Source organism: Biomphalaria glabrata, chromosome 6 (assembly GCF_947242115.1).
Source record: "Biomphalaria glabrata chromosome 6, xgBioGlab47.1, whole genome shotgun sequence".
NCBI lineage: Eukaryota > Metazoa > Mollusca > Gastropoda > Planorbidae > Biomphalaria > Biomphalaria glabrata.
The window spans coordinates 10,442,685-10,547,053 of record NC_074716.1 but is presented as its reverse complement, the minus strand read 5'-3'; the positions used below and the strand labels follow the sequence as shown (position 1 = coordinate 10,547,053).

At 36.1% G+C, this 104,369-nt stretch overlaps 1 protein-coding gene across 3 annotated transcripts; it reads left to right on the top strand.

Annotated features, from left to right (window-relative positions):
* Positions 1 to 4,682: 4,682 nt before the first annotated feature.
* On the top strand, positions 4,683 to 93,143 carry LOC106051760 (uncharacterized). Of its 3 annotated transcripts, XM_056031557.1 has the most exons (21): positions 4,684 to 5,481; positions 9,841 to 10,046; positions 10,888 to 10,983; positions 11,692 to 11,908; positions 13,836 to 14,059; positions 17,672 to 17,749; positions 21,393 to 21,538; positions 25,340 to 25,392; positions 34,060 to 34,168; positions 40,651 to 40,824; positions 41,569 to 41,707; positions 45,498 to 45,617; positions 51,885 to 51,936; positions 55,874 to 56,008; positions 69,284 to 69,466; positions 75,135 to 75,272; positions 77,283 to 77,444; positions 79,282 to 79,428; positions 84,989 to 85,135; positions 88,752 to 88,898; positions 91,849 to 93,143. In XM_056031557.1, the coding sequence occupies exons 1-21, from the start codon at positions 5,409 to 5,411 to the stop codon at positions 92,040 to 92,042; spliced, it is 2,940 nt and encodes a 979-aa protein (XP_055887532.1). In that variant the 5' UTR covers positions 4,684 to 5,408; the 3' UTR covers positions 92,043 to 93,143. The 3 variants fall into 3 exon arrangements, with proteins under 3 accessions (XP_055887533.1, XP_055887534.1, XP_055887532.1); XM_056031558.1 differs by lacking the exon at positions 55,874 to 56,008 and having other exon boundaries at positions 4,683 to 5,481; XM_056031559.1 differs by lacking the exon at positions 88,752 to 88,898 and having other exon boundaries at positions 4,683 to 5,481.
* Positions 93,144 to 104,369: the final 11,226 nt, after the last annotated feature.

Below are 104,369 nucleotides of genomic sequence, written 5' to 3'. Positions count from 1 at the left end.
CAATGCCACCTCTTCCCAGCTGCTAGTGTCGATTTTTAAGAGCTTCATGTGGCGTTTGCATACATCCGTATAACGTAAAAGTGGGCGACCAGCGGCTCTCCTGCCTTCTATTAGATCGTCATACAGAATGTCCTGTGGAAGTCAACCTACTTGTATCTGCCTATAAATAACTGTGCAAAGTGTCAACTTGATCCGTGAAAGGGTTTTGGAGAAAAAATGTGTTTAAAATTTTTACCAGACTTTGTGAAAGCTAAATTTAAGTCATTTATTAACGTAAACATGCACATCTAGATCGGAACACTGTAAAGAACATTGGTTAGTTCTTTGAGGAGCGTAATTTAATGTGGTATGATTCTCAAATGTAGATCCTTAAAAGCGTACACGTATTACAAGGTACACTCAACAACAGAGTAAAAATCGGTATTTATTTACAGTATCAACATTGGTTACACATATAATATAGAATACACAATCATCAATATTATAAGTACTAAATGTGCCCAATTAAAATATTCTAGGGCACTTAGACTAGATTTAATAATAGATTACATAAGGGTATCATGACACAACATAGCATTACCCCAAATATTCGGTACATACATAGCAGAGATATTATCTCCTTAATCTAGGCAATACAACTGACAACAATCACCAGCACCCTACTCAGACCAGGCCAGCTCTCCAACTGACTAGACTGACCACAGGAAACCTTATTGTCTCCCCATTGAAAATCACGTGCTAAACAGTTCACCACTCACAACTAATAAAATAAACAAACACACACAAAATCTCACATCTTGACAAAGATTTTTTTAAAGTAACGTTTATATTTCATCAGATAATATAGAACATAAAATCACTCTAAACGAAAAACTACTTTCTCTAGTTGTGAAGTGACTATATAATAAATATACTATTATATCTAGTATTAATGATCTCATACAAATGATTTATACACAGGTATAGACTAGACAGTAAATAGATATTTGAGCAGCACCTACCTAATAAAATCTCCTAATTTATTTTCCTCTAAGTTCAATTTAGAAAATGTGCATCAAAGTGCAAGTAAATAATAAAAAAAAAACGTGTGCGCACACACACACACACATATATATATATATATATATATATATATATATATATATACATTTCAGCAACATTTCATGATTTCATAATACATAGAAAATACAAAAAAGTGATATAGAAGAATTACAAAATATGAATCTAAGTGAAGCATGTCTTTCCACCTCGAAACATATTAAATATTAAGAGCAACTTCTTCTTCTTCTTCTAGCCAGCTTTTTTTTTTGCTGCTGCACTGTGAGCTCTTTTGCAGAATGTGCCAAGGAAAATAGTGTGCTGTTTTCTTCAGTTGTTCAGCACTGCCGTACAGGGTGTTGGCAAATGGTAAACCAGTTACACAGACTAAAAACTCTAAATACCTAGGCATCAAAATAACAACAAATTTATCAGGCATTCCTGATATGATAAAGAAAACAACAACTTTTAAAAAATTAAAATATTATAAGTAGAGACATGTTTTCCTCTGCTAATATACACCTTGTAAAATATAGAATGTTTTGCAATAGGGGAATGTAAGAATATTTGAATCAAAACTTTTTGAAGACATTTAAAAATGTCTCCATTAGTCCCACTGTTGTTTGTGCATCATAAAGTTGATGACATTTGCGAAACCAAAAAATTTAAAGTTCCGCCACAAGACGTCTAATATAACACAAAGATTTTCTTATCAAGAAGATAACCAATATATAATTATATGTGCTATATGTACCTTAAATAATAATATTAAATAGAATACTCAGACACAAAGATAAAGTCAAATTTCTCACTCAATACAGCATATAGAGCAAGGACTATTTTGTACAAGTGTTCTTACTTTACTAGTGCCATTACAGCTGTAAGGAACACCAGGGGTATTCACAGTCCCCAAATGTAAAGGACTGGGGATGAGTTCTTTACTACAGACACATAGCTCAATAGTCTAGGGTATGATTCTCACATGCAGACATTTACATGTATAAATATCGTAAAGTACCACTCAACGAAGGAGTATAACATTAGTATTTATTTACAGCCAACTGCAAGTTACACATATAATATTGAATGCCTCATAATCAATTACTGAAGTACTAAATGTTCCAGAATTAATACTACAGGGCACTTAGACTAGATTCATTTAACAAAAGGCTGTCAATGCCACCATAATATTACCCCCAAAGAGTCAGTTCACACACATAGCAAGAATAATAATATAAGCTAAAACATCTCCTTACGCTAGGCATAAAAAATGGTAAACACAAGCACCCTACTCAGACAAGGTCAGCTCTCCAACTGCTAGACTGACCGCTAGAAAACCTTATTGTCCCCCCTTGAAAATCCCGTGATAAAAACAATTCACAAACCAACTAATAAAATAAACAAACACACACACATAGAATAATCTACTTTAAGGCATGACTGAATGCATGACGCGTAAGACGTAATCATCTTCTTTTTTGAAGTAACGTCTGTATTATATAAGATAAGATAAGATTTCGGTGCTGCAAATTTGAAAAAAATCATTTTTTTAAAGGGAAACTCCGATGGTTTTGACAATTTTTGATATAATATGAGTTTGGATTTACATATAATGAATGTATTATTCTTTTTTCTTTATTTGGAATAATAACTTAGTAATTGATGTTTTTCTGGCGTAATTTTTCTGCGCATCTAAAACGGTCAGATTTTCACCAGGTTTATATGTTACGTCACACAAACCTATTAATTTAATCTATTGACTTGCTGAATAACGAAAAACCATAAAGTAAAGTTTACATTCTCGTAAAATAAATATATTTTAGTCTTGTAAGCAATGAAAAAAATGCGTGTTAAAAGTAGATTTACATGCTTGACTAACTACGGCAGTGTGAATTTTCTCGCCTGACCACTCAACACACAACAAATACTATCGCTTTGTTGTCTTGTCATGGCTGACTACACGTATGATTTAACTGTATAGAATTTAGCCCTTGTTATGTAGAGAGAGAGTAGTCCTTAAAAAATGCAGGCACGACATGGCCTAAATTTTGTCGATGTGCCTAAAATCAAAATCAAATCAAATCAACCACACGTAGTCTAGACTAGCCTTACACCAAAAAAAAAAACAAAGAAATAATAATAGATTTATGTAGGAAAAAGAAGGAAAATGATATTGCTTCTGGAGCTGGAAAGACTATTGAAATTGTGCAAACCTTTAAATACCTTGGTAATATCCTAGACAATAAACTAAATTTTACGGCAAATACTGATTATATCAGCAAAAAAGGGCAGCAAAGATTACGATTACTAAGAAAACTTTCATCGTTTAATGTTAACGAAAAGGCCTTGGCTATGTTTTATCACGCTCATATCTGCAATATTTTAAGTTTCAATATTGTTAAGGCTTCCGCGCGGTGTTGATGCTTGGCAATCTGTCTAGTGTAGATCTGACTGGAAGTAACGCTGAACTCAATTAATTCAGTAACACCGGCGAAAAGCCGAAACAATCAAATATGTAGTCGACGCTGATGTTGTTCTATAACGATATTTAATAATCAAGAAGGGAATCGTCTGCTGTCAGCTATGTCCGTAAATCTGTATCTATTGTATTGTACTGAAGTCTTCTACTCTACACGAAGCGTCTTCCTTTTAGCGTCGCTTAGAGCGTTCTTATTTTTTAAAGATCTGTCACGTCACTTGTCGCTAATTAAAACTTTACCCTATTCCCGAAACAAATAACTAATTCCTAACTACTTCCTAATCATGTTATAACAATATCCCTGCCTGGTATGGCAATCTGAGCATTAAAAATAAAAATAAACTTTATAGAATCCTAAATGCTGCTGGGAAAGTCATTGGCAAAAAACAAACCCCATTTGGGCAGTTGTTTGAGACAAACATCTATAAAAAAGCTAACAAGATCTTCGAAATAAAGAATCACCCTTTGTGTCAGGATTTTGTGATTTTGCCATCACAAAAAAGATACAAGACACCGATAGCAAAGACAAACAGACACAAACACAATCTGGTATAAACTTCGTCAGATGTAAATTATGAATTAGTCTGGTGTGAATGTACACTTTGGTCTCTTATAGTTGTAATGTTTTTTGTTTGGTGTAATGCACAAATTGTAAGACAAATTTCCATACGAACAATAAAGATTATTATTATTATTACACTGACCAGTTTTTTTGAATCAGTCAAACACACGATCTATTTACTTCTTGGAACAGGGAGAGGCTTAGATGAAAATGTTACTTTTTTTCTCGAGTTTGTTATCCTAATGCTTTTTTCTCTCTCTCTCTCTCTCTCTTTCTCTCTCTCTCTCTCTCTAAATATATATATATATATATATATATATATATATATATATATATATATATATATATATATAACTGGACTAGGCCGTCACTAAGCCTAAGAGTCAGACAGCTACTGTAAGAATAAAGCGATACGATTGGTTAAATCTAGTTTACCTTTCAGTATTGTTGAGGGAAGTGACGTTTGCATAACCTAAAAACTAAATCTCATAGAACCCCGTTTTTTTTTTAGATGTCAAGAATCTACTGTCTAATTTATTAAATATAAATATTTCTAAGCATTTAAATACAAAATGATAAAATGTTTACAATAACAACTTTTTACGCAGAAATGAATTATGTCAATAACTCAAATGTGAAAAACCATCGGAGTTTCCTTTTAAGTTGCTGGAGTCTGACTTTGATATCTAACCTGCCACTGAGATATTCGTTTTCTCATAAAAAAATTTAACGTCTTATAGACTATTGTTTAAAAGTTTTATCAAAATACCTAATACTCTACACAAATTAACAATCAATCATCCGAAAGAAATAAGATATAAGACTGGATATCAGCTAAGAGCGGAACAACTTCGCCTATAAAAAGTCTCCTTCCTCCACGCAGATAATTTGTCCAAACGAACGGCAAGTTCCGATTAATTTTCTCGCAGCGGCGTCGCAGGCTCTGGCACGGTGTATCACTTCGCTGCAAACTGCCTAAAGCTCGCTGGCTTGTAAGGCTTGGCTAGCATATCGATAAAAGAATAGAAACTGAATTCAAACCTCTGCTCTTTGCAGCTATCCCTAAACATTGGACAAATTTCCGAAGTCGACATTGAGGCAGGTTAAAGGCAAAACAAAAAAAGAAAATAAATACGAAACTAAATGCAATATAGGCTACCAGATATGTGTATATTTAAAACTAGAATTTGCAACTTTTTATTTTCATTGTAAAGCGCTTGTGGAAACAAGATCTACTACTTTTACATTGAATCTATCTAGCAGCATTGACACATATTTGGATTATTTATCCATCATCTGGTTGAAATCTAGATCTAAAATGATTTGAATATGGAGAACTTTCTGAAGTGTAATGTTGTTGTTATTTTCTCTGTCTTCATAAGTCGAATCTCAGGCACTGAAGGTCAGTATGATTTAGTATTATAAATATTTGTCTAGTAACTTATTATAATCTAGTATGTTGCCTTTATATTAAAAACTGGTTGAGCAAATACGATATTTTGACCTGTTATTACTTTCCTTCTTCCTAGAACAACAAATCAATTTTTACGGAAGCAATGTATTTCACCCAAACGTATAGTTTTATTAGCAATGTTGTCCGATTTTGCTTTTTAAAAATTGTCATTAAATTTTTTTTAAAAATTCTACCAAGAATTTAACAGATATTTCAAACCAGATTTTTTTTATTATCATATATATATATATATATATGCCTATATTCGGCTCCTTATGTCTCAAAAGACAATGGATGCGCCCAGGTGAATCAATGGCTTTGATTTCGCCTTGAGACGTGGCAGAAACTGGTGTGACTGATCAAGCCGATTATGGAGCGGTAGAGTTTGCCACAGTTCATGAATGTCTCTACATCTGACTTAGGGCTAGTAGACAGTGCAGTCTTCTTCTTCGTTCTCTTGACAGATGCAATTCGTTTCTTTTGCATTCGGCGAAGTTCGTACCAGCACGCACAGTCTGTTTCCATGATGTCCGGTCATGGGCTATTTTTTCCCACATATTTTGCCCGTATTTCTAAGTTCTCGCTTAAAGACATATCTGTAGGTAAGTCTTCGACGACCTTTCTGTCTGACTCACTCTTGCAAGTATAGTATGTCTTTAGGGATTTTTCCATCAGACATGCCAGTGACATGACCGAGCCAGCTTAGTCTTCTCTGTGTAAAAAGTGCATAGATGCTGTGCATATTTGCCCGAATCAGAACGTCCTGGTTGAAGACATGATCCATCCAGGAGATGCACATTTTGCGGAGCAGGCAGCGTAAGTGGAAGTTTTTTAACGTGTGTTCTTTAAGTATGTAAGTTGTCCAGCTCTCACTGCAATAACGAAGGGTGCTCAGAACGCAAGCATTGTAGACTAATATTTTGGTTGCCGTTGTCAATTTGGTATTTTACCCCTCATGCTTGGAGTGTTTTACCTTTGCTGCAGAAGTCTTTCCTATTCTTTTAGTCAGCTCAGTGTCTAAATCTAACTTTCTGGCTATTGTTTTTCCCAAGTATGTGAATTCCTGCACCATTGTAAAATGTGATTTCCAATATGTATCGCTGGTATTTCTGTGACATCTTACGCCAGGATTTCGGTCTTGTCTTGGATAGGTTTATTGTAAGGCTAAACTGTTGACAAGCAGCTGCCAGGACATTTACAAGCCTCTGCAATGCATCTTGTGTGTGGGATGATATGAGTGCAGTATAATCGGCGATCAGCAGTTCCCTAATCAAGATAAGCTGTCTCTTCGTTTCGGCTTGAAGGCGTACCAGGATCTACTGTGAAGATGTACTCCATCTTCCAGGGATTTAAAAGCTCTGATGAGTAGCACTGAAAAGAAAGATGCTGAACATTGTTGGAGCCAGAACACATCCTTGTTTTACTCCGCTCTTGCTGGAGAATGGCTTAGAGGTGGAACTGTCACACTGAACAGTGCCTTGCATATTTTCATGAAAAACTGAGACTAGTTATCGTAGCTTCTTTGGACAGCCAATACTCTCTAATACGGCAAACAAGCCTTTGTCAAGTCAAAAAAAAATATACAGAGTGACTGCTTTTGTTCTCTGCATTTTTCCTTTTGTTGTCGCAAGGAGAAAATCATATCTGTTGTGGATCTACCGGCCGTAAAATTACACTGCGATTCTCAAAAAAAGAGTTCTGCCAAGATATGCAGCCGCTTAAGTATTACTCTAGCATAGGCCTTTCCAACTATGATAAGTAGTGAAATGCCTCTATAACTTTTACAATAGGTTGCCATTAATTTATAAATTGTTACTATGTTGAAATCCTTCAATTTATAGGGGACCATTTCTTGCTCCCAGCACAAACTTAGCATTTCGTGGAGTGGCTTGATTTGGGCATGTTTTCCAGCCTGAATGGCTTCTGTAGGAATACCATCTCATCCTGGTGCTTTCCCGTATTCAAGCATGTCAATGGATATGCTTTGTTCCTTCACCAAGGTTTTTTCGTCCCATTCCCTCAAAAATGAAAGTTTTGTGAAGTGAGACAAAGCAGTTGGCGAGATGGTGTTTTTTTAAATCTCATAAAGTTCTGCATGGTACTCTTCCCATCGCTTCATTTTCAATGCCCGATCACTAATCTTTTGACTTAAGTGGGGCACACCTGATGGTGTGAGTTCAAAAGGCTTTCTTCATGCTCTGGTATAGTCTTTTTCATCGAGTTCGTCTCCTGAAGCCTTGTTACCGCAAATCAGCAATGGTTTGAAGTCAGAGAACTCCTCTCCTAAATGAATTGCCTTACTAGGCTGACAAGCTTCTTCTGTCCAAAGCTTCCGGTATTTGTGGCGCCAGGTATCCGCCTTCACCCCTTCACCTGTTAGTAAGAGCAGTTTCGTTGGGCTTAGTATCTAAGCAATACGAGCAGAAAACACACCTGAATAATATGACGAGACTATACAAAGAATAAAAAACTATATAATCTTCCATGTTCTTAAGCTCTACACTAGCAGAATGGTTATTGGGTAAGCTTGAGAACATGAGAAGGCTTGAGCCATGAGTTTTTTTTTAATTTAGGTCGTTCCCTCTTTTTTATAAATTCTTTTTATTGTTTTCTAGATCTAATACAAAATGTAACTATATGACAAATTCAGACTAATTGATTAAAAAACGCTAAATATAAGTTTGTTTTTGTTTTACGTATTTTCGTGTTCTTTTTATGCTCACAATTGAAAAAAAAAAAACTCGTTTGTTGAACGAACTCAACGTGTTGATATAGTAGACTATGGTTTGAACATTATACTAAATATGTCATGCCCAAAAGGATGACATGTCTCTAAAGACGCTAACTAGACAAATCAGAAGTTTAAAAAAATGTCAGAAACAAAGTTTATATCATCTCACTTTGTCTGTCTGTCTGGTAAAAACTTTGTACGCGTTTATTTCTCCCACAACCAATCTCGGATCAAACTGATCGCACTATTATTTATTGTTTATAAATGTATTTTAAAGGTTGTCACGGCGGCCGCGGTTGTCAATGGGGATAAGCTCCAGTTTTCTATAAAAATACTCCTATTCTGACAACTAAGTCCAGCACCTGGCCTGGTATTAAATCTGGGCGTAGTAAAGGGGGTTTTGAATTTAACATCCCCCACCAGGGGGTTCAAATTTAGCATCCCCCACCAGGGGTTTTGAAAAGAAAACTCACTCTTCTATAAACAAAATAATGCAAACGACACTCAAAAATTCCATGAGCGTAGCCAGGGAAATTTTGTGTTTGAAACCCCTCCAGAATTATTTTCACTATATATCTACTCTTCGATATAAGAAAAAAAAGCATGCAACAGTCACCAGTTTTGATAATCGTAGCATAGAGGGGTTTTACATTTTAAAAACCCTTCCAAAGAGCTTTAAGGTAAACCCCTACCGGAATGTTTTGAGTTTATAACGCCCTTTCTGTGGGGTTCTAAGCTAAAAACCGCCTCGTCAATATAAAATTAAAGCATAATACAGTCACAGGGTTGAGTTTAAACTATTTAATTCCCTTTAACCCCCCCCCCTCTTGCAGATGCTTTTGAGTTTGAAATCAACCTACAGAGAGTTTTAAGGTTCAAAACCCCCTCTTTGATATTATTCTAAATGAAACTACAGTTACCTAGTTTTATGATTGTATCTACGCGGTTTTGAATTTGTTAAAAAAGAAACTCCAGAGATATTTTTTTAGTTTAAAACCACCAACAAAATGTATACAATCTACGGCAAACTACAATCACCAAATTCCATGAACGTAGATAAGAGAGGTTACAAATTTCTACCAATCGCTAGGCTTCATTAACCCATTAACCCCAAAAACTTTGGTACAGCAGTGCAAGGAATATTAGTTTAGATTTTTAACTAAAATACTAAAATATTTAATAGCAGGATAATACTCTGTAGATACCTCAGAATGTGCATTTTTCTAGTGGTTTTAAATACCAGAAATAGTGCTTGGCGCCGGGGCTCCTCCTCAAGAGGATCTCACAGCGCTCCCTTTAACCCACTTGCTAGCTAGGACATGGTGTTTACAGTCCTTCAGCTAACTCCAGAAGACGATAAACGTTTTCTGAAAGTATGAAAGGTCGGAGTGTAAAAAAAATATTTTATTAAGGTACACGCAATTTTTTACCAGACAGAGAACCAGACAGACAGAGTTGATATAAGCTTGGTAAATATTTTTTTTTAAATTATTTCTTTTTCATTTAAATTGCTTGCATAAGATTGATTTGCTAATGTTTATTTTTTAATGGAAACAGAGGTATTTTTTTTTCTACAGTTATGTTCCAATATGAGGCGAGTGACGACACTGGTGATCAAATGCCCGACCAGTTCAATGTGACTTTTAGCACAGAAACGAAATTTCTAACCAAATTCAATCTCAAGCGTTCGCAGAGTTTTGACGTTAACATTCCTCTCTATACTCTCGACGTCGATAAGAAAGGCTTTTTTCAAAAACAAAAAGTGAAAATTAGACCCACAAAGGTAACAAAGAAACTAATTTTGATTTAGTTTGTCTAGAATTAGGGCACATTGTTTAAAAACAAAAAACAAACATAGAAATCAGACATTACACATTATGACTTCTTAATATAGGACTTTATAAAAACAGTTCATTACTAGGACAGAATACGATAATATTTGTTTTGAAATCATGAGATCATTTTTAATAACAATTTTAGATCTTTCTGCATTAATTTCTTTTTTTAGAATCCATATCAAGATGTTGCAAGCTAGATTGGGAAAGCAGGTGTCGTCTTTACAAAATCAGATAGAAAACCTATATCCACCTTCTAAATGCTATTGTATTTACAACAGCCACGTACACTTGCGTGGCTAAAGTCGCTCTGCAGCGAAGATATCCTAGGAATAACTTGCGAAGTTCTTGTTACCAATAGAGGAATCCTTTGACACACGGGCGTCTGCCCTATAAGTAAATTGGTTAAAGAAAATCGAATGAGATTTTTGTTGATTATATCGTTATCCAAAAACAAACATGTCTAACAAAGTCAGCCGTTGCATAAAAATCGAAAAATGGAAAGCAAAAACAAGGCCGTCCAACTAACGAGGCGTTTAAACTTTCTGAGATCTACAACTGGAGGGCACCAGCTGGGAAATGACTATGGAATTTGTCTATGAAAAATCTGATCTATCTCTAGGAAGAACTTAAACTCTATGCGTTAAACGGCGGAAAGTGATATACATTTCTATTTATTTTAGTATTAAAAGAAAACTATTCTATGTATGATATGTTTTAAGTGTGTCTTTTCTTTAGATAAACTCAACTTATTTATTACTACTCAATAAATTATCTTGTCGATACAAGGATATAGGCTACTACCATGATACTAACCACAAGGCTGTGTTTTGTATTAAAAGGTCACACGAAACATTGTCGAACAATAACTCTAAATTTCACTTGGTAAGTTGTCCAGATTATTACAATTACTATCATTCTTATTATCTTTGAAACGAAAGAGTATTCTTTCTCTGGCGCTGCAAGCGTCAAATTTCGTTACAGAGAAACAAAATTCATCATATTCCTTTTATTAATTATTATTATTATTATTTTTATTATTATTATTATTATTATTATTATTATTATTATTATTATTATTATTATTATTATTATTTACAGTTTATAAAAAAATTATTAGAACTGTTTTAATAAAGTATTTGGAGCCATTTAAAAATGAATTATTTTATTGTTTTCTTTATATAGCAAAACAGAGGTTAATAAAGACCTCGAGATGCACTTGATATGGTAACACCATTATTGACATTAATAATCTTAGAGACAGGGAAGAAGTCTAGTAAACAGACTTGGTATTTCTTGAATTTGAAACAATTTGTTTTTGTTTTTTCTACCTTGTGTTATACGCTGCCTGGCTACATTGACAGGTACGCAGAGTTTGAGTACAATAAGCTGAATGATATCTGCTAAACGCCCAAAGACGACACGAAACTTTCTACCAGATTAACCTACCCCTCCCCAAAGTGTCCACATTAGAAATGAACCAGAAAGCACTAAAGATGAATGATACAGTAGACTAAATTTTAAAAAAGTAACAATTTGTAATTGATATTTATTTGTTGCATTACAAAGGCTTTACAACTCTAATTGTTTCAGAAAACTGTATTTCAAATGGATAACTCCGAATACCTGTTTGACTCTGATAACAGGACGCCTAAAAAACCTTGGAGAAATCTGTCCCTCGAAACATTTTCTAGTTCTAGAAGGAATGAATCTACTACACCTCGCTCTAGGACAACATTTGACCGATATGTTTATAAGTTAGAATTGCTTAGAAGCACAACATTTGATCTGTTTGACACACAAATACCACGTACGTCACTTAAATTCACATGTTTTGATGTTTTATTTGAGTTTAAACAAAATCGCTATTTATTTAAAAAAGATCATCTCAATTGCGATTTTGTCCTCAATACCATAAAGCAGTGTTTCCCAAACTGTAACCTTAGTGTTCCGCTAGTCCTGAATTGGTATTCCATGAACTTCCTAACTAATTAACTACTAGGATATCACGTGAATTAATCTTTCTCCAAAAAAAGTGCTCCGCTATTTACTCAAAATGTGCGCAATGTTACGGAGAATGTTTGGGAAAATAGAGACTAGCAGAAGGCAGCTCTGACGAAGGTGAAGGGACAGATACAATGGTTGCCCCATGAAAATCTCAAACACAGGCTCAAAAGGCAAGAACAAAATTTAATAGATTCACGTTTGACAAAGACATCATTTTGACTAATTATGCAGGCTTTAACTTGGTCAGTGAAAATGTCTGTACACATCCTTAAATCATTGGGATCGAAGTCATTGCATTTATATACATACATTTATAGGTTCAACATGAGTCAGTCAAACCAATGGTTTGGTCATGTTACTTGCTTGCCAGATGGAAGAATCCCTAAAAGACATACTATACGCTGAGCTTTCAGATGGAGTCAGACCCAAGGGCCGCCCAAGATTAACCTACAGAGACTTCTGTAAGCGAGACATGACAACCACGGACATCGATCAAAGAATGTTGGGGGAGACAGCCCAAGACCGGACAGCATGGAGACAGACTGTACGTGATGCCCCATACTTCGCCGAGTGCACAAAAAACGAAGCTGCATCAGTCAAGAGAAAGAAGAAGAAATCTGACCTGTCAACTAGCCCTAGGACAGATGCACATACATGCATAAAATGTGACGAAATCTGCTGCTTCAGAATGGGCATCATCAGTTGTACCAGATTCTAACAAAACCATTGATTCACCTGGGTGCATCCATTGTCTTCCGAGACACAAGAGCCCTATTAATAGTTTGCTTGATTTTTTGTGATATAATATTTGGGAAAGGATACCCAACGAAGTATAAACTTTTATTTTTCATCACAATCAAGGATTTGCATTTAAATAAAAAAATTAGATAAATTAATGATTTGCACAAGATAATGTAATTCCTATGGTATTAGTTTTTAAAGGAGTAGACTTTCCCTTTCAGACCTTGTGATCTAAAGGACAGATGACGAAAAGGTCGTGTTTCTGTGGCCTACGTTTAACTAAGGTGTCATGCGGCTAGCACAATAACAAACCACCTGTACTTTTCCCCAACAAATCTAATGCACCCATCTGAGTTGGGTGGGCTTAGTGGCACCTGAAAATCCTAAAATTAAAAAAATATATATATCAGTCTTCACAAGGTTTCGAACCCGGTTTCTCCGGTTTAGAATCCGAGCGATTTGCCACTCAGCCAACGCGCTCCAGTGTTTTACTTTTCTCATTATAAGCCTATACGTAAATTCCATTTGGAATTGTGACTCTACGAATTGCAGAAAGGGAGACAAATAAGAGAAAAAGAAATGAAAAAAAAGAATGGCTGTAAAATGGAACCTAAAGAAAAACAAAGCAAGTAAAGGAATATATGGAGACATGGATAGACACTAATTTTGCCAAGTAAATATTAGTACAAATTACAAGATTTGGGATTTCGCTAAACATGGCACGCAAAAGAAGATGTGATTTCTTCTAAATCTTTGCTTTTGGATACTTCCATATTCTGTAATCCGGACACATCGACAGTTTTGTAATTGTGGATTACTTTTAATGTTTAAGAAACAGCAACACACACACACACAAATATACTTTGGTGTACAAAATGTTTGAAAAATAAGATATATGTAAGAGATATTATGTATATAGAATTTATAATGTAATAATAAATGTAATAGATGTAATGTCTAAAGTGTAATGGATGGAATGTCTGTCACAGCGCCAGAAGTAGAAAAGACTGTTCGATGGAATATCATCAATCAGTCAACATCATGGTCAGACCCACCAAGCAGACGCCGCCGAATCGCATTGCGTGACTACTACGTGGATATAGTGGCGTTGATTGACAGATTACGTTTCGAATGGTTTCTAAAACAAGCTAAAAATGACTACAACACTGCGAGGCGAAATATTCAAGAGCACTATGCTATGGTGTTTAGCGGGGTGAGTTCTCACAATATCGAAACTCAATGGAAATTAGAACATGCAAACTATAATGCCATGATACTATACTTGACAATAAACTAAATTTTTATGTAAAAACTAATTATATCATCAAAAGAAAAGGAGGGCAGCAATGATTATAGTTACTAAGAAATGTAATCTCGTTTAATGTTAGCGTAAAGGCCTTGGTTGAATTTTATCACGCTTATATCTGCGTTTTTTTAAGTTTTAATATCACTGCCTGGTATGTGAGCATAAAAAACAACTTTATAGAATCCTAAATGCTGCTTGTAAAATCATTGAAAAAAAAATCAATTGGCAGCTGTTTGAGACAAACATCCATAGAAAAGCTGAAAAGATACTAGAAATAAAAAATCGCCCTTTGGGTCATAATTTTTGTGATTTAACAATCATAAAAGAGATAGAAGACGCCGATAGCAAAGACAAACAGACACAAAATCTCTGTTGTTTCATTGGGAATACTATCATTAAATAGAAACAATATCATATAAACCTTTTACATGTAAATTATGAGTAAGGCTGATGTGAATCAACATTTCGTTTTTTTTAATTTATTTATGGATTTTTTTTTGTTGTTGATTTTTTAAGTTGTTGTAATATACACACATTGTAAGAGGAATTTCCTTATAAACATTATTAAATCAAACAAAAGCTACAAAAAAAAGCAACTATTTTAATGACACTATATAGAAACGTGTGTAAAAAAATACACTCAAAAATGTAGTCAAATATAGAGTTGCGTCACTAGGGGGGTGCGGTGGTGCGGTCCGCACCTGGTGACACCCGTTAGAGTGTGTTGACACCCAAGTAAAAAAAATGCACTTTTGGAATAACTGACAATTAAATAAAACGACAGTGGCTAAATATTGGAACATGTTATTCACAATTAATACATAGATCTGTATACTTTATTTTTAAATTTGACTAAACAAATCACATTTTACATTTTTTTATGAAAGTCCCTCAAAATGTTAAACATGTTATATCTATCATACATATCAAAAGCAAAACGGTAAACCTTACTTTCAGCTATATACCAGTTGCATGTATGTATATTGTTATTGCTCTTCCTCGGTGTCAAATGTAATCAATACAATGATCATGAGGTCACCTTCAACTAAATCAGGAACACCGGCGAAATGCAAAACAATCAATATAAGTCGTCGACGCTAGTATCAAACAATCAATATAAGTAGTCGACGTTAGTATCAAACAATCAATATAAGTAGTCGACGTTAGTATCAAACAATCAATATAAGTAGTCGACGTTAGTATCAAACAATCAATATAAGTAGTCGACGTTAGTATCAAACAATCAATATAAGTAGTCGACGTTAGTATCAAACAATCAATATAAGTAGTCGACGTTAGTATCAAACAATCAATATAAGTAGTCGACGTTAGTATCAAACAATCAATATAAGTCGTCGACGCTAGTATCAAACAATCAATATAAGTAGTCGACGCTAGTATCAAACAATCAATATAAGTAGTCGACGCTAGTATCAAACAATCAATATAAGTAGTCGACGCTAGTATCAAACAATCAATATAAGTAGTCGACGCTAGTATCAAACAATCAATTTAAGTAGTCGACGCAAGTATCAAACAATTAATATAAATAGTCGACGCTAGTATCAAACAATCAATATAAGTAGTCGACGCAAGTATTAAACAATCATAAATAATTTAATACTTAAGAAGGGATCCGTCCAATGTCTTTCAATAAAACCGTATATCTATTATTTGTTATTTCTACTGCTCCACACAAAGCGTCTATTTTGTAGCGTAACTTAGAGTGTTCTTGTTTTTTAAAGATCTGTCACGTCACTTGTCGCTGAGTAAAACTTTCCCCTTATTCCCGAAACAAATACTAAATTCTAATCATGTCTTTACAATATGAACACTGCTTTGATTAAAAAATGTTTTTATCGAATCTATTGCATTTATAGCTAGCACCGTAATTTTAGTATGCCAACCAATAGTCCATGTTTAACAAATGAAGACATTTTTAGGCATAACATATTATTGAAAACTCACATGCAAATTTTGTAAAATTGGAAAGTAAATAAGTAAACATTTTGAAGATTTTGATGTAATTTCACATTTTTTACAAAGGAACCTATCCAGGGCAAAAGGAAAAGTAAGCAACTTGTCAAAAGAATGGATCTGGCACTTTGTATTGGTGATGATTTAGTCACTTAATAGATAAAAACTATATTTTTGTTGTCGACTAATTTCAACTAATCCTCCGCTACATTCTATCTCACGAGGATTTATATAAGAGTTTGAGCCTCTACAAAACAATTAAGACTAAGACATCACTTGGGCCAGGTTAACATCTAACTTTACATTCATACTTACCTATCCTTAAATCTGTTGGACCGTTGGGGCACTACATAAGATCTGTCAACCATCTTTCTACATACTTATTTGTCATTTGTCTTTGATATAATTTCATTTGGATGTTCTTTCTGAAAATATTGAAGCCTGCCTGGGTGGACAACTTCGGGGGCGATTTTGAGTTTGTGTTTACACACAAACTGTCTTTGTAACCTTGTTTTTTATTGATTCATGTCTTATCTATGCCAGTGAATACTTTCAACTTGACCCTAAAATGAGTGTGGGAGAAATAACATGTACACTATTTTTAACAGACAGACTGTGTAACTTAATATAAAATTTGTGAATCTTTGTAAATATTTGGATATTTATAGGCAAGTGCAGAATGAAAAAGAGAAAATGTATTGACTCTCTCTCTCTAAGTATAAAGATCTTTTATAGCCAGAAGGGCCCGCTAATGAATCAAGAGAAAGTAGAAAAGATTTAAAAAGTGGTAACAACTGTGTTAATCAGTAACGAAAAAATATTTCGAATACAAAAAAGCAAACAAATATACTTTTCTATGAGAGCACTTAATGGGAAATAATTGGAAATGTTAAGCATTGAGTTTAGATTCAACCTCCTAGAATTGCTTTAAAATATAAAATTTATAATGTCATTAAATCCTTTATTCATTTTTTTTTCTGTGAGAATACTACTAGAATGCTAAGTTTTCTCCGAGTGCAAATTGAGAACTTTTTACTTATATCATTGTTAAGCATGACTAGAAAGCATAAACCCATTTAGCTCCATAACATTGGCGTTCGAATCCCCTTATACACTATCAGTATATCATACTTGAGCTGAAATGTGTTTGATGAGCAGATACATGCAGCACGGAAAACTGTGCCATATACTTTCCTCCCAATCACCCCAGGAAGTACCACAACAAGAGCTCATTACAAAAGAGGAGATTAGAAACAAGATTAAAACGGCTATTGGGTCCCACGATGACCTGCAGTTTACTGTCGAAAAAACCCAAACTAACAGAAGAACAATCACAAATGAAACTTTTCTATTCAGTAATATACCTTTGCCCAAAATCTAGTCAAACTTTATTTTAGTCTGTATTGAATTTTAAAAATATATTTTCAAAATTGAGATAAGCCTTAAATTTATTGCTGTTTTGTACTTAATTTGATTAATGTCTCTCCTTAAAAGAAAATACATATTGTTATTGCCTCAATCTGCTGTTTTTTTTTCTTTTAGGTTGACATGCTTTATAAAGGCATCAACCATCCAAACTACACGATTCATATTCGTCTGTGTAAAATTTTCATCTTTGAGGTATTTAATTTAAAATATATACTAGATAAAATCGCTTAATGTAATTAGATCTACTCATATGGGTTGGGGTTAAATATATATCTGCAATAATAGCATTTATCACTGAGTTGTTATGGTAATAAAATAAATCTGTTCGATAAGAAAAACATATTTTTACAAAGCATATACAAACTCACACTGTTTTTCAGTCTGTCAATTTGTCTGTATGGGAAACATTTTTGTACACGTTATTTCTCTGACACCCGAACTAGGATCAAGCTGAAATTAAACACAATTAGTTTTTTACATGACATCACAATAATCAATTTTAAAAAGTAACCAGTTAGTTAGTTCACTATTGGAAATTAATTATTTTGTTTTCTATCTCGCTATGATCCTATTCCTTCTTTGTACCAGTTGGGAAATAATGACAACCTCATACAACATATAACAAGAGATATCACAAACGAATAACTCACCCTAATCAGGGGTCCAACAATCCTACTGAATAATAATTCCAAGAAAAATAGTACCAACTATAGATATAACAACCTTTTACGGACCAACACACCGTCCGTTCCAACCAAAGTCAGAGGGTGAACTGCCTCATGACAAAGAATGGCCAATAGATGTCACAGGACTTAGTGACGTAGCAAAACAATTCAAAACAAACATACAAGGCACTCTCGCCCCGTACAAGTAGAGGAAATAAAAAACAGAGTTAGGATAACTACGCGACAGTTAGCAGCTCTGGCCAACTCAGAAGCAAGTGGCAACTAAAAACGGTCTACAAGCCCTTATATAAACCTATCAAAGGTAATCACTCTTGTCTTTACATTCACTCAAAAATAGTAATTTGCCCATTATGTCACACTTTGTCAGGCAAAACACACAAAAAAACACATTAAAAATACTTTTAAAAAAGACAATACCTTCATTACGTAAATTAAAATAAAACAAAATATTTTTAACAAATCATCAATCGACTTCTCTACATGGTTTACAAAACTTTGGAACTATATTTATACATTACTGAACATCTGTCTGTATATAATTTTCTTCTTCCCTCAAAAGTTTAAACAGGAAATAAAGGAAATATCACTCTCTTATTTCTGCGGATAGTCCACGAGAAAACACAAGAGTAGTGTTCACACTACGGATGGCTGGCTAAGCGCTGGACTGTCGTTTAAATTTATCAAACCCTGCCCGCTCCCTTTCCTCTTTGTTCTGTGGAAGGTTTGGACTAGAAACTAAACTATCTTTAACTCTGACGGAACATTCGAAACATTGTAAAACATTTTACAAACACAAAACAGTAGCGCCGGACTTAACCATTGGGACTTAGAAGTCATTGAAAGAGATTAAGTAATCTACTATGTATATATATGTAAATAACAGGGCCGTTCTTAACCGTTGTGGGACCCTATGCGAAACAGATTTCGCGGGGCCAAGTTTGAGTAAGGAAGCAAACAATACATAAGACACTGAACCTTCAAATACAAAAACAATTTATTAATAAGATACTCTGAAAGACAAAAAAGATAAAGGCACATTCCTCGTCCCATATGCTAGGACAAATTTGTACTAAAGCTCTTTTGTCCCTAGTGCTATTAGAGCATAACATGGGTTGACTAAGCTAGCCAGGAAAACCAGTGACTTGGCATAATTTAAGTCATTGGTTAATATGCATGACTAAATGCATGACGCGTAGGACGTAATCATCTTCTTTTTGAAAGTAACGTCTGTATTATATAAGAAGAAAAAATAAGATAAGTGAAATTTAAAAGAGTTTGTATTAGAAAGTAAATTCGTTCTATGCATTTTATCCATTTCTTAACTACTAACAGAATTACTTTACAAGCCTTGCATGTAGCAAAGTCATAGAGTATATCATAATAATTCTGTTTCCTACATGGATCACGCTCAATAGCAAGAATTACCAAATATTTTAATCTATGTTTGAGAATTGTTGACCTCAAGAAATTCTTCATTAGTTTAAGGCGAAAAAAGCTTTTTTCACCAGGTGTATAACGGCTGATGCATAATGCCGCCCGTAGAATTGGCGTTTTCCATATTGAATGACACCCCAAAATGACAATTTCTGTCTATATATTTCATGATATTTATATGAGTTTTCAAAAGAATGTTTATAATTTCCGGAGATTGCCATGACTTTTCCATATATTTTGCTATTTCAGGAGATTTCCAGGAACTCGTGGAAAATCAGGCGACCGCAAAATATCTGTTATAAGTTATAAAATGGTTTAATTTAATCATTTACACATAGAATTAGTGCGGGTCCTATGAAAGTGTGGGGGCCCACTGCGGTCGGAAATGTTGCTGTGGCCTCTGGCCGTCCCTGCAAAAAAACCGGCGTATGCTACGCCGCCGGTCGACTAGTATGGTTATATAAGTTTAAGATAAAAAAAAATACTATTCAAGGTAGAGCAATGTCGTGAAAAAATCGCTGTAGGTAGGCAGGTCCACGTACTCCCTTTAGTCTATATTAACGACATTGCATAGTGTACCTACTGAATTTCAAAGCTTATATCAACTAAAATTGTCTGTCTGGCAAAAAGTTTGTACACATTTTTTTCTTACACCCTATTTCATATCAACATGAATTTTTGTTTAATTATTTATTCTACCTCACTACACTAGAATAAAAAAAATGAAACAATAATTTAATTAACTGTTGGCACTTTGTTATTTTGTTATCTTGAACAAAAAAAATAAATTGTTCTTGTCAGATATGATGATTGAAGTTATATTAGTAACATTGATTAAGCATTAGCTCTGGGAGAACATGTTTTTTTTTTATGCTAACACAATAACAGTAATCCAAATACACCTTTCTCTCCCCTTCTCTTTTCAACTGGTCCAGACAAGTGATAGCATCATAGCTCACTGGAAAAGCTAAACGCATGTTAATGGGCTAAGCAAAAATGTGTGTAAACATCTTTAAAATTGTACATAATTCTTAGTTTTTTCTAGATCTATCACGATTTAATCGCATGACTGATATAAGTTTATGGTTAAAATTACACGTAAAATAAGCAGTTTTTAAAGTTTTTTTTTTTTTTTGCAAAACTCACCTTGCTCTGTCTTTCTGCAAAACGTTTATATAAGTTATTTCCCCAAACTTATTCTCAGATTAAGTTTAAACTTGCACTTGACATATATTAATTTTTAAACAAATTTAATTTATTACTGGTAATTAATTATTTAGTTTGATGCCGATAAAGAAAATGAATCATTCAGTATTTACAAAAAGGGCCTATGTAGGATTTTGACAACTTAAATAAATTGCAATTATATTTCTCCCACAACCCTTTCACGGATCATGTTGTTACTATATCAGCACTTGCCGTTCCTTTTAATACATCAGTTGCACAAAGTGGGTAACTGCTATTTGGACAACAAATATCCGACCTTAACTAATACAAGGCATTCATCACATTTCTATAACATTATTCACAGTAGCTTCACGACATTTTTAATTAAATATTTTGTTGGATATTGAATAAAGGTAATACCTTCTACATTAATGTCATACATTGTTATATGTGCGGAGTTTTACCTTTAGATTATGTTTTTTTTTAAAGGATTTTCTTATAGTTTGCTTTTAAATAATTAAATAACATTTATAAGGTTTCTTCCCCAGGCACCCACTGCTGCAAATTTTATTAGCCAGTACGCTTTAAATGGTAAAATGAACGCCCAGTGGGCTCTAGAAGCTCTCGAAAAATTTTTTCAAGGTGCTGGGAATCCAATCGTCGGCTATTACGATCACGTGATTTTGTTTACAGGGTAAGAACTTACCTAGCATTTATTAATAAGGGGAGAGAATTGGGGCGTCAAAAGTAATACATACGTTGTGGAAGGAGCATTATCTAACTTGCTTCAATTTTTGTAAGGTTAGAGATGTGAATCAAACTAGAGCCTTAGTTACGATGAACCAAATCAGAACTTGTACACTGCTCAATGTTAATCGAACCTAACCAATGGGAGGGTGCGGTCCATACCGTGTGACGCCGACCCTAGTAAAGGCACTAGCCCTAAAGAAACGAAATGATACTACGTAGCATCGCACATTGTATGTTATAAAAAAAGTTAGTCTGACGTCACTTTCACAAGGCAGCTGTTGATCTGTTCCACGACAACGTTTCGACATTTCCTTGAAACGGGCTGAACCTAATACTAGTTGGCGATTTTGACTTCAAATTTGTGAGACGAATGGAACCAGGCTTTGACTGTATGCAAGTTTTACAGACTTTTTTTGTTCAGCTTCATTTAACATTTTAAAATGTCAAACAAACTTTGCACTACTTTTAATACATATTATGCACTTAAAAAAAAATGTTATGACCCTGCCGTGTACACTGTCGTCATAAAGATGGCGTGCTTTAACTTCTGCACTGTTCGAGACGATACTCGTAATCTGGCATTAGAGATACAAGTTCAATGCAAGAGAAGAAACTGTGCTAAAGGCCAGGGGTCGGCAACCTGCAACTCGCGAGCCACATGCGGCTCTTTGAATGTTAAGTTGCCGCTCTTTTATTCCATTCGAAAATGTCACGTATTTTATCAAAATATAAGATATTTAACGTTCTTTTGCCGTATCACGTCATATACATGAGTCTTGCGACATAAAAGACACTGCACTAGTTAGCCTTGTTGTCAAATATATGTTCTCCCAAAGTCCCCCAAAAAAGAACTTATCACACCTTTTAGACAATATAATCGAGATAATAAATAAAATCGTTTTGATAGCAACTGATGGAGCCAGAAGGTAGAAGAAAATGTGTCGGCTATAAGGACGCACTACATAGTTACATATAAAGTAGCCGAATGAAGCCTTTTTTTTTGACACTGGATATGTAAAAAAGGGAGGTTACTCTCAATAATGAAAGAAATGTGTCATGAAAATAAAAAATCTTTATTTAAACCAAGTCATTTGTTTTCCTGTTTGATTCGGGTAACCCATTCCATTCTCTAATGGCACTTGGGACGAAGGAGTACTTGTACGAATTCGTTGTAGCGTATCAATCTACTGCTACGATGTGCTGTGTACAATTTGCAATTAGAATGTTTGAAACGGACTATTTGATTCCAATCTCTAGTATACAACTTAGCCTTATCTTCTTCTATTATTAGATAAAGAGCAATTCCAGTTTTATTGTATTATATTAGTACTCGGGGAAGTGCTACGAAGAGCAGGGGCCAGGACATCAGCTCTGTTATCATCAGCAGACGCCTTGGCGGGCTTGGCCACGTCCGTAGAATGCAAGTAGGACGATTTCACAAGACATTTAGTATCGCGATCTAACAGAAGGCAGAAGAGCTGCTAGTCGCCCACTTTTACGATATACGGATGTATGCAAACACGACATGAAGCTCTTCAAAATCAACACTAGCAGCTGGGAAAAAGTGGCACTGGATAGATCCACATGGAGAGAGAGCATAAAGGAAGGTTCTCGGATTGCAGATGCCATACACAACAGAAGCAGAAACAAAGGTGAAAATGCAACGGCGCCTGGTGATGACATATTCCCAACCTGTAATCGCAGCTGTGTATCAAGGATTGGCCTCTTTAGTCCCACAAGAAGATGCAAAGAGAAAATATTGTCTCTCAAGACGTAAACTGCCAACAGATTTGTATATTATGTTCAATCTTTTACTTTCAAAATGTTCCAAGTATTGTCGCCCATCTTAAATCAAGTTTTTATTAGGGATAGTAGTTCTGGATCTGATTCCGCTTAAAAATTGGGCCATTTTTCACTATCCGACCAAATTTAGCTCTGGTCGAAAATCACAGCGGGTTATTTTGCTACTTAGTAAAAAGGACAGAGCAGAACTTCCTTGTCTATTAATATGTATCAAGTGGACGTGATTCAATTTGTGTCTGTTACGTCATGCATTTAAGTTTATAAGTCTAATAAAATAATGTACTTATGAATATGCACCAAACAACTTTTATTACAAGGACAAGGCGTGTTAATATAAAGAGAAATGAAACTTATCATTATAAATGCACATTATATACATAACAGCGATTGCTGTCACATTTTTTTGTGGATCTTTTTTTTTGGACCAGTGTGGATCTAGGTACCTGTTTAGTTAGTACAACAGGTAACTGTTGATAATGTACATCTGTGAGGCCAAATGTTTTAACAACTTAGTTCCAGTTATTGCTGTCTTAGAAGAGATTCCTTGATGTAAGTTTGTCAATCTCGTTAGCGTCAGTTGGCGTGAGAGGCTACAAATTGAAAATATATGGAATATACTAGCTAGGACAAAGACGAGTCTTGCTATTAGAGGGTCTGCAACTAGTTACACAGAGTTTTAGTGCGACGAATGCAAAAAGTTCAAATTTCAGACCTTGCGGTCTATAGGGCAGATGACATAAGGATCATCTGTTTCTGTGGCCATCGGTTAACGAGAGTTTCACGTGGACAGCACAACGACCAACCCGTTTACTTTTTCCCAACTAATGTCAGGTACACATTAAAGCTGAATGAACTCAGAGGTGCCCTAAAATCCAAAATTAAAAATCACAGTCTTCATCGGAACCCTCGTGTTTCGAAGTTAAGCGCTTTACCGCTTAGCCACCGTGCCTACGAATGCAAGAAAAAAAAGCGGAGTGAAATCCCTTTGTAAAAAAAAAAAAAAAAAAGACGGAAAGGGAGCCATAAAGGATACCGTTAAGGCTATAATAACTAATTATATTATTCAACAGAATAATATTAAAAATATTGATAAAAGAATTTACTTTATATGTATTAGTAAATTTCTTAAAGCCTTGTAGAATTGTATAGTCAATAAACGCCTCATCACAACCATAATTACTATAGTACTTTTACTATGAAAGGTTCAGTTATCAATTGACTATGAATCCAGAAATTATATTCTTTCTCGATAATTATTTTACATGTATTTCAAATTTAAAAAGTTCATTGTTTTATCAATGCTTGTGATTCGTCCGTCACTTATCCATTCTTTTTCCCCGCTTGTCTATGGCTATTAAACAACAAGAACGACAGACTAGTTTTCAGATGAATGAATAATTAAAAGCTTATTGTCATAGGTTGCTGTATGTTGCCAGTAGTCGTCACTGTATTATTTCTTCTCTATTTAACTTGCGGCGGATTCTTATGTAGAATTAGATATTGATATTAGATCTACATAACTCAAGAGATTCCAATAACGAAAAACCTTCAATTCAAAATATAAAACTATAATTCAGGAACTAGGATTCACTCTCAATATACAAAATGTACAAATGAAACTGTATCGAATGAATATCTTCTTCGAGCTCGTAAACAAATAGATTGAAATAAATATTAATACTACCACAAATAAAAGATATGCAACTTGTCTACTCGAGTTTCATCTCCAAAGTAACGCTATTAAGACCGCCAAATCCTATCCAAATTATTCCTAGGCAAATCCACGCTTCAATCACCTGATCAGATGGCGTCATACGTTTTTTCTTTATTAGAATATTCTAGCAAAAAGGCGGCGCTAAATACTAAGGATACACCCAGAAAGAGTTAAAATTATATATTTAGATACATCGAAATATGACACTTATCCATTTGCATGTTGCAGCTTTGACCTCTTCAAATTCGAAAGTTCTGGTAAAATTAATTACGCATACGTAGGTAAGTACTTTAAGAACTACTATTTAAATCTCAAATTAAGTTCTAAGTATTGCAAAGCTTTTATTAATAAAAATAATAATAAGGCTTGTCTTCGAGTCCGAAGATTAGTGAGGAATGCAGTATTTCCCGTGGGCAGCCCCAGCTGTGACCTACATGTTTTGCCACTACAGGGCAAGCATAACCATTGTCCGCAGGTGGTCGATTTAGTTTTTCTTTTCGCCGTCTGTGTTTGTCCTCTGCAGCAGATTTTCTTTTGGTCTCAAATGTGTATCCCGCGGCCTTCGCGAGTGACCTCCAGTTGTCTCGTTCTGGTGCTCTCTTCTATGTCAGGCTAGGAAAGTTGACGCCTAAGCCACTTACGTCGACCACCTTTTAGCTCACCAAAAAAGACTGCCTTTGGCATACGTTCGTCTCCCTTACGGGATATGTGGCCTGCCTAGCGTAAGTGTCGGACCATAAGAAGTCCCTCTATACAGTCCATACGGCGTTCGCAAGGACATCGCTGTTTAAAGTGCGGTCCTGCCACAGTATGTCAATGATGGAGCGCTAGCATCTTTGGTGAAATCGATCAAGAAGACTTTTTTTTCTGTATAGTGTCCGTGTCTCAGAGCCCTATATAAGGTTTGTGAGCACCACCGCCTGGTAGACATTGATTTTTGTAGTCAGTCGGAGCGATCTGTTCCGCCAAACTTTCGTCTAAAGGCGTCCTAAAGCGCTACTGGCCCTAGCCAGACGGTTTATCAACTTCCCTTCAAAGTGAGGCGTCATTTGACGCTATACTACCTAACTTCTATCAACTCTGACTGTTTGTCTGATTATGTGGAATCCTGTACACCAGTGATGTACGGCCAAAGTACGGCCCGCGGCCCGCCGAAACGTCGGCACAAAAAGTAGAAAATCCTCCTCCATTCAAAAAATTTGAAAATGTATCTTTATCTTCGTTAGGGCCCTCACTTTTCTCTGATGGATTGGTCACCATGACGTTTAACGAGTGTGCGTTTATGAGTTTATGAAATTCCAGAAAAAATGAATGGATCTTATTGTGGAACATAAGTTAACATAAGAGTTTTGTAAAGAAAGTCTGACTGTTTCAGAAACAACAACATTTACAGCAGCAATATAAAACAAATATGAAGGCATTCTTGGTTTGAGCCGAGTATAAAAGATTGGTTAAACTACGCCAAGAGATTGGAGGGTCGATGGGAATATTTACCAAAAAGAGATAAGAAAATAAGTTGGTGATAAAGTTAACTAAAATGTTGTTCACATTTTAAGTAGAGAAATGAAGCCATTTTTAGATGCGTAAATAGTGATATACTTTAAATATCCCATTAAATTAATGTAAGTTCTTGATCCACTTGTTTGAAATCGTTTCAGGTGAATTTTGATTTCACTTTTGTTTTTTTTTTTACCTTTTTGTTGATGTGGCCCGCGACACGCGTGTCGAAAGTTGAAATGGCCCGCAGGTCGAATTAGGTTGAGCATCACTGCTGTACACGTTATTTTTTCTCTTCCCATTTTTCGATCAATTTAAATCTTTGCTACAATACTCATTGACTATGACAGCACATAAATCAAACAGAAAAAAAAGGATATAATTAATAAGTTAATTATTCGTATATGATAAGTACAAACTATTTTAGTTGCTAAAACGTCTACTCTGTCAGTCTCGAACAACTTTTGTATCAACTCATTCTGTCTGTCTCTCTGTTTGACAAAAGTTTCTACACATTATTTCTCTCACAGCTATCGTTAGAGTAAGCTGAAAATTAGCTCAATTATTTCTTTTATCTGACAAAATAAGAATTATTTAAAAAAAACAACACATAAACCAATTAGTTAATTAACTATTTGTGATAAAATTTTTTGTTTGATATCTCGGAATAGGTAAAAAAAAAAAGACTTGATTTTTGTCGTGTTAGTCACCGTTATACTTTGTAAACATAAAAGTTTGAAACTAACAAACGATAACTTTAAAAATATTCTGTTTTTTGGAAAGAATGTATATTAGATACTAGTCGTATATTACATGTGGCACGAGGGTCTTAATTTGCGTGTCAATGACATAGTGTATTAGAATAGTTTTTAGGTAGCGATGTTGAGAGGCTAAGTACGCCTGAACTTATCTTAACTTGGCTACCTATAAAAGAGGCTCTACTTTCTACTCGAGCAGAGCTGTGTTTACTGAACGCCTAAAGGTAGCACGGAAAACCTTCTCCTAGATAGATGGGACCATAGTGCTCAGAGCAATCATGAAAGTAGCGCTATATAAAAGCATAATATTATAAACAAAGCAAATGAGTGAATGTAAAAATAGTATGAATGGTGCTCTTAAAATAGCTAATCGACCTAGATGCATTGTTGCTTCAAAAAGATTTGCTTGCATATATATTGAGATCTAGAACTAGAGTCTTATATAGGTTTTGACCTAGATTAAAGCTAGATTTATTTGTTTAAATTAAGTAAATTTCATCTACTTATACTAAACTTATATCTACGTATACTAAACATTCTTGATCTATCAGTTTAAGAATAAATTTAATATTAAATAAGCTTATTAATTATTTTATAGTAGAATATTTAATTATAGAGCCTCATTTGCATGTCCAATCCTAATGTGTTTACTCTGCGCATGTAAGGTGTAGGCGACACATAAATGGAACTATTAAAATGTATGCCAACACTGCTTTGCAGCTATAGCAAACGAAAGTATGTAAAAACGCTTTAGAAAAAGAAATTTGGAGATTAATTTTATTGAAATATGAAATGAATGGGCAATATTTAGTATATTCATGTGTTAAAGTAAAAAACTATTTTTGCGAAGAGTAGTTGTATCATCTTTATAATCTTAGAGCTAAATTACACTTATGATTCGAGAGGATTTTAAGTTCTACGCATACGTAACCTTTCAGTCTTGTCTAATGAAAGAATTATGTCAGGGGAGGAGGACCACCTGAGGCTATTTTTTTATTTTTTAACCAAATGCATTCATATTTGGTATACATATATATAGAGTTAATCTAAGGTAAAAAATGTAAAAAAAATATTTTTAAAAATTTTTGTTGTCATGGAAACGCCGCCATATTTGATTTTTAAGGTAACTTTAAGCCGAATCTACTCCTAAAGTATTTGTTGAAAATGAATGAAATAACTTGAATTCAATACTTAAACAATGTATCTAGAAAGTTATAGACTTAGAAATTGAATAAATCTTTTTACTTTTTAAATACTTTTATTTAAACTTATGATATGTTTTTTTCTATAAAAAATCACAATTTGGGAGACAAAATGTTGAAAATTAAAAAAATAAAGACGAAAATTAAAAAAAATGGCTCTATATAATAAAATTACATTATGTTTTTAACATATATTCCAAATTTCATAAGAATCCATCAATAAATAAAAAAGTAGATACAAATTAAAGAAGGTGACCGAAGCAAAAATGTGATTATCGAGAAAAACACCTAAAAAGAAACAAGTCTTTTTAAAATGATTTAAACAGGTAGGTAGGGCCAAATTGTTCAACTAATTTTATTTCCCTGCAAGCTTAAGCTGCTCTCCTTAAGTGAGATCTTTGTTAAATAGCTTTATTTCTCTTTTATACTGAGTTTTTTTTAGGTCCCATTTTTTGCAAGTTGATGACTATGAATAGTAATAGAAACATGCAATCATTTTTTTAGTCATATGAAACTTCAAAGCCAAATTTCCAACAGATCCAAGGACTGAAAAGTTTATTCTTTTAAATTAGATACATTTTGTTCTGCTTTAGCTACTTTTGGGTGAATCGTATCATTTGCGTTTTGGGTGGCTCCCGAGAGGCGCCACTGTAAAGGTTTTGATATGACAACTGCCGATACAAATGTTCCAAGAGATTAGCAAGTAAATCATATTTTAAGAAATGCTAACACATTAAATACTTTTACAGGAACTTTGTCCAGTGCGACAGCAAAGTTAAAATAACACCATGAAGAAACTCCGGTTCGGTGATGTGGTTTGGTAGAAGAAATCCAGTGGCGAATAGTGGCTAAAATGGCATTTCTTATTTTGTCCTCATGATGATAATTTCTTATAGCTATTGCATAGCATGTAGAAAGTTTTTTTTATAGCATTCTTAGTTGAATTACCCTAGCCCAAGTCACCTAGGCTGATCTTATCCTTACTTCAGAATAAAACATGGCTGAGAACCAAGTAGTTCCAAACCTGTAAGGTCGCGACGAATTGTTCTGTTTTACGACAAGACCTTGGGGCTCAGATCTGTTCATAAAACTCTCAATAACAACTTGGGGCTCAGATCTGTTCATAAAACTCTCAATAACAACTTGGGGCTCAGATCTGTTCATAAAACTCTCAATAACAACTTGGGGCTCAGATCTGTTCATAAAACTCTCACAAACAACTTGGGGCTCAGATCTGTTCATAAAACTCTCAAAAACAACTTGGGGCTCAGATCTGTTCATAAAACTCTCAATAACAACTTGGGGCTCAGATCTGTTCATAAAACTCTCAATAACAACTTGGGGCTCAGATCTGTTCATAAAACTCTCAATAACAACTTGGGGCTCAGATCTGTTCATAAAACTCTCACAAACAACTTGGGGCTCAGATCTGTTCATAAAACTCTCAATAACAACTTGGGGCTCAGATCTGTTCATAAAACTCTCAATAACAACTTGGGGCTCAGATCTGTTCATAAAACTCTCAATAACAACTTGGGGCTCAGATCTGTTCATAAAACTCTCAATAACAACTTGGGGCTCAGATCTGTTCATAAAACTCTCAATAACAACTTGGGGCTCAGATCTGTTCATAAAACTCTCAATAACAACTTGGGGCTCAGATCTGTTCATAAAACTCTCAATAACAACTTGGGGCTCAGATCTGTTCATAAAACTCTCAATAACAACTTGGGGCTCAGATCTGTTCATAAAACTCTCAATAACAACTTGGGGCTCAGATCTGTTCATAAAACTCTCAATAACAACTTGGGGCTCAGATCTGTTCATAAAACTCTCAAAAACAACTTGGGTCTCAGATCTGTTCATAAAACTCTCAATAACAACTTGGGGCTCAGATCTGTTCATAAAACTCTCACAAACAACTTGGGGCTCAGATCTGTTCATAAAACTCTCAATAACAACTTGGGTCTCAGATCTGTTCATAAAACTCTCAATAACAACTTGGGGCTCAGATCTGTTCATAAAACTCTCAATAACAACTTGGGGCTCAGATCTGTTCATAAAACTCTCAATAACAACTTGGGGCTCAGATCTGTTCATAAAACTCTCAATAACAACTTGGGGCTCAGATCTGTTCATAAAACTCTCAATAACAACTTGGGGCTCAGATCTGTTCATAAAACTCTCAATAACAACTTGGGGCTCAGATCTGTTCATAAAACTCTCAATAACAACTTGGGGCTCAGATCTGTTCATAAAACTCTCAATAACAACTTGGGTCTCAGATCTGTTCATAAAACTCTCAATAACAACTTGGGGCTCAGATCTGTTCATAAAACTCTCAATAACAACTTGGGGCTCAGATCTGTTCATAAAACTCTCAATAACAACTTGGGGCTCAGATCTGTTCATAAAACTCTCAATAACAACTTGGGGCTCAGATCTGTTCATAAAACTCTCAATAACAACTTGGGGCTCAGATCTGTTCATAAAACTCTCAATAACAACTTGGGGCTCAGATCTGTTCATAAAACTCTCAATAACAACTTGGGGCTCAGATCTGTTCATAAAACTCTCAATAACAACTTGGTGCTCAGATCTGTTCATAAAACTCTCAATAACAACTTGGGGCTCAGATCTGTTCATAAAACTCTCAATAACAACTTGGGGCTCAGATCTGTTCATAAAACTCTCAATAACAACTTGGGGCTCAGATCTGTTCATAAAACTCTCAATAACAACTTGGGGCTCAGATCTGTTCATAAAACTCTCAATAACAACTTGGGGCTCAGATCTGTTCATAAAACTCTCAATAACAACTTGGGGCTCAGATCTGTTCATAAAACTCTCAATAACAACTTGGGGCTCAGATCTGTTCATAAAACTCTCAATAACAACTTGGGGCTCAGATCTGTTCATAAAACTCTCAATAACAACTTGGGGCTCAGATCTGTTCATAAAACTCTCAATAACAACTTGGGGCTCAGATCTGTTCATAAAACTCTCAATAACAACTTGGGGCTCAGATCTGTTCATAAAACTCTCAATAACAACTTGGGGCTCAGATCTGTTCATAAAACTCTCAATAACAACTTGGGGCTCAGATCTGTTCATAAAACTCTCAATAACAACTTGGGGCTCAGATCTGTTCATAAAACTCTCAATAACAACTTGGGGCTCAGATCTGTTCATAAAACTCTCAATAACAACTTGGGGCTCAGATCTGTTCATAAAACTCTCAAAAACAACCTGGGGCTCAGATCTGTTCATAAAACTCTCAATAACAACTTGGGGCTCAGATCTGTTCATAAAACTCTCAATAACAACTTGGGGCTCAGATCTGTTCATAAAACTCTCAATAACAACTTGGGGCTCAGATCTGTTCATAAAACTCTCAATAACAACTTGGGGCTCAGATCTGTTCATAAAACTCTCAATAACAACTTGGGGCTCAGATCTGTTCATAAAACTCTCAAAAACAACCTGGGGCTCAGATCTGTTCATAAAACTCTCACAAACAACTTGGGGCTCAGATCTGTTCATAAAACTCTCACAAACAACTTGGGGCTCAGATCTGTTCATAAAACTCTCACAAACAACTTGGGGCTCAGATCTGTTCATAAAACTCTCAAAAACAACTTGGGGCTCAGATCTGTTCATAAAACTCTCAAAAACAACCTGGTGTTTCCATCAGACAAGGTTGTTTATCTCTGTGTAAACTTCTGCCCTGATCTTTTCCATAAAATTTCAGTTGATTGCATTAATGCCGAGGAACTTTTAAAATAAAAAGAAAAAAAAAAGATTGTAAAGTCAACTGAATTATTTTTTTAAAATAGTTTTTCTAAAAAAAAAAATATAAGTTAGTTTTAATAATATCAAAGAAATACAATGTGATTTCTTTTTTTATTTATCTATATCCAGAAATTTAAGTATTGTATTGTATAATATAGTCTAGAATTTGCCCAGCCCTATATACAGTAATAAAAAAATAGATCCATTTATGTTTGTTTTTTCTACAATAGTGATAACATTTATATCATATATATTATAATACTCCTTCATCCCTAGTGCTATTAGAGCATGGAATGGGTTGCCTGAGCTAGCCAGGAAAACCAGTGACTTGGCAGAATTTAAGTCATTGGTTAATATGCATGACTAAATGCATGACGCGTAGGACGTAATCATCTTCTTTTTTGAAGTAACGTCTGTATTATATAAGATAAGAAGATAAGAATATCAAAAGTTAGAATAGTTAGATCTAGATCTATTTCAATAATAAAAATTATTTTACCTGGGTAGTTGAGTCTTGTTTCCAAAGTAAATGTCAAAGTAATAACTAGACTAGAACTTGTAAGTCTTGTGGAGAAGAAAATTAGGTCTAAGTCTAGATCAGATTATTCAGATCTTCAGATCCTGTAGTGAAACTGTTGATAATCTAGCTAGATCTAGACTAGATCATGTGTATTGCAAACTGTGATAGGCTTTAGTGCCTTTAGGCCTACTTGATTGAGAGGCATCAGTTATCATGTGGTTAGGATGTTTTTGTTTAGATCTACTCTAGTTGATAGTTGATGGGAATATGAATAATCAATAATAACGATGTCGATAGGGCCTCATCTCAGCCTAGCCTGCCGGCTAATAGTCTTATAATGTATAGATCTAGAATGACGAATCTAGACTAAGGTCTATTCTTTTTAGTTTTCATCCTAGATCTAGATTTAGAAGTTAAATAATAAGTCAACAGGTAGAGGATCTAAAACTATATCATCAATGAAACGTAAACAACCATGTTTTGTTTATGTTCAAACTAATGTCGATAAGGGCGGAAGCCCAATGCCGACCAATCATTTTGTCGGAAATAATAAGAAACTATAAATAAATATATTTTACACTCTCGGTGACCACGGGTTTCCGTTTAAAGCCGAAACGCTGTTTATATTATTTCAAAGATACGGTTATTTTAGGAAAGTGTAAGAAACGACTGTTTCATTGATGCCAAATATACCTAGGTCGAATATGATTACTCAAAATTATTTAATGCGTTACCAAGGGTATTATTTACATGTAGATTCGGAATTAGATGAAATAAACATTATACATGCTCTAGAAAAATGACTAAAAACAATATTTAAAGTTAAAAATTACATATTTCAATGTTCAAAACTTGTAGATAAATGGATAAACTTTCAAATAATGAAATAAAAAAAGTTTGATTTTTTAATTTTATTTATCGAAATTTTGCTCCTTAGTGGTGGTCCTCCTCCCCTTAAATTCGCAAAGATAACGAACGAATTTCTGTAAAAATGCTTTTTAAACACAAATTTGAAGGTTAATTTTTATTAAATATTGAAATCCATAGACATTATTTTGTATTTTTATGTGTCAAATAAAAAAAAAACTATCGGTGCAAAGTGTAGTTCTTAAAATCAGATCTAGATCTAGATACTTTTGTTCATGTCTCATGTAAAATGCAAAATTTCATCTTCTTTAGGTAACACTTATCAGAAAACAATGTGTCGAACAAATGGAACTAGCTGTGCTGTAATAGAAGACCGCAGAGGAACTGATATAATAACAGTTGCACATGAACTTGGGCATAGGTAATCATTTATTAAACAGAACATGGTATTTATTTGTTTTAAAGAATTTTATTATTCTATTCTTTGCTCTATTTAATAGACAATATAGTTATATTTAATAAAACTATCTCATATTCGATTGTAATACAAATATCAATAAGAATAAAATAATCAATTAATAAATCAATGTAAATAAAAAAAAAAGTTCCCCTTTCATACCTTGTAGTCTATAGGGCATGTTATGTGAAGGTAATCTGTTTCTGTGGCTTATGTTTAACAAGGGTTTTATGTGGCCAGCAAAACGACCAACCCATTAGAGGTAGGTGAACTATGAGTTGTCCGGATCCCGAAATTTAAATACCTAGTCTCTACGTGGATCCAAACCCAGGATCAGAAGCCAAGCGCTTTACCAATCAGCCACCGCTTCTAGTAAATCATTTATTGGTAATTTATATATGTTATTTTACGAAGAAAAAGGAAGCTTTTTTTAAGCAGTATTAAGATATATGGCAGTTCAAATTTCGATAAAGACTGGGATTTGAGTTTTTAAATCTTTATGACGCTATAGAGTCTACCCAACACCAATGGCTACCTGATATTAGTTTGGAAAAAGTAAAAAATGTTGGTCATTGTGTTGGCATCAAACCACTCTCCTTAACCTTTTAGCCATAAACATAGATGACCTTGATAACATCTGCCCTTTATATGTCAAGATCTGATAGAGGTACTTTACCTCTTACTTTTATTTTATACAAACCTTATATTTATACGACTTTTGCGTGATATTTCTTTAATTGCTTTTTACTTAGACTGCGGCCATGTGGGGAAATACAGAAAACGAAATTGAAATACAAAATACAAAAGTTTGATAGAACGCTTCCAGTTTTTCGCTATTTTTGGTGCTCAGGCTGCGAATCTGTCAAAACTGATTTTTTTTTTTTTTAGAGTATAAGAGGTAAAAGCAGTCTGTGCAAAAAAAAAAATATACTTATCCGTGTGACAGTTTAAGAGATCTCTATATCAATGAGTCCGTAAATAAGTGGGATTTTTTTCGTAAATATTTAAAAGCTATCCTAGTAGTCTTAAGAAAGATGACCCTTCTTTCTCACCCCTCACTTTATCTTTCTCAACTTGTTTAGTGAAGTGATAGAGTCATCGCGCATTGAGATTGCTAAATACTCTAAATCCTGCTATACTAAAACAATTGGCAAAAATATTTCAAACCGCAATTAATTATTTTTTTTTGTGTAAAACATTTACATATTTAATTATATGAGTGGTCGAAATAAAATTATACAGTACATTTATTATAAACTTTAAAAAAAAGTTTTTTACAAATATTTTACTTGTTAAAACTTGTGTGGTTTAAGCGTATCTTAAGAAATAGGTAAAAATGATTTTTTTTTCAAATTGTAAACAACGCTCCCTATCACTAATCTCTTAAGAATAACAAAAAAAAAATCGATTATTTTTTATTATTATAACTTTCATTATTATCAATAATATTCGAAAATACATATTGTTAAGCAATTTAAAGAAATTTGAAATTCGTAGCTAAATATCACAAAAGTAAAGAACCCAAATAAGTTGTATATTGTTTATTGAGTGTTCGTCTCTGTCTCTCTTTCTCTCTCTCTTTTAAATAAACAATAATATATATGCTTTTGGGAGAAACAAAGAAATCTACATGTTTTTATATCATATTAGTATGCTGTTTAGAGTTGAAGTCTATTAACTTCAACTTCACTAACATTAAGCATGGAATAGTGTATATCCTTTTTACACATCTTAGATCAAATGACTCGGTCCTTCCTTTTGGTAAAAAGTTTTTCTCTCATTTCTCGAAACAAGTTAAAACATTGCACAATTATTTTTATGGAATCCACATATTGATGAAACTATTTAAAAAATCAAACAAAGCATTAGGATTTATTAAAAGAAATTTCTATAAATCAAATAAGAACATAAAACTAAAATGTTATTTAACCTTGGTTAGCCCAATAATAGAATATGCATCCTCTGTTTGGGACCCCTCAACTCAAGAAAACATTAAGAAACTAGAACAGACACAAAATAGAGCAGTGCGATTCATAACAAACGAATATTCACATTTGACTAGAGTAACACCTTTAGTAAAATCACTAAATTTAGAAAGATTTAGAACAGAAGGCTCAAAAGTAAAGTAGAAATCATACATAAAACACTGAACCTTAATCTTCAAATACAAAAACAAAATTTAATGAAATACTCTGAAAGACACAAAGATAAAGGCACATTCCTCGTCCCATATGCTAGGACAAATTTGTACAAATACTCCTTCTTCACTAGTGCTATTAGAGCATGGAATGGGTTGCCTGAGCTAGCCAGGAAAACCAGTGACTTGGCAGAATTTAAGTCATTGGTTAATATGCATGACTAAATGCATGACGCGTAGGACGTAATAATCTTCTTTTTTGAAGTAATCTATGTATTATATAAGATATAAGATATGCATGACTAAATGCATGACGCGTAGGACGTAATCATCTTCTTTTTTGAAGTAACGTCTGTATTATATAAGATAAGAAGATAATTAATTATTTTTTTTATAGCAGAAAGGGAGCTAAAAGCTGCCATTTTTAGATTGATTAACTGGTTTTCCCCTTAAATAACTTTTAAAAACATTTTTTTATTATTTGCTTGTATATAAATGTTTTATTGACTCACTCGGTCTGTCAGTGTTGTACAGTAAATTGCTCCCACTTTCCATCCTCGGATCAAGTTGAATATTTACACAATCATTAATTGTAATTAACTGTGACAATACGAAGTATACTCTCGAAAGGTTATTATTATTTTTCCAGTAAATCGTGAAAATTTTTTTTTCAGTTTATCCATGAGTATTTTGTCTACTTCTATAATTTATCTCCCCTCGTCTTGACAAAGGGGCGAAACTCGACTTAAAAACATAAACTAGCTTATCTGGGTTTTAATTATTGGCCGATAGACGGGTGATCACCGACACAATTGACTTTGCACCAGCGCTACACACAGCATCCCCCCCCACCTTGCCATTTAGGATAGGCACCGCCCTAAGAATAGTGTGGTACTGTCTGAACAGAGACATATTCGTTAAAAGTCCTTACTCACACGACAGGCAACGAATATAGACCATAAACCTGTCCTAACGCCTGATAGCTCCGGTATATAGACCATAAACCTGTCCTAACGCCTGATAGCTCCGGTATAGAGACCATAAACCTGACCTGACGCCTGATAGCTCTGGTATATAGACCATAAACCTGACCTGACGCCTGATAGCTCTGGTTTATAGACCATAAACCTGACCTAACGCCTGATAGCTCCGGTATATAGACCATAAACCTGACCTACGCCTGATAGCTCCGGTATATAGATAGATATAAGAAAATCAACGAGCTTTCTTGCCCACTCGTACAACAAAAAGTCCAATCTATATATTAAGAGATCCAAAGCATTCTAGCACATTCAACCAAACACTTTCATCCGACTAAGTTTGATTCTTGATATTTCATTAGGAACAAACGGTTGAGTGTAAATATTTGTTTAGTATACTTGTTTTATTTGATAGGAATATGTGTGTACACAACTATGTTCCCCGTCATTGCGTTATTATAATTTTGCTTTATTTTGTATGTGCATTGCATTATTTTATGTCGATGATATAACTTCTTAAAGTATTGAAACCATAGTGATCTATTCCTTTATTATATTTGATTTGTTATATTTTACCCATTCCTGAAACAATTGAAAACAATGAAATAGTAATTAATGTAAACAAAAACTAGTGAATCTAATTGCTATCTAAGAAATTAGTTCAACGTGCCACAAAGAGCGTAGGTAAAATGGTTTATTTTACATGTTCAATGTATCTATCATAATGTACATTATGCCTAACACCTTTGTGAACTTATGGTTCCTTGGTTAGTATGGTTTTGATTAATCATATCAAACCCTTATCATTGTACCTCGATCCCTAGCATTTTACTTTCATCTTATCCTTAGATTTAGTGTACTATGCTTAGTCTCCATTTTATTTTTTATTTATCCACGTAAACATATTTCATGGCTGAATCTTGACTAGTATCATCCTGTATTGTATGATAACACCTGTATTGTGGTTATCTCTTTTGTTTTGTTTATCATTGAGTGTTGTGTGATTTAAGAATACATGCCTAATTGTTTTAATGTTTTTTGGGATTGATTCCAATGCATGCATCTTGTAAAGGCAAAGGCGCATGAGAATCCCTACTCAGTGACCGGAGCCGACCACACCAGACACCCTACATTACTTAGTGGTCAGCAAAATGGTATTGTCTACTGTTCCTGGCCATAGAATATTAAGATAAGATAATTTTATTGATCCAATCAAATGGAAATTCAGTTTAATTACAATTAACAATATCAGCCTAGTGCCCACATTGCTTACTGCCCAGTAAAATCTGCCCAATATCCGTCCCAAGCTGTCCACTGCCCTATTGCTACTGCCCACAGCCGACTGCTAAGAGCAACCTTTGGTACAGAAAATAAATTGGTGTAAGTTAGCAATGCCATCTACGAGCTAGAGACCTTAGCTGAGCGATCACTACTGAAGTCTAACCTAGAGACAGCTTGCCTACAGCATGGAGGACATACCGAGCCAACGTCCTTAGAGAGAGCCGGATGACCCATCCTTCCAGCTAAGAAATATAAGTAGTCAAGACATAGAAACTCTCTCATTCACTCAATAATTAGCCATCTATGAAAAGCAATTATTTATACATTAATGCATTTATTTCATTTCTCGGTTATATTTTTTTCTTAATTATTTTATGTTTTATAAAATTATATTCATTAAATCATTTTTAGCGGCCCCCGAAAGGGGTAAAGACGCTATTAGTTTTGTAAGAAATGTCTGTCCGTCTGTCCGTCCGTCCCGTTTAGATCTCGTGAACTATAAAAGATATTGAAAATCCGACATCACAATATTTTAGACCATTCTAAGTTCTGATGCAACGGATACTTTTTTTTTCTGAAAGCGAAAAATCTAATTTTTAAAATCAGTTATGCAAGCAGTTTTTTAAAGAGAAAAAGCTAATTAGTATGAATTATAAAATAGACCTAATTAACACGAATAGTAATCTTGTAAACGTCATTTTCGTGCACTTTTTTTTAATGCGAACATGTCTTCTTTTTTTTTTTGAGCATTCGAATAAGAGATTGAGCCTTTTTAAAACAATTATATCAATTATAAGTCTTCAGTTAGGCCAGAAGAGGCGCGGTAGCTGAGTGGTAAAGCGCTTGAACTTTATATCGTCTGCCCTATAGACCACAAGGTCTGAAAGGAGAACTAGTTAGGCCAGCTTCACATAGAACTTTGCATTCACTTGCACCTATCATTTGATATGCTGTACCGTTGGGGCACTACACAAGATCAGTCAACCTTCTTTCTCCATTCTTATCTCTCATTTGTCTTTGATATAAATTCATTTGGATGTTCTTTCTGTCGCGGCCAGGTTTTGTTGTAGGCGTGATGACGCGAATGTCTCTGAGTGTTGTAGATACCTCTTCTAGTATTACTATTATGTTCTTTAACTATATACTTTCTCACACGCACTAGATACTGAACTCTCCAACCACAAAACATTCAGAATTATTAATAAACGCTCTTGTAGCAGACATGAATTTTATTGACACAATAATATATCACAAAAGATATTGGTGACTTCAGCCATCACACATTATACATATCCAAGGAAATAACTCCCGAATTCAAATCAATTATAATAACTTCAATACTTCAATACTAATACATAACTCAGCTGTCAAAAATATCCATAGCACTCCTCTCGCTCTGAGAGTCTAATATCTACTGACATGTCCACCTTATGGTCAGTCCCAGACCAGGAGAAAAATCTCGTGCAGTTAGCACGGAATAGTTCAGTGACTACTAGTCACAAAATATTACAGGGGTTCTAAAACTGATACATGACACGTTAGGGCACTACACCAGATCTGTCAACCTTCTTTCTCCATTCTTATCTCTCATTTGTGTTTGATATAAATTCATTTGGATGTTCTTTCTGAAAATATTGAAGCCTGCGTGGGTGGGCCACTTTATGGGCCGATTTTGAGTTATGTTTCCACACAAACTGTCTTTGTAATATTGTAATTTATACATTTAATACACTGGTCTGTTCATACTGTTAGTTGCGGTGTGTATGTTAAAATATCTTGTATATGTGAGCGGGATGAATAAATTCAATTACTCCTAGACTTTAATAAACGAGCCAACAATAATCATTAAAACATCTCGTCACACTAACAAATTTTAACTAATTAAGACATTACCTATGAATTAATTCTTTAGCGGTAATGATTTTGTTAATATCCAAAGGTGATATGAGTTGTGCAACTTTTGATGTAAATGGGAGATGTTCCCCTTAGATAAGCTTTTCTAATTTCTTATGTATTTTTTAAACATGGTATGACATTATTTTTTACAGCCTTTCAGCCAAGCACGACGGGGATGGCAACTCCTGCTCTCAATATCACAGATACATTATGAGTTCTGGTGTATTCAGGGAGCAAACTCCTGAAACAATATATAATCCATGGCAATTCTCTTCCTGTAGCGTCAATTACTTTACAACCTTTTTGACTGAGTTTGGTAGCAGAAGGTTGGTTACTTGATCATTATTGTAAGATTTTTTAGCGGCCACTTGTAGAAAGAAAAAGCCTTATTCTTATTACTATTGTTTTATCTGTGCATCTGTTATGTTTGGTACTTCTGAAAACGAACATGTGAGGTTAAAGTCTAGAAAGTAAAAAAAAAAAAGTTTTTTCTGGGTCTGGGTTTCAGTTTTAGTGCAAAACTAAAGAAATAGCCTTCATATTGTAAACCAGAACGGACTGGGCATGGGAATTGGGCGAATGTCCTGTTCGCAGCATCCAATGGGTATGTGGAGAGGGGGCGCAGAATGGTTCACTTTAAATTAATGTACGCCTAAAACCTATTAAATAATCTTCTATGCTACGTATCTGTGTGTGTGTGTGATGGGGGGGGGGGTCGGTGATGGAAATAGCCATTCGATCGACTTCCCGCCCCTCCCTCACTTTTTATTTTTCATCTTTGTGCAAGATTTTTGACTCCTCTCCACCAAAAGTTAATAACATCAGCGTATCAAAAAGAACATGTTTGTCACAAATTCACAATGACCAATCTTTTTTTTTTCAATTTTAACTTCCTGTGTGCTGCTTTTCAAGTAGTTATAAATATAAAGTGACATTTTTAAAACATCAAATTTAAATTTGTATGAATATTTTTTTTTCTATTAGCTTCAAATGACAAAAGAAATAGTAGCCAAAATTTAATTCAAGTTTTACGTAGTTTATATTGTTGAGTAACTTTTATTTAATTTAAGCTATCGATACAACTGTCTAGCTTACGCTATCGAAGCTTCAGATGACATTCCAGATGTATCTAATAAACTATTGGGTCAGTTAATTAAACCTAATCAACAGTGTCAACTAAATTACGGAAATGCTTCCTACTATTGCAAGGTAAGTGAAACTATTGCTGAATTTTTTAAAAATCAAGAGGTTGATGTGGACAGTATAGAAGCACTATTTAAAATTCGGAAACTTGTATTACATGGGAGATGACCGTATACCAAGGTGATGTTGTTGTTTTTTTGGCAAGCGAGCGTAAAGGAGGAGTTTTTAACAGACGTGCCTCTCCCAACTGTAAGAGCTAAAAGGAAAACTCATGCACACTGTCGCCTTCACTGGCATAGAGAAAAGTAGCTGGCGACAGATGGCCTCTAAACGAGACAAGTAAAGAACTCACACGAAGGCCAAAGGACACCCACTTAAGGCTCAGAGAAACGCTATTAGAGTAGAAAGTCACAGAAGCGGTAAAAGAAAACTGAAATAAACTCACTATGGACAACTTTTGTCAACGTCTTTGTCTACAGTCACAGTTAAGGTGGAAAATATGCAGGTAATAAATATCTATCTATCTATCTATCTATCTATCTATCTATCTATCTATCTATCTATCTTGAGCGATTTCACCAAAGATGATTTCGCTCCATCATGGATATACGGTGGCTTGACCGCACTACGAACAGCGATGTCGTTGCGAATGCTGGTTTGGACAGTATAGAGGGACTTCTTATATTCCGACAGTTATTTTGGGCAGGGCACGTATACCGTATGAGAGACAGACGTATGCCAAAGGCTGTCATTTTTGGTGAGGTAAAAGGTGGTCGGCGTAACACAAAAGCCCCAAGGAAACGCTTCAAAGACCATCTTAGAGGTCAGCTTTCCTTAGCTGACATAGAAGAGAGCACCTGGTTGCTTTTGGCATTAGAACTGGACAGGTGGAGGTCACTCACGAATATATATATTTATATACGACTGCTTGAATTCTACGCATATCATAAGCTCTATATTACGAACACATACTCCAGACCAAAACCACAGCATTGTGTCTCATGGAAGCATCCTAGGTCTGGGCACTGGCACCAGCTGGATATGATACTGACACGGAAAAATGGACATTGGAAATATACTGCTGACATGTAGCTTTTAAAGTGCGGACTGTGATACTTGTCACACTTTAGTGTCCTGTCTGCTGCCTACTAAGATCCAAACATCACAGGGAAAAAGAAAGCCACTTAGCGTAGCCAAAAGGGGTTTAAAGTTTAAACCCCCTCCTCCAGAGGTGTTTAAAACTAAAAAATACCTCTTTAATATAAAAAAAACAAATTACACACTAAAATTTTATGAGCGTAGCCTGAATCCTGCAAACACAAACAATCCTGATCTTCGCATCAAATTTACAAACAAATTAGAGGAAGCTTTAATAAACTTCTCAGTGACTGAGGTAAAGAAAAAGCTGGACGTTGATACGTGATGTTATATACCAAACATCATCACTGGTCTTTGGGAACAAAACAAAGAAAAATGAAGACTGTTTTGAAGCTAATCTGCCAGAATTGGAAACTGCCACTAGAAACATGAGAGAACCTTTGCTAAAGTACAAGAAGAGCCCTCCACAAGCATTTTACAAGGCATAGATCTACACAAAACGATCCCCAAAGAATAGTGAGACAGTACGATAACAAATACTGGCTGGGCCTAGGTTATATCATCAAATCTATTGCTGACTGTGCTAACATCATCGGACTATTCGAGGGCATGAAAAAAGCTATTGGACTTCACACCAGCAAGTGCGTCCTGCTTAAGTCAAAAGATTGTTCAATCATGAGTTATCTTGGATTGCAAATGGAGTTATGGGTAGAGCACTATGCTGAACTTGAAAAGATTGAAAATGCCATTTGGCAAATTGCTTTGGCTTTGTCTAGGTTTTGAGCGAATTTGACGAAACACCCTCTGTAAAAGAAACTGAACACAGCTATTGCCATGCATGTATACGAGAAAGCACCCGGAGGAAATGGTATTCCTAAAAAAGTCATTCAGACTGAATAGCTTGCCTTCATCAAGCCACTTCACTAACTGTTAAGTTTGTGCTGGGAACAAGGAAAGGATTCCAGCATTGTAATGATTTAAAAAAAAGGTGACTGCTTCAAATGTAACAGTTATAGAGGCATTTTACTCCTTTGCATAGTTGATAAAGCCTATGCTAAAGTAATGCTGACGAGTTTACACAGAATGACAGTATGGTCTTAGGACCGGTAGATCCATCACAGATACGATTATTTTCCTGCGACAGCTACAGGAGAAAAGCAGAGAAAAAAAGCAGTCACTCTCTATATCTTTCATTGACTAAGGCGTTTGACCTTGTCAGCAGATCCGTCCTGTTTGACGTATTAGAGAGAATCGGCTGACTAAACAAGCTACGGAAACTAATGTCAGCTTTTTATAAAATATTATGTAGGGCAATGTACAGTTTGACAGTTCCGCCTCTAGACCATCCTCCATCAAGAGCGGAGTAAAACAGGGGTGCGTTCTGGCTGAAATACTATTTGGCATCTTCTTTTCACCTGTACTCACTAGTGCTTTTAATGCAGATGGAGTATATATTCAACGCAGATCCGGTGGAAAGCTATTTAACCTGACACGCCTTTAAGCCAAAACAAAGTGACGGCGTATCTTGATTAGGGAACTGATGTTCACTAATGATGTGGCACTCATAACTCATTCACAAGAAGGATTGCAGAGACTTGTGAATTCTCTGGCAGTTGCTTGTCAAGAGTTTAGCCTTACAATGCGCCTCTCCTGGCACAAGATGTACAAGAAATATTGGAAATCACACACTTACAGTGGTGCACAAATTCAACTTCTTGGGAACAACAATAGCCAGCAAACTAGATTTAGACACTGAGCTGACAAAAAGAATAAAAAAGGCATCTGAAGCAATGGCAAAACATATCTAAGCGCGTTTTGAAACATACAAAATTGACTACGGCAACAAAAATCCTGGTCTACAATGTCTGCGTTCTGAGCACACTTCTTTATGGCAGTGAGAGATGGGCAACTAACATGCGTCAAGAACCCAAATTAAATATATTCTACTTACTCTGCCTGCGACGCATAATGTGCATGTCCTGGAAGGATTATGTCTTCAACCATGACGTTCTTAAACGGGCCAAAACGCACAGCATCTATGCACTTTTTAAACAGAGAAAACTACGCTGGCACGGTCAAGTCACTCACATGCCAGATGAAAGATTTCCAAAAGACATACTATACGCTGAACTTGCAGATAGAGACCCAAGAGCCGCCCAAGATTAACCTACAGATATGTCTGTAAGCCAGACATCAGAAACAGAACAAAATATGTGTAAGGAGACCGGAAATCATGGAAACAGATTGTACGCGCGGGTTCGAACTACGCTTAGTGCAAAAGAAAGGAAGCTGCATCAGTCAAGAGAAAGAAGAGAAAAGCTGCCCTGTTAACTAGCCCTAATCCAGATGCACATAGATGAAGAAACTGTGTCAAACTCTGCCTCTCCAGAAATGGCTTGATTATTCACAGCAGATTCTGCTCCGTCTCAAGACGAAACCAAAGCCAATGACTTACCTAGGCGCATCCATTGTCTTTCGAGAATAAGGGGCCATATATATATATATATATATATATATATATATATATATATATATATATATATATATATATACGCCATATATATATATACGCCATACACATATGCACGTTTATATGTAGCACCATAATATTAACAATTCACTGTGTATATTGTTTTACATAATGTGTACTAACTTTTGCATCAGACTGCGAAATCTTTTTTTTCTTCTTATGGAATGATAGTTAGGCCATTTACACCAATTTCCAAAGACGAGAATATTACCTTTTTTTTGTTTCGAGGGTGAAAAAAACACTAACATTGAGGACATATGTCATTCTCTGTACTGTCGAGATCCCTTGAAATCTGGTGACTGTAAATTGATGGAAGCATATATCGGGACGTCCTGTGGCGATGGAAAAGTAAGCTTTCCTAATATTTATAGATGTACATATTTTTTTTCAAATTAGGGCACACCTCATTAGATGATAAAATTTAGCCATGGACCCCTCTAATTTTGTTTTTACTTACAACAATATAATAGAGCCATTCCATTTTTATAAATTAAGCCTATAAGAATGTAAGTATATAAAGTGAAACGCTTCTTTCTACAATATTTTTTCCAGCTAATTCTAGTAACTATTAAGCTAAATTGGACCAGCTCGTAAATTTGAGTATCACTTTTTCCCACCACACACGAATCTCCTCGCAATAAATAGGCCCAAATCTTATGTACACTATTTGTTAATTCTTCTTTTAAGTTCTTATTCGAAATATTTGATTGGATATATGATATTTGTTTTAAATCTGGACCTTTTTGTTTCTAATTACAACCTGCAAATTCTCATATAATATTTTGACGCACACCCAACATTGATTTTTTGCACTTTTAATAAAACTGCTCGTATATAAACAGTCCAGTCAGCCTATTCTAGTATTTTGTATGCATATCTTATATATATATATATTCGAAGCCCGCGGATCTTAATTTGCGTATTACTGTCGATATAGTCAATGAGAAAGTTTTGGAAAAGATTAAACGAAATAATAATGTTTTAAGTAAAACGAATGCGTGAATGTAAAAATATTATGAATGGATCTATCAAAATAGCTATTTGACCTAAATCCATTTTTTTCAAATAAAAACATTTGCTTGAAAGCCTACATATATTTGATTAAAATATGAAATGAATGGACTTTATTTTGTATGTTCATGTGTTAAAGTATAAAGTAGCTTGGTTAAATTTCGTACTGCGCATGCGTGGAGCCTTCGCTCTACGCATGCGTGACCTTTCTATCTTCTCTAACCCTAATGAAGGAGTAAGGGAAAGGTTGTTAGATTAAGCGACTAATGAATGGATTTATTGAAATGTTTGTAAACACGGCTTTGCAGCTATAGCGAACGCATGTGTGAAAGATTCTTTAGAAAAACACATTTTAATATTAATTTGATTAAAATATGAAATGAATCGACTATAATTAGTATGTTCACGTGTTCAAGTATGAAACTATCTTTTCGAAGAGGATTTATATTATCTTAAAGTTGAATTAGACCTAGGAATAGAGAGATGTGAAAAATTTATATCTTGTCTAATGAAAGAATGTACGTCAGGGCCATGGGCGCCCGCAAGGAGGTGCAAGGGGTGCACTTGCAGCCCCCTGGATTCTAAGTAGCCTAATTCTAGCCAGTTTTTGGCACCATCAGATCAATTAAAATCTAAGTAGCAACTGAACAAGTATTGCTTTCACTGGTGACTGAAGTACAGTTGAAGTAGACTAGCCTAGGCTTATCAGGCATTGATGGCTGACCATTCAAGTGCGCCCTCTGAAGTCTTGGTATCCAAATTTCAACCAGTTTTTTACACATTCAAATCAAGTAACTTCTGCTAGGAATCAACTTACTATGTAGTGCTTCCAATGAAATAAAGTTATATAATGAAAAGCTATTGTTGTAATAAAATGTAACAAGCTAATCTGTAGTTAAAGTCCGACCATGTACGCTTCCAATTCAATATTCTATAGCACGTTAGTCTGAACTTTTTGTTTTTACTTGCATATAATTAATAGATATTATTATATTTAGTAAAGACCTACAATATGATAAAAGTATTTTTTTTTGCCTTGGTGTAAAAAATCTTTGCAAGCTGTCTTTTGATTTGATATATGTGAAAGTGTCTTTGAACAAGATTGAAGAGTGCAGTCATCTTGGTAAATGTATTTACGTCTTGCGAATTTCCAGTCAGTGCTGACGCTCAATAAATAAAATAGCAGGTTTAGCACGTCCACCAGTTTGTGATAGAAGAAATATTTAAAAAAGGTTCTTCCCATACCACCCGAGTCAAAGCGTTGATTTTTATAAGCGGAGCACTGGCAGCTGCAAGAAATAAAAAAAATACGAGCAACAGCATGAATTAACTGCGTTGTCTTTGTATTTCGTTAATAAAATGCAAATATCTCAGGCACTGGACAGATGTGTTTGAGCGTTGGATTTGTTGATGGCGATTGTACTCGATAAGATTTCATTGGTTTTGCCTTTGTTGTTTAAAGAGACGCACTGCCTGTGTCCAACTTCATTGTCAGCGAATAAATTATGTACATTTTTTCACATGGACAAACTACTCAGCCAAGTCTACGATGGCTGCCCCATGATGTGTAGTATTTAAAACTTTGTTCATGCAAATATTTTAGAAAAATATTCTAAAGCAGACATTGTCCGTTGCGAGTCCCACAGACTTAAATTTGTTATTATTGACCTGAATGACATTTCAGATATACGTTATGCTTTTGGTGTCATTCAGAAGATTATCTATTTCTTCCATAACAGTCTGAAGCGAGACCGTTGATGCTAAATTAACCTCTTTTGTGTGAGTCACAATGGACTAAGAAATACGAATTCCTTTGCGCGTTAAGTTACAGCTTTGAGAAGATCTTTGACTGTTTAGCCTATTTCAAAATAACGGCTGTAAGTGAAACCTGATAAACTGCATATGCTTAACCTGTGACTGCTTCTCATGTGTTTCGTCTTTATATTGTCAATTATTCATCTTTTCATAAATCAGTTTCAGTGATTTTACAGTCTTTTCATCTTAGCATAAGTGGCCGCCTAACAGCAAATTAGCAGTCACATTAATGACATAAATGCCAACTTGGTTATGTTGAGAAACACTTCAAGGATGGCATCTTGAAGAAGGCGAGACTGCTGGCAGGACATACCGAGAAAAAACATATGTTTGGATTTCTGGAGTTACTACAGAACACTGCTTTACATGACATAACGTTTTTCGTTAGTTTCTTCATTAACGTTTCGCTTTTAATGCAATAATAATGCTCAGTTCGACTTGTTTTGTCTACATCCTAGCAACATTATCAAGAATATCAGCACTGCAGATAACCGTTCATCGCCTGCTTGTCCATCGTGACATGAAGCAATTCTGTAGTAAAGTTATTGACAGTTTTGGCAGAGATTGCATTTTTTTTTGTTTGATCAACTGTAGGGATGCACGGACCGCACAGATAAACTTATCAAAGTTTACAGTAAATAGTTTGTAAACATGTATGAATGGCTTGGAGCACTATTTCCTATTTCTTTTCTTTAATATTCTTTGGAATAAAAAAATTGCAGCTACGTATTTAAGCCATGAGTGGCGAATTGCACACCCCTGCAAATAATCCTGCGGGTGCCCAAGGTCAGGGCTTCTAAATTTTCAGATATAAGGAACGAGTGTATGTACAAATGCATTCGAATGACAAATTTGAAGCTTAATAGACTATATTTTGTAATTTTCATGTGTCAAAGTAAAAAACAATATGTGCAAAGTTTGGTTCTTAAAACTAGATCTAGATCCTTTCTATCTTCTCTCGTGTAAACATGGCCTAAATCCATGAAATAGTAATACATTCATATAGTTGGCAATTTTTTTTTAGGGTCTTAAGTTTGTATTAGGGCTACTATACATACATCACGGTTCCAGTTAGTAGCCAAGAAACATTTATGCCAAGTTTCATGAAGATTGGTAAACGATTTTGATTTCTTTTCTGAATATACATACTGTTATGTCTTTGCCATGCGCACCGCCATCCAAGATAGTGCAGAAAGAAGGTGCGCACTATCTGTGACTAAACAAGTCGGATGTTGACATGAGAGATAAACGATTTCCGCCGAAGAAAGGAGTCAATATGGAGATGCTGTGCTCAAGGCAGATGCCCTTTGTGTTTGTCATGTCTACGTGTAAATAAACGTCTTTGTCAAGTTTAGTTGCCTTCCTTCAGTTATTACAATTGGTGTCAGAAGTGGGATTATAGACGACTCAACGAGAGGGAGTAGGATTCTAGCACAATGGCATTTTTGAAACAACTAGACTAACTCTTAGTTAAAGAGCTAAGGCAGGAACTTCGTTACAGACGCCTGGAGCTTGGTGGTAGCAAGGAGGTGCTTACAGCTTGTCTCCGGCAAGCCCTAATTGATGAAGACGAAGATCCGGAGACCTACCTATTTGAAATTGAACCGGAGATTTATTAGCTTATTGGCAAGATAAATGAAGGTATTAATGCATTGTTTGAACAAATTTATAGTATGGGGAACTAGGTAGATAAAATGGTGTCTCAAGTGAAAGAAGGAGTAGATTCGTTGGTAAATGAGCAGTTGCCTGTAGACTCGTTGGTAAAGAAGTTGCGTGGTCAAGACTGTGGTTGCACAAACAGTGGTGACAGACGCTGGGGATGTGAGCGCCGTCTGTGTCTGTGTTGTGGGCAAGTCTTGTGGTTGTGACTTTCAAGACGAGAAACGTGACAACAATTGCTGTGATGATCTCAACGAGATGTACCGAATCGAACGGAAAGAAGCAAATGAAGAAACCGAAGACTGTTACGTGCCTGAAGCGTTTGTTTCTGTTATATCTGTCACCAGTACCTCAATGAGCCGGACGGAGCAAGACAACGTTGTGTCTGCGTTCAAGACTGTTGCTATGGACCTTAAAGACCTCTGCCTATCTGTCGGTGCTCACGAGAGAAATTCGAAGCTTGACAACTGCATCCAGAAGTTAAGCATGAACTTACGTGCGGCGCAACACATTTAGGATTTAGATGCCAAGAAAACCACCAACAGGGCATATGAACTTCTACCATTATCATCGACATTGGCATAGATGAATGTCAATCAAACCACTCTAAATCTAAGCTGTCAAGAGGAAGACATTTTCCACTTGAACCTGAAGAGACCTATCTTCTGGACGTAAGACTGTTGTCTGAGGATGACTGCGGTGCATTGGACTTTGTTTGCAACGTGGCTGCATGTGAACCTGCAGCTCCCTTGAGAGGCGTCTGTCAGGAAGGTCTGCTGAGACAGCGTGTCCGATCAACGGCTGTGCTGAAGAAAACAGTGCTTGACACTATCTCTTTGTGTGTCAAACGGCCACGTCATCGTTGCAACAACAGCCTGGTCAACTGGAGAAAGATAAAAGGGGCACTGGAAGAAAACAATGCGGATGGCTTTGTGGGGAACACGCTCCCTGCCGCCTGTGGCTCTCACTGATCGACCTCCACCTGAACTGTCAAACCTTAGCTGCAGTGTTTCTTTTCGGGACGAAAAGTGCTAAGACGGGGGCAATGTTATGACTTTGCCATTTGCACCGCCATCCAAGAAAGTGCAGACAAAAGGTGCGCACAATCTGTGACTAAGCAAGTCGGATGTTGGCATGAGAGATAAACGATTTCCGCAGTAGGAAAGAGTCTATATGGAGATGCTGTGCTCAAGGCAAATGCCCTTTGTGTTTTTCATGTCTCCGTGTAAATAAACGTTTTTGTCTCGTTGAGTTACCTCTCTTCAGTTATTAAAATTTAACACCAATGTAATATAGTAATATTATAGTATAGATATATAAAGTTTTCGTAGGCAACTGGAACCTCTGACCCTCGATTTAAAGTCTGATGCTCTACCGACTGCAGTAATCAAGTGATTTAAATATTAAAGAAAATTTAGCTCAATAAGTAAAACTGAAGTATAAAAATTAAGTTTAGATCTAGATTAATATACCTCATATTTACCGAGATAATTCGTTGGTCTTTTAGTTTTAGATCTATAATACTTGTCTATTTAAATCACATCTTCATTCTAGATTATTAGCCTAGACGTGCGGTATTGTTGTTGGGTTATCTTGATTGTCACTGGTCCATAGCTTATCCTTAATAGCTGCCTGGTCATGCGATATGCGCGCTATGCTGTCATTCGGACTTATTGATGGTCCAGGGTATAAACCCTGCCCGCTCCCATCCCTCGTCGTTCAGCGGTAGATTTTATCTAGGAAATAAATTATCTTAAACTCTAAAGGAACATCCGAAACATGAAAAACAAACACAGATATTATCCGCTTCCATCCTCCATCGTCCTGCGACAGGTTTTGACTAGTATGTAGATTATCTTCAATTCTGATAGAACATCCGAATTATGATAACCGTTTTATAAACATTTTTTAAGATAGTAGTAATAGAATATAAATTCAGATATTCAATACTCAAACACAAGCTTCTACTTGCTATGTGGACCCATGGGCGGACAAATTCATGTTATTTATAGTTAAGTGTATTACATTATATATAAAACTTTAAAAAAAACAACAACTTCGTCCCACGTCTATACTACGTTATACATTATAATGTTATTTGACTTTTTAAATTACTTATGTATATTTCAGATCTGTATGTATGGAAGATGTGTCTCCGACCCATATGCTCCAGATGTTGATGGTGTGTAGTTTAAATTCTTATCTTTTCTATTTCCTAAACCTAAATACCGACTTTTGAATTGTTTTGATTCGTTCACCAAAGGGCTAGGAGAAATTAGGCACATTGTCGATGTCAAGATTAATTAGGGGTGGGGTGAGAAATTTTGTCTTTGCACATACACACAGTCTTATTAAACTACAAAACTGATCCTACTAGACATGAGCGTAGCCAGGGGAAAGGGTCGAAATTTAGTAACTAATTTTTAGCGGCCCCTGAAAGGGAAAAAGACGCTAATAGTTTTGTGCGAAATGTTTGTTTGTCTGTCCGTCTGTCCCGTTTAGATCTCGTAAACTAGAAATGATATTGAAAATCCGACATCACAATATTTTAGACCATTCAATGTTCTGATGCAACGGCTACTTTTTTTTTTCTGAAAGCGAAAAATCTAATTTTTAAAATCAGTTATGCAACCAGTTTTTTCAAGAGAAAAAGCTAATTAGTATGCATTATAAGTTAGACCTAAATCAAAACGAATAGTAGTCTTGTAAACTTTATTTTCGTAATTTTTTAAATTTAGTAAAAGGATGCCATTTTCTATTGAGCATTTGATTAAGAGAATGAGCCTTTTCAAAACAATTACATCAATTATAAGACTTCAGTTAGGTCAGGAGAGGCGCGATAGTTGAGCGTTTAAATAAATGGCTTTCAAACCAAGGGCCCCGGGTTCGAATCCTGGTGAAAACTGGATTTTAAAATTCGGAATCCTTAGGCGCATCTGAGTCCACCCAGCTCCAATTGGTACCTGGTATTAGTTGGGGAAAAGTAAAGGCAGTTGGTCGTTGTGCTGGCTACATGAAACCCTCGTTAACCATAGGCCACAAAAACAGATGAACTTTACATCATCTGCCCTATAGACCACAAGGTCTGAAAGGGAAACTTGTTTGGCCAGGTTCACATCTAACTTTGTATTCCTTTGCACCTATCCTTTGATCTGCTGTACCGTTGGGGCACTACAAAAAATCTGTCAACCTTTTTTCTCAATTCTTATCTCTCATTTGTCCTTGATATAATTTCATTTGGATGTTCTTTCTGAAAATATTGAAGCCTGCCTGTGTGGACCACTTCGGGGGCCGTTTTTGAGTTTGCGTTTCCACACAAACTGTCTTTGTAATCTTGTTTGCTTTGATTTTGTTTATTTTGATGAGATTTTAATATTAAAATATCACTTGCCCCAGCATAACCAACTGGGGAGATTTGAGGTTCTATAAAACAAAAAACAAAAAAATGACGACAATCCCCAAATTCCAAGAGCACAACTCTTGTAAGATTTTAATTTTAAAACCTCCTCTGAATTTTTTTCCCGATAAAATCCCCTCTTTAATATAAGACTAAAGCATACATCAGTCACCAGATTCTATGAGCGGGGTTTGAAACGAAAAAAAACTTCTTCATTATAAAAAAAATGTAAATTACACTCAAATTTTTATGACCGTAGCCTTAAAGGAGTTTTGAGTTTAAACCTCCTCCTCCAGCGGGGTTTGAAACTAAAAAATACCACTTCAATATAAAAAAAAAACAAATTACACACAAAAATGTTATGAGCGTAGCCAAAAGGGGTTTTGAGTTTATAACCCCTCATCCAGAGGGCTTTCAATTTAAAATACATTCAGATGATGTGACTTTAAAACACCCTCCAGCGGGGTTTGAAACTAAAAAATACCTCTTTAATAAAAAAAAAGGAAATTACACACTCAAAATTCTATGAGCGTAACCTTAGGGGGGTTTGAGTTTAAACCCGTCTCACGGGGTTTGAAGCTAAAAAATAACTCTTCAATAAAAAAAATCCAAATAATACACTCAAATTTCTATGATCGTAGTTAAGGGGTGTGTGTTTGAGTTTAAACCCCCCTTCTCCAGCGGGCTTTAAGTTTAAAACCCCTCCAAATGGTTTTGAGTTTGAAATCCCCCTTCAGATAGTTTCAAAATAGAAAACCACTGTCATCAATATTATTATAAATCAAACTACGGTCATAGAAATCTATGGGAGTAGCTAAGGGAGTTTCGAATTTGTTTAGAAAAAATCTCCAGAGATTTTTTAGTTTAAATACCCCCAACATATGATTTTAACAATAAAGCTTTCCTTTTTGAAATAAAATCTGAAACTAACCTGATTTTAAGAGCGTAGCCAAGAGAGGCTACACATTTCTAGCAGTCCATAAGCTCCATTAATAAAGTGCAGTGAAATTGCCAAAATTGAAAAAAAAAGAAGAGGAAACTGTGCCTCATATTCTGTTCGACTGCCCCAGGCTTCTTGATCTCCGCCTTGACAAGTCTGGGAAACCAAATATTCTCGACCTGTGTGGTGACATGTACGCACTACGCAAGACAGCAGGGTTTCTGTCCAGGGCTTTGCAAGAGAGTATTTAAGCCTCTCAAGCCCTCCATTCAAATGGAGTTTGATGATGATGAATAGAAATAATGCATAGAGTATTAAATATTTTGATATTGATATGAAGCTAAAGAAAAGTCCAACTTTGTACGCATATATTTTTTTACGGGCTGGCTGGGGGTGGGGGGGAAGGTTCCAAAGCATGTGTTTGTTTCGGGGGAGGGGGCGATAAAAAGTGGGTCGTTCTAATAATATTAAAGTCCGTGATACAGAAATTACCATACACAGAAAAACAAAATACAATACAAAACATATACATTTATTTACGAGCTAAAAAGTGTGTATGTATAATTTATTATTTAAATTTAAATAGTTTAGTTGATGCCCGTGGTATAATACAATTTTAATATTTGGTATATAAATAAATATACAGCCCAGTACACTTAAACCATTCAATAAGCCCTCAGATTATGATAGTCCATTTTTTGTATCCTTCATACTGCAATCGAACCGAACGCAACCTTCGTCAAATAAAAAATAGTACGCTGAATCTTCTTCTTATCTTATATAATACAGACGTTACTTCAAAAAAGAAGATGATTACGTCCTACGCGTCATGCAATTAGTCATGCATATTAACAAATGACTTAAATTCTGCCAAGTCACTGGTTTTCCTGGCTAGCTCAGGCAACCCATTCCATTCTCTAATAGCACTAGGGAAGAAGGAGAATTTGAAAAAAATTGTCTTAGCATATGGGACGAGGAATGTGCCTTTATTTTTGTGTCTCACAGAGTATTTTATTAAATTTTGTTTTTGTGTTTGAAGATTATGGTTCAGTGTTTTATAATTGCTACTTTACTTTTTGAGTCTTCTGTCCTGAAGGCTTTCTAAATTTAGTGATTTTACTAAAGGTGTTACTCTAGTGAAATGTGATTATTCGTTTGTTTTGAATCTCACTGCTCTATTTTGTGTCTGTTCCAGTTTCTTAATGTTTTCTTGAGTTTAGGGATCCCAAACGGAGGATGCATATTTTATTATTGGCCTAACCAAGTTTAAATAACATTTTAGTTTTATTTTCTTATTTGATTTATAGAAATACTAAGGATGTTTATATCTAAATCATTTGCTATATCATAAGGTCTATTATTTTCTATATTTTATTATTGCATAAGTACAAAAAAAATTAACATTTGTAAAAATTTCGAAAAAAAAGTATTAATTATTTAAGTTATAAATTAAAAATATCATATTTTTAAAAATTAAATGTAACGTGACTTTGTAAAACAATAATACAAAACTTCTAACATAAAACCTAGTAAAATTCTATTTGTCATCCTACATTTCTATTACGATTTACTTAACTACACACACACACAAACCATATTTATTTATTTATTTATTTATTGATTGATATATGTTCCATTACCAAAAAATATGTGAATCGTAATAATACTCCTATATCACATAATTTTGAATGGAATAGGTCTATACATATTTTACGATGTATACAAATGACTTACAAAACTAAATCTAATAATAGTTTGTTGTTTGTTTTCCTAAAATTCAAGAGACTTGCGTATTCGGAGACGTACAAGAAGATCACTGCAAATCATTGATCAGTACATTTGTAGGCAACTGTTACCAAAGTAAACACTATGACCTCTGCTGTGGCACCTGTAACAATATGTCTAGGCCCATTAGAGGTAAATACAAACTTTTTATCGACTTCTAATGTCAACTCCTGTGTAACAATAATAATCATAATTAACTAACCACAACCACCCGTACCCATCACTAACTAGCAATACAAACACTAACTACCCATACCAAATCCAAACGACATTAACAACCCATATCTAATTCAAATAACCAATATCAAACCTGATTACCAATACGTAACCTTAACAACTAACACACATCCTGAATACCCATATCGTACAATAACAACAAATGCAAAATGCTAACTAGCCATACCTCGAACGATACACAACACTTTAGGGGCGCTGTTTTGATGATGGCAGATTTGGCGATGACCATTTAGGTACAAGGCTTTAAATCAGCGGTTCTCAAACTTTTTAGCTCCCCACTCTTCTGCAACCTCCCCCCGAAACGCAAAACTATTTTGGTTTTATGTGATATTTTACGAATAATAGTTTGAACTCTAACAAGTTACAGTTACAGCCGAGAAAACAAAAAAAGGCACAACTCCTCTGTCCTTATAGTGGGAGAACATTAGTGCTAACTCCCGCACACTTTTTCAGTTCATGGACAATACTATTATATCCCGTTGACATTTTCAGTTAGAGATCAATAGCATTAGGTCACATAGACATTTTCAGTTAGAGATCAATATCAATAGGTCACATAGACATTGTCAGTTGAAGAACAAATGTAATAGGTCCCGTGGTCACTTTTCGTTAGAAAACAATAGTACTAGGTCAACTGGACACTTTTAAGTAAAAGTACAATAGTACTAGATTCTATGTGACATATTCAGTTGGAGAACAATTCCAGTCTGACCTGACATAGATAAAAGTCTTTAAAATCCTTTTTGGTCATATTTAAACTACTTTATTACTTTTTGTTGAAAAAAAAAATAATTGTAACAAATAACATTTCAAAAATGTGTTTAACAAGAAAATAAAAAAATATTTTTAAACAAGATTACAAAGAGAGTTTGTGTTACACAAACTCAGAGGCGGCCCCCGTCGAAGTCGGATCCCTGTCGGATCTGCATATTCGCAAATAATATTCAAGAGGTGATTTAATTTTGATGTAAAATGTTTTACACGTTTCGGATGTTCCTTCAGAGTTGAAGATAATTACTTCCTAGTCCAAACCTCCCGCAGGACGACGGGGGATGGGAGCGGGCAGGGTTTGAACCCTGGGCCATCCATAAATCTGAACGACAGTCCAGCGCGCAAACCGCACGACCAGGCAGACATCCGATGGTCAAAAGTAATAATGTTTCAAAGATTCATTTGTCGTAAATTTAAATTTAATAAAAAAATAGTAGATTAGTTTTAGTATATTAAAACATTACAATATTGATCAAAACGTTTGGAAATGAAAATCTACACTTTTTTTTACACTTTAAGTTTAGAAATTGAAATTCTACATCTTAATCTAGTCTATTTTAGTCTAAACTAGATCTAGAAATTCTAGATCTAGACTCTAAAATAATTTTAATTAGAATATAAATCCAGATCTAGATATACTGTAATAAAAATCTAGATCTAGTTTAAAAAATCTAGATTAGATCTAAATCAAGATATCATTCCTTTTTTAAACGCGAGTCACATAACGAGGCTTAATAAACATTACTATACCGAGTTCTTTTTTCATTTCATTTGAAGAATTAATTCCATATAACGTCAGAGGGAAAAAAAAAACACTACGTCACACGGCCTAGCTAGACAAAAAATCGCCTTCATCTATAAGAGCCATTTATCGAGTGTTCATAAACTTTGGTGCACCGAGTGCGTTCTTTAAGCATTTCATTTAAAGAATTCATTCCATATGACGTCAAAGGAAAAAAAACACTACGTCACACGGCCTAGCTAGAATAAAAATTGCCTTCATCATTACGAGCCTTTTATCGAGTGTTCATAGACATTGGTGCACCGAGTGCGTTCTTTTAGCATTTCATTTAAAGAATTCATTCCATATGACGTCAAATGAAAAAAAGAAAAACACTACGTCACAAGGCCTAGCTAGACTAAAAATCACCTTTATCAACACGAGCCATTTCTCGAGTGTTCATAGACATTGGTGCACCGAGTGCGTTCTTTTAGCATTTCATTTAAAGAATTCATTCCATGTGACGTCAAAGGAAAAAAAAACACTACGTCACACGGCTTAGTTAGACTAAAATATGTTTTCATTAATACAAGCAATTTTTTCGAGGGTTAATAGACATTGGTGCACCGAGAGCGTTCTTTTAACATTACATTTAAATAGTCCATTCATATGACGTCAAAGAAAAAAATTCCATTACCTCACAATAGGCTAGTACCGGTACCATAAAAAAAAATGTCTTTATTTACACGAGATATTTAACGAGGGTTCATAGACATTGGTGCACTGAGTTCTAATAGATATTATTTAAAAAAGATCAAAGCCACATTGTTTTTGCGTTTTGTCTGTCAGTCGGTCTGTCCGTTATCTTGATATAAAAAAAACAACTAAAAGTTATTAAAAATTGATTAACCTTTATTTTACGTTTCAAAACATCGCAATAATTTTTAGGTATGAACACAATTGAAAAGTTTATATAATAGATTGTTCCGGATGTTTGTATAAATAGTAAAAGAAAAAGAGAATTTCAGATAAATGTAATACCGTTAATTAAATTTTTTTGGATGGTATCGTATAAAAATTAGATGTACTACAGCCACGTGGAGAGATTTTCATACCTTACTTTGGTGTTTGGATTCTGTTTTCCTTAAAAATTGGAACATAATATTAACGATAATTAGATTTTTTAATGTTTTAGGTAGAAAGTTAAATGTACTGTAAGAGAGTAGTGAGTTAAAATATTTTTCATAAAAATCCGTAAAAACATTATTTCGTAAATGAGAAGATTATTTGTTTATTAATTAGAAGAGGGAGTTCAAACAATTATTTGGCGTTAGTAGATTTTTAAATAAATTCGGAAATTTCTGGCGACGATTTGTAAGAAACAAAATCCGGAACTTTCTTTATCGATTACAAAACTTCTATGTTATGTTTTACAAGAAAATTAAATGTCTAAAAAGTAATTTTCAGTAATCAATTCTAGTAAATTACTTTTTTTAAAAGCCTTATGCGATTTCAAACAATCATTAGGCATAATTCATGTTTTATAAAACAATATCCGGAACATTTTTACACTTAATGAAATATAAGTCAGTATAGAGATTATGATTTAGCATTAATATGCTATTTACATAAAAAACGGAACAACATATTATTGATAATGTGTTTTTGCAACGTTTAAGCATGGAAATTGAATGTAATATAAGTTAGAAGAGCAAACAAACATTTGTTGGCGTTGATTAGTTTTGCACAAAAAAATCCGGAACAATCAATTTTAGATACTTAAAACTATTGAGATGTTATGGGAGGAACATTAAAGGGTAAATCAGATTTTCAATAGCTTTTAGAGTTCTAGTTTTTTAAATCTAATCGTGACGGACAGACCGACCAACAGACAAAACGCACAAAAATAAGTTTCTTTTATTCGGATGGGGGCACTAAACAAAAAATAAATAAAATCTGATTTTTAAAAAAAGTTTAAGGAATTGGTTTAGCACCTGATCATGTTGCGACGTTACGCTACTGCACGAAAATCGCTGCATAAAAAGTCCATTTAAAAAAATGTGCGTGATATTTACATACAAAGTGCATTATTAGCCTTTATAAACAAACAGAAATGTTTTCTTTTAATTTTAGCAGCTAGTTGACCAGAAAAAACGTCTTTAACTATTATTTGTATTTGTTGTAAACATTTCCTGAACATTTTAAAAATATATTTGACTTAGTGATACTGAAAATACACAAAAATTGTCCATCTTTGTTAGCATATTGTAACATTGCCTCCCTTACATTTACGTAATTGTTTTAGAATTGGTGTATTTTTATGAAAAAATCGCTTGCATAATTAATTTTATAAATTAAACGGTTTGCTTTTAGAAAACCAAAAGTAGCCGTTGCACCTAAACTTTTCAAGCCGGATTTAATGATGAAATAATATTTTTCATATCTCTTCTAGTTTTCGAGATCTGAGTGTGACAGACGGACAGACGGACAGACGGACATTTTGCACAAACCTAATAGCGGCTTTTTCCCCTTACGGGGGCCGCTAAAAATTACATTCCATTTTATTATTTTAGTTAATTTGTATTAGTCATGTAGTTAAATGTGTAACAGATCTAGACTTACAATGTGGTTATAAATACTTTTACAAATTATTTTTATTTAGAGCTATTTCATGCTTTTAGCTTTCTCAATACGCTATGATGATCCTACCACATAGACATAAATAAATATAGACTGGAAGTAGGAAGTTATTTTTATTTGGGGGAAGTCAAATATGTTTTATGTACTATATCTATGTGAAAAAAAATGGCGGCAATTGAGCTTTAAATTTTAGGACTAGTATTTCAGCCAATATATAATTATGATCTTTAGTTTTGAAAAGTACAAAACTGCCATATTCCCAATATTTTGCCTTTGTGTCATAATCATAGACATAGACAAATACATATATATATAGGTTTGTGATAGGGATCTATGTTTGTTAACATGGCTTCGTTATTTATGTATAGCGTCGTCTTATCTATTCAAAATGTTAGAATTAGTTTTTAGTCAAAAAAGTCAAAGAAAATTAGCAGAACGTGCTCTAATGTTCGTAGTATGATAGGCCAAGGATAAATTCTAAAGGTTGAAAAAAAATTAATATTATACACAGTAACGTTCAGTTTCAGTAATTCAGAATAATTCAGTATCACTGTGACTGTGACTGTCACTAATTTAATATTGATAGATCTAAATCTAATAAATATGACTAATATTTGTAATAACTAGGTCTAATACTGTTCATACGTTTTACTACTAACTATTAAACTAGTCAGTCTAACATCTATGCATGCAGACTATAGACTAGATCTAGTATAAGTATAGAATATAGATTATAGATCTAGTGACAATCTAGTCCTAGACTATTTATATACTAACTATAGACTAGACTATACAGATTACAATTATAGTTTATAGTATAGTATAGTAGTATATTACTAGTAGTAAGAAGTATTTTTTTACTATAGTATTTATATTGACTAGATCTAAATCTAAATCTAGTATTTAAAACTATTTAATATTATTTTAATTATGTAAATTTAATAGAAAAAAAAAACAACATGGCATATATAAAATCTAGAATTCTTGGGGTATATAAGTTATGGCTGAAAAAAAAACAAAACTATAAATACTTTTAATTTTACACTGCTCATAACTGCTGTATACCTCATACAAACTTATCTTTTCCCAAATGTTTCCCATAATAATTTTTACTTTATCGTCCAGTCTATATATATATATGTCTATGTCCTACCACTTATATAGGCCAGTTGGGAAAATAAAAAGGTGGGGGGGGGGGGGAAGGAAGAAAGTATATCTGGTTGGATTTTACTATAATTCCTTTTTAAAAGCACATTTTATTCTTGGTCCGAGATAAATGTCGGAAAAATAAGGTGTACAAACTTTTTACCAGACTGAAAGACAGACACAGTTGCTATAAGCGTTGCAATAAACATTGTCTAATAAGTTATATTGAAGGATCAATGTTGACAACTAAATTATAAAACTAGAAAAATAAACACAATATTTTTTATTAAGTTTTTATTAAGAGTAGTTATATCAATTAATTTGGCGGTGCGGTGGTTTAATGGTTATGAACATGGCTTCCGAACCTGCAGTCTTGGGTTAGAGTCTCAGTGTTACATATGAAAGAACGAGCCTCCATGTTACAAATGAAATGAGGTTGCTTGTAAGAGTACCCCATGTTACAAATTAATGGGGATTGATTTTAAAAGAGCACCCCACTCGATATAACAAAATTTTGATCAATTAATTTACCTATTAGCGGGTATAGCTAAAAATATTCAATTAGAATTATAACTAGATTCAGGTATTTAGATCAAAAGGTCAGTGTTAATTGTGCTGGCACGTTCGTCCAGAGGTGTGCTGGTCCCTTCTTGTACTGCCTAGGTTATTAGGTATAACCTCCAGGTATACAATTCAACCAATGTATGCAACAAAAGACTTTACAAAGTCGCAGGTAAACATATTTACAAAGTTTATTTACATGAGAAAAATAAATGTGTAAATAAATGGCCATCAACTCACATGCCGACACAACAAAAAGTAAACAAAAGATACTCAAAAATAATATGGCACACAGCCCTAGTAATATGTTACATTATCGTCACATTCTGGTTATGAAAAATAAAGGTCACAGGCCTCAGGTCAACACATGACCACTGTTGACCATTCTGGGGTTACAGGCTTCAGGCTGACACTAGCCACTTTTAGCCCAAAAAAAAAAAACAACAAAAGGGTCATGATGAACTATAGGCTTCAGGGAAACCTATGAGCATACAAGCTTCATAGAATCTCACCTATAGACACCCGTTTGGTAAAGTCCATCTGATGATTCAATACAGGTTGAATCCCTCAGAGACAAGGCTATAAAAATGTGTAAAGCCCATCTGATGATTCAATACAGGTTGAATCTCTCAGAGACAAGGCTAAAAAATATGTAAAGCCCATCTGATGATTCAATACAGGTTGAATCCCTCAGAAAAAGGTTACAAAATATGTCACGTTTGGGAGTATCCCAGGATGCAGAACATCAGGGTAAAAGTATACTGCCTGGAAATCATTTGGCGCTATATCTATTAATAAATACATAATATAAAATACAATAATACTAAAGACATACTTAGCCCAAAGATCTCCAGAGCAGGGCACACTTCTCCGAGTACCCCATGACACACGACCACTAAAAGAAAAAAATACTATTCACAACACAGGTCAAGTGGTCAAGCTGGTAACTCAGGAGCAAGTGGCAACTAAGCACAATTTGCAAGGCCTTTTATAAACTACATAAGGGGAATCACTCCTAACTATACAAGTAATCAAAAATAGTTAGTTCCCCATTATGTCTCACTCAGTAAAGACAGGGATTTTGAAATTTTTGATTTTTTAGGGCGCCTCTTGAGTCTATGAATCTCTAATGGGTACCTGATTTATTTGGTAAAGTTGAGGCAGCTGCTGTGTGGGCAATATGCTATTCGCTTACGATACAGCGATAGTGACACTCTTTCAAGAAGAGCTTCAGTAACTAATGTCCCGCTTCCCCCTGGCGCTGTAAAGAATATGGCTTAAAATTTAGAACAAAAAAAAATAAATGTTATGGGACCACCTGCTACAGCACCAATATCCATCCTCATAGACAATAGCAAGCTGGATGCCGTCAATGAATTCTTCTATCTTAGATCTACAATTCAAGACGATCTGTCTCTAGAATAGGAGATAAAAAAACGCATAGGGAAGACTGGAAAGAGTGTGCAATACTGAGATCCTAGCGTGAACAGGTGTTCCCAGCATCTTTGAAGTCCTCAGACAACGCCGCCTGCGCTGGCTTTGACATTTTTGCCTGACGGACGACAATCACATTCCGAAAGTTATTCTCTACTGGCAGCTCACGTCTTGCAAAATAAAAGCTGGTCACCCTCACCTCCGATACATGGATGTAATAAAACGGAATCTTACATCAGTGAACATTTATGACATTGCAAAGACGTTGCCCTAGACCGCACTAGATGGAAAGAGACAGTGACCAAGAAAGCTATGGACAGCGAAAAACATGGGCCTCAGCTCTGGAAGAAAAGCATCCCATGCAAAAATTGGCCAGCTCCTCTACCACCAAAGCGAAAGCCACTTTAACCTGCGATATTTGTCGACAGGAATGTCTCTCAAAAATAGGGCTCCACAGTCACATGAAAAAATGTTCAAGATGAACCATATTTGCTCTACGATTAAGGAGGCCACCAATAAGGCAGTTTGTAGTTTTGGTGGCCACATGAAACCCTACTCGTTAACCGTCAGCTAAAGAAGCAGATGTTCTTAACATCATCTGCCCAATAGATCACTAGATCGCAAGGTCTAAAAAAGAAACAATAATAAATCTTTACGATTAGAAATATTTTTACCAATTATTTTTGTTTCGCACATAAATAAATGCATTTATTTAAAAAAATGAAAGCCCATACTTCAATTTCTAGGGTTCAAGCATCCTCAAGGTAACACTGCAACACACTAACCACTGTGCCAGTGAAGTGCTTATAAAATAGAAGATTTATCTTTTGTTCGATTCAAATTTTAAAGTGGCGATATTTATTTTTTACAAACTACTAATTCAACATATTCTTCCTTATTAGCCAGGTACAGTTTCTTTCCCTTGTTTGATACTAAATAGTATGATTAGTTAACAATAGTTTATAAAATAATAATGATAGTGTAGCTCCTCAGCCCATATAGGTGGTTTTTGACGAAGGTCTGGACTGCACTACTCCAGACAGAGGTCCATGTCTCACTACGCTCTACTACTGGATATAAATCGAACACGAAATATTTTCTGGAACTGGTGAATGTAATAACGTGAAGGGGCATGGATCCAGGATGTGACGATTGTACAGGGCATACCCAAGGCACAGTCCATCTTAACATTTTCAACTGCAAAATAGTTTTATTTGGAGAGCTCTGTGGATGGCGGAGAATGGACCAATGGGCAACCCCAACTCGTCCCATGGATATTCCAGTTACAATTTCAGATCGACATGTTCTCTTAAATCATCATCGAATAAATTGCCAATACATTTAAACTCTTGTGACTAAACATCTTAGGCCTACAAAACAAGATAACAGAGCTCCAATACATACTTAAGAACCAAGATATACACTAAGAGCTATTTCAAGAAAAAAATGAATATCACAGGCTACACACAGTACAGATGCCTTTGCACCAAATGTCAGGGAATTATGACCTTCATAAAAACGACACACAAGCAACAATAAAACATGCACAGAACACTACAGATATCAACATGCAAGAAATATTTCTTTGGAGAGGAGGAACCAAATACAATATCAAAAACTTCTACTGCCCACCATCTTCAACAGCATAAATAGACATAAACTACAATACTACACAAGGACAAAAATAGCTGGTAAATTTAATGCACACACACCCTCCCTAGGCTATCCATACTACAACAAGCGTGGCAAAGAAATAGAGGATGTAGCAAATGCCTCTAACCTTCATCTTCTGCAAAACAAAACCTCACCCCCAACATTCCTCCATAGAGCACACAACACAACTAGCAACCTGACCTAACTTTATCTCTACAGACATTATCAACTCTTCTAAAATTACAGTTCTTGAAGACATAGGCGGTGACCACAGGCGTATACTCCTCAATATAGGAACACCAGGTAGATACCAACACAGCAAAACAACAAGATGGGTCTATAAAAAAGCTAACTGGGCAGCTTTTTTTTTACAAGGAACAGACACAAGACTATCAAACATAATGGAGACAGATGTCAACACAAACTACGCAACTAAAGTCTCTAACATCTTGGAAGCACTGAAAAAATCACATCCCTTGAGGTAAAGTTAGGAAATACAAACCCTTTTGAACACCGGGATTAGATAAATTGGTAAAAGAAAGAAACATGGCCAGGAAGATATAAAAAACATAGTAAAGACAAAGTACAAATAATTGACAGAAATTATTAGATACAAAATTAAAACAGAAAAAAAAGAAAAATTGGACTACAACATGCAAACAACTAGACCTAAACATTAATGGTCGAAACTTCTGGATTGGCTAGCATGAAAGAAACAAATAACAGTGGAGGTATGCGAACTATTCCCACAGAATTAGATGAACTTTACATCATCTGCACTATAGACCACAAGGTCTGAAAGGGGAACTTTTTACTTTATTGAACCTCTTAAGCTAAGGCGCAACAGAGCAGCATTAGAAGCTATTGAGAGATACAGAATGTTGGAGGACGACTACCCAAAATACATTACTAACAAAGAGAAATAAGAAAAACAAGCAAAGAACCCTAATCCAATTTACTGAAGAACTAGCCCTAAAACACCATTTCCCCAATACCAGAGAAACAAATTACCAGTTTCTCAAACTACATCCAACCATTAAAACACATTTAATAAATAATACTCTAACAAAAGAATCAAATTCACTGGAGCTCAAAGTAATTCACGTTTCAAACAATTGAAAGCGATCCAAAAACAGCCATCCATATATACACCGACGGATTAGCCTTCAAAACCACTATCAATTCTGGTCTTGGAGATTTCCTGATGTTCCGCCAAAAATAAACACTTTAAAATAAGTGCACCCTGTGGCGATTTCTGCTCAAACTCCTAAACCGAAATTGAGGCAGTTACCATAGCATTGAAAACAGTCGAAAACAATATATATGAAGGCATGCAATCACCATCAGATATTTTGTCTTTACAGACTTCCAATCCACTCTTCAAGCACTTAACAGCAGCACCACAAAATGCCCAAGAGTGTTGACAACGCTAATAATGATAATACATCAGATGATGTCAAAATTAAACATAAACATCACAGAGGATCCCTGGAAACATTGGCGTTATCTATATTATAAAGTAGAATGTGTGGTGTATGTATGTATGTATGGATGTATGTTACTTATAGACATCAAAACCGCTTGACCAATCTTGATAAAACTAGGCAGGAATGTTCCTTGGGTACCAACTTAGACCGTAGTGTATGTATCGTAGCCCTGAAACAAACTTAAGACCCTAAAAAAAAATAAAGTTGTCCGACTCTATTAAAGCTATAGTATTTTATGGATCTAGGCCATGTCTACAATGTTGACATGAGAAAAGATAGAAAGGATTTAGACCTAGATCTAATTTTAAGAAATACACTTTGCGCTGATAGTTTTTTACTTTGACACATGAAAATACAAAAGAAGATCCATTGATTTCATTATATAATATAATTAACCTTCAATTTTGTGTTTCAAAAGCATTTTTTACATTAATTAGTTCCTTATATCTGTGATTACAGATTTCCTGACGAACATTCTTTCATTTGACAATTCCGTAATGAATCGCGTACTAAATATTAATTCGTTTAATTGTTTACTTTATAATCCCATCCCTAGATCTAAAACTCTAATTCAACTCTAAGATGATAAAACTTCTCTTCGCACAGATAGTTTTATACTTTAACACATAAACATATTAATTAAAGTCCATTCATTTCATATTTTGATCAAATAAACATTCAAATTTGGTTTTCTAAAGCTACATTCATTTACGAAAGCTGCGAAGCCGAGTTAAAGGCCTAGATCTATATTCATTCATGAATCGCGTATTAAAAATTATTTCGTTTTATTGTTACTTTATAATCCCATCCCTACATCTAAAACTCTAATTCAACACTAAGATGATAAAACTTCTCTTCGCACAGATAGTTTTATACTTTAACACATAAACATATTAATTAAAGTCCATTCAATTCATATTTTGATCAAATAAACATTAAAATTTGATTTTCTAAAGCTACATTCGTTTACGAAAGCTGCGAAGCCGAGTTGAGATAGGCCTAGATCTATATTCATTCATGAATCGCGTACTAAAAATTATTTCGTTTAATTGTTCACTTTATAATCCCATTCATTTAATAAAGCTATCGCTCTTTTCGTTTTTAATAGATAAGAATGTATCGACTTCGGGTAAACCCATTTTCGCAAACCTAATTTTATTTTCGTAGCGAAAGAGAAAAAAGAGAAAAAAACTTGAAAGGATCATTAGTTAAGTTTAACATACATCTAAATCAAATCCACTAGATTAGTAAACACAAACTAAGACCCGTAGGCCGCGGGTAATGTCTGGCGAACATCCTTTACAAATGGTTACACATTAACAGTGATTAACACATCTCTCTACTGAGTCTATTCCTAGGTCTAGGTCTAAAACTCTTATTGAACTCTAAGATGATAAAACTTCTTTTCGCAAAGATAGTTTTATGCTTTAACACATAAACATACTAATTATTGTCCATTCATTTCATTTTTTAATCAAATTAATTGTTTTTCTAAAGCATTTTTAATACATTCGTTCGCTGTTCGCTAAATAAAGCTGCGTAGCCGTGTTGAGATAGGCCTATATTCATTCATGAAAAAAGGTCACGCATGCGCAACACATAATGAACTCTATAAAAGCCTCTAGATTAGTGTAGATTTAGATCTATGTCTACCTCAAGATCTACTTTATACTTTAACACATGAACATACAAAATTAAGTTTTTTCATCTCAAATTTTAATCAAATGTATGTAGGCCTACAAGCAAATGTTTTAATTTGAAAAAATGGATTTAAGCCTATTAGCTACTTTGATTTGATAGCTTCATTCACACAATTTTTACATTGACACATTCGCTTTACTTATTACATTATTATTTCGTTTAATTGTTTACAAAACACTCTCAGTGACTATATCGACAGTAATGCGCAAATAGAGACCCGCGGGTCGCGGGTAACATATGTCTAGTTTGAAATAAAGGGCAAATAAGTTTTCAAAGGCAGAATCATCTAAGGAACAACCTGATAGACCTGTTAACTACTTCACCCTAAGGTCAATGTTAATCAACAACCACAAAGAGGAGTGGCTCAACCAATGGGCAACAGAAAACACAGGCCATGTACAAAGAAATTAATATGCCTAACAAACTGGACAGTATTAACTTCCTCTCCCGCAAAGAGCAATCTACAATCTTTCAACTAAGGACAACACACCTCTGTTTAATTACCATCTCAATAAAATAAATTCCACACAATTCCCCCTCTGTAGACACTGCGCATACCTTTATGAAATCGTAAACCATATACTTTTTGAATGTCCCTTCATAATCCACCTTAGGCATACCCCACCAACACTACAGACCAATATAACCAACACAATGTACGGCAGTGCTGAACAACTGAAGAAAACTACACTATTTTTCCTTGGCACTCTCTGCAAAAGAGCTGACAGCTCAGCAGCAAAAAACTCATAGAAGAAGAAATAATTGTGCTAAATTTCAGGTCGATCCGAAATCGACTGTGGAAGAAATAGCGTGTACTAACTTGTTATCATAATGACAGACTAACAGAGTTTATATAAACTTTGTAAAAATTACTTTGCAATACAAGTAGAAATGATAAGCAATTTGATTTTACATAACTATTGGTGCACAATAATTTTATATTCTCTTTATATTATATTGCTTCTTAAATACTTTGGTATTTAGTAGACCAGACCAAATAAATCTCTCATTTTAGAAAAATCCACATCTTTATAATTCTATATTGAATTGAATCAGGTTGTGAATACGGAGACAAAAAAGAAAATTGTCAAACATATCACTGTGCTAAAGAAAAAGAGACATGCTGTGGCACTTGTAATTACGGTACACCTTTTACCCCAATCACCAGAAGAAACATAGCAATGAGACCCACATCAGCGAAACCACTTCTGATTCGTAGATCGCCCAAAGTGGCTAGAGGTAGGCAAAATTGTTAATATTCAAAACTGCCGTGCAAGGGGAGCCTATTGCTTAGGTTGTGCATCTGCATACATCTGTTTAGTCTAGATCAGAGGCGTAGTAAAGGGTGGGGTTAACCTGGCGCAAACCTCATGGGGGCATCTTACGCAACCCATATTTTTATGTGATGTTTATATAAAAGTAATGGGCGCCAATGATGAGCAGTTCACGTTTTTCTCACTACACCTCAGGTCTAGATATAATGTGATTATGATTAATAGGGTACTATGAGTTGAGTTTCAGTTAAGGCAACTTGTGACAATTTAGGCCATGTCGTGCCCGTAATCCTTTAAGGATCACTCTCCCTTTACATAACAAGGGCTAAATTCTATACAGTTAAATCATTAAAAACAAGGTCTATTCACAGTTAAAATATTAAAGGTAGTAAAAATGTAATAATTTGATAAAAATCTTATTTAAATATTATATGTTCACAATTCAAAAATCAGATCTTCGTAGACAACCCCACCTCCCTGACAAAGCCCAGTATCTTCCCAGGGTCGACACTGTCGAATAGTGTTTTTAAGGTGTGTGATCTAAAAAAATTTCTCCCTGACATCCTGGTATCTGGGGAAATCAATGAGAATATGTTCCATGGTGAGGCGAGAGTCACAGTACTCAAAAAGTGGGGGCTTCTCTATCTTCAGCACAAAGGAGTGCGTGATGAAGGTGTGGCCAATCCAAATAACCTAGAGTCTCAGTGAGGATACAGGAGTGGTAGATCCACTATACACATGATATCTTCTCTACGACTACTGCAGGAAAAATACAGAGAGACAGACCCCGTTACATCGTTTTTGTTGATCTGAATAAAGCCTTTGACATGGTAAGCAGAAGTGGCCTTTTCAAACTCCTAAGGAACATTGGTTGTCATCCCAAACTACTGAAGTTCATTGAGTGCTTTCATGAGGAAACGAAAAGTACTATCAAATTCAATAGAGCCCTGTCAGCACATTTTGAGGTTTACAGTGGTGTCAAGCAGGGATGTGTGCTCACACATACTCTGTTTGGCATTTTCTTTTCCTGTCTTCTACATTATGCATACAACGACATCAACGAAAGTGTGTTTCTCCATACAAGATCCTCTGGAAAACTATTCAATGTATCAAGACTGCGGGTAAAAACCAAGGTTAGGAAGATACTTATCAGGGAACTTCTGTATGCTGATGATGCAGCTATTGTGGCTGACTCTGATATCCAGCTTCAGACCCTGGTTGACAAACTATCTGCTGCTAGCCAGAAGTTTGGCTTAAATATTAGTCAAAGCACGACCAGGATACTAGTTCAAAACACAAACACTGCATTTCACGTAAACATTAATGGCCAACCTCTAGATATTGTTGATCACTTTTGCTATTTTAACTCTATCATATCCAACAATGTACTACTGGATAAAGACATCAACAATAGAATAACCAAAGCAAAAGGCACCATGTCACTGTAGCAGAAAAGAGTCTGGGACAACATATTGCTGACTAACAATACTAAAGCATTAGTCTACCGGAACTGTGTGTTGAGCACCTTGCTGTATGGAAGTAAAACATGGTCAACCTACTCATGGTAGGAAAAAAACTGAATGTCTTCCACCTCCGATGCCTAAGGCGGATCTTTAAAATAAAGTGACAAGATAAAATAACAAATGAGGAAGTGCTACAAAGAGCATGGGTGTCAGAACATCCGCTCTGTTATCAGCAGCAGACGCATAGGCTGGCTTGACCACGTTCGTAGAATGCCAGTAGTCGAATTCTACAAGACATCCTGTATGGCGATATAATAGAAGGCAGGAGAACCGCAGGTTGCCCACTTTTACAATATACAGATGTATGCAAACGCGACAAGAAGCTCTTCAAAATCGACACTAGCAGCTTGGGAAAAGTAGCATTGGATAGTTCCACATGGAGAGAGAGCATAAAGGAAGGGTCTCGGATTGCTGATGCCATACACAACATCAGCAGAAAGAAGGGTAAAAATGCAACGGCGCCTGGTGATTGCATATTTTCAACCTGCGACCGCAGTTATGTATCAAGGGTTGACCTCTTTAGTCACACAAGAAGTAAAAACTATCTGTGCAAAGTGTAGTTTTAAAAAATAGATCTAGATCTAGATCCTTTCGATCTTCTTTCATGTAACCATGATAAACATGGCCTAGATTTATTAAATAAATATACTAATAGTTTAATAGAGTTGGGCAACATTTTTTTTGAGGGTCTTAAGTTCGTTTTAGGGCTACATTTTACATACGCTACAGTTTTAGTTAGTACCTAAGGAATATTTCTGCCAAGTTTCATCAAGATTGGTCAAGTGGTTTTTATTTCTAACATACATACATACATACATACATACATACATACATACATACATACATACATACATACATACATACATACATACATACATACATACATACATACATACATACATACATACATACATACATACATACATACATACATACATACATACATACATACATACATACATACTCCTTACTTTCTACTTTATATAATAGATTACTTATGAAGTCATGTAGCGTCAGACCATTGATGGTTTCCTGTATGTCGTCATAAATTACACAACTAGACAATTTTGAAATAATATTTCATCACTAACAAAAAAAAGTATTTTGTGTCACAAACGTTTATAAAACAATTGAGTTTTAATCAATTTTTAAACAATATCATTAAACGTTTTAAAAAAGCTATACATTTTTCTAAGAGGCTACAAGAACATATCCTGCTTTGCCGTTTCTATTTTAATATTGTTTTAATCGTAGATTTTTATATATGTTAATGAATATTCTTAAATTATTTTAGGATATTTCTATATGTTCGAGAAGCCGACTTGCTTTCATAATCTCATCTGAAAATACTGTAATTCAAAGTAGAAAACATACTTTTATTCTACTGGCAATTTACTAAAACTCTTAGTGATAATCCATTATCGTGACAACACTTTATAAATGGTTTAAAAAACAATGTTAAATTATTCTATTTGAAAAGTTAGCTTTAACGTTGTTGTTTTTTTTCATTTATTATTTGCATATCAATATATTAACAATTATAGATAAAATAAATTATAATTTAAAAGGCGTATTATCTACTTTGTTTATCAAATCTTAAACGCTCGCAAGATCTAAGGACAGATAACCTCTAATAACAGCGAAGAGTATGAATTTGAAAATGGGATTCCCGAATTCAATTTCTGTTTCTGTTCTTAATTAAATTAGAAGCAAGTTAACAATAATTTGTCTACATTTAGTTTGCCAATTTTAATTTTGAAGAATTTTAAAATTTGTTTTGTTTCAGTTCACCTTTAGTTTCATCTTACCCATTTATACCTAGCGCCACCTTTTGTGCCCAGCGCCCCCATACCGCCCCTTTGGCTCCCAGCGCCCCTAAAATCTCGAAAACACCCCCCAAAGGGCGATAGCGCCGCCGTTGAAGACCACTGATCTAGAGGATGAAACGACAGTCCAGCAAGCATATTATACGACCAAGCATCCATCCTGGTCATTTTCTGGCCACATTCTTATCAATCAATATATATCCTGTTTCGACTTAAAATTAAACTAAATATTTTGTCTTATAGAGATGAGAAACCTAGTGTGGAATACTTTAGTTCATGGGCGTAGCCAGGATTTTTTTTTTCGGGGGGGGGGATTAGTTCTCCTCTCTGTATCAAAAAATGTGTGTGTGTGTCTACATAATTAATCTTTATAACATTCTGACTCTTCATTCTTTTGAAAGATGTTTATTGTAACATTCAAAAGGTGCTTTCTGGAGTTAGTGGAAAAATTGTACACTCCCCGCCATTATCAGCATGGGGGACTGGGTTAGCGTTGCGAGCTCCTCCAGCGCGGGGCAGAGTTACCGCATCCAAGCACTATTTCCGGTATTGAAAGCCAACAAAATGCATATTCTAAAGTATCTACACTTCATTATGACTCCCAGCCAATGGTAGAAATTAGTAACCTCTCTTAGCTACGCTCTTGGAATTAAGTGACTTTAGATTTTATATCGTAAAGGGGAGTTTTATTGTCAAAATCATTTTGTGGGGGGTTTACGCTAAAAAATCTGTGGTGTTGTTTTATTTTCTTTTTTAAAAACCCCTAAGCTACGTCAAAGAATTTGGTTTGCTTTAGAATAAAAGTGAAGAGAGAGGTTTTCAACTTCGAAACATCTGTATGGGGGTATTTCCGCTAAAAACCTTCAGGAGAGGTTTTAAACTTTAAAAACCGCCCTCTGGAGGAGAGATTTAAACTCAACCCTCCCCCTTGGCATGGTTACGATCAAAGATTTTTGAGTGTGTAATTTGCTTTTTTATATTGAAGAGTTGTTTTTTTTCGCTTTAGGAGGATTTAAACTCAAAACCCCTATGGCTACGCTCATATATTTTTGTTTGTAATTTGTTTTTTTTAATATTGAAGAGGTATTTTTTAGCTTAAAACCCCGCTGAAGGGGGTTTAAACTCAAAACCCACTATGGCTACGTTCATGGAATCTGCTGACTGATGTATGGATACTCTTATATTGAATAGGGGTGGGGTAATCGTAAATTTCGGAGCGGGTTTTAAAATCAAAATAATTCTTAACTATACTCTTGTTATTTAAGGATTGTCGTTTGTACTTTTATATATAAATATATAGAGAGAAGAGGTGGATTTGACTGCAAAACCCCCTGGCAGGGGGTTTTAAGCTCAAAACGACTTTGGTTGCGCTGGGGCAAGAGATTGTTTAGTATTAAAATCTCACCGAAAATAAACGAAATCAAAGCAAAAAATCAGTCACTCTATTACACTTCTCTGCGGGGGGGGGGAGGATTTCATTTCTGGCGGTTTTGAACCCCAACCCCCCACCCCTTTTTTTGCTACGTTCAAGTGATTCTCTGTACTAGGTTTTCTGCAAAAACTGATCAACACAAAACAGAACTACATACTAAACTCTCCTAGTCTCTCTGTCTACTCATGGACTCTTACAGCTACATGGTGGAGGACACACATTATACCGCACTGTCTTTACTGCCTTGCTGTCCTGGAATGAAATCCCCTTTCTTACACACTGTCTCTGGTCTACGAAGGCTTTCGATCAAATAAACCTACTGCTGGTCTTATTTGCATGTTATAGTTATACAGTACTTGGCACATTGATATCCTTTGACATGCGTCATTTGCCTGAGTTACTTGTGTCAGTAGGTCGCATACACATTAACCCTGTCATTCCGCCACAATAGTTACAACACTGTATCCTAATACTGTGTAGCTGAGCTGATTAATTGGCTGAACGTAAAATACGTGCAAAATATTATACATTTTTTGGATGTTGCTTCAGAGTTGAAGATAAATTTACTTCCTAGTTTGAACCTCCAGCAGGAATACTGGGAATGACTGCGGGCAGGGTATAAACTTGGGAACATCACCATCGAGACTACCGAACGACACGACCAGGCAGCTATCCTGCGTAAATAGAGCTCTGTGCTAATAACGCAAATGCCGTGAATTCGATCCTGATTGGTCATTTTTGTCTTTTTTTTTTTTGCGATAAACATATGAATGTTATATTCATTACATTATTTATACATAAAGTGGGGTTTAATAAAAAAAAAAACAACATTTGACTTTGTTTACTCTACAGATTGTAAACCAGGAGCTTTAGACTTGAGACCAGACCTGTGTCATGGCCCTAGTGTCTGCAAGAATCAGTTTTTTCTATGCTGTGAATATTGTTTGACATATTTTACACTTCCAACTAGAACAACCATTGCACGTTATGGTAGGACATTTGTAAATACCAATCTTTGGGATTTTTAATTTTAGGATCCTTAGAGCGCCTAAGAGTCTAATGGGTACAAAATATTGGTTGGGAAAAATAAAGGTTGGTCGTTACGCTTGCCATTTGACACAATCGGTAAAAGTAAGCCACATAAACAGATGACCTTGGAATCATCTGTCCCATAGATCGCAAGGTCTGGAAGGAAAACATTATGTATCAACGACACACCATCACACGCACACACAAAGACACAAACAGGATATGCTCTTTAAATACATATAGTAAATACATTTCCCTTCCTAGTGTTAGGGGTCTAAGTCTAACATAAGCATCATTCAAAAATTTTAATCCTGCAATCCTTTCTAATATATCTGCTTTTACCAAGTTACAATATTTCCAAAATGGTGTTGACCGGTGTGGAGTGCACTCCACGCATCCCTTCCCCATAGTGACGCCACTGCTTTAAGATATAGCTTGAGTTATTATTATTATTTTTTCCGATGTGTTTGCTTTGCCAAGATATAATTCTTCCAACTTCGTTGCCACACCCAAAATGGTGTCGACCGGTGCGGACCGCATCCTCGCCCCCCCCCCTCTTCCACCATGACCTTAAGCTGAAAGATACCTACATCTTCCCAACAATTTCGATTAATATATTGAAGTAGACGTAGTAGGAAATAGAAACAAATGAGCACGCACAACTTAACTGATTTCCCTGCAAACAGCATAGGCCTTAAATACACTATTACCCATTAATAGGCTTAGTTATGTTGATCATAATCGCTCTATTTAATAAATAGTTCTAGACTAGATCCAGAATAAAGAATGTATCTAGAATCTAGATCTACATCTACATTTAGACGAAATCTCTAAATTAGTTCTTGATCTAGATATAGACTTGATTTAGATAGAACTAGAACTAGCATCTAGAACTAAAATCTAGAACAGGAATCGGCAACCATTGGAGTCGGAAAAGCCAAAAATTACAAAATTTTTAAGTTTTAAAGACCCACAGTTTTTTTCTTGCCAACTATAAATAGTACAAACACAATCAATTTTTAAGTGAAAAAAAAGGAATCTAATTATTCACATATAAGTAGTGTTTTAACAACAAATTATATAAAATATATATATAGCAATATTATATAATATTTTTTTCGGTGACAACTTAAGACTTTAAACATTTACTTACAACACTAAATTGTAATTCAATAACAAACAATTCAGCAAACAAATTTAATGGGAGCGATGGCTTTGCAAGGTTTTGTGAGGTATCTCTTTATTACAAAACTTGCTATTGGACATTGCTAAAAAAAACAAAGATTATATAAACCCGCATTTCTTGATTCCTTTGAAACTCCTCGACTAACTGCTTTCTTACATGACTACCGGGATAGTTGGTACTAAATATATCGTGTTTAGTCCATAATTGGCTTACTAAATGTAAATTTTTAATATGTCATATTCTCTTGACCAATGACCATTTAAATTTTGAAAAAAAAAAGTTTTCTCACTACTCCACTTCAACACATAAAATACTAAAGTAATGAATTAATTAAATGATGTTGTATAGCACATCCTTTATGCTTAAAGCATGCTCTGTGCGCTACAGTCTAATCTTTTTTGTGTAACAGTGGGGGAGGTGTATTGGGAGAAGTTCTACCGTGATGCAATTATGCGATCATGAAACACAACTGTGCTCAAACTCGAACCTGCATTGTTAGATGACTACGGCGTATTCAAGAGGGTTTGACCTCTCAGCCATACTTAGTAAAATTACATTTGATGAGCTGTGTTTCCACGGAGATAATGTTACAATCAGTTACGATCAACTCTACAAGCTATTATTGCTTTTCAGAAAAGTAGATTTTGTTTTTATCAAGACTTGTAATTGAAACATTTATAATACAATGCAAGCTAATAAATAATATCCGTGCCATTTAGATATACACGATGTCATGTCAAGTAATATAAATAAATATGTATATATATACACATTATTTTCTGCAGCTTGTGTCTATACGCAAATTGACGGGATACCAGAACTGTGTACTGACATTAGTATCTGCCAGACAAATTTACGAGTATGGTGCTGTAACTATTGCTCAAAAGTGAAGAATTACACAGCCACAACTACCACCACAACTACCACCAAGTTAGCTCCACCCAAAGGTAGTTAATTGAGCCTGCACATGCAATGAGTGTGACAATTAAATCCTTGATAGTATAGTTTTATTTTGAATTCTAATATCGAAGCAAGATTATAATTTGTTACAAAAAAAAAAAGACGGAAATTCGAACATCTATGTACATCATAGCATTTTAGAGTCGTCATGTGAATGTTAACTCTACCACAAAAGCAACCATGGGCTAGCCACTTCGCAAGTGCTTACATCACATGCTCAAATTCCTATCGGCATCCTCAAATAATACTAATTCCTCACCAAAAATAATGTCCAGCGGCGGGTGATGATTATTGGTCGCTAAACTGAAGTGCGATATTGGTGTAATGCGGTATTGATCTAATCTGCCCACAGGTTGCGACGTCGAAGTCAGTGTTTAGGCTTTCTGTAATGATTGGTCTCGACTATACAAGAGATTTTAAACATATTTCGAGTGAAGAAGAGTAAATAGATTGCAAAATTAAATTAAAATGATTGAAAATCAAACAATGTGTTTCATAAGTGTGAAAAAGAATTTGTATTATACGTGAGATAAAGAAATGTGTATCATACTTGTGGCAAAGAATATGCATCATACGTGTGGCAAAGAATGTGTATCATACGTATGGCAAAGAATGTGTATCATACGTGTGGCAAAGAATGTGTATCATACGTATGGCAAAGAATGTGTATCATACGTGTGGCAAAGAATGTGTATCATACGTATGGCAAAGAATGTGTATCATACGTGTGGCAAAGAATGTGTATCATACGTGTGGCAAAGAATGTGTATCATACGTGTGGCAAAGAATGTGTATCATACGTGTGGCTAAGAATGTGTATCATACGTGTGGCAAAGAATGTGTATCATACGTGTGGCAAAGAATGTGTATCATACGTGTGGCAAAAATGTGTATCATACGTGTGGCTAAGAATGTGTATCATTGTTCATAGAGAGAGGTATATACTTTTCGCTACAAAGAAATATCAACTAAGCTTCTTCCTGGCAGACAACGGCTTTGTATATTTTAGAGTAAACAGAAAGTAAATAGCAGATTAACTAGTGGAATCACTTAAATTGCTTACACATTAGGCCCAGATGTCAATGTTTACAAATATGTGTACCTGTAGGCTACTGACATTTTTGTAAAAGTTTTCTAGTCTTCTCTTTTGGAAGTTTTTTACTGCTAGATATTCTTTCACAACAATAGACCTTGCTTTTAATAAATTAACTGTACGGAATTTAGCCCTTTGTGATATTAAGGGAGAGTAATCCTTGAAGGACTACGGGCACGACATAGCCTAAATTGTGACGATGTGCTAAACTTCACAACAATAATATAGTGAAAACTGATAATTTGAGATGGTTTTAAAAACATTTTCGGGTGAAACCTTTACTTTAAAATATACAACGGGGGTTGTGGCCTAATGAACTATATTTGAAATTTGATAGGAGATTGCTTCCATTAATGAAAAACATAAGACCGCATTTCTTGATTCCTCTGATGTTTCTCGACTGATTTCTTCCTTGTATGACCTACTGGATATTTATTCAATACTTCATGTTAAATCCAAAAAATATCTTTTAAATGTGAGTTTTAAATATTTATATTTTCTTGACTAATTAGGCTGGTTGCAGGACCATTGAATTTTATAATAAACACACAAAGTTTTCAGATAACTCGTCATAAAGCTATAAAAAACTAAAATAGTAATAACCTTTGACGAGCAGCGAGTCAACTTGCAAATGAAAGATTTTTCTTACAAGATAAATAATATTTAGTGCCATAACATTTAAATATATGCGATACAATGTCAAGTAATGTATATATTTTTATTCTCTGCAGATTGTGCCCCAGGAGACTTAGACTTATTACCAGCATTGTGTACTAACATTAGTATCTGCCAAACAGATCGATCAAGGTGCTGTGACTATTGCTCACGAATCGAGAATTATACAGTCACAATTACCATCGAGATAACTTCACCTCAAGGTAGTTAATGAGCCTGCACTTGCATTGAGTGAGACAATTAAATTCTTGATAATATAGTTTTAATTAAGATCCTAATAACGGAGCTAACTTCTAAATTGTTACTGAAAAGACGGAAAGTCCCACATCTATGTACGTCATATCCTTTTAATGTCGTCAGATAAACGTTCACTCTACCAAAGCAAACCTGGGAGTGCCGCCAATCGTTACCGCCTCCGCAAGTTTTGACTTGGCATGCTTAAATTCCGAGGCGCGACCTCAAATAATGCAAATTATTCTCGCAGAATAATGTCAAGCTGATGGTGAAAATTATTAGTCGCTAAACTGAGAGGCAATACTGGTCATTATCATGGAGTATACATAATACATATTGTGACATTGTAATGAGCTTTTGATCTAAACTTCCTACTGGTTGCGGAAGAGTAAATAGATTGCAAAATTAGTTTACAATGATTGTAAATCAAACAATGTGTATCATACGTGTGACAAAGAATGTGTATCCTTGTGCATAGAGGGGTGTGTACTTTTCGCTACAGGTTGCAACGTTGCAGTCTCTAATTTATGCTTTCTGTAATGATTGTTATCGACTATACACGAGATTTTATACATATTTCAAGAGAGGAAGAGTAAATAGATTGCAAAATGAGTACTGGTATGTACTTTTCGCTACTAGCAGACAACGGCTATGTCTATTTCAGAGTAAACAAAATAGTAAATAACAGATTAACTTGTGGAATCACTTCAATTACTTACACAGATGTCATTGTTTACAAATGTGTGTACAAGTACCAACATTTTTTGTAAGAGTTATCCAGTCTGCTTTTTTGAAAGTTTTGTACTTCTAGGTGTTCTTTTGTTTAGAGGATGTAGGGAAGACTTAGAATTTTGGATAGTTTTTAAATATTTTCGGGTGTACTTTTGTTCTTCTCTAAACCTTTTTTTAAAATATGCTACGGGGGTGGTGGCCTAATGAACCATACTTGGAATTTTTAGAAGATTGCTTTCATCAATGAAAATCATAAACTTGCATTTCTTAATTCCTCTAAAATTTCTCGACTGGCTTCTTCTTACAGGATATTTGTTTCTAAATACTTTATGTTAAATCCAAATTTTCTTTGTAAATGTGAGTTTTAAATATTTTATCTTTTTTTGACTAATAAGGCTGGTCTCAGAACCATTTAATTTTGTAATAAACACAAAGTTTTCAGATAACTCGACATTAAAGTATAAATAACTTATGCATTAATATAAAATTTGGCAAGCAGCCAGTCAACTTTGAAATGAAAACTTTTCTCTTACAAGATAAATAATATTCAGTGCCTGCACATTTTAACATAGTGTCATGACTTTAATTATTTAATTAATAAGTATTAAGTTTTCCAGGTATATGGCAAGGTAGGGTCTGTCTGTCTCCGTACAGAGAGAGACTTCCGCATGCACCAGTTCTATCTGTTTCAAGACTAGTCGTATCTTCAAAAGCTTTTCTGAGCACCCTGCAGTCGTAGAGGATGTGTTCCACGGTTTTGTCTTCCACATGGCAGTGTCGACATCTCGGATTCTGCTTCTCTCGGATATTAGCGAAGTAGGCTCCTATCGGACAGTGCTTAGTGCGGAATCGTGCCAAGATTGCTTGCTCCTGTCTAGCTGCCACCACTCGTCTTTTCGGTTTGGGCGTTTGAGAACTCTCCAGACTTCCCGTCCCGTGCTACATAAGTCCCAGCTGTTGTACCATTTGGACTTGATCCATTCATATATCTTTGTTTTTGCACTCGTGTATGTTTGCGGCTCCTCTCGTGGGTTAGAAGCGTTCCTAGCTTCGCCAAACTGTCGGCTCTCACGTTTCCTCTAATTCCACAGTGTGAACTCATTGCATACGTTTCTGATAGTTCCTTTCGAAGTTCTCCACGCACGACATAGTTTTTGCCAGTTGTGTAGGCCGAGTCTCTGGGCTCTTGAGAGCTTGCAGGAAGAAATGTGAGTCTGTAAAGAGAGTAAAATTGGCCGGTGCTGTAGTTCCTTCCTCGATACGTCTTTCAATATTCTTCAGAGCATTTTTTGTTCCTTCCATTTCCTCAATGTAACTGCTTTCTCCTGCACATGGGCCTACTAGTTTATTGTTTTTTGTTGCACCGGGGAAACTGACTACCGCTCCATAACCCGAGTTTGTTCTGCCTTGGACTTATCTGGTTGATTCGTCCGTATAGACCTTAATAGTATATTTCGGAAATTGGGCAATGGTTCTGCGCTGAGTCAAAGTCCGCTAGAGACGTTTGCGAGGCGTAAACTTGTACTAAGAGACTATATTCAATTTGCGACCTTACTGCACCGATGTAGAGCGTCCGCAGCACGCTTGCCTTGGCGGCCCACTTCGTCGTAGCCATTCGCTTTATGACGTTCAATCTTGCTGAGGCTTTTTGTCGTACTTCTTGCACATGATCAGACATAACAAACTTTGGATCCAGAGTAACTCCCAAATACTAGGGTTGTGGTTTCGATTCGAGAGTGGTCTCATCGATTTTTAGATTTATGGCTTCTTGGTGGATGTCTTTTATCAATGTTAATAGGGTCTGGTCCCAGGGGAGTAGCTAGAGCATGGGGGCCCGGGGGGATTAACCTCTTTGGGGGCCCCTTGCATTTTGACTTTCGACACCATGACATGAGATAATGTACTTAATAAATATATACGCCTACATTCACATTGGTAGAGTATATCAGTAAAATAAACAAGAAATAATAATTAAGAATCTTTTAATGAATAATACCGTTGTTTATTGCCGAAATAATGCAAAAGTGGCAAAACTCAATTCATATTCCTTCACGTCGTGCTTTCCAGCAGCAAAGGCATCTATAACATGTTCTACATCGATTCTGTCTGGTATTTGTGACTCAACTGAAATTAAAGCCATGCTGCTAAGCCTTTCTTGTGTCATTGTACTCCTGAGATAGTTTTTGATTACCTTGAGCTTTGAGAAGAATCTCTCACATGACGCAATGGAAGTGGCATGAGTTAGCAGTATTGGGGTGGAGATTGCAAGGTTTGATGTAGATTGCAAGGTTTGAGCACAAATCATTACCATATGAAGCCAGCTTCCTCAATATGTCAATTGGTGATTGTGGCACTGGTTTGTTGAGGAAAAGTGCTCGTGCATCAATGGCATCATTGAACAAGCGATTTGCCTGTATTTCATCAGAACTGGAAAAAACAACACAGTTTTTTATCTAGTGTCATCATCCATAGACTTTATGGGTGTCTTGATTCATGATAAAACTCAAAGGTGTCCACATGGTTTTCCAGCTTTTAGAATCTGTCCTTCATCTCCATATGAAGTCGGTCCAGCACTTATGTTGCAACACGTTTAAATTGCAGTTCTTTTGACAATCCTACATCAGAACTAAATTTCCCATCAAGCCTTTTCTTTCTTTTGGTTATCTTGATTATATTAATTCCGTTGCATCCACTATCTTCTTTTGCGTTTTCGGGGGGATAAATGATCAGTTTCGTCCGTTTCTCATCATTTTGCAGAAAGCAAGAAAATGTTTTCATTTCCTAGGTGCAGACCAGACGTTTGTAGTTTCTTCTGAACTATATTTAATTGGTAGAAGGAAATTTGAACAAAAGTCCAGATAAGCAAAAATTGTATAATTTTACCCTGCATGAAGAAGATTCTGTGCATTGCTTCTAGTGTCCATTCTTTTAGTTGTTGATTCAGAAAGTTCCCCCAATCGCTTATCAATCAGGTTTCAAAATTTCAAAGTAACTAATCATATTTTTTTCGAAATTATCAACCACCAATAAGGAAATATTAGTGATACCTGTTCTTGTTGAGAAACATCAGTAGTGGTATCAAGCATCAGAGAAAAGTTACAATGTGCATGACTATCCTAACAATTGATTCCCTAACTTTATTGCCCATCAAATTAATAAACTGTTATAAACATAGAGATAAGAGAGTCGAAAACCATGTCTGTATAGTATGGCTTTAATACACTGACTGACTACACAACACACATGTCGTGAACACATTCTTACAGACGAGTTACAAGCACACGTAAACATAATACAGAATATAATTTTCATAACATAAACTCATTTTGAATTTCTGATGACAAATAATGTGTCGTCTCATATTTGTTTCTATGTAAGTGGTGTTTCGTAAATTCATCAAACTCTGCAAGAAATTTCAAAGATGCTAGGAAGTTTCCAGGATTGGGTTAATTCAATTTTTTCGTTGTGACCACATAAGCTTGATTTTGTTTTTGCAAAATACTTAATAGCTGTTCGTAAACGCTTTAGAATATCCATCCAATACTGCTAATTTTTCAAAATGTGCGAATAAAACATATGTGACAGTTCATCTAACTTCTTGTTCAAAAGAGCTTGTCTGTGGTGGAATCCTTCTTTATGTTCTTTCAGTCTCTAGGGTTTTTTCCATTTGGTGAAACCAGCTCCAGGTTTGCTCAATGCACTAGATGTCTTTTCTGATGCCTCAGAAAACAGAACACATGCAAAACAAACGAGACATTTAAAGTGTGAAGAGAAGAGTAGCCAAGATAGGTTGCGAATCTTTCATGTTGGAAGTTTTCTAGTGAACCATAATGTCAAACTTTGTGATTTATTATGGGAAAACTCTACTAGAAACAAATACCTATCATCTTTCTTTTGGAAAATAAGCTACCCTTAACAAAATCTTTGTTTGCAGTTTTTCTGATAAAATTCCAGGCTTGATTTATCCGAAGTCTTTGTAAAGCTTCTTCCACTCCTGTAAAAAGTGATTTTGAAAAACCATCACTTGACTCAGCATCTTTTACTTCTGACTGTGGTAAAAGGTATTTCCCTGTAGTCTCTTTAGTACTACTTCTCTTATCAAGAGACATTTTCACTTCTTCGACTGCTGTATCTTTGTATTAGGCCTAATCAGCTAACTAGTGATATTTTTCTTCAACACATTCATGGTCTCCATTATTTTCAGTGCTCTTATCACATTTCTTCTAAATGATAAGGATAATGAGATGAACTACCCTATATAAACAGGTAATTCCTGTGAGTAACACGCACAAGTCAGCGCAATGGAAGTCACTCTTTGAAATTGATTGTAACACCGCACTGAAAAGGTTACTGCTGTGTGTAATACATCCAACTTATATAACAAAGTAAAAAGCAAGATTTGACTTAAAAACAAATTTCGGACACTCATTTGGGGATCCTAGCAAGTGAGGGCCCAAGAAGGGGGATCTTAAAATTCTGGACCGTCCTGTCTGTTAGGAAGTTGTTTTAGCCACTGATACATATTTGAGCATACTCCGAGGTTCATAAACTTTAGCAATAATCCTTGTTTCCAAACTCTGTCAAAGGCTTGTTTCAGATCTAAAAAGACTGTTCGTCCATTTTGGTTCGATGATGACTACTTTGTCTGCCTGGGAGCTGAGGGCTTTGCACTGGGGTTTTATGCCTCCTCATGTGGCTGGTGAGACCTATGTGAGCCCGGAATGTTCGGCCTGCACACTGAGCAGGTTATATAGACGATACAATGTCAAGTAATGCATATATTTTTATTCTCTGCAGATTGTGCCCCAGGAGACTTAGACTTATTACCAGCACTGTGTACTAACAATAGTATCTGCCAGACAAACCGATCACTGTGCTGTGACTATTGCTCGCGAGTGGAGAACTATACAGTCACATTGACCACCGAGATAACTTCACCCAAAGGTAGTTAGTGAGCCTGCACTTGCCTTGACTGTGACATGTAAATCCTTGTAATAGTTTAAATATCAAGTTGTATTGTAGATCCTAAAAGAAAGGCAAACTTATAAGCGTGTTATTGAAATAAACGGAAAGTCACACATCTTTTTTTATGTCATAGTCTTTTTAAGTCGTCAGGTGAATGTCAACTCAACCAGAGCAATCTTGAGCGAGCTGCTAATCCTTACAACCTCCGAAAGATTTTATTGCGCATGCTCAAATTCCGAGGCTCGACTTCGTGTATAAATGTTCTTTTCTCTCGTAGCAGGTGATGATTATAGGTCGCTAAATGAAAGGCAATAGTGGTTGTTGTCAAAAAGTACGAAGTTTATGTAGTGTGACGTTGCTATGAGCTATCGGTGTAAACTGTCCAGAGGCTGCGACATCGCAGTGATCAGGCTTTCTGAATGATTGTTCTCGACTATACAAGAGATTTTGTAATTATATTCATACAGTAACAATAAATAGAAAGCACCAAATACGATTATGTTTTTTCATTGTAAATAAAAAAATGTGTATCAAACTTGTGATAAAGAATGTTTATATTATGTGTGATAAAGAATTAGTATCTAATTTGTAATAAAGAATGTGTATCATTTGTACGAGAAAAAATGTGTATCATTCAACATCACCTATCCCATAGTCCGTCGGACCGTATTGACTTTGACACCGCGCAAGATCTGTCAATTGTCTCTCTAAATTCCACTTTGTAATTTGTCTTAAAAAGAATTTTATTCACTGACAGGCCTGTACATTCTTTGATTTCTTCCCATTGCTTTATCTTCTTCTTTTAGTAAACATCGTGTATCATTTGTGTGATAAAGAATGTGCATCATTTGCTTGTATCATTTGTGTGGTAAAGAGTGAGAATCATTTATATTATTAAAAATATTTCTCATATGTGTTTTAAAATGTGTATCATTTGTATGATAAAAAATGTGTATCATTTATGTGGTAAATAATGTGTTTCAATTTTAATATGTATCATTGTACATAGAAAGGTGAGTACATTGTAAAACAAATAAATACCAAACAAGACCCTTACGGAAAGACATTGACATTGTCTGTTACAGAGTCAACACAATATTAAATTTCAGATCAACCTTTGTATGCATATTAACTGCGAGTACCTTTAACAAGGATGTCATTTTTTGCAAACTTTCTTTTTGCTGTCTTGGACGTTGCCACAATGAATACCACCACTAATATAAGAAACGGACTCAAAATTTATGATCGTTGAGCTCTACGCTGTCTTAATACAGAAAAGTAAACTCATAGCTTACGCAAGTCGAACTTTGACTGATACTGAAACTAGATACGCACAGATCGAGAAAGAAATGCTAGCAAATGTATTTGCGCTGGATAAATTCCGCCAATGCACATTTGGTCGACATATAACCATTGAAAGTGACCACAAACCTCTTGAAGCAATAATGGCTAAACCTCTCTCAGCTGCTCCTCGAAGATTGCAAGGAATGATGTAACGCATACAAAACTATAACATAACTGTAATTTATAAAAAGGGAAAATAAATGTATCTGGCCGATGCACTTTCAAGAGCTCATGTTAAGTCATCAGCAAACAGTCAAAATGAGTTTGAACTCATAAATATGTCCAGTTTCATAACCATTGGAGAAGAGATACTACTGAGACTAAAGGAAGAAACCGAGAAAGATGAGACGCTTCAAAAACTTCTAATCACAATTAATCAAGGCTGGCCAGAAGGCAAGCATCGTGTAACATATCAGCTAACGCCTTATTGTAATTTCAGAGACAAAATGTCAGTTCAAGAGCGGAATATATTCAAAGGTGAAAGAGTATTAGTTCCTAAGTCACTACGATTAGAAATGAAAAGAGAAGTAGTTCATTCTACACACTCAGGCATGGAAGGACGCCTGAACAGCGCTCCTGAGAGTTTATTCTGGTCAGGAATGACTGGTGACATAAAGCATAATATTTCAACTTGTGAAATATATTAAGCTTTTAAGCCCAAACAAAGGAAAGAGTTGTTAATGAATCATGAAGTTCCCACACACCCCTGGGAAAAGGTTGGTGTTGATCTATTCACACTTGACGGCAAAGACTATTTTGTGTCTGTGGACTACTACAGTAATTTCTGCGAAGTTGATTGTCTTGAGAGCACTAGTTCAGAAACTGTCATATGAAAACATAAAGCCCATTTTGCTAGATATGGCATCCCATCCACAGTGGTCTCTGACAATGGACCTCAGCTTTCTTCGGACAGCTTCGCAAAATTCGCCAATGATTGGATATTCAACCATTTGACGAGCAATCCTCACTATCCCAGATCAAATGGGAAAGCTGAATCAGCCGTGAAGACTGTAAAGACATTATTTCTTTTAAAAATAAAGATTAGTTAATAGCTTTACTTAATCATAGAAGCACCCCGAATAAAACTGATACTAGCCCATCACAGGCATTCTTCAACAGAAGAATCAGAACCTTGCTGCCTATAGCTAAAAGCCTGTTGAAACCTCAAGTTCTTGATCCTTAGAAACATAGAAAAGCGCTGAAAGAAAACCAGAGGAGATCGGCGATTTACTACAACTCCCACGCTAAAGATTAACCTTCCCTCGTAAAGGGTGAAGAAGTGAGACTAAAGTCAAGGTCGAATGGCCATGAGCGCTGGCAAAAGGGAGTTATAACACGTCAGTTACAACAACGGTCGTATGAAATTGAATCAGGTGGAGGAGTTTATCGCCGAAATAGACTTCACTTACGAAGAATCTCACTGCCTGCTGAAACGAATGCGCCTATACCAACAGGTACGACCGAGCCTGACAATCCCGCACCTGTGGATGCACCCAGCACAGATGAAAGTACTGCTCAGAGACCTGAAAGCCATATAGAAGATGGGTCTTATAGGTCGACAATCTATAGAACTAGGTCAGGCCGAGTGGTCAAATCCACAAGAACTAATGACTATGTGTATGACTAACCTCATTAACCTCAAACACCGGAGGATGTTACATTTATATATATTTATGTGTATGTATGTTGTGGGTAGGTCTTACTTTTTGTCTCGCTTGTCCTAATACTCAGTATGTTCACGTACTCGCATGTTTTTTTCAAGTCTGTTATCAGTGTGTAATGAAGTCTCCAGTTAGTTTTTTCACTTGTTTGTAATGTCAATAAAAATGGAGTTGTAATTTCAACAGTAGTGTTGTTTTTACATCCTAATTGATAATATAAAAGTTTAAGCCACTGATACATATTTGAACATACTCCGAGGTTCATCAAATTTAGCAATAATCCTTGTCTCCAAACTCTGTCAAAGGCTTGTTTTAGATCTAAAAAGACTGCCAGTGTTGATTCACCCTTGCGTCTTACGTGAATCCACTAATCGTAGGCTTACAAGAAGAAACAATTGACGTCATATTAAAAACACGACAAAGCGACAATTAAAAAATACAGCACAATAAAATAAAATAAATAAACAAATGACGTCATCGCCTATTGAAGAAAGCGGTGCTATTAGATTGTGAAGATTTTTACTACAAAACTAAGTACGACATATAGACGATCCGATGTCAAGTAATGTTTATATTTTTATTCTCTTCAGATTGTGCCCCAGGAGACTTAGATTTATTACCAGCAATGTGTTCTAATATTAGTATCTGCCTGACAAACCGATCGTTTTGCTGTGACTATTGCTCGCGAGTTGAGAATTATACAGTCACAATGACCACCGGGATAACTTCACCCAAAGGTAGTTAATGAGCCTACACTTGCATAGACTGTGGCATGTAAATCCTTGTAATAGTTTAAATATAAATTTGTAATTTGGATCCTTAAAGAAAGGCAAACTTATAAGCGTGTTATTGAAAGGAAAGTCACACATCTTTTTATGTTCTAGTCTTTTAGAGTCGTCAGATGAATGTCAACTTAACCAGAGCAATCTTGAGCAAGCTGCTAATCCTTACAACCTCCGCAAGTTTTTATTGCGCATGCTCAAATTCCGAGGCGCGACATCGTGTATAAATGTTCTTTCCTCTCGTATCTGGTAATTATTATTGGTCTCTAAACGAAAGGCTATAGTGGTTATTGTCAAAAAGAATGAAGTTTATATATTGTGTCGAGGTGTGTAAACTGTCCAGAGGCTGCGACATCGCAGTGATCAGGCTTTCTGAATGATTGTTCTCGACTATACAAGAGATTTTGTAATTATATTCATACAGTAACAATAAATAGAAAGCACCAAATACGATTATGCTCTTTCATTGTAAATAAAAAAAAATGTGTATCAAACGTTTGATAAAGAATGTTTATAATATGTGTGAGATAGAATTAGTATCATATGTGTAATAAAGAATGTGTATTATTTGTGTGATAAAAAATTAGTATCATATGTGTAATAAATAATGTGTATTATTTGTGTGATAAAGAATTAGTATCATATGTGTAATAAAGAATGTGTATCATTTGTACGAGAAAAATTGTGTATCGATCAACATCCCTTTTCCCATAGTCTGTTGGACCGTTTTGACTTTGACATCGCGCAAGATGTCAACTGTCTCTCTTAATTCCACTCTGTCCTTTGTCTTAAAAAAGAATTATATTCCCTGTCTATTCTTTGATTTCTTCTCATCGCTTTATCTTCTTCTTTTTGTAAACATCGTGTATCATTTGTGTGATAAAAAATGTGCATCATTTTCTAGTATCATTTGTGTGATAAAGAGTGAGAATCATTTGTATAATTCAAAATATTTTTCATTTGTGTTTTAAAATGTGTATAATTTGTATGATAAAGAATGTGTATCATTTATGCTGTAAAAAATGTGTATCAATTAATATGTATTGTTATAAACCTGGTGGTGGCACAGATGGGGGTAGTGGTTTGTGTTATCAGCCGACACAAATCGCCCCAGGCCAGTGCTAGACGAGCGGTCAACCATGACAAGCTACGACGGTCAGCCGAGTCGAGTGTTAACAGGACGGTTCAGGAAGGATCGCCGTCGTGAACAGAGCTCAGGAGCGTCACGAGAGTTTTAGTCATCTGACCACCTAGAAACGTCGAGCGGCGTTCTGTCCGGTTCGAGAAGGCTAGTAGGTACCCTATATAAGAGCGGAGGTGTCGCAGTCAAGACGGTAAACGAGAGAAGGTTCACGGCAGGGGTTCAGAACACGGTCCACTACAGCATAATTCAACGGTGTGGTTCTGTACGGAGCATTACGACGATTCAGTGCGGAGTACTGTAAAGAGCAGTTGAGACGACTGGCGCCAGTGTGTGAAGTCAGTCCTGAACTGTTGAACCCAGTGCAAACTTGGAACGAGACGGAGAGGCCAGTGCAAGAGTTGATACGGCGGAACGGTGTTATCGGAGAGATATTTGTACATTGTACGTGTTGCCAATTGTACAGTATTGGCTGTTATTTATCCAACTATTAAACTGTTACGTTACTCTGGAGCCCTGAGTTGTCAAGTTATTTACGTTGGTGTTGTATGGTGCAGTTTGCAGAGAGCCTGGATAGTGAGATTCGTAATAGTATCAGTGCACATAGAAAGGTGAGTACTTCGCGAAACAAATAAATACCAAACAAGCCCCTTATGGGCAGACATCGACATTGTCTGTTACAGAGTCAACACAATATTAAATTACAGATTAACTTTTGTATGCATATTTACTGCTTGTACCATTAACACGTGTAATTTTTTGCAAACTTTCTTTTTGCTGTCTTGGACGTTGCCACAATGAACCTCACCGCTAATATAAGAAACGGACTCTAAATTTATGATCGTTGAGCATGGCATATTTTCACTTAAACATCCACCTCATTTAAGTTATTTTATAATATTTTGTTTTTAACAAAAATTCTTTTCTTAATAAGTACACATACAAAAATATATTCTTATATTTGTTACTTAGATAATATGCATTTATCTAGCTTTTTCTCTTATATATCACGTTCCAAATTAAAATGTCTTTACAATGACTTATTATCCAGGATATACATTTTCAATATGTATGTGTAACCAGAATTTGCGGCATCATAGTTTAAACATTGGTTCCATTTCCTCGTGTGTTTATTTTAAAATAACCTCTTCTTGTATAAGAATAAATTAATCTGTGACAGGGATCTGAGTCTGTTCACGCGCAAAAGGGTTCAATACCCAGTCGAGAATATCCAAATGAAGAATTGCTTTTAATCTTTGATTAAGTTTGACTTAGAATAGTTTATAATTGTTGATTATTATTTAAATTATCAATTCGAATTGAAAAAAAAAATAACCTCTTCTTGTATAAGAATAAATTCCTCTGTGACAGGGATCTGAGTTTGTTCACGCGCAAAAGGGTTCAATACCCAGTCAAGAATATCCAAATGAAGAATTGCTTTTAATCTTTGATTAAGTTCGACTTAGAATAGTTCATAATTGTTGATTATTATTTAAATGATCAATTCGAATTGACTTGCTTTATCTAAGAAGTTATTTCATTTGTATATTAGTTTCATTTTTCTGTTGACCCCTTTCAGTCGTCTCGCGGACACCTGGGGCTCAAAGACCACAGTTTGAGAATCAACAGCTCAATTGGTTGCTTAATTTCGTTGTGTGTAACTTAGCTCGTCAAATCTAAAATTTAAAATAAATACGTAGTGGAAGCTGTACATAGTAGAATAGTCGAGACATTATAATGTATACTATTTGTTTCTTATAACAGAATGTGTACTGGGAGAGCCAGACTTAAATCCAGAGCTGTGTACTAGCCCAAGTGTCTGCCAGACAGAGCCACTGATGTGCTGTAATTACTGCACCTACAATTCTGGAGCCATTTTCTCATTATACGATACATGGATTTATCTTTGGTTTTACATTCATTTATTTTTATTTTTGTCAAAACAAATGTCAGCTTAATAGATCTAGAAGTCAACTGATGTCGATGTTTCTCATATTTTGATAACAAAATGTTTTACAATTTATTGTTCATACCTATTTTTAGCGGCCCCCGATGTCTGTTCGTCTGTCCGTCTGTCCCGTTTAGATCTCGTAAACTAGAAAAGATATTGAAAATCCGACTTCACAATATTTTAGACCATTCAAAGTTCTGATGCAACGGCTACTTTTTTTTTCCTGAAAGCGAAAATTCTTATTTTTTAATATCAGTTATGCAAGCAGTTTTTTAAAGAGAAAAAGCTAATTAGTATGCATTATAAGTTAGACCTAATTTAAAACGAATAGTAATCTTATAAATTTTATTTTCGTGAATATTTTTTTCTATTATATAGCGGAATTTTTTATTTTTTTTTTGAGGATTCGAATATGAGATTGAGCCTTTTCAAAACAATTACATTATTTATTCCGAACCAACGGTCCCGGGTTCGAATCCTGGTGAAGACTGGGATTTTCAACTTCTGAGTTTACCCAGCTCTAATGGGTACCTGACATTAGTTGGGGAAAAGTACAAGCAGTTAGTCGTTGTGCTGGCTACATGACATCATCGTTAACCGTAGGCCACAAAAACAGATGAACTTTACATCATCTGCCCTATAGACCACAAGGTCTGAAAGGGAAACTAGTTAGGCCAGGTTCACATCTAACTTTACATTCACTTTCACCTATCCTTTGATTTGCGGGACCGTTGGGGCACTACACAAGTTCTGTTAACCTTCATTCTCCATTCTTATCTCTCATTTGTCTTTGATATAATTTAATTCGGATGTTCTTTCTGAAAATATTGAATCCTACATGGGTGGACCACTGGTTGAGCGGTTTGAGCGCTGAACTGTCGTTCGAATTTATCGACGGTCGAAGGTTCAAACCCTGCCTGCTAGCATCCCCCGTCGTTCTGCGGGAGGTTTGGACTAGGAAATAAACTATCTTCGACTCTGAAGGATTATCCCAATTATGTAAAACATTTTACTTCAGAGCCAATTTTGAGTTTGTGTTTCCACACAAACTGTCTTTGTAACCTTGTTTTATCTTTATCTTTGTAATAAACATTAATATTTATCATAATACAGCAAATTCTCAATGTACATTTGCTAATTGTTATAAGTTACCCCAAAAATGTTAAGCTTTATGGAGATTTCAATGTGGTTCCGCAAACTGTTTTCCATTTGTCCGAAGATCAAATTCCATAACCTTACTATCTAATTTTTATGCTACATTAAATGAATTATTGTATAAGACCATGTTTAAAGTAAAGTTACAGTTCAAACCTCGTAAAGAAACGAGTCGTAAATAAATATTTGTGTGAATATCTTTTTAGTCCTGCACATTTAATTGTTTTTATAATATTGTTAGTTAAATCTCGTGTAGATCTAGAATCTAAACAATTTGAATGCCACAGCAGTTTAGTCAATAAATAAAAACTTTGAGCATATTATAGTAAAAGACTATAAACTTTGTTGTCACTTCGATGCTGTGTTTCCCTAGATACTGTTACGAATGAACAGTGACAGGTAGAGGTCACTATGTGTGACCCCGGCGAGATGACACAGCACCGAGTGTTATCTGGAATCTATGCATGTAAACAAAGTCAGGATGGGACGTGCCTCACGTGTTGTTCCAGAGGACGAAAAGATTTACGAAGGGGGGCATTGTGACAAATGAACAGTGACAGTTAGAGGTCACTACGTTTGACCTCGGCGAGATGACACTGCAGCAGGCATCCTCTGGAATCGACATGTATAAACAACAACAGGATGTGATGTTTCCTCCCATGTTGTTCCAGAGGGTACTAGCAGTGTTTTTGCAACAATAGACAAGCGATTAGGGACTCTTTATAAACCAGAGATGTTCATGTGAAAAGAGTCAGTACAGTCGTCGATACTGTTCTCTACTGTGCGAGACAGTAGAAGAGAGTGGACTTGAGCTGTTACAGTCGATACAGTCGATGTAAGACGTATACGCTACATGTTACAGTGACGAATTGTTATAGTTATAATTCAATAAAGTTATATAAAGCTGAAAGTTGAGTCGTCAAGTTCTTTGCAGTGTTTCTTTTATTTGTGTGCCTAGTACATTTAGCCAGAAAATCAGAAATACGTAACAATTGGTGTCAGAAGTGGGATATTTTCTGGCTGAAATGTCTTCGAGGAAACTACTTAACCAGCTGTTGGTCAAAGAATTAAGGCAAGAACTTCGTGAGAGAGGTCTGCAGCTCAATGGTAACAAAGAAACACTAACAGAACGCCTAAGACAGGCCCTTATTGAGGAAGATCAAGATCCAGATGAATACATATTTGAATTAAACCCAGATATGACAGAGATCCTGTGTAACATGCAGGGCCAGATGGACTTAATGAAGGAGAGCTTCAAGAAAATAAACGCCATGAATGAAAAAGTTAATGAACAGATGAGCTATATGAACGAGAAGATTGACCAGAGAGTCAACACTGTGGAAAAAGAAATGGAAGAGATAAGGACTCATGTCCAAGAACAACTGAGTAAGGAACGGGGTACTAGAACAAAAACATTAGTGCCCGAAATCTCTGGGAAGATAAAGCCGCCTGTGTTTGATGGATCCATCTCATGGACTGTTTACAAAAGACAGTTTGAGGCAGCGGCCAAGGTTAATAACTGGAACACTGAAGAAGAGAAAGCGACTGCTCTGGTGTTAGCTTTAAGACGGAAGGCAGCAGAACTGCTTCAGTCAATAACAAATCAACAAGATTACGCTGCCATTGTTAAGGCTATGGAGCTCCGTTACGGAGACGAACATTTACAAGAAGTTTATAAAGTTCAGTTGAAAACCCGACAACAACGCTCCGGTGAAACCTTGCAAGAGCTAGAGGCGGACATAGAACGTCTTGCTCATTTGGCATATCCAACAGCAGCACAAGACTTTCTGGACGTCATTATCACTGATGCATTCATTGATGCTATTCGAGATCCAGAACTGAAGAAGGCAATAAGAATCAGTGGTAAGCGCAAATCCAGCGAAGCTCTGGTCTACGCCCTCTCCTATGAAGCCGCCAAAGACGCCTCTAAGAATATCCATCATGGGCGTATGCTGGAAGTCCAAGAAGAAGATCTTACACAACTTCTCAGAAGGGTAACTGAAGTGCTAGAAAAACGCAGACCAAATAAGAAGCAAGAAGGACAGAATAGAACCAGTGTACGTTGTTGGAATTGTGGAGAACCTGGCCATCTACAAAGGAACTGCACGAGAAGATTTCCCCGACAAACAGAGTATCAGCACAGACCGGAGACAGATGCAAGGTCAGGTGCTCATGTCTACCAGGGAAACTAACTTTCGCCGGTTTTATGGGGCAAAAATCGGCGATCAAGAACATGACAGCCCCTGCAACTATAATTCCAGTCGCTGTGTTAGGGAAGAATAAAAGTCTGTACATCAATGGTAGAATTGGATCTCGAAATTACCGTTTTCTTCTAGATACTGGTGCCTCACGTTCAGTCATTCGTCCAGACATTGTCAAAAAGAACGAAATCAAGAGAGTGAACTCTTACTCCTTGAAGACGGCCAGTGGAGAGATGATGCCTATACATGGACTGACAAATATAAACTTTGAGCTCGGGCATCAGTCATTTATACATGAATTTCTGATCGCTAACATTACGGATGACTGTATTATTGGGCTCGATTTTATGCAGAAATGTGAATTATCTCTGAACATCGGAGGTGGTACTTTGAAATGTGGTGATGTTGAGATTCCCTTGCTCGGGGATGAAGATGAAGAGAATGGTCAAATAAGAAGAATCCTTTTAACAGAAGATACAAGTTTGCCAGCTCAGTCTGAAGCAATTATCTGGGGAAAGTTAGAGCATGGTCAAACTGCAACGATGACGGCGATAGTGGAAGGCATTGAAAATGACAACAGCGGAATGGCAGTAGGAAAAACATTGGTCCTTGTCGGAAAAGATCAAAAGGTGCCCGTCAGAATCATGAACCTCGGCCTACAGGAGAGACATCTAGAGAAAGACAGCCCCATCGCAATATGTAATACTCTTGACCTGATCAGAAACTGTAATAATGATATCACGATCGTTAATTCCACCAAACCTTTCAATCCACAAATTACCAAGCTCCTGACAGAAATGAAAGTGAATTTATCAGATGAGCAGTACAGCAAAGCGGAACAGTTGATCATTGAGTTTGAAGATATTCTGCCATCTGATGAAACAGACTGCGGACGGACAAACATGGTACAACATCGAATAGACACTGGAAACACCAGACCGATTCGACAGCCACCACGTCGCTTGCCGTTAGCAAAGCAACAAGAAGCTATAGACATGAAAGAGGGCATGACGCAGCAAGGAATCATTGAGCCCTCAAATAGTCCTTGGTGTTCGCCTATTGTCTTAGTAAAGAAGAAGGATGGATCTATGCGATTTTGTGTAGATTACAGAGCTCTGAATGAAGTCACACATAAAGATAGTTATCCACTTCCTAGAATCGACGATACTTTGGACACGCTTGCAGGGTCCCAGGTATTTTCTACTCTCGACCTAAAGAGTGGGTATTGGCAAGTTGAAATGCATCCCAATGATAGAGAGAAAACCGCCTTCTCTGCTGGCAATGGCCTCTGGCAATTTACTGTGATGCCATTCGGTCTCTGCAACGCACCAGCCACCTTTGAACGATTGATGGAGAGGGTTTTACGAGGACTTCATTGGACTACATGCCTTGTTTACCTTGATGACATTATTGTCATTGGCAAAACGTTTGAAGAGCACCTTGCAAATCTGAAGGAAGTATTTCAACGGATAAGAAGTGCGGGAATGAGACTCAGCCCAAAGAAGTGTTCCTTATTCAGGAAAAACGTTAAGTACCTTGGTCACATTGTGTCAAATGACGGAGTCAGCACTGACCCTGACAAAGTTGAGGCAGTGAAACGATGGCCTACGCCAAGTAATATCCATGAGCTGAGAAGTTTCTTGGGACTCTGTACATACTACCGACGTTTCGTGCCAAATTTCTCAAACATCTGTAAGGTCCTTCATCAACTGACAGAGCAAAAGAGGCCATTTATTTGGACATCTGAATGTCAAGAAGCTTTCGAGAGGCTGAAAAACACACTATCCTCATCACCAGTATTGGCCTACCCCATTCCAGGGAAGACATTCATACTCGACACAGATGCAAGCAACACTGGAATAGGCGCAGTCTTGTCCCAAAAGGTGGATGAAACTGAACGAGTCATCGCATACTTCAGTCGAAGCCTATCGAGAGCTGAAAGGAACTACTGTGTGACGAGACGTGAATTGCTGGCTGCTGTGGATGCAATAAAACATTTCCACAAGTACCTATACGGGCAGAAATTTATCTTAAGGTCAGATCACGCAGCTCTGCAATGGTTGCTTTCGTTTAAGAGCCCTGAAGGTCAGGTGGCAAGGTGGATCGAACGTCTTCAAACCTATGAATTTGAAACTAAGCACCGAAAAGGGCAAATTCACCAAAATGCTGATGCACTGTCTCGACGACCCTGCAAAGCAGAATGTAAGCACTGCAAGAAGGCTGAAGAAAAGGAGGTAGCTGTCAATTGTCTTCGGCTCGGAGTAGATGTTTCCGGACCCTGGTGTGATAAAAAGATTCGAGAGGACCAAATGCAAGATGAAGATCTGGCTCCCATTCTTCTATGGAAAGAAGATGGACAACGGCCAGATTGGAAAGACATCTCTGAGAAGGGGGTAGCCACCAAGGCGTACTGGGCTCAGTGGGACTCGCTGACGTTGGTCAATGGTGTCATCAAAAGAGTTTGGGAATCAGCTGATGGAACATCCAATCGCCTTCAGCTGATGTTACCGAAGGTGAGAGTTGCTGAAGTACTGAAAGAGATGCATAATGGCGCTACCGGATCTCATCTTGGTGTCAATAAGACTCTGGAAAAGGTTCGTCAGCGGTTCTACTGGTTCAGATATAGAGAGGATGTAGAGGAATGGTGTCGAAGGTGCGACATATGTGCGGCAGCAAAAGGCCCTCGACGCAAAACTAGGGGTCTTTTGCAACAGTATAATGTTGGTGTTCCATTCGAGAGGATCGCAATAGATGTAGCAGGCCCATTTCCTGAAACCAAGAAAGGAAACAAATACATCTTGGTAGTCATGGACTATTTCAGCAAATGGCCAGAAGCTTATGCCATACCAAATCAAGAAGCTATCACAGTGGCCGAAACACTCGTGGATAACTGGATCAGTCGCTTTGGTGTACCTAATGAGTTGCACTCTGACCAGGGCAGGAACTTCGAGTCCAAAGTTTTCCAGGAGATGTGCAAGACACTTGGCATCGAAAAGACTCACACGACAGCTCTCCACCCGCAATCTGATGGGATGGTGGAGCGATTCAACAGAACCCTAGAACAACATCTGTCTAAGGTTACTGATGACCGACAAGACGACTGGGACACCCATATCCCCATGTTCCTCATGTCATACAGAGGATCCGTTCATAGCACCACAGGATATACCCCAGCGAAGATGTTATTTGGTCGTGAGCTTCGTCTACCATGTGACCTGTTATTTGGGATTCCGAGAGATACGCCAGTGTCTTCAACTGAATATGTCACCAATCTCCGAAGACGATTGGAGAATGCTCATGTATTGGCCCGCAGAAACATCAAGACCAACAGTGACCTGATGAAAACGAGGTATGACAAACGGGCCAATACGTCGGGGTTCCATGAGAATGATCTAGTTTGGCTCTATAACCCACAGAGACGAAAAGGCAGATCCCCGAAACTCCAAAGAGACTGGGAAGGTCCATACCGTGTCGTAAAAAGAATAAACGACGTGGTCTACCGGATACAGAAAAGTCCACGGTCCAAGCTGAAGGTTGTCCACGTTGACCGACTCCATCAGTACCGTGGTGAAATAGAATCTGTTCGGGACGAACAGATCTAAGAAGGGGGCAGTGTTACGAATGAACAGTGACAGGTAGAGGTCACTATGTGTGACCCCGGCGAGATGACACAGCACCGAGTGTTATCTGGAATCTATGCATGTAAACAAAGTCAGGATGGGACGTGCCTCACGTGTTGTTCCAGAGGACGAAAAGATTTACGAAGGGGGGCATTGTGACAAATGAACAGTGACAGTTAGAGGTCACTACGTTTGACCTCGGCGAGATGACACTGCAGCAGGCATCCTCTGGAATCGACATGTATAAACAACAACAGGATGTGATGTTTCCTCCCATGTTGTTCCAGAGGGTACTAGCAGTGTTTTTGCAACAATAGACAAGCGATTAGGGACTCTTTATAAACCAGAGATGTTCATGTGAAAAGAGTCAGTACAGTCGTCGATACTGTTCTCTACTGTGCGAGACAGTAGAAGAGAGTGGACTTGAGCTGTTACAGTCGATACAGTCGATGTAAGACGTATACGCTACATGTTACAGTGACGAATTGTTATAGTTATAATTCAATAAAGTTATATAAAGCTGAAAGTTGAGTCGTCAAGTTCTTTGCAGTGTTTCTTTTATTTGTGTGCCTAGTACATTTAGCCAGAAAATCAGAAATACGTAACAATACTGTAGGCTGTAATATTGACCAAGATACCGCGCCTTGATGAATGACTTGTTGGGAACACGTCTAATGTATATGTGTAGCTATGTTATCAGGTCTAAATGCGCATAAGTAAATCTGAAATAAAAAAGTCAATTAAAAGTAAAGACTTAAAGGTAATTTCCGCTTTTAGCTGGCGTATTTACGCCTCTAGGCAGCACCTGGCAATCACTGGCCAGATTTTTGCGATGTCCCAGCGTTGAATCAATGGTAAAAAAATATTTTCAGGGGGAGATGACCTAGTTGATTTTTAATATCGACAGCTGAAACCATATTCGAAGAGAGAGGAAATAAAAACATATAGAAATAATAGAATTAATAGCGCTGTAGAGCCGACTCACAGACCTATATAAATATCGCCAGCTTATAGCGGATTGCAAGAGAGAATTTAAAACTGTTTGTTTGTTTGATTTGAGGCACATAGGCACAATTTAGGCCATGTCGTGCCTGCAGTCCCTTAAGGACTACTCTCTCTCTAAACAACAGGGCCAGATTCTATACAGTCATATCATTAAAATCAAGGTCTATTCACAGTTAAAATAGTAAAGGTAGTAAAAATTTAAATATTTGGTAAAAATCTAATGTAAATAGTGCATGTTCACAAATTCATAAATCATATCTTCGTAGATAGCCCCACTTCCCGGATAAAGCCCAGTACCTTCCCAGGGTCGACATTATCAAATAGTGTATTTAAATTAGTGACTCTAAAATATTTCGCCCTGACATCCTGGTATCTGGGGCAATCAACGAGGATATGTTCCACGGTGAGGCGAGAGTCACAGTACTCACAAAGTGGGGGCTCCTCTTTCTTCAGTACAAAAGAGTGCGTGATGTAGGTGTGGCCAATCCTAAGTCTGGACATGGTCGTACTACCACGCCTTGTCAGACCCTTAGATGTAGGCCGCCACCTGACATCCGCCACAATCCTGAGTTTACTGTGAGTCTCAGCCTCCCATCGGTTCTGCCACTCTCGAAAGGTGGCAGAGGCAATACTTTGTCTCAGGTCCGAGTAGGGAATTTGGGTTCCTGACACCGCATGATTTAGGGCTCTCTTTGCTTCTCTGTCTGCGGCTTCGTTTCCCTCAATGCCAACATGGGAGGGGACCCAGATGAAGGTGACATCCCTATGGTCGGCTGTTATTTGGTCCAACAGCTTCAGGCTCTTATGTACCAATGGGATGTCAGTCTTCATCCGCTCCAGAGCTTGCAATGCAGATTTGGAGTCGGAGCAGATTATAAATTTCCTCCTTTCTGATGCTTTTACGGCCATAAGTGCAAGCAATATTGCGTGCAATTCGGCCGTAAAGATGGAGCAGCCATCGGGGAGTCTACGGGAGATTGTTTTGTTCCGAAAGGAGCAGGCACACGCGACCTTTCCCTCCATTTTGGATCCGTCTGTGTAGATGGTGCCACAATCTCCGTAGCTCTCCTGCAGTTCCCTGAAGTGGACTTGTAGTATGCTTGGGTCTGTATTTTCTTTTTTGAAATTGAGGAGGGATAAATTTAATTTGGGTTTATTCATTAGCCAAGGAGGGTTCTGAGGGGTTTCTATTTTAGAGATTTGGTCAATGGGTGGGGTTAAATTTTGGATGGGTTCTCTCATTCGAAGGCCCAACGGCTGTATGACGTTAGGCCTTCGATTGTATAATTCTACCTCTGTGGGGTTAAATATGGAGTCAAAAGCAGGGTTCGTGGGGTTGGATTTTAGCTTGACTATATACTGCATTGCAAGCTTTTTCATTCTTATATCCATGGGGAGCTCTCCAGCCTCCACATGGAGACTTGGGATAGGTGATGTACGGAACGCGCCGAGACAGAGACGCAGGGCAGCATTTTGTATTGGTTCCAGTATTTTTAGGTACGACTTCCTTGCTGCTCCATATATTATGGATCCGTAGTCTAGCTTGGATCGAATTAGACTCCGATAGAGCAGCAGCAAGGTATCTCTGTCAGCTCCCCAGTCCGTATGGCTGAGTACTCTTAGTATGTTTAATGACTTTTGGCATTTCTTCTTAAGTTCCTTAATGTGGGGGAGAAAATTAAATTTGGAATCTAAGGTGAGGCCTAAGAATTTTGTAGTTTTCATCACAGGGATCTTCTTTTTGTGTATAAATAGTTCAGGGTCTGGGTGTAGTCCCCTTAGATTACAAAAATGCATACTAACTGTTTTGGAGTCTGAGAATTTGAACCCATTATGGTTTGCCCAACCCTGAATTTTGTTTAAACATAACTGTAATTTTCTTTCTAAGGTGTTCATGTTTTTCCCATAAGTGAGAATGAAAAAGTCATCAACATACAAAGAGCACTCTATGCCAGGGGACAGCGCATTTATGATGCTATTTATTTTAATGTTGAACAGGGTGACTGACAGAATGCTGCCCTGGGGTACACCCATTTCCTGGTCATGAGTGTCAGAAGCGGAGTTGCCCACTCGAACCTGAAATTTTCGATCTTTCAGGAATTCCTCCACAAAACGGGGGAGGTGTCCCTTTAAGCCCCATAAGCGCCAGGTCACGTAGAATGCCATGTTTCCAGGTTGTGTCATAGGCCTTTTCTATATCGAAGAATACAGCTACTAGATGTTCTCTTCTGAGTAATGCATTTCTAATATAAGCTTCCAGCCTTACCAGGTGGTCAGTTGTTGTCCGCCCCTGCCGGAATCCGCACTGGTAGTTTGAGATCACTTTATTCCTTTCCAGGTACCAGACCAGTCTGCTGTTAATCATTCTTTCCATGGTTTTGCAGATGCAGCTTGTTAGTGCTATTGGTCGATAGTTAGCTGGGTCAGAGCCGTCTCTTCCCGGTTTAGGTATCGGTATAACTGTGGCTTTCCTCCAGCTGTTTGGGAAAGCGCCTGTTTGCCACACACAGTTATAGACCCCTAGCAGGACTGCCAATGAGGGTTCGGGAAGGTGCTTGAGGAACTGATAATGGATTTCGTCTTCTCCAGGCGCTGTGTCATGTGACTTGTCCAGCGATTTCTTCAGTTCCTCAAGCGAGAACGGTTTGTTGTAGTCTTCATTGTTCTCTGACCTGAAATCAATGGGGTGTCTTTCCTCCCTGGTTTTGACTTTTTGGAACTCTGGCGTGTAGTGTGCAGTGGATGATTTTTCTGCTATTGAAGATGCAAGGCAGTCAGCTATTTCTCTGGGGGACGTGACAGTTCGTCCTTGGTTTTTCAAATGCCCTATTGCATTTGATTCTTTCCCTTTGATTCGCCTTACTGCCTTCCAAACCGCTCTAGCAGAAATTTTGGCATCCAGACTGCCGACAAAACTTCTCCAGGAATTCCTTTTGGCTGACCGTATGGTTTGTTTAGCCTTTGCTCTAGCTATCCTGAATAGCTTTAGGTTTTCCTGGGAAGGATTCTTTATAAATGCAGCCAGTCATTTTTTCCTATCACCAATAGCACTTTTGCAAGCTGTATCAAACCATGGTTTGCTAGGCCGTTTTGGATTTGCAGAGGTTAGGGGTACAACTTTCCTGGCTATACTTAGTAGCTTGCTAGCAAAGGTATCAGCTGGGTTCTGTTCATGGAGGATATTTTCTGTGATATCCTCGGAGCATCTTTTTTGGAATTGTTCCCAATCGGCCTTATTCAGTTTCCACCGCTGAGGTCGTCCCAATGAAGGGAGATTGTTAGTAATGATGATTGGGAAGTGATCTAACTGACCATTTAAAATCGTCCAGAACTCCGGGGGCGCATACGGTGAGGTCAATGCATTTGAGTGATCCAGTTCCTGGGTGCAAGTAGGTTGGTGATGCATCATTAAGTATGCATAAATCATGTTGGAGGAAGATATCCTCCAGCATACGACCTCTTGTGTCGGTATTGTTGGATCCCCACATGGTGTTATGGGCATTGAAATCCCCAAGGATTAAAAAGGGCCGGGGGTGTTGTTTCAATAGGTCCTCCATGTCTGTTCGGTTTAATGGAGCGCCTGGTGGTAGATACAGGCTGCAGCAAGTGATAACCTTGTGAAGGGTTATCCTAGCTGCTACGGCCTGTAGTGTGGTCCGTAGTTCTACCCTCTCATGGGGGATGCTATCCTTCACAAGGATACAGACTCCACCTGATGCTCTCTCTGCATCCTCAACATTCTTGGTGTAAGCACGGTAGCGTCGGAAGCTGATGCAATCTTTCAGAAATGTTTCCTGTAAGCAGACAGCTACAGGAGTCTCAGAGTCCATCAGTAGCTGCATTTCCTCGTAATTGGCCTTGAGGCCTCTACAATTCCACTGTACAATTCTGGAATCCATGGCTTATTCTAGATGACCTACTTGGAGCTATTTGGCCTTGGGAGGCCCCCGGAGGGGTTTCCCTTTATTCCAGTGACCTTGGTATTTTTATTCTTGGGTTTGGATGGAGAGGAGGACAACCCCCTTTTGGGGGAAGTCTTTCTCTCTGGAGAGGGGAGATCCCTCTGGTTAGAGCGGAGGTTATTTCCTCCTCTCTCACCTCGGGCATCCTCTCCGCTTTGATTTCTCCCCTTAGGGAGTTGGTCAACCTCTAACTCGGTAGAGGTTGGGGTGTCTGGCTGGGTTCTCTGAGGAGAACCTGTGTCAGACATGATGTTTCCGGGTTCTCCCGGAGTATTGGTTTTGACATGCTGCTCAGTCTCCATGCTCTCATCAGCGAGCACAGAGAACCTGTTCTTTATCATGACAACAGGGCTTTCTTGTTTCTTCAGAGGTGTGTTCTTTGGCGGTGTTT

What these genes read in the sequence shown, in the direction of transcription:
- LOC106051760 (XM_056031557.1), top strand. Translation starts at nt 5,409, where the DNA reads ATGGAGAACTTTCTGAAGTGTAATGTTGTTGTTATTTTCTCTGTCTTC. An exon ending in ATGCTATGGTGTTTAGCGGG is followed by an intron (nt 14,060 to 17,671) that starts GTGAGTTCTCAC and finishes TTTTTCTTTTAG; the next exon opens with GTTGACATGCTTTATAAAGG. An exon ending in GCACATGAACTTGGGCATAG is followed by an intron (nt 34,169 to 40,650) that starts GTAATCATTTAT and finishes TATTTTTTACAG; the next exon opens with CCTTTCAGCCAAGCACGACG.